General features: G+C 37.6%; 5 protein-coding genes across 6 annotated transcripts; 3 read left to right on the forward strand and 2 right to left on the reverse strand.

Annotated features, from left to right (window-relative positions):
* The first annotated feature begins 5,854 nt into the window (after positions 1-5,854).
* LOC148843397 (translation initiation factor IF3-4, chloroplastic-like) lies at positions 5,855-15,176 on the forward strand. Of its 2 annotated transcripts, none has more exons than XR_016103524.1 (9): positions 5,855-6,249; positions 6,353-6,392; positions 6,488-6,547; positions 9,178-9,230; positions 10,034-10,089; positions 10,192-10,225; positions 12,256-12,328; positions 12,414-12,520; positions 14,863-15,176. XR_016103524.1 is itself a non-coding variant. In XM_088958957.1 (9 exons), exons 1-9 carry the CDS (start codon positions 5,966-5,968, stop codon positions 15,148-15,150), a joined length of 981 nt encoding a protein of 326 aa, XP_088815083.1. In that variant the 5' UTR covers positions 5,856-5,965; the 3' UTR covers positions 15,151-15,176. The 2 variants fall into 2 exon arrangements, 1 of the variants encoding a protein (XP_088815083.1); XM_088958957.1 differs by having other exon boundaries at positions 5,856-6,249; positions 12,428-12,520.
* A 2,496-nt stretch (positions 15,177-17,672) lies between these two features.
* LOC148843398 (cellulose synthase A catalytic subunit 7 [UDP-forming]) lies at positions 17,673-23,733 on the forward strand. Its single transcript, XM_088958956.1, has 13 exons — positions 17,673-17,826; positions 17,933-18,128; positions 18,314-18,513; positions 18,608-18,701; positions 18,805-18,922; positions 20,226-20,492; positions 20,706-21,051; positions 21,146-21,409; positions 21,576-21,788; positions 21,899-22,112; positions 22,198-22,394; positions 22,523-22,876; positions 22,960-23,733. The coding sequence occupies exons 1-13, from the start codon at positions 17,752-17,754 to the stop codon at positions 23,539-23,541; spliced, it is 3,120 nt and encodes a 1,039-aa protein (XP_088815082.1). The 5' UTR covers positions 17,673-17,751; the 3' UTR covers positions 23,542-23,733.
* A 555-nt stretch (positions 23,734-24,288) lies between these two features.
* LOC148843399 (alanine--tRNA ligase-like) lies at positions 24,289-67,202 on the reverse strand. Its single transcript, XM_088959975.1, has 23 exons — positions 66,731-67,202; positions 65,575-65,813; positions 65,155-65,295; positions 61,917-62,063; positions 61,632-61,784; positions 42,584-42,713; positions 40,902-40,998; positions 40,602-40,722; positions 38,799-38,858; positions 32,080-32,130; positions 31,886-31,981; positions 31,483-31,584; positions 31,063-31,185; positions 29,426-29,569; positions 29,257-29,328; positions 29,093-29,168; positions 28,873-29,015; positions 28,641-28,749; positions 28,213-28,400; positions 25,574-25,663; positions 25,243-25,425; positions 24,750-24,938; positions 24,289-24,612 (listed from the first exon to the last, which is right to left on the reverse strand). Exons 1-23 carry the CDS (start codon positions 67,119-67,121, stop codon positions 24,541-24,543), a joined length of 3,117 nt encoding a protein of 1,038 aa, XP_088816101.1. The 5' UTR covers positions 67,122-67,202; the 3' UTR covers positions 24,289-24,540.
* A 45,962-nt stretch (positions 67,203-113,164) lies between these two features.
* On the reverse strand, positions 113,165-114,303 carry LOC148843400 (putative calcium-binding protein CML18). Its single transcript, XM_088959794.1, has one exon. It carries the CDS (start codon positions 113,809-113,811, stop codon positions 113,320-113,322), a length of 492 nt encoding a protein of 163 aa, XP_088815920.1. The 5' UTR covers positions 113,812-114,303; the 3' UTR covers positions 113,165-113,319.
* Positions 114,304-122,160: 7,857 nt separating this feature from the next.
* Positions 122,161-127,152, forward strand: LOC148843401 (L10-interacting MYB domain-containing protein-like). Its single transcript, XM_088959573.1, has 5 exons — positions 122,161-122,278; positions 122,356-122,449; positions 122,561-122,622; positions 125,945-126,295; positions 126,385-127,152. Exons 4-5 carry the CDS (start codon positions 125,945-125,947, stop codon positions 126,931-126,933), a joined length of 900 nt encoding a protein of 299 aa, XP_088815699.1. The 5' UTR covers positions 122,161-122,278; positions 122,356-122,449; positions 122,561-122,622; the 3' UTR covers positions 126,934-127,152.
* The last annotated feature ends 1,327 nt before the right edge of the window (positions 127,153-128,479 follow it).

The raw sequence follows: 128,479 nt of genomic DNA on the forward strand, positions 1-128,479 counted from the left end.
TTTTCAACCATGATTTCCATCATCACATTAGAAGCTAAAATGCAAACCAAATTCCCCAACTATGATATGATGAACACATTGTCGTTTCCCTTGGCTCATACGTTATCTATGCACTAAGAGCTTCTTCTTCTTTTTCTTCTTCTTCTTCTTCTAAATTTGTTAATGCACGTATACAGCTATAGAGTGACATTCACCTTAAAGCATAAAATCCTCAATAACTCTGAGAGAGCATGGGTAGAAGTTTCTACCCATTTGCATGCAAATTTTTGTCATGTTCAAGCAATAAGGCCTCCATTAATGACTTCAAGAACATCAAAAATTTTTATTTGTTATCTCTCATCACAAAAAAATTTATTTGTTAATGGCTATATAAGAAGAAGAAGGAAGGAAGGAAGAAGGAAAGCAAGAAATATCATTGTTATTCTAATTCAATCTCAAGGAAGAAGACAATAAACAATGACTTCTTTTTGAAGGGTAGTTTTGAAATTTTTAAAAGTGTTAAGTTGCATATGTCATCACGTGATACAAGTAACTAACATACTACTAATAGCATGGACTAAATTAGCATTTTTTTTAGAGTTCATGTACTATAGTGGCACGATTTGAAGTTTGAGTACTAAAGTGAGATTACCCCCAAAGTATAGAGGACTAACCAACAGTGTAAACAAAAAACTAGTTTGAGTGCAAGCCAACAAACTAAACCCAATTAGACATCAAAGGTGGCATATGGACTCTCAATTCATAAAATATGTGATAATAACAAATTTCTAAGACAACCCAAGAAATCCAAGTTCAAAACCAATAAAAAACAATCAATTCTACACCTCACAAATCAAACTAGATTCAGATACAAAATTTGTTAATACAAACAAGAACTAGATGAAACAAAAACTTGTCTTCTAACTTACCTAGACCTATTCATGGGCTGGGTGGCCTGACGGGCTAGCCCGGCCCGGCCCCCGGACAGGCTTGAACATGGTTATAGGCCCGTGGACTTAAACTCGGGCCAAAAAGCTTGACCCACAATAAATTCGAGCCGGGCTCGGGTTTTGTAAAAATAGCTCGACTTGACCTAAACCTAGACCTAAAAAACCCTAATCGAATAGCCCCATCTTTTTATTATCTCTTTGCCTCTTTGCCTCTTCTTTTTCTAGCCAAACCCTTCTTCTCTAATCTCCACATCCTCTGCACTTCACAGTGAGGCAGCGAACGTTCACCGGCGCAATAACTCCAAAAGCGACGGTGAGTTTTCTCTCTCTCTCTCTCTGATGCGAAGTTGCAAACTGATGAGGGATCTATGTCAAAGTGCGACGGTGAGTTTTCTCTCTCTCTCTCTCTCTCTCTCTCTCTTTCTCTTAGATGCGAAGTTGCGAACTGATGAGGGATCTCTGTCAAAGTGCGACGGTGAGTTCTCTCTCTCTCTCTCTCTCTCTTAGATGCGAAGTTGCGAACTGATGAAGTGATGAGGGATCTCTGTCAAACTGCGACGGTGAGTTCTCTCTCTCTCTCTCTCTGCGAAATTTATTAGGTCAGGCTTCGGGCTTTTTATCAAGCTCGGGCTCGGGCCCAAGTTATAGGCCCATAGATCGGGCCGGGCTCGGGCTTGGGCCTAGCATATTTTCATTAATGGGGACTAAAAGCCCAGCCCGAGCCCGACCCATGAACAGGTCTATTGATCGTTGTGAGCTAAGCATTTCGATTTAAATGGGAGCAAACAAAAACAAACTAAAACCTAAGCTATCCTGGGCAGCAATTCTTGCACAAACAACAAACCAAAAACCTTGTATTGTCCTCATGAATGGCGTTTGAGACTACATGACCATACCCTCGTCAAGGAAATGAATTTGATAAACAATAAAGAACGAGATGCCTCAAGTCTCACCTAATCATTGGTTATGAAATAATGACTTGATTAAATGATGTTGAACCAAGTTGACTTGAGGTTATTTGAAGCTATCTAAGTTCCAAGCAAAATCAAATTTCCTATGTAAGTTACAGCTTGCCTTCAAGTGGCATTACGTACTATAGTATTAGGTCTCTTATACTTATACATTGTTAATGTTTTTTTCATCATTTGAATCGTTGAATACTATGCTTTTCTTGGCTATCTCCACCTATGTTGGAATCGTTTGAGTCACTAGAGAAGTTGCAACCTCACTTAAATAAGGGATGGAGAAGAGGTAGGAGAGAATGTGTGCTCTGATCTATTTTCATCTCCGTTCAACACACTTTAGGTCATCGGAGTAGCAATTGGGTCAAGCAAATAATAGGAGAGCACATTTCTTGTGGTCTCCAGTACTCTTGCACTATCATCTTTGAAATTTTTATTTGTTAATAGTCATAGAAGAAGAAGAAGAAGAAGAAGAAGAAAGAAAAATAAAAAGAAGAAGCAAATGAGTAATTTAGGCTTAGTTTGGAAGGAACACAAATACAAATATGTACAATACAAATACATACAAAATACAAGGTTTGACACTGTAAATGTGTATTTGTGCTCTTTTCAAATGAGCCTTAATAACTTTATTAGTGTTGAACTAAAAAGGCACTTCCAGAAGTTCAAGTACTAAAGTAAGACCACCCCAAAGTACAAGGTACTAATATACAATTTACCCTATTTTAGAGGCTAGCGAGGCTCTAGCAAAGATAATTGCTATTTGCTTTTTGGGAAGTTTGTAAGGATGTAAATGATTTCTATTTTAAAACTAAAAATGATAATACTTATATGGTCATTCATGGAATTGCTAGGTTGATAGCAAAGATATTTGTGCCCTTACATTAGGGGTGGAAAAGCTCCTCTAATAAAGGTAGAGATCATAGAAGCAATTTTGGACTAGAACTCTGTAGCTAAACACGGATGGTAGATTTTTGTCTCCCTATAAAGCATTGTTCAAACTTCTGGCAAGAGACAATGAAAGTATTTTATTGGTGGATTGGATGCAAATTTAATGTTGCTCTTTCTCCATTATTGGCTGAAGCTATTGCACTTTTTAAAGCAGTGAAGATGACTAGAAGACTTGGCATTTCATGTTTGGAAGCAGAAATGGATTGCCTCCAGTTGATTTCTTTTTTTAATGGTACGGTGGATAACTGTCATCAAGATTTAGGCTTTATCAAGGATGATTTTTTGAAGGTGTGAAGGTTTGAAAGTTGGGTTCAAGTAGATTCCACAGGAAGCCAATGTTGCACCTCATAGGTTGTCTTAGTGTGGTTATGTTTCAGCCTGCTGGATGGTTGATAGTTTCCCTTTTTGTGTTTTTTGTTTATTGTGTCTTTTTTAGGTTAATGTTATTTTATATTTTTTCTTTGGTTTTCAATAGGTTTTGTTTGGCTGTATTGTTTATATTACTCTCTTGTTGCTGGCCTTTAGTTGTTTACCCTGTCGATCTATTGTTGTCTCAATTTGTGTTTTGCTTGTAGTCTCTTATCTTTTTTTAAATGAAGCTATTTTTCTATCCAAAAGAAAAAACAAAAATATGAACCCTCTTGGGAGGGTTTCAACTACTTTCACTAAGATGCTTTGAAGAAGAAGCGACCAAAATTAGCTTTATTAGAAAGTCAATTTCTCAACTCAATGTAAGCATTTTTTGGGGTTTTCACCACGCATAGCTTCAGTCCTAGACCTGTTCATGGGCCGGGTGGTTCGACGGGGGGACGGGCTTGAACATGCAAATGAGTCCGTAGGTTTAACCTCGGGCCAAAAAGCCTGGCCCGCAATAAATTCAAGCCGGGCTCGGGATTTGCCAAAATAGCCCAACTCGGCCCTTAAAAAACCCCAAGCTGAACCTCTCTTCTCTTTCACCTCTTTCCCCTTAGCCGAACCTCTCTTCTCTTCACATCCTCCTCAGTCCTCACACTCTCAAGCAGCCACACAACCAGCGAGGCGGCGAACATTCACCGACGCAACAATTCCGACAGTGAGTTCTCTCCTCTCTCTCTCTCTCTCTCTCTCTCTCTTTTCTCCTCTCTTCTTTCTCTCTCTCGTTCCTCTTCTCACTTCTCTTTCAAATCCCAGACACCGGTGAGGCGGCGAATATAGGCACCGACGATGGCAGTGAGTTCTCTCTCTCTCTCTAACACGAACTGACACACTTTTCACTGTTAAAATCGCAACTCACCGCGAACTCAACTCCAGCGAACACAATCACCGGCAGTGAGTAAAAGCCCGGGCTTGGGCTTCGGGCTTTTTATCAAGGCCGGCCTCGGGCCCAAGTTGTAGGTCCGTTGGTTGGGCCAGACTCAGGCTTGGGCCTAACAAATTTCTATTCATGAAGAGTAAACGCCTGACCCGGCCCATGAACAGGTCTAAGCTTCACAATTTTATATGTAAAGCCTATTTGCAACATTAAAAGTTGTGTGAAAGCATTCCCAAATGGGCACTAAGCCACATTGAAAAGAGTATAGATATCTTGGAAGCAAAATTCAAACACATGGCATCTAATCACACATTAAAAATACCATTTAATTCATGAGGAGCTATGTACAAATGGATGTTATGCTCTTTGGGTGTGTACATGGGTTTGCTATCATGAGATCCTATTTTCCATTGAAGAAGCTATAGGAACTAGCTTCACCAAAAAGTCAAGCTCAATGGAAGTATTCTAAGCTTTCCATGTGGGGTCACCTCTTAAAGTTTTTAGGATTTTTTTATGTGGGCCCAACTTTGCAAAGCCAAAAGCCATTGCATGAAAGCCCTATCAATCAGGTACTATTTCTCTTAACATGCTTCTTAAAGTAAAAATTGTTACCGAAAACATGATACCAGGAAAAACTTGTAATCATAAAAGTAATAGCCAATACTCTAGCAACCTAATAGTAGTCCAGATGGTTGTACAGAAGCCTATGGGATCAAATCCATAGAACCAGGCTCTAAAACACAATCCAATTTGGTTCGGTTTGGAAAAGATCTTAAATCAAACCATTTTTTTATGATTTGAGTCAGTTTCTAATAAGGTTTAGGCCATTTTATTGTGGTGGAATTTAGAAAGTTAAGACTATACCAAATTGCCATTTTTTTTTTCAAACATAAAGGTGCTATACACGTCTAAGGCAGCAAAAAAAAGATGCAATATCGAGCATTAATATTAGTATAATTGCACCCAGTACTACTCTTACCTAAGCATACTTAATTTCAGAGTTCTGATGGGATTCAAAGCATTAGTGTTAGTATAATTACATCCAAATAAAAATTGGGATGCAGCATGAGGACTATGTAGGAGATTACCCATTTTAGTACTATTCTTGCCCAAGCATATTTAACTATCAAGTTATAATGGGATATGATGGATTAATGCTGATATGGTGGCACCCAACCACAGCCAATTTCAATTTGTGGAAAAATACCCTGCAATTTACTATAGAATTTTGAATTTTACCAAACATACAATAATTGAAAATGTCAAACACACCTACCCCACACAACAATACCCGCCCATGTATTAACATCAATTTCGAGCCGGCATCCATCCAATTGTACGTTTGGCTGAACCGTCCTTCTCCCCTTCAGTTTCCTTAAGTTCAGTCAAAGGTAGAGACCATGTAACACCCTAGCCATAATTATGACACGTCTATCCTGCTATGTCCCACCCCTGGTTACTATGTAGTCTGTACCAATACAAATGCATGCAAGTGCAAATCAGAAGATTTTAATCACATTTTTGCTGCTCAAAAACACAAAGTAAAAGCTTTTTCAAAGTCCAAAGTCCAAACACAACCTTAATGGCATTGGTGCCAATCATAACTAACTTCCTTGCTCTGAAAGTCCGCATCATCAAACACGTGTGTGGATAAGGTCCAGTCATCTCATCGTCCACCTCGCTGCGCTGAGTCGCTGTGAATATAAAAAGTTAAAAACCCTTCCAACCCCCTCTATTATTCGCCCTGGTTGCATAATCTGAACAGCACCAATAATAACAAGAACCAGATCAACACAACAAGGAGTGTAGGGTGCTTAAACTACGCGTCCTCCATGGCTGGGATTACCAGTAGTCTACCTTTCAAAACACTCGTCTCTGAAAGAACGACTCCTTCTATTCTCTTTCTCTCCTCGCTTGAGTCCAAGTTATGTGGAATCCGCTTATGTAACCTTTACTTGGCCAAAATCGATTGCAGCCGCTCGTCTTCCGTTGCTCCGCAGGTCTCTATAACCGCTCGGTCAAGAGGATACTGGAGTTCCGGCGAGACGACGAGGCCAAGAGGCAACCGGAAGGCCGAGTTCGAAGCCGATTCCGCACTTGATATCTCAAGTATCAGGTATTGTTGCGTGCAAATTAATCTGTATTATATTCAAGTTTCCACTTGAATTCAGTGAGAGACGTCCACTGAGTCTGTTTGTTCTTGTAATGATTTGGATCAGGTCGCCTTCCGTAAGACTTATAGATGAACAGCAGAATATGGTCAGTTTTATAATTTTCACGGTTTGGATTCAACGTTGTTAAGTCTTTGATAAGTTCAATTAATTCTGTTTCTGTTAAAACTAATGTTCTTCCAGGTTGGTGTGGTGTCTAAAGGCGAAGCCCTTCAGATGGCCGAAGATGCTGAACTTGACCTGGTATACCATTTTTCTTTTAAGTAAATGTTTTTTGTTCTTGTAATTTAATTCTACTGACGATGTTTTATTAGACAAATTGCATATAGATTGCTACATTTATTTTTATCAAAATTTCACCTATCTATTTAATTTTCGAAAAATTTCTTTTTCTTTTTCTGCTACTTTCCCTTCCATTTGACATAAACGAACTCTAGGGAAACCTTATTCCAACTATTTGGATGAGAAACAAAACTCTTTCTGTGCCATTTCTCTCTGTCTAGGTCATAGTCTTTGTTAAATGTCCATGGATCGCATCAATATTGTCTTGAAGCACAGGTCACCTTTGTGGTTAAAAACATAAAATGGATTTCAGGGTTTTATACTAAAGAGAGTGCAACAAGTCTTGGGTTGTCTGGACGATCTCCTGCGAAGTCCTCTTGTTGTTATCAATACAATACCCAATGAGAGAAGGATAATGGTGTTAAAGTAATCTTCTGACCAAGATAGAAATGTAGTTATGACAATCAAGCTTTAGGATTTTATTTACAAATACCATGGGATAAAGGGATACCCTTCTGGCAAAAGGATTAGGGCCAGATGTTATGAAGGAACTTCAAGTAGCTACCTAGTAAGAAGGATAGCCTGAGGCTTCAAACACCATGGTCATATACAAAAGTATTGGAAAGGACAGAGAAGGGAACCTTTAAAAAAATTTCTGCTGAAAAGAAGGAAACCTAATAGGGGAAATCACCTGTTTGATGTAGCTTATTTAGTTCAATTCCTTTAATAGGTCTGGTTTACTTCCCATAAATAATTTATTCCCTTCCCATTCTAGTAGTTTTAGTTTGTGAAGAACCAGTATGATTCCATAAGAACCGATTTTTGAGTTGCTTTAGTTGTTTGATTTCAAGTTCTGGTGGTTGTATGACACTCTAAGCAGTTGCAACTTACCTAGAAGCATTTGTTTTAGGTTGATCAACAAGACTGTTAAGTACGTTAAGCATGCTAGAAATGGATTACCTCAAAGTGGTTCCTACTGCTATGTGAAAACTCACAGACTCTCCATTCTCACTGGACTCTTCAGAAGCTGGGATTTTGTATTACCTTTTATCCTAAATCCTGGAGCATCCCAAATGGAAGTGAATGAACACTCACAATCCATGGCTCTTTAAGGGAGATTATTGGAGCTGGAGAAGTTTGCAGGCTAACAATGGTAAGGCTGTTTTGACTCCAAAACTTGATAGCTACTAGGAAATTGATACCGACTTGTGGCTGAGAACCCTAGGTCATTACTGATGGATTCTTTCAAATCAGATTCAATTCTCAGCAGTGATGGATCATTATGATGGAGATGCTTTGCATTATAAAAAAGGAAAAGCTGATTTTTTTTTTTTTTTTTTTTTATCTTTCTCAAGGTCTCAATCTGCTATTGGTAGTGTTCTAAAGCTTCCTTGAGAGTCCAGTATGCAAAATGTAAAGACACTAGGCTTGAGGTCCAAAATATCAACAATCTGGAAGGTGCATTATAGAAAATAAGAATGCTTTTTTTTTTTTTTAAATCTGACACCTTACTTTTAGCATTACTATGTTAGATGCGAGATCCTCTGTGCTTACTGGTAATTAATCAAACAACAGTTTATATTGCATCATTTTATATCTTAATAGTTAATAATACTCTGTTGTACTTTGTGATGGAATTCCTTATGTTCTTCACTAAAATATGGTTCAAAGATGCTAGTGATTTTGCATATTGCTTCCTGGAGTAATTTATTATTGTCTGTGGAAGATGTAAGAAGAATCTGCCTAACCCTACACTTATTCACCAAAATTAAGAGGATAGGGAAGTTTTTTATCTGACTTGAACTAATAAGTGGATGGGAAACTAAAACATAACTCAAAGAATCCAAAATGCTCTGCTGATTCTTTTTCTTCTTACAGTTAAGATGGCATAACTTTATACTAGGAAGCAAAAGGAGAAATTCAAGGGAACCTTAGCTCTGGTAGAGGAGAGGGGAGAAAGCAAGACCTTACACAGCGTTGCTGAGGCAGCATTGAATCCATTAAGACCTCCTGCTTGGTGAGTGAATCCCCTAAATCACTAGCTAAATTAAAAAACCAAGAGAGGATTCCGCATAACCGAGTTTTCTAATGATGCATGATATCTCCATCTGAATGTCATTTGCTACTTGCATATCTTGAACTGCCTTATATAATAAACATTGTAAAAGGAAATAAATAAATGAACAAATTTCAAGATGTTCCAAGAGGCAAAAGCTTAAGATGGCATTATGCCATAACACCTTTAATCATGTTGTCCAATATTCTCCAATCTTAGTTGCAGCTCAACTAACATTTTACCATAGTTGAGAGTACTCCCAAATAAGTACCACCCAAAAGAAACGATCTTGATTGGTGTAGGAACAAGGAATTATTAGGTCTTTGTCCATCCTACTTTTCTTGTCTATAAAGGATACATCACAGAAGAAGTTGGTTGCTATAGTAATTTTTCTAGACCTGCTTTATTTTGTCTAGTACATGATTAACATTGTTAGGAGTATTGAACTTTGGCTACTAAGTTTCACTTTTATTTGGAAGGCACTGTTTATTTCTTTTAGAGGACTCAATTTGGCATTAAATATCCTTCTTTGCAGGTAATATTGTCACCAGATGCAGATCCACCAGTTGTTCGAATAATGGATTACAAGTATGACTTATTTTAATCCCATGTAGTATTTATTTGCTTGTTTAGAAGTTTAAAATTTGTTCCTGTTATCTTTTTCAATATTATTCAAGAACCTTCCTAGCATCTTTTTCGTTTGAGGCTTCTCAATCAACAACCATAATAGTGCCCATTTTTTATCAGTATTATAATGGCACAGTTTACAACCCTCCCCCAATAAAAGAAAAAATTTATGATTTACAATTTAATCTTTAAATAAATTTTATTTTTGCTTTCCCTTTGTGAAATAAGGTACCATATCCGGGGAAGATTGCATGGATATATTATAAGTAGTATTTCTTGGTTTCCATTAATGTGCTTGAAACTTTGAAATCCTGATTAATGTGTCAAATATACAACTCCATTTAGGCTTTTTTTAGTAAATGCAGTGGCATCTTGGCAATGCTTTCATAGTCTGGGCTGTCTTATCAGGAGGGTTCTTTAATGTTCATATCTGTCTCTATGGAACTTTCTTAACCACTTCTATATACTTGGCTGTCATGTTGTCATTTTGACATTTTCTTTTTTGGAAGTTTACTAATCTGTTATCCTTTGTAATGTTGGGATGGAGGGGGGGGGAGTGTTGCAGAATGTAATGTTGTGGGTGGCCTGATGGTGGTTGATGCAGGGTTTGTCTGATCCCTTGCTGTTCCTGTTATAATAAATTTTATTTCAAATAAAATTACCTTATCTTTTCTTTAAAAAAAATGTTTTCCTTTGTATTGACATTTTTCAGTCTATATCCAGAAAAAAAAGTGTATTTATATTTTATTTTCCTACTCTTGCAGAAAATACAGATATGAACAACAAAAGAAGAAAAGAGGACAGCAGAAAAAAAGTGCAGGTGAATGTCTTCTCTCTCTAGTGTTTTGCTGTGTGTAACTTGGTTTAGGTGTAACATGTATTCCATAAAGAAAGTGATATTAACATATTCCCACATGTGCAGAAAATCGCATGGATTTGAAGGAACTCAAAATGGGGTATGATTTTCTTAATTATTAATACTATCTATTTAATTTTTCATGCCTCTCCTCAACAGCATCCTTGTTTCTCTTTATCTTCTTGTGCCTTTATTTAGAGATTGAACTATATTCTGGTAGGAGTGCAACTTGGTTGGGCTTGGGTTGAGCATTTGTTAAAATTTGAATGGGCCTGTCCTAAGGGTTCAAGCCCAATATTCTTCAAATCTGGTACCTGACTTGCACTCTGGTTTCTGGTCTTAAAATTTTGATGTGGTTCTATACTTCTATGTCATGCTTTGAAATTTAGATATTGCCATGCTGGACAAACATGAATATGTGGATACTAAGGATGTCAACTGGCTGGGGTCAGTATGAAGTTGGCCAAACCTGAAACCAAATTGAGTTGACTACATCCCAATCTGAACTTGCACTACCCTGTGAATGGAGCACTAAGCAGGCCACGCAGGGTTAGGGCATGAAGTGGGATCAGGTGGGATGGGATAAGAGATTGAAAATGTTAATAGAAAAAAAAAGAATATGTAAAGAAACAATGAGGAAAATAGACAGAACCAGTTGTAATCTATATGGCATGGTGATATAGAAATAGAACAAATCATGACCTAACCTGTTTTAGTTGCCATTCTACAACCCGAATCCAATCCAAGCCCGATTGAAGGGCATAACAAACTTGTCCTTATAGATGTAGGGAGGGCAGGTATCCTAATTAACCTGCTTCCCTTGACATCCCTATTGGATACTTGCAACTTTGCCATGTACCTATGCAACTGAGATACTTGACGGGTTGGGATCTGCTACAAACAATACATGTACAATGGTCTATGTAACCCGATAATAAATGAACATATCAGTGATCTGTATAGTTACCAGATGGACAAATTCTTGGCATGTTTACTCTTGATTGGGTTTCATAGCCCATTGTACACCCTGTTTATAGCATATCTGGAGTAACACTTGACATCTCTGCCATGCACCTGGTTAACACAGATCTTGAAATAGTCTGGAGTTTATTGATGGAAAAGAACCCTAGATTGTTTAATCACAAGAATTAGAAGCAAAAGATATTACTGATTTGGTAACTATTAGAGTAGTTTATTGGATTTTCACATCCTGTAAAGTGTTATCTGGGTACTTTTCTTTTGCTTTTCAGCTTATTATGATATGTTTCTTTATTCTTTTTCACATTTACATGTAAACATGCTTTTATCTTTTATCTTTTTTTCCTTTGAAGAGAAATGTTTTAGTGTCTCAAATAGTTTTTTGCATTCCATTATAACCTCCATGCTGTACAAAAGCTTTGTTTTGTTAGGGTGTGATGTCAGTTAGGTCAGATTGGGTTCAAGTTGAGAGAAGGTCAATCAGAATCTGACGCAATTTGAGTTCAAGATTTCTCTTCTGGAACTTTGAAAACTGGGTGTGTTAGTAGGACAAATCTGGTTTGTTTGGTTATGACTAGGTTGGGAAAACCTGACCAGATACTTAGATTAGCCAGCCTCATTCGAGAAAAGCAAATTGGCAGGTTCATCATCCATACACACCTATAATTCAAGAGTCCAACTATATACCAGAATGACATTGTATCTAAAAAACTTATAACCAATCAAGCATATAATAAAAGTGGTAACCAATCAGCACATATTCATCAAAATCCGCCATGTGGGGGGTTTGATTGGCCAAAGTTCTTCTAGTATCATACCTTTCTGGCATCATAGATAAAGCCATAATTCAAATGCTTCATTTATAAATTTTCAGTCTTTTGTCATAACTTGATGGTTTAGTTCATTAAAAATTGGGAACTTATGCTGATAGTATAGAATATAAATAGGATTTTGTGGTTGGCAACGAAGGCATAAATATAATTAAGAAGATCTATCTTTCATGACATATCAGAAAAATAAGTATCTTACAAGATGAAGGGATACATCGGAGAATAAAGTATATATAATTTTTTCCAGAAGTCCTACCATGCTATTTATAATTTATACTGTAACATTTTGGGTAGGAAATTTATTTGCTTTTCTTTTTGATAGGTACAACATTGATTCACATGATTATTCTGTACGATTGAAATCGGCTCAGAAATTTCTCAGAGATGGGGACAAGGTTTACTAGAACTTTCTCATATTGTACAACTATTAATGCATATATGGTCTAGTTTGTCTCGTCACTACAAATCTGTGATTAGTAGGTCAATTCCTGCAGGTTAAGGTCATAGTGAATTTGAAAGGCTGTGAGAATGCGTTCAGGAACATTGCCATTGAGCTTATCAGGCGTTTCCAGAATGACATTGGGGAGGTATTGATCACATGCTTGTGTTTTTCATGAACTGAGAGACAGACATTACAGTAGTATAATGGTCTGTTGATAATTATATCCAATTATTCTACACGTTGGGGATTATTTTTAAGTCTGCACTATTATACATTGTCATCATTAGTATCTTCTCCTGAGTTTCTGGAATCAACTATTTGGATCCTGTTGTCATCATTAGACTCTTCCACCAAAGCTTGATGTAACAGTATAATCTTAGGCTGACAAGCATAATAACATAAGTTCGAGTCTGAGAGCAGCCACTTCGTGCAAAATATGCCAAAAGTTAGGTCTTTACCCAGTCCACCCCTCCCAAGACCTTGAATAGCTGGGAAAAACATTGGGTAACGGCCTTGGATTCTTCCATCAAAAGCATGTGTTTTCAGATGTTCTCCCATTACTCCTTTTGATAATAATTCATGCTAGTCACCCATATGCTTCTCCTTTTAAAGTCCTCAATTTGTCTCTTCATTGATTTGATTGTCCATTGACTGGATCATCCCATCTTTATATATGTATATATATATATATATATAGGATAGGGGTTCTCTCTCCGTGCAGGAAATGGAATCTACTCGTGTGAGTAGATTGCCACGTGAGAGCAACCCATTTCCTATTATATCTAATTATCTAATTACCTATTATATCTAATTATATAAATATTGTTAGATAATTAGATATATATATATATATAATTATCTAATTATATAAATATATAATAGTTATTATAAATATTGTTAATAACTAGATATCAAACCATTCAAACGGTTTTGACCATTTTTTATTATTTTTATTTTTTTTGTTAGAACAGGCCGACTGTTCAGTTCAAACAGTCGGACCGTTTGATCCGGTAACCGAACCCTTGACCGGTTCGATTTTAAAAACCATGATGTTATGTCATTCGAACGTATGACTCATACAACCCAAAAATGGAACCGTTCAGGCCACTGGTTTTCGGGTCGACGGTTTGACCGTCTGGTTTCAACGGATGGCCCGTTTTGACAACAAAAATTAAAAAAAAAGGCCAAAAACCACTGAATAGGTCAACGGGCTAATGGCTCAACCACTTGGGTCAATGGGTCGTTGACCGATTCAACGGTTTTTGGCCAGGGACCGGGATTGGGGTAGAACGGAACTGGTTGCCTGGACGGTTCCCAATTAAAAAAATAAAAAAAACGGACAACCTGTTCTGACAACAAAAATTACAAGCAAAAAATTGAGTGTGAGGTCCATTAAGCAGTACCATACGTGTTATGTCATTCGAGCGTGTGACTCATACGACCTGAAAACGGAACTGTTCTGGCCACCCGTTTTTGGGTCGACGGTTTGACTGTTTGGTTCAAACGGATGGCCCGTTCTGACAACAAAATTAAAAAAAAACAACCAAAAACCATTGAACGGGTCAATAGTTCGACCACCTGGGTCAATGGGTCATTGACCGATTCAATGATTTTTGGCCAGGGACTGAGATTAGGACAAAATGGAACTGTTTGCCTGGATGGTTCCCAATTAAAAAAATAAAAAACGGCCAAAAACCATTGAACGGGTCAACGGATTGATGGTTCGACCGCTCGGGTCAATGGGCCATTGACCAATTCAACAGTTTTTGGCCAGGGACCGGGTCGACAGTTCCATTCCAGCCCCTGCGAAGCAGGGCCCTCTGCTAGTATTTTTTTTATCACAATAGCTATTCCCAGTTTTCCTTGTGTGCTGATTCCTATTCTTGTTTCCTAATCTTTACATTCTAATCTTGATATGCATCTGAGCCACTTTCTGCATCAGCTTATGTTCAACTTTATTTCTCGATCTGGACTCTGTTCTTTTCATTTCTGGTCTTAAATTATCAGGGAGGACTGCTATCTCAACTGCTGCTATAGCAACCCTTCCTTAGAAGGGTGGCAAGCAAGACCAGGTTCTGGAATGAAAACCTCCATGACCCAAGAGGCTAATCTTAGATCATCTTATTAGTAATACTCTGGATTCCACCACCTATATATAACACCAACATCATGAGGCACCAATTTCTTCCAATCCCTTTGTCCATTTGCCAAATTGCTCTGAGTGCCATTGCAATAGGAAAGGAAATCACTCATATCTTTGAGAATAACGAAGGTAATCTCAGCTTTCAGGAAGACCATCTTATGCATACCTGCTCTGTGCTCATGGTGACTAGATGTCACCTGAATCTTGGATTTGTACATAACAATATAAAACAATATATAGACATTCCAATTTGGACGTAAAACAGAAAATTACTCATCTAGGATCTTACAGCTTATATCTATCTCTTGTTTAAGTTTACAGTCTAATAGACATGGCATTTGCAGCTTGCAACAGAGGAAAGCAAAAACTTCAGTGAGAGAAACATATTCATTGTTTTGGTTCCAAATAAAGCACTTATACAGAAAATTCAGGAACAGCCAAAGAAAAGAGAAAAACCAGCAGCAACTGAAGTTTCGGCTGGTGTTCAAGCATGGTCAATATTTCATAGGAATAGTTTCTGGAGGGAGCTGGTAAATTTCATTTTATTCTTCAAGGGGGGTAGAGATCCATATGTATTATCATATTATTGTAATACATCTTCCTTGGAACCACATTGTATTATTTTACCATAATATCAGAAGAAGCCTTTCTATATAAACAGTAGCTACCATATTCCCCTACTTACCAAATGAAATTCGGAATTCTTTTCCTTGTACTTTTTGATGGGTAACTTGACTTGGAAAGCGATCTCAATGGTCTTATGGCCACTACTCATTAATGTATATTATTGATAATCCCCATCATCCTATTATTTCTTGTTGTCTGGTCATAAGTGAAAATCATATATCAAAAAAGTCCAAGTTGTTGTAATCAGTAGGTCAAGTTTGTTTTGGGCACGGCTGAAAGGATAAAGACAGTGTCTGGTCGGTGCTCTCTGATATTCTGCTACATGGACAATATTTTTGCTCTCTAGGTGGTATCAGACCATAGACCAACCATTCACAAAATCTCTAAATTGATGAATGATGGGCTTTTCTATGACAATAATAGCCAGGTGGATGGAATTTCCAGTACATGATTGAAGCTTCTTAAGAACAAAAGTGGGCAATAAATCCATTTTCTTGATTTCTGAATTCTGATTCAGTGGTTCCTTTATATTATATGGATGGACATGCTTCAAATAATGTAGTAAGGTCAAACGCTAAGTGTTTTTTGATCAATAACACAATTCATTAATTATCGCACAGAGAGGAAGACAAACTTTCTTATCTTCCAACTCATGAGCTCCAAGAGAGGAAACAAGAGATAAAGAAAGAGAGAACAGAAAAAGAAGAAAATTCAGAAAGAGAGAACAGAAAAAGAAGAAAATTCAGATGGCTGGAAGTAAATATCAGTTGGGTCAAACACCAAAGATTCTTCTAGGCTGTGTTTGGCTTAAAGAGAAAACAGAAAGTTGAGGGGAAGTTATTGAAGACTTGTATGATAATTTCTTAGAGTTCAACCATGGAGCATTCACTAATATTAGCTGCAGTTTAAATCTAGAACTCAACCAATCATGTCCAAGCAACTTTTACCTTTAATAAGATATATTTACCATTACATTTGACCAATCAGAAATTGGATTTGATCCTCACAGAATTATGCTCATACTGTCCTCACACCCCTTTTTCAGCCATGTATTGAGAATATCTCCTATGAATAAAAAGAAAGTATGAAAATGTTCCCAATACACGGATGAATCCAGCCTCGATCAATCACGTCTTTTGCTATATGGTATAGCCGATGCACCACAAATCTTGCCCATTTCCTAATGGCTTTCCCTCAACTTTCTATTACTCTTATTTCTGATAAACCAAGCAGAGCTTCGGACTAGTGAGAACAAGGTTGGAAACTTGGAATAAGGCAGTTTGTGTCCACTCCAGGTGAGGTGGAGAGGTGATGGGGAAGCCCCAACTTACCAACCTAACGTTTTCCACAACTTCGTTAATAAGTCCTTCCATCCAAAGCGTCTCTTTCTCATATGACACCTTATCCTCCCCTCTCCATTCCATACCCACCAAGCCATCAAACCAATCAATATTCTACATTTTTACTAAAACACAGCAATACGCCATTGGTTGCTCATTAAGAGGAGAATTCCTCCCGATATCACACATCGCAATCAGTTTAGTTCACAGGTAAACCGGATCACAATTACATCATCTGATCTCCTACCCTGAGGTCGATACTATACTACCGACACCACGTTTTCCAAATTTTGATGAGTCTTATGTACCGTAACCACAACCTAAACCGTCAGAAAAGGAAAGAAAGCCATCCGTGCAACTAACTTCTAGAGTCAAGGATCTTCTAGAGGGGAACTAGGGTAACGGGTTCAAATCAATTGGTTGAAAACAATCCAATTGGATTTACTTTGGGCGTAAGATTTGCTTTAGGTGAGACCCAAAGAAGCCTAGATTCCAGCTTTCAACCCCAGTTCTATATGCCAGTTGTAGGGATCGGATTTTACCACATAGGGACCCTCGTTCAAGATTAAGAAGCCATTTATTGTTTTTTTTGGTACAAATAAGAAGCCGTTTTTCTTTAGTGTGAATTATTGCTTTGTCTGAATATTAATCGTGGTTGTACTTGTGAGTTCTTTAATGGCTGAAACTAAGGCTGTGTTTGGATATCCTTCAATGATTTGTGCCTTTAAAGCCCCAAAGCACAAAACCCATTACTCAATTTTAGTTGTTGTGGTGCGGGGCTTATAAGTGTTTTGCGTTATTTGTAAAAACAGTTAATTCTTACTATCTGTAAACACTTTTTGCAAAGCAAAACTTTATCACAATGGAAGCCCACTTATTCAGAAAAGTTCTCACAGAGCAATAAGTCACTCAATTCATCCATTATCAAACGTCCCCTATTTATCCACTAAAAGAAAGAGCAATGAGTGCCCTAAAAGGCTCTAGACAGTTAAAAGATCAATTATTTGGTTAAAGGACTAGGTGGCTATTGTAAGAAAAATAAGGGGTAATTTCGTCAAAATGGTCGTTGGAGAAAGCTCAGGAGAGAATGCATGGTGGTTGAATGGACGTAGCTTGACTTCACGGCAATGGCGACTCTGCAACCAACAGCGCCAGCCGTAGAAACTTTGAGTGAGATAGAGAGCTTACCTCCACCAATAAAAAGACCAACCAGAGAAGTCTACTTGCATTCTCCGAGACCCTGGACTTATCCATCGGAGAACGACGATGGAGGCGAGTGCTGGACTGGTTGCCGGATCTCACAACCGGAATGAACTCGTTGTCATCCATGGACATGAAGAGGTAAAAGAAAACAAATACAATCAGAGTTCAGATGTAGAAAACAAAGAAAATTCCATACAAATATGTATTTGCAATACTAACCTTTTCGGTTTCTGTCTCATTGCAGCCAAAGCAATTGAAGTCATTAAACGGTCAGGTCTGTGAGATATGTGGGGACGAGGTGGGAATCACGGCCGAAGGCGACCTGTTTGTGGCTTGTAACGAGTGTGGTTTTCCGGTGTGCCGGCCTTGTTATGAGTATGAGAGGAGAGAAGGGAGCCAACAGTGTCCCCAGTGCAAAACCAGATACAAGCGTCTCAAAGGTAATGTAATTAATCAACAATTTCTTCTTTCTCAGTTTCTCTGTCTCTCGACTACTTAGTTTGCAGAAAGCATCTTCATCAAGTTTATTTAACTGGATTTTCAGAAGAAATTAAACCAGCATACACAGAGTTCATTAATTAATTAGTCCTTAATTTGTATGTCTGTTATCTTTTGATAAATGAAGGGAGCCCGAGGGTTGAAGGAGATGAGGATGAAGAAGACGTGGATGATCTGGAGCACGAGTTCAATATCGAAGATGAGCAAAACAAGCAGAAACATCTCACAGAAGCAATGCTTTACGGGAAGATGAGCTACGGGAGGGGACCCGACGTCGACGAGAGCACTCAGTACCCACCCGTTATCGCCGGTGTGAGATCCCGGCCGGTGAGTAATCCGGAAACCTGGAAACTTGAAAAGCTGACAAATGTTCCTTGAAATTCTGGAATGAAGTCTAATAATACAATTTTCATGAAAACAGGTGAGTGGGGAGTTCCCGGTTGGGCACGCCTATGGAGAGATGCTGTCATCTGCCCCCCATAAACGTATACATCCTTACCCAGCTTCTGAGCCTGGTAAGAAATCATTCTAGGATTGATTTCCATGAAACCTCATATATGTGAAAAGCCAGTTTCAGAGAATTGATTGTTCTTTTTGTTTGATAATTTTGATACACAGGAAGCACGAGATGGGATGATAAGGGAGGTTGGAAAGAGAGAATGGATGACTGGAAACTGAAGCAGCAAGGAAATTTGGGTCCTGACCCGGACGATGTGGTCGACCCGGACATGCCTTTGTATGTGTTATTTTGTCCAAACCTGCAGCACTTAGGAGTCCTATGGACCGGAAAAGGATCTGGGTCGATTCTATTTGGTTGGACCAATGGGTCTAGCTACAGAATCACAAAGGCTGGATTAGTTGATCCCAATCCGCGTCTATTTGCTTTGCACTCGGAAATGGAATCTAAATCTCTCGGAATCAGAATTGGAATGATCTATTCTCTTCCACCTGTTTGGTTTGGTTCATACAGGATAACGGGAATTGAAATCAATATTAGCATTAACTAGAATGGAGTTCTCATTCCCAAGATAGGGGGAGGAAACACCTCTCACCCGTGTATTGAGAATATCTCCCATGATAAGTATGGAAAATGTTTCTAATGCATAGTGAGATACTGAGATGTACATGTGGGGTGCCCTCATAGAGTGTCAATGTGATCTCCTATCCTACATGGTGTTTGGAAGTATGGGCATTTTTTGGGATTGATTTACAAAAAAAAAAAACACCTATGCTTCCAAGACCCGTTTTTACAAGAAAACGCTTCTATCACGTAGTTAGTGAGCAATACTATGCTGTTTGGTAAGGTGATTTTCATCACCGTTTTTCATGTATGTACTGACAGGTAAGCACCATATGGGATACACAGTCAACCATCGGGGGAAACGGTTTACCGATGCATGAAACACCAAATTTAGTGTTTCATGCATCGGTAGGGTCGCGATTTTCTAGACATGCCCAATTTTTTAATAATCAGCTGAACCAAACAATGAAATACATGGGCATTTGTTGAAACGCCTATGTGGATCCGACATGGCACCATTTTTTTGAAAAACGGCCACGGTTCCAAACATCTCCTAATTAGAATGAGAATCAAATTCTGATTCTGCCCAACCAAACAGTTGGATTAGGAATGACTCATTCCAACCAATCAGATTGAATGACCCAATCAGTTCAACCCAATTCTTGTGCAGAACCAGTTCCATGCTAACCTGACCCAACTCTAGGTTTCCACTTTCTGGACCCAACTCTAGGTTTCCACTTTCTGGTCTCAATGTCACCAAGAAGGCAATAAAGATGAAATTGAGACTGTTACACTGATTCAGTGTTACAATGATATAGGAAAAAAGGTATAAAGAATGCCATGATTGCTAAGGATCCCAAGAAGATGGGCCCACCAATGATTTTTCCCTCAAATTTCACTGGAAAAGACTGGGTGATGGGCCCACATTACAGTGACCCACTCAAGTTACCTCACAAATCTACCCTAGTTGTAGTGTAACTTGTAAGATGTGACAATGTTATTGTGCTACACGTTGCAGGATGGATGAAGCTAGGCAACCACTTTCAAGAAAAGTACCCATTGCATCAAGCAAGGTCAACCCATATCGTATGGTGATCGTGACCCGGCTGGTTGTCCTTGCATTCTTCCTTCGCTATCGAATTCTAAACCCAGTTCATGATGCCATTGGGCTATGGCTCACCTCTGTCATATGTGAGATCTGGTTTGCCTTCTCTTGGATCCTTGATCAATTCCCCAAATGGTTCCCCATTGATCGTGAGACCTACCTCGATCGTCTTTCTCTAAGGTACAGTAGTCTTACACGGAAGCAGAGCACACTTCACATGAGTGATTTCAGACTTGGACCAGACCAGATGGTCAGCCATTTGAACCAGGAATGACAGTTCTCATAGTTCTTGGTTGATTGCCTGGTTCTTCAATCGGACTTCTTTAGTTGTAATTCTGTCATAGAAACAGCTAAGATTGAACTTCTGTTCCTGGGTTGTGTTTCATAATGCAGGTATGAGAGAGAAGGTGAACCATCCATGTTATCTCCGGTGGATATATTTGTGAGTACAGTGGACCCATTGAAGGAACCTCCCCTGGTTACAGCTAACACAGTTCTTTCAATCTTGGCCATGGACTACCCAGTTGACAAGATCTCTTGCTATGTCTCTGATGATGGAGCCTCCATGCTTACATTTGAATCACTCTCTGAAACTGCTGAGTTTGCTCGGAAATGGGTACCCTTCTGCAAGAAATTCGCCATTGAGCCCAGAGCTCCAGAGATGTACTTCTCTCAAAAGGTGGACTACCTCAAGGACAAAGTCCAGCCTACATTCGTCAAGGAGCGTCGAGCCATGAAGGTTGACAACTCTCACTTTCTTACAATCTGCCTGCATTTTGCTCAAACCCATCATTTTTTGTGCTGAAATTGCACTATTTCTTCTTGTTTGACAGAGAGAATATGAAGAATTTAAGGTCAGGATAAATGCTCTGGTTGCTAAGGCCATGAAGGTTCCTCCAGAAGGGTGGATCATGCAGGACGGAACGCCATGGCCAGGAAACAATATCAAAGATCATCCTGGTATGATTCAAGTCTTCCTTGGTCACAGTGGAGGTCTTGATTCTGAAGGCAATGAGCTACCTCGCCTTGTTTATGTCTCTCGTGAGAAGAGGCCTGGCTTTCAGCATCACAAGAAAGCTGGAGCCATGAATGCCCTGGTAAGGATCCAACACAGTTATCCCTGATTATGTTCAAATTCCATAAGAAATAAAATTCTGCGTTGAGTAACTTGAAGTGGGTATCAATGATTTAAGCTGTTGGATTTTGGATTTTTCTACTTTGCACCATTACATACAGTGAGAACTCTCATTGGATTTTTTGCAGGTTCGAGTTTCTGCAGTGCTTACCAATGCTCCTTTCATGCTGAACTTGGACTGTGACCACTACGTGAACAACAGCAAGGCCGTCAGGGAGGCAATGTGTTTCTTGATGGATCCCCAGGTTGGAAGGAAGGTTTGTTATGTACAGTTTCCTCAGAGGTTCGATGGCATTGACAAGCATGATCGATATGCCAACAGAAACACTGTCTTCTTTGATGTAAGTCCCATTCCAAATCCAACCTTTGGGCTACACTCTTAGTACTGCATTTTGTAGTCCACCTGAAGCCAAGAAGTAAATCAGTAAGATCATGTTCCTGGTTTCTGCAGATTAACATGAAAGGTCTAGATGGACTTCAGGGTCCAGTTTATGTGGGTACCGGATGTGTCTTCAGAAGACAAGCTTTGTATGGATATGAGCCTCCAAAGGGACCAAAGCGTCCCAAGATGGTAAGCTGTGACTGCTGCCCATGTTTCGGACGTCGGAAGAAGCTCCCCAAGTATTCCAAGCATGGCGGTACGAGTGGAGAAGGGTCTGCACAAGGTAATCTTGAGGACATTTGCCCTCTTAATGAAACCCCTGTATCCTAGTTTCTGTTCAATTGAATGACTTGTTTTCTTTTCATCAGTATTGGAGGAAGACACGGCACTGTTGATATCTCAAATGAATTTCGAGAAAAGATTTGGACAGTCGGCAGCATTTGTGACTTCAACTCTGATGGAGGAAGGTGGTGTCCCTCCCTCTTCAAGTCCAGCAGCGCTTCTGAAGGAAGCCATTCATGTTATTAGCTGTGGCTATGAGGACAAGACAGAATGGGGTACTGAGGTAATGCCCATGAGTCCATGGCCAGAAGTTTTGGCATTTTGCTTGGAATTTTCTAGGCAGAAAGAGGACAGGATAGGATTGGTTGTTTGATTTATTATAAATCTTCTTGGTTGGTTTTGAATGTGCAGCTGGGCTGGATTTATGGGTCTATCACAGAGGACATTCTTACAGGCTTCAAGATGCATTGCCGGGGTTGGAGGTCAATATACTGCATGCCCAAGAGACCTGCATTCAAGGGCTCTGCACCCATCAACTTGTCTGACCGTCTCAACCAAGTTCTCCGGTGGGCTCTTGGCTCTGTTGAGATCTTCTTCAGTCGCCACAGTCCTCTCTGGTATGGCTACAAGGGTGGAAACTTGAAGTTTCTTGAGCGCTTTGCGTACATCAACACCACTGTCTACCCATTCACCTCCTTACCTCTGCTCGCTTACTGTACCCTCCCGGCCATTTGCTTGCTCACCGGAAAATTCATCATGCCTACGGTAACAACTTCACTGTTCACATCATCATACATTCATTTGTGGTAGTGCAACAAAATTCTTAATCCGTTTTCTGTGTGATCCAGATAAGTACATTTGCGAGTCTATTCTTCATTGCACTCTTCATTTCAATCTTTGCAACGGGCATTCTGGAGCTGAGATGGAGTGGAGTAAGCATTGAGGAATGGTGGAGGAACGAGCAGTTCTGGGTCATTGGTGGTGTCTCAGCCCACCTCTTCGCCGTGGTACAAGGTCTTCTCAAGATCTTGGCTGGAATTGACACCAACTTCACTGTCACTTCCAAGGCTTCAGACGATGAAGAGTTTGGAGAGCTCTACACCTTCAAATGGACCACCCTGTTGATCCCTCCTACAACTCTCCTAATCATCAACCTGGTTGGGGTAGTTGCAGGTATATCAGACGCCATAAACAATGGGTACCAGTCATGGGGGCCACTCTTTGGAAAGCTCTTCTTCGCCTTCTGGGTGATTGTCCATCTCTACCCATTCCTCAAAGGTCTCATGGGGCGCCAGAACCGGACTCCTACTATTGTTGTCATCTGGTCAGTGCTTTTAGCTTCCATATTCTCTTTGCTCTGGGTCCGAATTGACCCATTTGTGGTAAAAGCCAAGGGACCTGACACTAAGCAATGCGGGATCAATTGTTGAGATCTTTGTTTTCTTTTCTGAATCTTTAGGTCTATGTACATTCTGATGTGGACAAAAAAAAAATAGATGAACTACCAGAGGGAATTTAGAACTCCAAAGAGAGATTTTGTTCATTCTATTTGATTGTACTCAGTTTTGTATTTGATTGAACTTACAAGTTATATACCTGACATAAAGGTGCCATTGCAAATCTATTGAAACTAAGATGTCCATCAGAAGTCATCCAGTTAAGCCATTTTCAGCAGTTACTACAAAACATAGCTCAGATTTTGATTTCTCCCCCCCCGGCTTATGCCATGTAAGACTTCCCCATCCACGTTTAAAACAGTCTTGGTAGGACTTCCTACCAATAACTTGATCTTCTACAATCAATAAACTAGTTTATTAAGGCTCCACTACAGAAATACTGTTTCCCAATCCAAAGGCCATATTTGTTCGATTTTAAATTGCATGCCCCAAATCCACAACCTGCGTATCAACATATCAACAATACCGAACATGAAAATACAGTGACTTGCTATTTTTTCCAAGCTCTCAAGTGCTTAACAAATCTATTCCTGTTTACAATTAATTTCCCTGACAGAATATTCACAGTTCATTATCAAAACCAATCAGTAAATTAAGTTCGTTGCCATTTTTTCCAAGCTCCAAGTGCTGAACAAATCTGCTCCTATTTATATTTAATTTCCCTGACAGAATATTCACAGTTCTTCATTATCAAAACCAATCAGTAAATTATGTTCAAAATTCTAGCAAAATAAAATCTTTGTAAATATAAGCTATCATCTGTTCACATGAATATTTACTTTCACAATCTATTCAAGGAAAAAATAATAATCATTCAAGATAAAACAATTCATATTTTCTTTTTCACTTTTTTTCTTCATTATGGTCCCTTTTCCCCTATTGCTTCAAATTTCTGATTCACTATCAATCAGCATCAAGTATAATGAAAGGAACTTCTAGTTTTGCTGGCAAGAGCAGAATGACTAGTGTTTGTTATTTCAATTTCATTGATGCAAAGGCTGTTGCAATTTCTATGGCCTGCTGAACTTGTGATGCATCTGTCCCCTGAAACAAAGTAATCAATACAGTTGGATTGGCAGAAATAACGAGGACAGGAGCTATAGAAGAAATCCCTTTTACCATAAGTGAAAAAAATGATGTTTCCCAAGAAATTGGACCCTAAACCATATGAAAGAACTTACCTGTCCTTGAGCATAGAAACGTTTGCCAACACTTCCTTTACCACCTCGTCCTTTGAGAGGTTCCATTGCAGCTGTAAACCACTCTAACAAATCTAAATCCTTGCTCTTACTACCATTCTCAGAAACCCCAGCACACACCACAGCTTTGTTCGTGGTCTCATCTGTACTGAATATCATAACTGACATACCCTGTGCATCCAAAGATAGTTAATTGGAGTCAATAAACCTAAGACATGCTTGTGAATCGAATAACCACGTTTCCATTTAGTTGTTTTATTTCTAGCAAGCATCTGGAGGAAGGGGGGTTCCCACATGCCACTGGTGCATGTGCATGCATGCATCCACACATTTGTTGGTGGTAAAGGTTGATGAGAATAGGGTAAAGACTTTGTATTCTCCACCTTTTCAGAACGAACCTAGCTTTTTTCACTGACAATCTTTGAAAATAATTCTACAAAAAATAATGGAAAAGTCATAAGCCGCAAACAAGAACCTTCTGGTCCATAGTTTTGATAACTGCTTCACGAATTGCAGCTGCATCCAGACCAACATTGACACGACAGATGCAGAAGGCTTTTCCATTGGTAGCAGCAATATCTGCCATTTCAGCAGCTGTCTTTGTAGCTTTTTGAATATTTTCTTGTGCAATCTTCTTTGTTGCCTTTCTAACTTGATCCTGAAATAAAAAATAAAAAAAAGGAAAAAAAAAACAGTTTCCTTTAACCCAAGATTTAAAGTTAGCAATTAAAGATGTTCTGAGTTCTGACACTAGAGAAATTCTCTCTGAAAGAGAAACTAGTGCAGTATTTTAAGGGAAAATTTACTTGAAGTTGAGAAATTTTGGCTCCAAGATCTGCTTTCATGGTTGCTGGAATAGCTGCCGATTGTACGTGACTTTTCAAAGAAGCAACTTTCTGGCAACATGAAAACATTCAAATCAGACTGCATTTTCAAAGAATACATAATGTTGTCCACGGAGAAGAAAATTTGAAACTTAGCCTAGTTAAAGACTGGTATCAATAAAAAATTGCATCTAAATAGATCCTTTAGTTCTGATAGAAGCAAATTTTTGTCATTCTTATAGGAGCAAAATTAAGGTAACTGTAGCAAAATCCAATGTCCAATTTATTTGTAATCAAGAACTTCTTAATGATAGTCCATGACATTTTTGAATATTCAGAAAAAAAAACAAGTATTTTCTAGTGACTAGTGGCCTTTTTAACAAGTTCATGTGGATGGAATGACTTTTCTTTGTCAACTACAGGAGTTTTAGTCTCCATTGAGGCCTATCACTTAAAAAAGGCTTCATATGGATCCACTTCACGTATACACAAAAGGGGCAATGGTGTAAGTAAAACATTGATGAAACAAAAATAGCCCATTAATATATTGGAAAATGGAAATTGTGAGTTTTGTGCCCATGTTACTAATGGCATCATGAAACTCCCAGTCTCCCACCATTCAAAATGCTTCACCATCCTAATCCTACTATATTACATGCTCTGACAGTGCCAACAGCACAAACTGCGCACAGACTAGCTACATACAGTATATCCTACCAATTTCTTCATATATTCTGTGGACAGAAAAAATGGTATATTATAACAAATTTCACCATTAAAATTTGCAAACATTAAAAAATCCATTGAATGCGACAGGAAAAAGAAATTTTGCAAGTTACCTTAGGAAGTATTAGCTAGGAAAATGATATATTGGATGAGACTTAAATACATACTCTTCCTTTTATTGATAAATATATCAAGAATATAAAATCATGCCACAATGCTACAATTTTGGCACCTAAGCTAGTTTGAAAATTCCAACTCTATTTAGATTCTTTATTCAAATTACAAGTGAAATATTCAAATCCAATTAAGAATTTTTTAAAGACAATTAGTAGTAGTTAAAGATCCCTTTCTTTTCTTTTTAATGTGGGATATGTACAATGAATTGCATACTCAGGGTTTTATTTTTGTGCTGAGTCAAGTGAAATATGAGAATTTCCTTTCTCTTCACTTTTCTCTTTATCTTCTCTATGAGCTCTTCTTTGTAAAAGTTTTTCACTTACTCCACCTTGAGTTGGACACAGTGGACGAATAAAATTATATGGCAGGTTTTTGTTGATCCATACATCCAAACATAAGAAGTGATCTAGTTCTATCAACTGCCATGACTTTACACAGGAAACATACAGCAAAGTCATCTTCAATGGGTCAAAAGAAGCTTGGCTTCTCAAAGTTCCATGTAGAAAAATATTGGCCTTAATCATGGGTACAAGCATTGAAATATGCTGGAAATGTTGATTGACATATTTCAGTTTCAAGCCCTATTGACAAACTTCAAAATAAATAGACAAGAGTGGATTAGTAAAGGTCATCATATAAATATACGTTTATATATATATATATATATATATATATATATATATATATATATATATATATATTATTATTTTTTATACAACTAATCTTCCATTACTTCAGTTAATTTAGTATAAATTCACATAATTGGTGATTTGTTGTCAAAATATATATTTAGTTGGATTATCCAATGGAATATACTTTTGTCTATTTACATTATATTCCTAGTTTTTATATTATACTTGATGATAACACTATAATTTAAAAGTGTGCATTTATGCTTCTGTTGTCATTTGTTTTTTTTTTTTCAATTTCAATTGAAAAAAACAACATATTAATGAAAGACGGGGAGAATACAATAAGCATGGCCCCCAAAATTAGGTCTGTCCCACTCCTATACAGTAAGAAACTGCATACTTAGAGCCCTAGATTACCAGCTTACACCCCAAACAAACTTTTAACAGAAAATATGATATTACTAAATATATTTTAACAGAAAATGTTTCTAAGAAACAATTCTCATAACTGTACATTTTATCATCTATTAAAAATTTAAAATATCACAGAATATTTGCAAGGATTTACATTGTTTTCAATATTTCTATAACTTCTAAGTGTATTTCTATGCAACAGTTCTGATATTTCAACCATTTTTCCTATTCTTATATGAATAGTAGTTCCATTGACACTAAAATTTTAAAATTTGGCCTTAATTTTTTCAACTAGTAGCATACTTACAAGTTCCTTATATCTGTATCCATCTTCCACTGAATCATCGTGGACCACACAGATCCCATAAAATTTTCATAGGAACAACTCAAAATGTATTAATGTTGGTTAATCTCGACTGATTGCACGATAATTCGATATCAACTTCAAAAAAAAAAAAGGAAATAATAGAATTCATCAATTGGATTCTTGCAAATTGTGAAACATGACATGCTGCCCACACAAGATAAAAAGGAAGAATGCACATTGAAATACAGCATACAGTTATAACTGTATAGTTATATATTTCCATGATAAAAAGGAATTTCAGTGGCTAAAATGTTCCGCAATGCATAGTTATATCATTCTAGGGTGAAAAGGAATTCGGTGGCTACCTTCTCCATCTGGCTTACATCTAATTTAGCTGCATCACTGATCTCCTGCTCTAGTGAACGTGCCGATTCTATTGCCTTAAAAGCACAATCAGTTGTAACAGCAGTTATTCTTCGGACACCCTTAGCAATTCCCTCCTCAGATAAAAGAGCAAAAGCTTTAGCCTCTCGTGTATTTGATATATGGGTCCCTGGATATGTCCACATAATCAGGTTCCAAAATAACATTAAAAGGAATTCACTACACAGTACGAAGGTTCCACAACTACAAACTTGTATGCATGTGTACAGGGAAAAAACAACAGAATGACAAGTTTAGTCCTGTAGGACACTAGCACCAAGTGAAGACTTTGACATGCATCAAAAATTGCCATGAAGAGCAATAAAAAGTTACACATGAAAGGAAGATTATATTATGAAATGGCATTAACCTCCACAAAGTTCTGTTGAGATTGATGACCATTCTTTATTATCTGGATTAGCAAGAAGATCCTCCACTTTTCTACCAATTGCCACAACCCTGACTGGGTCAGGATATACCTACATCAGCACATAGCAGAAATAAATAGATAAACCAATCAATAATTAGATCTGATATGCTAATGTTAACTTGTTTCTTGCCAAATTCAACAGGACAATGATGAGAGGAAAAAAGGAACTTACTTCCCCAAATACAGCTCGTAAACCAGCTATACGTTTAGCATCAGCAAGGTTTACCTCCTTGGCAAACACATTTAATTCATCTCTTATTTGTTTGTTCACAATTGACTCAACCTTTCTCAAATCATCAGGATGAACAGGCTTGCCTGTTAAAAATATTGAGGGTGCTTCAGAAATAAGTCTATGCACTAGAATGGATCCATATGATGGAATAAACTATTACCATGGGAAAAATCAAATCGCAATTTTTCAGGAAGAACAATAGATCCCTTCTGGTCAACATGATCACCAAGCACTTCCTGCATTCGTAGCATAGAAAATGTAGAGAATCAAATACAAACAGATAAACAAAGTTCAGAGGCACGTATTGAAGTGATTGTGGCATACCCTGAGGGCAAAGTTCAGCATGTGGGTACAGGTATGATTAGGGGCAATAAGAGTCCGCCGGTCATAGTCTACCTGGTCATGTCATCAAGCACTGCAGATGGTGACAACTACAACAACCAAAGAAAAGAAAACTTAAAATAGGATAGCTAGGATGAATAGAATGTTTCACCTTACAGACTACTTTATCACCCACAGTGAACCTGCCAGTTCCTCCAGCAATAGAACCAATGTGGATGATAAAACCTCCAAAAATTTGAACATTAAGAACTTGAAATGATCCAAAGGACCCTTCAAGTGATCCGGTGTCGAATATCTGAAAACAAATCAACACATATCAAAGGCAGATTGTTGAGGCATATTGCACAAGTCAATATGTCAGCAGGGTAAACGGACAAAGATGCAGGGGTAAAAGGAATATAGTAAAGATGGCCATAACTAACTAGTGAACAATAACATGTCCTTCAGAAGGAAATTCCTGAATCTTCTCATATTAAAATTATTGGTAACTGACATTAGGTCCTCAGAATTCACAAAAATTATAAAGAGTTAAAGAAAACATCCAAAATCATTCAGAAGGGAAGGAGCAAAGTAAGAGTAAACACTATCTTCTACAATCAAGTAATTTTCATGTAGTGACAGTGTTGTCTGCACACTATCTTCTTTAAAAATAGGAATTCACAGAAGAATAACCAAAAGAACACTCAAAAAACAGAAATCGAACTCAAAATCTTTTTCATTTGTATCATTCTTTACCTTTGGCGTACATATAAAAAAGGGCAGCCCAGTGCACAAGGCCCCGCCAATGTGGGGTCTGGGGCGAGACAGAAGTACGCAGTCTTACCCCCTGCACATACAGAGAGGTTGTTTCCTTTGAACCCTGGTCACCCAGGTCACAATGGAGTAACCCAACAGTTGCACCAAGGCCCACCCTAACCTTTGGCATACATATCTATACCAATTATTTTACATGTGTCAGGTTGTTCATCTTTGTTCCTATTTTAATGTCCCCTGGATGCCCTTGCCAACTTATGTCTCATCAGTGTTTTAGAAGGCGTGGGAGGCGTACACCTGGAGGCGCTCCCAAAACGCCCTGAGGCGTATGCCAGAGGTGCTGACACCTCTGAGGCGTACGCCTCCGGTGCAAGAGGTGTACGCCTCTTGCGCTTTTTTCATGAGGCGTGCTAGAGGTGTATGCCTCATGCACATCTTATATAAAAAGACAAAAAAAAAAAAGAGAAAAAAAGAAAGGAAAAGAAAGGGAAGGGAAAGAAAAAGAAAGAGAAGAAAAAAAGAGAAAAGGAAAGGGAAGAAAAGATAAGGGGAAAGAAAGTGGTTTGCCTTTGCCACTTTGTCCCCTGCCCCCCAGACCTGCCTGCCCCCTTTTCGATGCAGCCCAATTTGTTATGCACGTCTTTATTCTTCTTAATATAAAAGATTTTTATTAAAAATAAAGAAAAAATGAGATCCCCCTTCCTCTTCATCCTCATCCTAACCCCCCTCCTCTTAAGGAGGCTTACGCCTCTTGCGTTCTGAACCATGCCTCACGCCTCTAGGTAGTGGAACGCCTCGCGTCATGCCTCCGTGTTTTAAAACATTGGTCTCATTGAAGGATTTCCAATTTGGTTCTAATGATGTGAATGTGTACATAGTAAATGTCTATGGTTATATATATATATATATACTCGTATGTATGTATACACACACATCTCTCTTCTGCAATATACATCCTTATTTACAATATATCAGGGTAGATTAAACTAACACATTATTTTTCAAAACAGGGTTACATGGTAGGGCGTACAGTACCTGTCCACCTTGTTCAGCATAGAAACTTGTGGTTTCTAGAACAACACCAACTTCATCACCTGCAATGGCACTCTCCACAAATTCTGCTCCAGTATAAATGGCTTTTATCACACTTTCATGATCCTGAATTTCAAAAAAGAAAAACTTAAGTTGTGCTCAAGGGATGAATTATCCATGTCAAAGCAAACGTTTCATTAAACACAAGAAACCTTAGCCATGGAAGACATCAAGACAACATTAAATTGTCCAACCAAGACAATTAAAATGACTCGAACCAAAATGATGAAAGTTAACATTGATTATATGTACAGATAGGTTGACTCAATTTCCCTATAGTACTTAATATCAATTTCCTCTCATATCAGATCAAATGAAACCAATTCCTGTAGGTAAAATCCACAACCATGTATTTTCACTAACCTGGAACCATATAAACTTGCTGCTGTCATCAGTTGGAGATATTCCTTTCTTGTGCAACTGAGAGGTGGCATCAGCATCCATTACAATTGCACCACCAGCTTGCTGCAAGTAATTGATGTAACAACAAACAGCATAAAAAAAAACCCAAAAAAAAGAGATTTAACCAAACCAAATAAGTTGACTATGAATTCATTCCCTGGTTTTTTAGGAAAATATACCAGTCTAGTCCAATGTTTTTAAGGTAAAATGAACATAGAGAAGAGACTAATGAGGTAATGATACCCTGCTTATGTAATAGCATAACATACCATGCCATCTGAAAGCATCTAAAGATCAGTCTAGTCCAAAGTTTTTAAGGTAAAATAAATATAGAGAAGAGACTAATGAGGTAATGATTCCATACCTTATTCTGTGCACTCCTAGATCTTTTTCTTGCTTCTTCCATGGCAGTATTAAAACCCTCCACATCTACTGTAAGACCTCTTTCCTCTGCCATCAGCTGATGAAAAGAAGAGTAAGTAGATATGAAAGTGAGACTCACACCCATACAAGCCCAAGGAAAAGGTATAACAAGAGAAATGGTTGTACTCTACACACCTGAGTCAGATCCAGTGGAAATCCATAGGTGTCCCATAAGACAAATGCATCCTGAAATTAATAGATTAGCATAGTCAGGTACAGAAGAAACTCAGAATTAATGATACTGTTTTTTTTTTAGAGAAGGCAAATGACAACTATATTTCTGTGGTAAAAGAGGAGGAAATTCCCCATACAGTGAGTGACTGTACATCTCTATATGGGTTAATTGAACAAGTTTGATAAACTTAAACATCTCCTAATCTGTATCTTTCAGTTCTATGAAAATTACTCATTACAATAAATAATAGTATGATGATCTTATCAGCTTTAAGGAAAACAACATAATTAAAATGAAAGGGGTGAAATATCTCCATGTGGCCAGAAAAGTGGACAAAGCTCTCACTTTTGAGCATCTTATTTCAAGGGATAGGGACCAAGAGTATCCATATTCTCTTTGTAGAGTTAGAAAACAGTAGAAGGAAACTCTAAAACAGTTGTGTTGGCTAACAAAAACAATGCAGGCTCTTGGATATATAGGCGCATCAATAAGGAAGATAATATAATCGGCAGAGGAGTTAAAAACAAGGCAAGGTGCATTTGAGGGTATGCGCCTCACCTAGGTCCTAGGCACAACACTTTCAAAAGGTCGCCTGGTGCACCTTGTGCTTCAGCCCAGGCATGCACCTTTTGAAAATTTGTGCATTCTTTCTGTTTTTTTATTCGTTGATTTTTTTTTTTGATAAATGAATGATGTTTTTATTAAAGGGGGTTAGAAATGGTACAATCACCATTGGGATGTACAAAGTTTTTTTTTTTTTTTGATTTCCTGCTCAGCATCTTTGCTGTGCAGGCTCCCTGTACTTCCTTCTCTTCTTTAATGAAATACTTTACCTTCCCTCAAGGATGATTCCAAACCCAAACTCTTATCAGATTGCAGTTTATAAAGTAGCCCAATACAAAGAAACCCGAGAAGCCCCTTGTTTAGCTATATATAGTCAATTAATATTTGTGTTTAGTTTTTTTAATAATTGCTATTTTTATTTAGCCAATTTTCTAATTTAGTTAATATTTATATTTTTCAGCTGATTGGTGGAAAGCATTTGGTGCTTCAGCTCCAAATCTACAAAAAATTGCTATCAAAATTCCTAGTTTAACATGCAGTACATCTGGTTGTTGCAAGCGGAACTGGAGTGTGTTTGAGCATGTCTTTAATAAATTTACTTGTGTAATAATTTATCTTATATTTATATTTTACATTTAAATTTCAAATTTTTTAGTAATTCAATGCTATTTTATGAATTCACAGATTCATACCAAAAGAGGAATCGCTTGGATCAAAAGCGATTAAATGATTTGGGGTTTATTAAGTTCAACCAGATGCTGAAAGAGAGTTTTTGATTCACACAGTTACACCGATCCCATCTCTCTAAAAGATATTGATGAGAGTAATGAGTGGTTATTGGGAGAGATGGATGGGGTTGATGATGATTTGGTGTTTGATAGTAATTCACTGACATGGGGAGATGTTGCTCGTGCTTATGGAGTAGAAGAGCCACTAAGATATCCAAGATCTAGAAGTTCAAGCTCAACTTCACAGTTACGAGCCAAGTGGCCCAAGGCAACCAAACGGAGTCAATGGACATATGAGATATGATTTTGAGGTTTTTGTATAGGCAGTAAACTTGCTTTTTGTATAGGTTGTGCTTTGTGAATGATGTGATGATTGATGAAAGAACCTTTTTTTTTACATTAGAAAATTGATATTGCATATTTAAATACTTAATATATAGCTTGTTTTTTGAAATATTTTTCAAATCTGATTCCTTACTTGCTTATTACAATAAATGATTAATTTTTATATTGATTTTGTTATGTGTGAGGGTGACGGTGTGAGCCATGGAGAGGATACCGATACCAAGAGGTAAGTGTCTTTTAAATTCGTTAATGTTGTATAGGTTGTCCTCATAATCATATTCTTTAATTCTTTTATATTTATATTTTATATTTTTATATTGAACCATTGAATGTGTTATACTGTTCTGTTATTATTTTTTTTGTTGTCTAGTCTCCTTTAATTATTTATGATGATTTCTTAATTCTGTACTTATTGCATTTTTTTTATGAAAAAGGCAAAGTATAGTATATTGAAATAAAACCTGATCAAGGTCCTTTGTACAACGAGAAACTGTACAAGACTACCCAAAATGGACCCCCAAAAGAGTCCACCCTCAAAAAGGAAGAAGAAAAAATATCATTTCTAAATACATTATGAACAGCCAACCAGTGTTTTAAAAGCACAAGGCGCAAAAAAAGCGCAAGGGCCAATTTGTGCTTGAGGTGCAAGGCGCAAGGTGAGGCGCACGCCTTTTTAAGAAAGGCGCAAAATTACAAAAAAAGGATAAAAATAAAAAAGTCAGAAAATTCCTAAGAAATGCCAAAAATTTAAAAAAAAAATGCAAAAAAATTAAAAAATATTAAACATAATGTTAATAAAAATATAAACTTAAATTTTAAAATAAATTATTTAAAAAACCTATTATCTAAAATTAAAATACACAAACATAACATGTAAAGTGTAATCAAATGAAAATTTAAAAATAAAAGCAAACATATAAAGCATTTTCAAGCATGTAAAACCCACAATCTCTTTTTTTCCTTGATTGCATTGCTTCGAGTAGTTAATGTGATGTAAAACATATTGCATTCTTGATTCTATGAGTCGCCTTTGTAGCATGCCCCTCGAGGCAATCTCGAACAAGTCTATGTTAGGGTCTGAAATTCTTATTTCTCACATAAAAAATAATGATTTTACAACTTTCATTGCCTTTTAAGAAGATATTTTATTGCAATGAATGAATGAACAACATAAGCAAATAGGGGGTCCGGGGGCATGCTATGTTGTTCATTCATTCATTGCAATAAAATTTCTTAAAAGGCAATGAAAGTTGTAAAATCATTATCTTTTATGTGAGAAATAAGAACTTCACACCCTAACACAGACTTGTTCGGGCTTGCATCGAGGGGCGTGGTCGGGGGTCCGGGGGCAAAGCCCCTGGCCCAACTGTTAGACTAAAAAAAAAGAAAAAAGCGCAAAATTTTCAAAAGGCACACGCCTAGGCACACCAGGCGTGCGCCTTTTGAAAGAGGTGCACCTAGGACCTGGGCGAGGCGCATATCCCAAAATGTGCCTCGCCTGTGCACCTAGGCACGCTTGAGGCGCACCTTTTAAATCACTGCAGCCAACCAACTCTAACAAAGAAAGATGTACTTTGGTTTAGGCCATAACTGTCAAGTAGGAAAAGAGAAATGTTGCCACAGTGAAATTAACATATGACCCAGACCACTCTTGGAAGAGAGGGTAAAGAATGATGCCCTGGATAGGATCTCTCCTCAGAAGACACTAAGGAAAGGCTCAGGTTAATGAATTCTTGGCTCAACGGTCTGGAAAACGAGATCGGCTTCAATCAGTGTAAGAACCGTTTGGACACTGTTCGAACAGCCTTTACAGCCTTGCATTGGGAACATCTCCGTACTTCTATGCTTTATTTCATGGGGGAGATATTCCCAATGCAAGGCTATGATAGTTGTTTGAACGGGCTTTGCACTGACTGAATCCCATTTCCTGGAAAACAGGTTGGGGTATTGAGGCATCAAAGGAAAGGAAGATTTATTCCAGGTTTATGGGTTTACTCAAATCTCAACAAGAGACTGTTGTTGCTCTTATGGAGGAGAACAATGTGGCAGTGTTAGATTTTGAAGGGACTGAGATGAATAAGGATTAAAGAAAAAGAAAGAGCTGAAAATCTCAAGGACGCACACTGCAGACCTTGTGAGTGTATTCATGGAGGTACTCAAAATAGCAAGGATGTAAGGGAAAAAGACTTTTTTTTTTTCAGATGTTCTTGTGGGGAAGGTGGGAGAAGATCTGGGTAGAAAGGAGCAAGGTTTAGCTGAACGCAGTGACTGTTCAGCAGGCTGTGGAACCAATGATTAGGTTCCATGCCAGTAATAAAATACATGGGACCTGCACCTTTCACAATGGGGCCCATGAATTTATTACTGGCGTGGAACTTCATCATTGGTTCCACAGCCCGCTGAACAGCCATCGCGTTCAGCTAATCAGAATTCGGTATGTAGAGAAACTGATGTGGGCCCCCCACTGTCCGTAGGGCAGAATGTACCTAGTGTATTTGTTATTATAGTTCTGTTATTCTAGTTGTTATTTACTTTTCAGTTTTATATTGTTAAGTGTTATGATGTAAACACCAAGGGCAGATGTGTCCTTTCCTGTAACTAGCATAACATATAAATATTAAGTTGAAGTGGCGGCGGCAGATGAGTTAGAATCTGTCCCTCCTTTCAGCAACTTGTGTTCTCTTGCTTCTCTTCTATTCTCTCCTTTTCTCTCATCTTCTCTTCTGTTTTACAAACCTAAAACCTTTTAGGATTCAAGACTGATTACAGTCTTGATCTTCTACACGGTAGAAAGAGGCAGGAATCAGAAAAGGAAGTTTAGGTGAGGCAGGACGAGCCTATTTCCAAAGTCCTAGTAATTCCAAAAAACAGGACACTAAGGGCCTGTTTGGCAACACTCCCACCTGTTCCTATTCTTTTGGAAATTCATGTACTAGAACAAGAATTTTATTTCTTGCTCTTCAAGAATAGTAGAGGTGTTTGGCAAATTGTTCTTTGAGAACGGATTTTTGTTCTATATAAACAGAAACAGCGTTTGGATAATGAAACTATTTCTTAACATCAGTTCTGCAAATCCATCCGCATTAAACCTAAAATTAACAAAAAAAAAATGTGTCACGTGGCAGGAAGACATGACATCTAGAAGAACATTCTGCATTGGTGGAGGAGAGGGATGAGCGTCAAGGATTGTCCTGCGATGGCGACAACAAATTCTGGGTGGTAATGACCTCCATTCCTGCTAGCAGATTGAAGTCATCCCCATGCATAGCAACTCTTCAAGGTGGAGGAAACCAAGATCGGATCTTTATGATGGGTTCCGACATTGATGGGTTGAATGACAACAATGGCTGCTGATGACCTGCTGTTGCTGACCTGTTGGTAGCCAATAATCGATACTCAATGACTGCTGAACATAGGAAACCAATGATGGCCGACAACAGAGACTCGACGGCTGCTGCTGACCTGCTGCTCGTTCTCAGGCAGCCTCTCCAACTTAGGTTCGGCAACCCCTTTTGCTGCCTCACCGGAGATGTGCCTATCGATTGCCGTCCAGTTCTTGACACAGGAGTTCAGCTCTCTTCTGGGTTGTGCAGCGGCAGTGAGGTTGAACGAATGAGGACTGCTATATAGGGCTTGAGTTTATATTTTGCGTGAAATGACAATAGCATTCCTTATCTCACGTGAGAACGTTCCACACGTGTTCGTTATTAGACATGGATGTTGTGGGAACCGCGCGTTCCCAGAGAACGTGTTCTTTGAGAACATCAATTTGTCTTGTTTCTTTCATTTTCTTTCCAAACATGTTTCTGTTCCACGAGAATGCCAGGAACAGCAGAAACGCTCTCACAGAACGTTGCCAAACAGGGCCTAATATTGAACAGTTGAGTCATATCACTAAGGTTTTTTTCTAGACTGAAAAATGGTCTCATTAGTGCAGCTTCAAGTGGTAAATTTAAAAGGGTGCATAGGAGGAACGGAATGAAAGACTTTTTTGAAGAAAGTACAAATTGGAGAGACGCCCTCAACCCAAATTCCAGACTGTTGTAATGCAACACAGTCTCTACCTCTGAAGCTCATCCTGAAGAAGCTGTGTCAAAAGAGGAGGTGTGGTTGTGGGAGGAGGATGATTCAAAGGATGAAACTGAAAGGAGAGTGGGAAGGAGAAGAGATGGTTCTTGATAGAGTTAGAACAATCGAAAAAAATAAACAAAAAAAGTGGATGTGGATAAGACTGTTGAGACTGGAGCCCAAGTTTGCAAGCAGCTGACCTTATTGGTTCTAGGTGGAGAAGATGCTACAAGACAGTTATTTCAGGAATTAGAGTTGAGGTACCAATGAATGAGAAAAAGACTACTTCAGAGTTTTGTTTGGGGTTGTAGCTGGTTGGGGTGTTGGAGTTTATTGTAATTGCTGAGGGGTGTGTTTTATGAAAGAAAGCTTTTGTAGATGCATTCCATCATATTGGGTGCAGGATTTGTTTTAGGTGAGTGTTTCTGTGGGTTTATTTTATGTGTGAGGAAGGCATGGTTTTGCTTGGTTAGGTTCAGGCTGATTCTGTAGGAGTTGTAGTGTGTGTGTGTGCGTGTGTGTGTGTGTTTTCTCAGGTGACTACTGGTCACCTTCCCTTGTACACTTATTTATTTCAATAAAACCTTTTATTTTATTACCAAAAAAACCACTCTTCGCACCCCAAGGAAAAAAGACAAAGCATTTCAAAGAACTGTGATGTGTTATCAGTGGGTACTATGTACAAATTAAAAAAAAAAATGCATTGAATCAGATACATCCATTTGAAAGAAGTCCAAGGAGTATCAATTCACTCTTAGACCAAACTTATAAGAAATACTTGGTATATAACATGTAAATAAACATGTTATATACAATGAGAAGCTGTACTGAGGGAAACAGAATGTATATAGCATGGGATTCATTTTTATATATACATTGACTGAATAAAAATTAAAAAATAAGTACTGAGCAAGCCGCATGTCCATAACATAGGAGCAACACAAGAATAAGCCATGCAATAGAAATTTGCTTACCTGTCCACTCAATATCTTCCCGTGAACATCCTGAGAAGCCTTCTTAAATTGCTCGATTCCCTGGAGACAGATGGTCAGTCAAATGTCATCATCATCATTATCTAAGCCTTATCCTAACTATATGGGGTCAGTTACATGAATCCTGTTTAGCTATTCTGTTCTGTTTAGTGCCATATTCTCATCCTCAAATGCCAATAGTCATATGAGATACCGAGGATGAAACCTGGAACAACTAGGATTTGCACTTTGAACTAAGGTTCAATTTGGTGTGTTAGGGTCTACAAGGCGTAACCCCAAGTCCCTACCTAATCAGTGATACACTATCTAACAGTCCAAATACAATTCAGTTAAGCCCATTATAAGATATAGGTTTGATTTCCTGGAAAGAATCAACCGATCCCTCCAAAGGTTGGGAGTTTCTGTTGAGAAGCTTTCCTTGAAATAGTTAACACAAGTGATTTGCTTCAAAGAAAAAGGCCCGATAGATGTTTGTCTCCTCACTGGTGTGTTCTTTGTAAAGCTGATGGTGAGTTTGGATACCACTTACTAATTCCATGTCATTTTGCAAAATCTATTTGGGAAGGTGGACTTCCCCAATGAATGTACAAAGCTTGTTTACTTCCTCTCCCTTCGACTGGATAACAAAAAGGGCAATGATCATGTCGAGATGTGTCAGGGCTGCTGTTTTCTAGACTATATGGGAAGAGAGAAATTCAAGGAGTTTCTCGTAAAAGGAGAGAAGCCTGGAAGTTGTGCTAGAAGTGACTCATATAAGGGTAATACATTGGCTTAAAACACTGGATATGTTTACAGAATTCTCAATGGACGATTTGCTAAGAAAATGGAAAGAAATTGCAAGTTCAGCCTCAGTGAACAAGGCCTCAAGTCACTACTGGAACCCTCCACCTCTCAAATTTATCAAATTGAATTTTGATGGAAGTAGGATGGGAAATCCAGGGCCCTCAGGTATTGAAGGAGTTCTAAGGAATGAAAAAAGGGAATGTGACAGCATTGTTCTATGGCCCAATTGAAGTAGGAGATTCTTTGAGGGCTGAGGTATTAGCAGCTTTGGAAGGGTCACAAAGGGCTAAAGACATGAATGTCAATAACTTGACTATAGAAGGAGACTCTGAGACTGTAGTGAGCTGGTCAAAAGAATACAACTCTAGGCACTGGAACTACAGCAATGAAAAGAGGAAATTTAAATGGCTAACTAAAGACCTTGAAGTTCGATGCACATGGGTGAAGAGAAGTGCAAATTCATTTGCAGATGGATTAGCTAGGTAAGGGGTGAATAGGAATATTGTTTTCTGGGCTCAGTTGTAATTCATTTGATTAGGTAACATGTTGGGATTAGCCCACGCATGGTTGGGATTAGCCCAACATAAGGTTGTAAGTTGCATGCTCAACCTGACATATAGCGTGGACGGGATTTGTTGGGTTAGGTTGGCCCCACCTCCACCTGTTTTGCACCCCCACATAGTTTTTTTTTTTGTTTTTTTTTTTTTTTGAAAAAGGTAAGGTAATGTTATTAAGAATATAGAGAAAGATACAAATAGGCCCCCGGAAAAGAAATATTTACAAATATGCCCACATGGTTTGACTCTAATCAGGCCACATCCTAAAGACAATGCATAACAAGAAAATAGAGAAATCAAAAGAAATAGATAGATTAGTGAGAAATCTCCACATAGTTCCAGAGTATGGTCACAAATTCAAATAAGAAAAAAGACAAATTTGTTAGTTACAAATAAAAAAAAATATGTAACTTCATAATTCATACTAATGTATCACAATTGTTACCTTAAGTAATGTCTTTCCAAAGCTTATCTCCTCTGCTGCAATAATGTCTCTGATATTGACTTCATGTTGCTTCAATTCTGGGAAGACATCCCCCATCACTTTCACCACAACATTGACAAGCCTAGATAGTAGTATGATACAATTATTAGAATCAGTTATAATAAAGATAATTGGCAATAACATTTTGGTTTATACATTCCTTGTCCACGAAAATCTCAATAGGACAAGATGGTACTCTTAAATACTAGAGGAATATAAGAAAAAAAAAAGAAATATAAAAAAACAACTTATCATTCCTACCCACTGAAAAACCCTTCTTGAGCTTTTAGAACTTCATTTCCATAGCGAACAGCTCTCCTAAGAATACGCCTAAGAACATATTCCCGACCTTCATTGCCTATACATGAAAACAGGATCATGTCATAAGCACAAGTTGAGTTTTTCCTAATACCATAGTTGGTGGAAATGGGAAAATCATTATAAGAATTAAAAATAGACAGTAAGGTACTGAAAGGACAAAACCCCTAATGAACAGCACCAAGAACAAGAATGGCAAGCTAGACAACAATTTCAAAAAATAAAAAAGAAATAGAAATTTAAACATAGTGAAGCCCAAAGGAAACCTGACCATGTAGAAAAACAAGCTCCTTTGCTTTCACAGCTATCAAATACAGTTGTCAATGAAAAGTAATTCTAAGCCATTTTCTGGTAGTGGGACAAGAAACTCCCATGGTTGTCAAGACAGTGCCTAGTCAGAATGCTTTATGATAGAAAGGTGCCCATCTTGAGAACTAGGCATCTGCCTAGGTGAAAAAATCACAAGAAAGCATCTAACTATAACATTATTACTATGGCTGCATTTTATATTATTATTAGTATGTTTTGTTTTAAGGTTTTAATATTGAAATATAAAACATCCATGGGTTTTGAGAAGAGAAAAAATAAGGATAAGTTGATAAAAAATCCTTATTGCCCTCTCTGATGCAGTACTGTGTACTTGGTTAGATCAATTTGAACCTCTTTGGAAGCCCCCCCCCCCAAAAAAAAAAAAAAAAAAAAACTAATAGATATGAAGATAAGGAAGAAACGGCCTGAAAAAGTCTTCTGGCCTCATTCTCTTCTTGAAGGAATTTCATGGGAGAATTGACAAAACTACAAGTGGAGACTCTTAAAGATGCAATTCTTTTATTGAATTTCAAGTATCTTAAGAAGGACTAAAAAATTTTTCAGAAATTTACTGTTATTCCAAAATTACTATTTTTAGTAAACTTGCAATTTACTACTTCAGTAATTTATGGTGTCTTTACATTAATGTTAGTAGGATTAGGAAAGTGTCATTAGAAATGTTTAGGAGTTGGATTCATTATTTTAGTGTCCCTATGGTTTGTCTTAGTTCTAAAGCAATTAGGGGTTGATTTGGGTCAATTTTAAAACAACTGGAGTCTGTAAAGGGCCATCCAAATTCATAAATTGAGTCTATAAATAGTGTCATTGTAGTGCAGGACACACTGTTGAATATGACTCCAACACTAGCTATCCATCATGTTCTTCCACTCTGTTGAAGAGTGATTAACTGTGTCATTGTTTTCTTCAATTCAAACAAGTGATTAACTGTGTCTATCATCTTATCATGCTTGCAGTTACACTCTGACTACCCAATCCAACCCCTCATCCAACATTCAGAAAACAACTCATTATGCTTTAAGAAATAGAAGGATTTGATGACTTGTCTCTCTTACACATAAATCTATGGGCAGAGCTAAGCTCAAGTAAAAGAAATTCCCATTACACATGTACAACAACATTTACTTCTCTTCTTTCCTTTGCCAAGTGGAATAAAGATCTTATTATGGATGTTTGAAAAATGCTCGTGGAATTTGGATTCCTTTTACCTTTTTTGTTACATGTAAGGGATTCATGAAAAACAAATCTCAAAGAGCAAAAAGCAGATGTAATTGAAGTTAAATCACTTAGAATCCTACCTGGGCAAGAACCATCAGCAATTGCAAATGAAAGAGTTCTTATATGATCAGCTACAACTCTGTAAGCCATATCAACTTTGTCCACGTCATCCAGGCCAACTTTCCCTGAGTACAGCCGAGCCCCTGTTGCCTACAAATAGACAAAACAAAGATAGGGAGGATGAATCTCATTAAACTTAGCATTGTTACAGAAGTGTCAACCAGTAGTCAACTAGTCCATTGACTAGGTAGTTTAGCCAACTAATGAACCCCCATTGCCTAGGGCAATTAAGAATCAACTAGGTATGTTAGTAATTAGTCACTAATGACTAGTTGACCTAGTCAACCACAAATTTATTTTAAAGCTTTATTATTTCTATTTATCACAAACATGCTTTTATTTTGCTATATTCATACTACTTGCTTTAAGAATTTGTGATGGCATATGGTTGAGCGATGGCAGGGTCTAGACAGAAATGATCAACCCTAAATACGTGTTACAGTACCTACACCACCACCACCAATCACCCTCCCTAACTTGTTGAAGAAACCTTGGTGATCCAAGGTATGGAGTTGAAATACCAACAATATTGGTTAAAGACCTTGAAACTTTTCCATCAACTCTCCTTTAATGATTTTTGGAGGAACTGATCAGCAGTAGCAAGCTGCTCCTCTATTAAGAATAAGACATTTATAAGGTGGTCTCCCCCATCTAAAGGCTTACTGAAGTTGAATTTTGATGGGGGCAGCTTGGGCAATCCATGGCCCTCTGGAATGGGGGGAGGGGGTCTGAGAGGGGTTCTGAGAAATGAGCTTGGAGAGGTAGTTCTTATTTATTCGGGTCCTCTTGGATTTGGAGATTCTGTTAGGAAACAACAACTTGCCGCTTTTGAAGGGGACTCCAAGGTAGTGGTGGGCTGGTTGAAGAACCCCAAGGATGTTGTGTGCTGTTAAAAGAATGAATCAAGAAATTCAACTCGCTGGTTGAAGGGATGGGGGTTCTTTTTCAAGCCTCCCGTACTCAGGATCAGGGGGATGTGATCAGAAACTACCCTTGTCAGTGCTTCCTGATTTGTGAATGGAAAGATTTCATCCCATTCAGGCGAAATCAGAAATCTGTCCAGTCTGACTAAAGATGGGTTTTCCTGATTGTTGGTCCAGGTATACTTTGCTCCTACTAGTGGCAAGTTTATCAGTTTCCACCTTTGGATGAAGTCCCTAAAATTTCTCATACCTCTGTTCAGTCTGTAACAACCCTTTTGTCTACAGGGCTGAGAATTGCATTAAAATCTCCCCCTAGCACCCAAGGACCTTCCCATATTCCTCTGACATAATCTAATTCATCCCAAAGAGCATCCTTTAAGTTATAGTCAACCTGCCCATACACCCCTGTCACTATAAATTGCACATTCTTAGCCTCCCAGACCCAGAGAAACTTAGCAGAAATTGAAGAGGTCCACACAAATTTGTCTATCAGCTTGAAAGTGCTGTTGTTCCAGATCAGAGCTACTCCTCCCACAATGTTCACAGCAGGGGATTTTGAGCCAATCACAAGGACTGAAACCAAACACTTCTCACTACTCTGAAAGACAGCTTTGAAGCTTTGTCTCCTGTAACAGCAAAAAATCCGGTTTCTTTTCTTTCAAAAAACCCCCAACTACCATTCTTCTTCTCCCTGAGCCGAGCCCTCGGACATCCCAAGAAATTAATTTTAAGCTTTCCATTAAAAAGTTTTTGAGGAGTTAAAACTTTTCCTCGTGCTTCCTGCACTGTCATTTAGACCCCAAGCAAGTCTCAGCAATTCCTTAGACTGCTTTCTATTTTTCTTCCCCTTCTCAAGAATCGGTTTTCAATGGCCACGAAGAGGGCTTTTGTTTCCTCTTCCAGGCCCTTAAAAGCAACCCCCAAAAACTCCCCAAAAATGAGAAATTTAGACAAAACCCAATTAGAGATTTCACTATCTTCTGCATACCTTAAGTTCGCCTGAAGAGATCACATCTGCTGGCCCTCCTTGGACGGAAGAATAACAGCTAGTGGTTCTAGTGCCGTCTGCAACTAGGCTTCTGCAAGAGGGGGGAAACCAGATGACTCTAAATTGGTTTCTGCCATTTCAGTCATCACCGGCAACTCCAAATGTTTGCCTGTCTATGGGAGAGAGAACTGGTGTAGGTGTCAACTGGTTAATCTCTTTCACAGAAACCTGATTCGGTGCTCCCTCTCCGATTGAAGCAGGCACCGCTTCGACTGCCAATGGACCCCCTATTTCTCAACTTGGAAATAGTGAAGACTCCCCATCCCCGCTCCTGTCCCTCTACAATAGTATTGGTTGCACTTTGTCCCCTGAGTGCATCTTCGAGACCCTCTCATAAGCCCAATGCCCTTCTTCACCCCATGTGTCTAGGAAACTCAAGCTTTCCCCTCCTACTAAGTCTTCAAATTCAATCAAAGATTCAGAAGTGACCTCCACCAGTGCCTTGCCTTTCCCTCTACCTTCCACCCAGTCTAACTTCAGCCCAACACCACTTTACCTCACTAGGATTTTAAACCGTATTAGGCCTGGTTTGTTTTGAGTTAGGAAGTGGGTCTTACTACTATTACTGCGGTCCTCTAAGACCATTAGAGATCCGGCCCGGTTCGGCTTCAGCCGTAAGGCAACCGCCTCGGCTAACTTATCTAAAAGCACCACATCGACCAGATTGGGGATCGAAGGATTTGAATTTTGAAAAAAAGGCTGACCTCTGCCCCTCCTTTGACAAATCCCTTCTCTGGCCGTTAGATCTCTCAGTCAATCTACGGTTGTGAAGTCATCTTCTACCTTTCCTTTGTTCAACTATAGTCCAGCCCCCCTCCTCAGAGGTTCCGACGATTGTGGTCTCCACTCCACCATCTGCTCACTCCCCTATACTGCAACTGCAATAGTACCAAATGATCTACCCTCTCTTGCTAGAGTATCCGATTGTGTTCTACCTTTGCCTGTAGGTGGTTTCCCTGCTAACACCTGTTGCACAAAAGTCAGACCTATTAGCACCGCATCCTTAAAATCTGACAGTGTCTTCATTTTCTCTGTCTTGATTTCAGGCCAAAGTGTGACCACAAACATTTCTCCCTCCACCACTATATTAACCGCTTGATGTGGCACCCCGTTCCAATGCACCTTGATTCATACACATTCAAAGGATTCTCTATAGATTTTATCGTCATTTTTTTTATCAATAACAACATTTCATTACTTAATCACATAAGAATTACAGAGAGGAAGATAAACTTTCTTATCTTCCACGAATCCCCCGCACAAGTCCCCTTTCCTTTTAACGAGTTCTCTATTGCATAAATGCAGCGAAAAACCGTAAATTCTGATCCAAAGGTAACCTTGGACGTCCTCCGCTTTCTGCTACACTCCTGTTTCTTCTAACCAAGGCTCCAGATGAAGTAGCATGCCTTTACAACATCTCACCCATGTTCAAGATTCTTCTAGCTTCCTCCTTGGAGGATAGGAAGAAAAGCCATCTATCCCATCCAGCCTTCTCGCCTCAACACCCTTCGAGCAATTCCAAACCTTGTCTACCCACACCTGAACCTCCTCTACCTCCAAACCCTTCCAGTTGAACATACCCACCAGGCATGATTGTAGAAAAAACAACCTCTCCTTCACCTTTCCCCCCCTTCCACTTCCAGGAAGAAGGATTTATTGTTCGCCTTCATTCTAACTTGCCCCCCTTCCGACCAACGGCAAAAGAATGAGGTCCTTCTTCCCCTTTGCCTTTCTTCTGTCTTCTGGAAGCCTCGCTGCCTTTGATGGTTGGTCCGTAGACGTCACCTATCATCCACTCTCCTTCCCTTTAGCTGACGTTGAACATCAACCATTGTGCCGTTGGCCGATAGTCTCTGGCCGTCAGTCATCATCCGTCTTAGTAGAAGGGGGTCTTCGCCTCTTAGATGAGAAAAAAGAACTGTGCTGGATAAATGTTTGATAAGAGATGGGAGAAGGGACAAAATGGGTAACTTTTCTGTTAGGTCTTTCTTTAAAAGACTGAACACTGTAGCAGAACCAGAACTCTCACAATGGGACTTAGTCTCCATGAAGTATATTGTGTCTTACACAAGGAAGACAAAATAAGCATATAATTACTTTTACAGAGTTCTAAACCTCTGCTGGTGTCAATTGAAGAACAAAAGCAGGAGGGCCAGAGGACTTTTGGAGAACAATTCTGGTAGAGAGAAACCTCAGAATTTTTCAGAGAACAAAAGCAGCTCTTTGGATTAGCTGATCAGAAGAGTGTTGGGTATTATATATTCTTGGCTATCAGTACTGAAAGCTTCAAGGATATTCCTCATCAAATAACCCTCAGCACCAAATCTGAAATATAATCCTTAAGGACAAAAAATAACCCTCAGCACCATACTCAACTAAGCCAACACTCTCCATTCCCTTTCTCACTAAACTCAAAATCTCTCAGCTGTCCCCAAAACAACTAAGTTCTGTTTACACTGTCTATATAATGCACCAGCCACACATATAGCTAGCCGATGTACCCAATTACAATGCTTCTCCTCCCCCTCCCAAAGTTATGTTTTTCATCCATGGCTCCGTGATAAACTGATGTTACCAGGCGACTCTACTGTTGTCCCTTAACCAATTCACCACCACCTTAGAATAATTCACTGATCTTGTCATTCTTAGGCCCTGGAGAACAGCCATCAATTCTGCTAAAGTGGAGTCTCTATGTCCATTCTGTTCCAAGTATAAAGCTAGGGTTGAGCTACTACTATCTCTGAAGATCCCTCCTAGACCCTGAGGGATACAGACCCTGATTGCCCATGCTACTGCCATTTAAGTTCAGCTTGATCTGATTTGATTCAGGTGATCTCCATTGAGTAGAAATGCAAGATCTAGAGTTTAAGAATCCCCCCATCTGTGTTGCCATTGTCTAGAGAAGTCTCCAAAGATGTATTTTTAAATAGTTGCAATGTTTAAATCATATGAGTCACCTTGATCATGCTGCTTCAAGGGTTACACTTCTACACCACATCTTCCCCTTAAAAATTCGTTCATCCCTCTAGGCCTCTCATCTTAAATGTTCATAATATGGCTGTCCCTTTGTAGTTTCACATAATCTTCCCTCTTCTCCTTGGTAAAGCAAAGAATGAAAATTTGAAAAGGCTCTCCAAATCAGGCAGATTTCATCCTTCCCCAAAAAGAGAAAAGAACTATTCCCATATGCTATATCCACCATGATGAGGTGGGAAATTAACATGTGGTAAGTAGCTTCTCCACTTTTTTTTTTGATCAATAACACTTTCATTAATTCATCAATAGAAGATTTACAAAAGGAAGACAAACACGCTTATCTTCCAAAAGCAACAAAGAACCTCAAGAAAAGGAAAAAAGAAAGAGAAAATAAAGAAAACACACTAAAGTTACAGCTTGGCCCAAAATGTGATTCCCTTTCTGCCCCTTGTTTAGCTAAACCGTCAGCTAGGGAATTAACCGATCTTTTTAACCCAATGTATCTTAACTTCCATCTCCCGCACCAGCCACTTGAATTTCCTCCTCTCATTATTGTACTTCCATAAGCCATTGTGATCTTTAAGCAGCCACCCTATCACCACCTCTGAATCCCCTTCAATTAAGAGTTTCCTGATGTTCAACTCCTTAGCTTTTTGGACTCCTTCCATAACTGCAAAGATCTCAGCTCTAAGGGAGTCACCCACTCCAATTGGGCCTGAGAAGATGGCATAAATGACCCCATTTCCATCCCTAAAAACACCCCCAATCCCCGATTGTCCCAGATTTCCCCTGCTACACCCATCAAAGTCAGTTTCACGAATCCACTAGGTGGAGGGGTCCAAGCCACACTCATTGCTGACTTAGTTTGTGTGCAACTTGCAATTTCACCCCACTTCCTCAACATGTCATCCAGTGTAATCTGTGAAAAGCTCCAAAGATTTCTCCACTTCCAAGACATAACATAAGAACAAACATGTAGAAAGAGGCACCAATTCGGTCTTCTCCCTTGAGTTTCACATATATTGATGCTCCAATGATAGGGATTTCAACAAGAGGCCCTAATATTGGTGGGATAGTCCACTAGGGGTGCAACTTGGATCAGGTTAGCCCAATTGGATTGGGTTTGAAGTTTGGGTTAGGGTTAGATTTGAAAGGGTTCAAGCTTTGAGCAACCCAACCCAACCCAACCCAAACCCAATGTGTCTTCTTATTTGTATATGATCATCATTGTCGTCATCATCTAAGCCTTGACCCAACTATATGAGGTTGGTTGCATGAGTCCTGTTTGGCCATTCCATTCTTGTTTGTTTATTTTCATACATAATTGTCCAAAACCCACCATCACTTTTGCTGAATTATCTTGAACTCACCACAATTTTTCAAAACGTCCAAAACTCACCATGTTAGTGAGATTTTATTTTCTAAAACTCACCATCCATTATAACACCGTTAAAGTTGAATAACCCAAGTTGTCCATGTCAGCCTAAATGCATATTTCATGACTAAATTGCCCCTGAATGGTGAGTTGGCCTGTTAAATAATTTTTTTGACCAAAATGCCCTTAAGTGCCCAATCCTATTTCATATTATAGATTCATTACTGAGTCTTTCTTGCTCTCAACCCAGAGTGTTCTTGCTCTCAACCCAGAGTTCAACATAAAAGGAAGGGTCTTCTTGCTCTCAACGTCCAAGGTAGGGTCTTCTTCCTCTCAATGTCCAAGGAAGGGTTCCTCACTGAGAGTCTTTCTTGCTCCAAACAAGAAGTCTTAAGAGGTTTGCTCTACCACGACCAATTTCTAGCATCTCATCCCCAAACTACTTCCAAGTTCAAAAGGATTTTGATGAATAACACCTGTTTTACACCAAAACCAAAGTATCCCCTCTTTTTAGACGTTAATATTGTATTCACCAATCAATAACAAACCCATCAAATCTGCCCAGCTCTGCGGTTTGGGTTGTTTTATCGCAATCTGGTTGTCAAACTCAACCAGTTTGACCTTTAAGAGACTCTTTTGAAGATGGTTTCATCCAATACCATACGGAAAATTTTTAATCACATTCATATTCATCGGTTGAATTTCTAATACTGGATTAGTCTTGATATATACAATACTAATATGAGAGAAGCAGCAACCGGTGAGAAGTTGTGGACTATTTGATCGTTCGACCATTTGACCATTCTCAGTCGGTGGTTTTCTCAAACAGTTAGGGTTTTTGGTTCAGACAGTTCGACCATTCTTCTTCTCAGACGAAGGTATGAGAGAAGCAGTGCCCGGTGAGAAGTGGCGAACTGTTCTTCTCAAACGCATCCTGTTCTTCAAGTTCTCAAACGAAGGGGAGGCAGCAGCCGATGGTGGAAGAAAGTAATGGCTAATGCTTGGGTTTTGGGTTGAAGAATGACGGGCAATTTTGGTATATTGCAAAATGGACCGAATATAATGAAGGCTAAAATGGTAAATTAACAATGCCTATTAGTCAAGTTACCGTTATCTCACTGACATGGTGAGTTTTGGACGTTTTGAAAAAGTTGTGGTGAGTTTAAGAGAATTCAGAAAAAGTGATGGTGGGTTTTGGACAATTACCCTAAAATAAATAGATTTGTTTGTTTGTACATCCATGTATGTGTGTATGCATGCATGTAAGAATAATTTAAGTTCAAATGCATAAATTTTCTATTGTGATAAGTACAGTACTCCTAAAGCACCACAACTTCTCCTTGTACTAAAGGTGGCAATTGGGTGGGTGGGGTTCGGGTTGAGTTTCAACCATTGTTTTAAAAGGCGTGGGAGGCATATGCCTAAAGGCACACCTCCATGTGAGGTGCCCCCAAACACCCTAAGGTGTATGCCCAAGACATTGATACCTCTGAGGTGTATGCCTCAAGTGCAAGAGGTGTACGCCTCATGCGCCTTTTTCATGAGGCGTGCTAGAAGCACCCACGCCATGCACCTCATGAACACCTCCATGCGAGGTGCCCCCGAAACACCCTAAGGTGTATGCCCAAGACATTGATACCTCTGAGGTGTATGCCTCAAGTGCAAGAGGTGTACGCCTCATGCACCTTTTTCATGAGGCGTGCTAGAAGCACACACGCCATGCACCTCATGAACACCTCATACAAAGAGAGAGAGAGAGAGAGCGAGAGAGAGAGAGAGAGGGAGAGGAGAAAAAAAGAAAAAAAAAAGAATATAGAAAAGAAAGGGAAGGGAAAGAAAAAGAAAGAAAAGAAAAGAGAAGGGAAGGGAAGGAAAGATAAGAGGAATTCATTCTTCTTAATATAAAAGATTTTTATTGAAAACAAAGAAAAATGAGATCCTCCTTCCTCTTCTTCCTCCTCCCCTCCTTGTTCCTCCTCACCCCCTCCTCTTAAGGAGGCTTACACCTCCTTAGATTTTGAACTATGCCTCATGCCTCTAGGTAGTGGAACGCCTCGCGTCATGCCTCTGTGTTTTAAAACATTGGTTTCAACTTTCAACTCATCCATCTAATATGCCAACTTGTTAATGACCCATTTAAATAAAATTAAATGGGTAGGATTCAACCCAAAGACACCTTAACGGCATGACCCTACCATTTAACATTTTAACAATTTTAAATTTATAAAAATATGGCTTAATAAAAAGCAAAGAAAATTACAAAGGAGCCCAAAACAGCCATCCCAATTGCAGATCTCCTCACCCACTGTATTCTGAGATTCATGTTCCTAGTAATCCACTAAAACTTCTTCATTTCATTTCTGTAGCACCAAGTTGTAGAGTCTAGGTCCTTCAGCCAACCCACCACCACTTTCGAATCCCTTTCTATCACCACATTTGCTAACTGTAACTCATTGGCAATTTGCACCCCTTGTATTGCTGCCAGCAACTCTGCTTTGATAGAGTCACTCAAGCCCACAAGGTTGGAGAACAAAGCTACAAGTTTACCTTCTGAATCTTCAATACCCCTCCTATACCCGAGGAGTCTAGATTTCCTTGATTGCTTCTATCAAAATTAAGTTTAACAAAGCCTTTCATTGGAGGTCACCATTGCATCTCCACGCATTCCTTTCTTGAAGAGCTTTTGGCAATTACTGCTCAATTCTTCAAACATCTTCTAAGGAAAATTGGGAGAACAACTCCAACGTCCTTATCCAATGGACCACCCTGACCATTGCACAATCCCTAACACCTTCTTTGCTTCTCTTTTTCTGAGAAAATTCTAGCATTCCTTTCTTCCCATATAGTCCACAACACGGCTGCTCTAACACATCTCCACATTACTCTTCCCCTTTTTTGGACACGAAAACAAAAAAGGGTTGAATAGCATATTGACCTCAAATGGTAAAGTCCACCTGCACCCAAACAAAGAGAAGAACCAAATCCAAATCTTTGCAGCAAGGGACAAGAGATCAGTAGGTGATAGCAACTCTCATTATTAGATTTACACAGTATGCACCAATTAGGAGGGAGACAGGAATTAGGCTTTCTCTTTTGTAAATTGTAACATATCCATAGTATTACTCTTCCCATGCACTCCTTCCCAACAAAAAGGTCTTACTTTGTGTGGAATGGGTCTACACCAGAATTCTTTAAAGGGAAAGGAAGGAGGGTCTGATGAGATGAACAAAGTCTTAAACAAAAAGGGCACAAGAGAACAAACCCTTAGGATGAGGGGCCCAAATACACTTATCAGGTTTTTCAGGATCTAAGCTGACGTTTTGAAGGAGGTCTAAACAAGCTGAGACTTCATTCTCTCCGAGACCTCTGCGGAAGCCAAAGTCCCATTTGGGACCCATAGGGAGTGAGAGAGGAACAATAAAATTTGACACACATTCATTTTTATACAGGGATACCAAATATAAGGTAGGAAAGAGATCCTTCAATGAACAAGAACCAACCCAAGTATCCTCCCAAAATTTAACAGAATCCCAGAGCAAACATCATACCTGACAAACCGAAGTAGAAGAGGCATAGTGCGATAGATGGCTTTCCATGGAGAGGCCAATGTAGCCCTATTAGATACTCTTGCATCCCAACCCCCCATGTATGCTTGCTATTACTTTATGCCACAATCTATCTCTTTCCTCCGACCATCTCCATATCCATTTCCCTAATAGAGCTGAGTTCTTTTTATCTATATTTCCAATGCCCAAGCCACCTTCTTGTAGACTTCTATACACAACCTCCCATTTAATCAAATGATCTTTCTTTCCATCACTCGGCTCTCATAGGAAATCTCTCATTATCTTCTCAATTCTTTTAGCCTCCTTTTGGAGAATCCTGAAGGCATAGAAAATAAATTGGTAGATTGGTAAGAGTGGGTTTTATCAAAGTAATTCTTCCTCCCAAAGACATAACTTCTCTTCCAATCTACCAACTTCTTTGCACACCTCTCAACAATTGGATTCCAAAACATGCTTTCTCTAGGGTTTGCTCCTAAAGGGAGGCCAAGGTAGGTCAAGGGCCAGCTAGCTGTAAACAGTCTAGGTGTAGGCAACAAAGTTTAGTTCCCCTTCCTCCAAGTTGATTCCTGCTACACAACTCTTTTCAAGATCAATTTTCAAATTAGAAGCTAACTCAAATTTCCTCACCACTTCCTTCAAGTTCCTCACCACACCATGCCCACCCCCTTCGCAAAAAATTATGATATCATCTGTGTTAAAGTGAGCTGAATAAGGGTAGTTTAGTCATCTTATCTTTGTTAAGTCGTATGCTTATGTGGCAGTTTTATTAGAGACACTCTGCCCCACACTTAAGTAAAGGTAGTTTAGTCTTTGTAGAAATTAATTAGAGACTAATTACTATTAAGGGGTCGACTGATAGGGTTTACCCATCAGATTCGACAGTCCCTTCTTTTCCTTCTTCTTCTCTTCTTCTTCCTCTGCTTCTTCTTCCTCTTGCTGGTTCGGGTTACTGTAGCAGAAGTCGAAACATGGTATCAGAGCCATGTTTCTGACCTACTTCAGTTCGTGAAACATCTCAGCAGTGTTCGTGACCTCTCTTTCTTCGTTTCTGGGCTGTCAATGGAGAAAACCGGTTCGTCCTAGGTCTGAAACATCTCAGCTCGTCTCTCTCTGCTGCGCATAACCTTTTTCATTAAGAAAAACAACCTCAGCAGTGAATGGTTGGTTGAGACTCTCAAAAGAATGTTGGTTATTTCTTCTCCTTGTGCTGCTGGTATTTCTAGGTAGAAAATCTTCAAGAACCTGCTAGTACTGATCTGAACCTAGAGAACTAGGTTTATTGTTGCCCTAGTTCTTGGAGAAAATCCCAAGAACGGGTTGTGTGTACAGTAGCCGAATGGTGTAGGGGCTGCTGTAAGTTGCAGAGTGGTGTAAAGTGAATGCAGTGACCTAGCCGGGTTCCTTGTGGTCGTGTAGTGCCCTCTTAAAGGTGTTAAACAGGTCTGTACCGGGTGTAACAGATATGACTATGTGGTGGTGCTTGTGATGCACAATTTTTATTGAGTGGTTGTAAGAAGGATTGCATGTGATTAGTAAGTGTTGAATTGATGTTTATGTGGTTCGTGGTGGTGTGAAATCAGTAGTAGTGTGAATAAGAACAAGGCTTGTGTACCTATTATTGTGTTTGGGGGCTGCTATAGGTGCTGGAACATCAAACTCCTAATAACAGCACTCGGTTTGTAGCTGAGAATTCAGGTTAGAGGCAACAGTGAAAGAGTACTATGGCAGCAATGGGAGATAGATATAATGATCAGAAACCTAGTGTGGTGGTTCCCTCCGACTACTTAGGTGTACAGATGACTTCAATTAAACTGAATGGAGAGAACTATGTTTCATGGGCCAAATCAGTGGAAGTTTTCCTCAAGGCAAAGAGGAAAGTGAAGCATGTAAAAGAAGATAAACCACCGGCTGACTCTCCAGGGTTTGATGATTGGGAACAAGAGGATGCTCAAATCATGATCTGACCATGGAATAGTATGGAACCCAAAATTTATGCCAACTTCATGTTCCTAGATACGGCTAAGGATATAATGGGAACATGCTAAGAAGCTATATTCTGGACAAGATAATACTACCAAGGGTATATCAACTTTATCAAGAATACTTTGATTTGCAACAAAGAAACAAAACCCTAGAAGAGTATTATGCTTGCAGGAAGAATATAAGGAATGAACTCAATGTTTATCATCCCCTCAGTCCAGATGTTAAAGTTCAACAACAACAGAGGGAACTAGATGTTACAAGATTCTTAGTGGGGTTGAAATCGGAGTATGAACCAGTTAGAGCCCAAATATTAGGGAGCTCTACCCTTCCTACTCTTGAGGAAGTATTTGCACGGCTTCGTAGGATTTCTTTGGGACAGACAGAGAATCCCACACAGTCTGATAGATCAGCACTTGTGACAGCTAGAAGAAGTGGACATGGTACAAGAGGGGGAGGACATGCCTCCCGAGGAGGCCGTGGCAGTTCCATGTTTGGCCGGGGTGGTGGTCGTGACTCAGGGGGAGGTCGTGGCAATGGAATGAGTAACTCTGCAAGGAAGTGTACTCATTGTGGTAGGGAAGGACACACGGTGAATTTCTGTTATGATCTACATGGCCCTCCCTCTAAATGGGCTAATCATGTTGTAGCTGGTGAGGTTGATATCAGTGACAGTAAACAGGCAGACCTAACTCCTTCCACATCTACATTTGCTTCTGGGAGAGATAGTGAGTGTACCGCGTGATGAGTATGAACGGTTCCTTCAAACCACTTCACAGCATACCACTGCTACTCTTGCCCACTCAGGTATTGCTTGCATGTCATCTAAAACCTCTCCCTGGATTATTAACTCTAGAGCCTCTGATCACATGACCGGGACTCCAGGTGTGTTCTCTTCTCATTCTGAAATTTCCACATCACAAACTGTTACACTTGCCAGTGGATCCTCATCTCCCATCTGTGGTGTTGGTAATGTTGACATGGCTTCTCTTCCTTTATCATCTGTTCTATATGTACCTAAGTTTCCATTCAATCTTATGTCTGTTAGTAAATTAACCAAGACTCTTAACTGTCATGTTACCTTCCTTCCTTCCTCTTGTGTTTTTCAGGATCTCAAGACGGGGAAGTAGATTGGTGGGGGGCATGAAGCTGGTGGATTGTTTTATCTTGATGGTGGTGGATCCTCAATTGCTCTTTAGACTTCACTTACTCCTCTACAATGGCATTACCGAATGGGACATCCTTCTCTCAAGGCACTCAAGATATTAGTTCCGTCTTTGAGTCATTTGTCAGTTTTACAATGTGAGTCATGTCAGTTTAGGAAACCTCGTCGTGTTTCCTTCAGTCCTAGAGTTGAAAGTCGTATGTTGAGTCCTTTTTCTTTGGTTCATTCCGATGTTTAGGGCCCGATCAAAATAGAGTCTTATAATGGGTACAAGTATTTTGTCTCTTTTATTGATGATTGTTCAATGATGACATGGATTTACTTAATAAAAGAAAGAAGTGAATTATTTTCCATTTATCAAAATTTCATGTTGAAATACGTACACAATTTGGTGTTCCAATCAAAGTCCTTCGTTCAGATAATGGTCGTGAATACTTTCTTACTTCATTTCAACAGTATTTAGAACAGCATGGCATTATTCATCAAACCTCATGTGCATCCACTCCTCAACAAAATAGGGTGGCTAAACGAAAAAATCGTCAACTCCTTGAAACTACTCGATCTATTCTTCATCATATGACTGTTCCTAAACGGTTTTGGAGTGATGTTGTACTCACTGCATGTTTCCTCATTAATCGGATGCCCTCTTTCATTCTTCATGGTCGGTCCCCCTTCTCTATCTTGTTTCCTACTTTATCTCCATTTCCATTAACTCCTCGTGTCTTTGGTTGTATGTGCTTTGTCCACAATCTGAGTCCTGGAATAGACAAGCTAGATGCACGCTCCATTAAATGTGTCTTTCTAGGCTACTCTCGGACTCAAAAAGGGTACAAGCGTTATAATCCCATTACTCGAAAGTGCTATGTCTGTCCTAATGTCACCTTTTTTGAGTCTGTCCCCTTCTCAGAACCTGAAGCACCTTCGTCTCCACCCTTACTTCCTCTTCCTCTTCCTGTCAGTGATCCAGTTTCGGATGTTCCTGTTGGGGTAGACTCATCACCTCATCCAATGCAGATCACTACTAAACGACCACCGATCCGGCAAGTGTATACACGTCGAACGACACCAACCCCTCCTCTAGCTTCTACCTTATCTGCGAATCCTGTCATGGCTCCTGTTGTTGAACCATCAAAAATTGACCTACACATTGCCCTACGGAAAGGTAAACGTAGTTCTACTCTCCATCCCATTTCTAATTTTGTTTCATTATCTCGCCTTTCCGCCTCACATCGTCAGTTTGTTTTACTTTTGTCATTTATTTCCATACCTAACAATGTCCAAGAAGCTCTTAGTTCACCTGGGTGGTGGCAGGCAATGGAGGAGGAACTCTCTGCTCTTCAACATACTCAAACGTGGAATCTCACTACTCTCCCACTTGGTAAGCATGTTGTGGGCTGTAATTGACTGTATACTGTTAAATACTTGCCAGATGGTAGTGTGGAGCGTCTGAAGGCCAGACTCGTTGCTAAAGGTTACTCACAGTTGTATGGAGTGGACTACATGAAGACATTCTCTCTGGTGGCTAAGATTGGCTCTGTTCGTGTGCTAATCTCCCTGGCAGTTATGTATGATTGGCCTCTGTTTCAGCTTGACATAAAAAATGCTTTCCTTCATGGTGACCTTGTGGAGGAGGTATATATGGAGCAACCACCTGGGTTTGTTGCTCAGGGGGAGGATGGTAAGGTGTGCAGACTGAAGAAGGCAATTTATGGGTTGAAACAATCGTCGCGTGCTTGGTTCGGGAAGTTTAGTGAAGTGGTGAAGAGTTTTGGAATGAAGCAATGCCAAGTTAATCACTCAGTATTCAGCTATGACTCAGAGGCTGGAAAGATTTTATTAGTCGTCTATGTGGATGATATTGCTATTACTGGCAGTGACAAATTGGGGATTGACAAACTAAAGGTATTTCTGCAAAATCATTTTCAAACAAAAGACCTTGGGACATTGAAGTATTTCTTGGGCATAGAAGTTGTCGGGTCAAAACAAGGTGTAAATCTGTGCCAAAGAAAATATGTTCTTGATCTTCTGGAAGAAACAGGCCTGTTAGGTGCAAAACCGGCTGAGAACCCTATGGAACCAAATGTTAAGTTGAGCAGTGATACAGGGGAAGTATTTGAAGATCCTAGAAGGTATAGACGACTAATTGGGAAACTGAACTATCTGACTATCACGAGACCCGACATCTCCTTTGCAGTCAGTGTGGTGAGCCAATTCATGCAGAACCCCCGTATATCTCACTGGGATGCAGTTCTTAGAATTGTAAGATATCTAAAAGGAGATCCAGGTCGTGGACTATTGTATAAACCAAGAGGAAAACTTGAAGTAGTTGGGTACACAGATGCAGACTGGGCAGGCTCAGTGAATGACAGAAGATCTACTACAGGCTATTGCACATTTCTTGGAAGAAATCTTGTGACGTGGAAGAGTAAAAAGCAAACGGTTGTTGCTAGAAGCATTGTTGAAGCCGAGTATAGGGCCATGGCACACACTACCTGTGAATAAGTGTGGTTGAGGAATCTCCTACAAAAAATTGGGTTCCACATGGATAAACCTATGAAATTGTACTATGACAATCAAGTTGCACTCCATATCTCATCCAACCCTGTTTTTCATGAGAGAACGAAGCACATAGAGGTTGATTGTCATTTTGTGAGGGAGAAAGTTCTTACTGGAGAGATAAGCACAGAACATGTGGGCTCGAATGATCAGTGGGAAGATTTGTTTACAAAAGCTCTAAGCTCAAGGAAAGTGAACTATCTATGCAACAAGCTGGGATTATATGACATATATTCTCCAGCTTGAGGGGGAGTGCTAAAGTGAGCCGAATAAGAGTAGTTTAGTCATCTTATCTTTGTTAAGTTGTATGCTTATGTGGCAGTTTTATTAGAGACACTCTGCCTCACACTTAAGTAAGGGCAGTTTAGTCTTTGTAGAATTTAATTAGAGACTAATTACTATTAAGGGGTCGACTGATAGGGTTTACCCATCAGATTCGACAATCCCTTCTTTTCCTTCTTCTTCTCTTCTTCTTCATCTTCTTCTTCTTCCTCTTGTGGTTCGGGTTACTGTAGCAGAAGTCAAAACAATCTGCAAATTGCAAATGTGTCACTAAAACCATATCCCTTCCGATCTTCCACCCTTTTATTACATTCTCCTTATCCGCCTTCGAGATCATTCTACTAAACACATCAGATGCTATGGTGAACAAAAAAGGTGAAAGAGGATCACCTTGCCTTAAACCCCAACAAGCTGGAAAGAAGTCTCTCACAATGCCATTAATCAAAAGAGAATAGTGACATGAATTAATGCAACCAAAAATCCAATAACACCATCTCTCCCCAAACCCACAATTCTTCATTACCTCAATAAGGAAAGTCCAATCTACCAAATCATAGGCTTTTTCCATATCCAATTTGAATACAAAACCTTTCTTCCTTGATCTTTTCATATCCTCCACATATTCATTAGCGATAAGAAGTTTATTAATTATCTGTCTCCCTTGGATAAAGGCCCCTTCATTTTGACTGATTATGGTAGGAAGTATTACTTTTAATCTCAAAGAGAGAACCTTAGCCAAGATCTTGTAGATGCTTGTTACTAGGCTTATGGGTCTAAAGTCCTTTGAATGACTAGCATCAGTCCTCTTTGGAATAAGAGCAAGAAAGGTTGTGTTCACCCCTCAGCTCACAATAAACCTCTCTGCAAATTCATTGAAAAACTCACAAAGATCATCTTTTACAATGTCCCAATGGTCTTGATAGAAAGCCATAATAAATCTATCTGGCCTCGGGGCTTTCGATCCATTCATTGAGAAAATTGCCTTCCTTATTTCCTCTTCTACAAAGTCTCTCTCTAGCCATTGTGCTACTTCAGTCCCCACTTGGGGCCACTCAAAATCTTCCAATCATAATCTATGATCCAAGGGCCTCCTAAAAATTGATTTGAAGTGGCCCACAAAGGTCCTGGCAATTTCATCTTGATTTGTTATCTCTTGCCCTTCTACCTCCAATCTGGTCACAAAATTTTTCCTCCCCCCATTTACCAAAGTATGCAAAAATTTTGTGTTATCATCACCTTTCAACCACTTACACCTTGACTTTTGTCTCCAACTGATCTCTTCCCTTACAAAAATCTTCTTCCAAATCTTTCTTAATCCTAAACCTCAATCCTCTTTCCTCTTCTATCAAGGTTCCTTCAGCTTCCTTCTCATCTAACTCCTCTATCTTGGACATCAAAATGACCTTTTGTTCCTCTATTCTCCCGAAATTATCCTTGTTCCATTCCTTAATTTTCTCTGTCAAATTTTTTAGTTTCTTATGAAATCTCACTCCTTTCCACTTCACCCCCCTTAAATCCTCCCTCCACCAACCCTCCACTTCCCGCACAAAATTTGGGTGTGTGAGCCACATGTTTTCAAATCTGAAAGGGGTGGGGCCTCTTGGAAAGGTTTCTGAAAACCATCTTATTCAGTTATTCTTAATAATAAAAATGATTGTCTTTCATTTTGGTGTTTCGGGTTAAAGTCACGTTTTTTTATTGGAAGTTAAAGTCACATTATGAGCATTAATTTTTACACAGGGACTTAAATTGAGTTAAGCTCAAGCATTAGAAGAGGTGTGCTTTCAACCCGTGGCTGGGCTGGCCAACCTTGCCAACAGATCAATGAACTAGTTGGTTTGCACCACTCAATTCCATCACTATCTTAGTGACCATCCAGTTGGACTGGTCCAATGCTGAACACATGCTAAACTGGCTGGTTCGTATTCAACTGGTTGACTAGACTGACTAACCTTGCCAATGGTTCAGCAAATCAGACAGCTCAGACCATTCAACTCCCACACCATCTTAGTGACCCATCAGGTGGACTAAACTGATACTGATCACATGCTGGACCAGCTGGTTAGGCCAGTTAACCTTGTCAACTGCCCTATAAAACAGCCAGTTGAAGCACTGAACCATTTTACTAAATCAGTGGTTCACAAATTAGATATTTGATTATATTTTTTTCCATTTCCATCATTAACAAAAATAACTTTTTTCACACTAAATTTTGTTTAATATGATGAATATACAGTATTAGAGACATGCCCATTTTTTAATAGATTTCCTAAAATTTTCTGTAACTTTTGCATTTTACCCTTTTTTGTATTTTTTTATTTAATGATGACATCACAGGTTGGCTTGTTCAACATGAATAGATGAATAGTTGTCCCACCACCTGAATGAAGGTGGTTTTTTTTCCAGGTTGAATGGGTACCAACAACCCAACCCATTTAACTCTACACACTGGATCATTCAAATCATCTCCAACCAGCTAAGTATATGAGCAAGTTTGGATAGGTTATAAATGGCACGGATTGGGCAGGTTCAGCGAGTTGACTTGAAAATTGCCAGCGCTACTTATTCATATAAGAATGCTAAAGTCAGTTAACCTTAGTTCACTAATCTCAAGTCCAATAAATAAGAACATTTTAGTAAAAAAAATTAAAGAAATCAGGTCAAACTGAAGTCATCAGGTTGGATTAGGTTTAGGAGGGTTAGGGGTTCTACAAATAAGATTGGATTAAGGTTGACATCAACCCAACATGCACGCCGCCCTACAGTTCAATCCACACCTCCTTTGCAGGAAAAGTGAGTACTGCACAAGGAGAGGATAAGGCTTTAAAGGAAACGGAACAAGAACATACTACTTTTTATTCTTAATGAAAGCCTCTTTTTCTTTATTCTTCAGAAAAAAGAAGAAGAACAAGATAAGGAGCCTGAATATCCATGAGACCATATTTTGCAGTCAGAATCAAAGGGAACCAAATAAACTCTTTCCAAAGAATTCAGCAGATAAAAAACTGTAGGTATAAGTATCAAAACCTTTTCTAAGGCCTAAATCCCATCAAAATACAACATGAATTGTATCTGATTCAGTGCATAGCAGAGACAACTATATTGTTGTAAAGAACATATCCTAAAACATTTTGTACCTTTTGGATTGCATCAAATATGGGCAAGAAAACATCAGTATCATAATTACTGAGTTTGTTTTGAAGAACTGAGGTCAATCGTTCAAAACCCATGCCAGTGTCAACATGTTTTGCTGGCAGAGGTTTCAAGGAACCATCACTTTCCCTGTTGAACTGCAGAAGAAAAATCAGGCCATAGATCAGTCAAAATCTGATGCAAAAATAAATAAATACCATGATAGATAGAAACCATAAGGATCACCAATAAACATAACAAATCATAATACAAAATTGGGAAATGCATGCCTGAATGAACACAAGATTCCAGATCTCAATGCATGTAGGATCATCATTGTTGACCAGTGATGCAGCATCTCGGTTACCAATTCTATCATAATGGATTTCAGTGCAAGGCCCGCAAGGACCAGTATCGCCCATCTCCCAGAAGTTGTCCTAAAAGACAAAAAATATAGGGCAATTAGATAAAGGATGCTCTTCCCTTTTTCATCAGAAACCATATAAACTAAAAGGGATGTTCTTCCATTAACTCAATACTTATGCCAATGAAAGGATAACAGAAATTAGAACAAATATGGTTAAAAATAGAAACGAACAAAGGCCAAATGCCAATTTAATAACCCACATCTACGCAAGAAAATATGATATGCAGTACAATATTTGTGGGCACTATCCCTATAGAGTTAAGTTGCAAGTGAAGAAAATAATCATATACAATATAATGAAATTTTAACCTTGAACTTGCATAACCAAAATAAATTTAAATCACAGTAATCCAAGTCACACAGATGCTTTTGCTGTATTACCGAAGAGGTGATAGATGTGAAGATAATCGAGATTTTTTCCTTTCTTAATAGATGATATTATAAGCAGTGTTTTAAAAGGCGTGGGAGACATGCCTCCAGGTGAGGCACTCCCAAAACGCCCTGAGGCGTATGCCAGAGGCACTGACACTTCTGAGGCGTACACCTCAGGTGCAAGAGGTATACACCTCATGTGCCTCATACACACCTCATATAAAAAGACTGAAAAAGAAAGAAAAAAGAAAAAAAAGGAAAGAAAAGGAAAAGAAAATTAAGGGAAGGGAAAGAAAAGGAAAGGAAAAAAAGAGAAGGAAAAAAAATAGAGAAAAGGAAAGTGAAGGGAAGAAAAGATAAGGGGAAAGAAAGTGGTCTGCCCCTGGCCCCTTCGACAAGACCCTCCCCCCCCCTTCAACTAGTGTCGTGCATCTTTATTCTTCTTAATATAAAAGAATTTTATTAAAAATAAAGAAAAAATGAGATCCCCCCTTCCTCTTCTTCCTCCTCCCCTTCCTCTTCCTTCTTCCTCTTGACCCCCCTCCTCTTAAGGAGGCTTACGCCTCCTTGTGTTCGGGAGGCTTACGCCTCTTACATTCTGAACTACACCCCACACCTCTAGGTAGTGGAACGCCTCGCATCACGCCTCCACATTTTAAAACATTGATTATAAGAAACTGGAAGGCAGTGGCTGATTCCTCCTCAACTCTTCCTCTTACCTCCCAACCCCCTTACGTCCCAACTCAATATCTTCATAAACAGCACCGATAGAAGGCTGATTCCTCCTCAACTAAAGCTCCACTCCTCATCAAATGGTCACCAAGGAAATGTGAAGCTGAACTCCGATGGTTGCAGCCATCGAAACCCATGTTTGGCTGGTATTGGAGGGGTTTTCAGAAATGGAGAAGGAAAAAACCATGGCTTTATATTACTTATCAAAAAAAAAAAATCATGGCTCAATATTTGGGTTCCCTAAAGCCCTAAAGGTGTATCCTTTCCCTACTATTTCCCTTATATATTAATACATTTTTCACTTAATTCATTAAAAAAATCGAATTGGAGAAAGATTCCTTTTTTTATTGTTCAGGCTCAACTGCAGTATGTGACCCAAACAGGGGTTTCTCAAGTCACCAGCAACCTTACTTTTTGGAACCCCATCAGCCCAATGTTGGGAGGCCTTTCACAATAATGTGTTTCTTCAAGCTCTCATGTTTTGGATAAAAAAAAAATACTAACATCTCATTTAGTGTCTAGATTTTTCCCCCTTTATCAGAAGCCTCTACTTTGGACATGAATTCATCCATGATCAGAAACAATAAGGAAGAATCAATACCATATGATACTTCCTTCTTCATTGTGGGTATTAATATAAGGTTTTATTCCACATCGACAAGCCTTTCGCAGTGAGAATGAATGAGACCATGGGATAGTGAATCACTTAAATGCATGTCCTATGAATGGTTCACCAAAGGATGATAAGTTTGTGAAAAACGAAAAGAAAGAAAAGTCATGTCTTTTGCATGGAAAAAGTTGCCTCAAGTTGCTAGGTTACCCACAGATGTGGCAAGGACACAGCTGGGCAAGATGTTGTTTCAGAAATAAGAACTAAAACTATAAATAAAGTATACAACATGATATGGTACTCTTCTACGAGTGTCCAGGTATCTTGGCAAAGTTGGAATTTCCAAGGAAAAGTGGAGAAGATAAGTACTTGGCCATCAAGCTTGTGAGTTTAGGGATTTAAATTTCACCATTTTTCTAATGATTGGCAAAACACTATTTGGTATCTCTTTATGCTGAATAGGTGTAAATCGTGTACATGAGCCTAAAACAATCTAAGTTAATCCTTTTGAAAAATGCTGTTGGCACTTCAACTCATCTTTTTTTTTTCATCAGTTATGCTCTAGCATGCCTGGATTGGCCAACAAGTTTCAAGAATATTTGGGATATGACTAGAGGCAGGTCAAGTACAACCATGAGAGTAAGCTACCAAGCTGTGCTATCATGTTTTCTCTTGCTCCAGCTGCATATCATAGTTATCAAAGCACCACCTAAGCAATAAGACACTCTTGGTGCAGCATCTATACTGAATGTCATGACTATATATATTTAAAAAATATCATCTAGGTGACCAGGCACAGAACTTGGTGACAAGATGCTTAATAGGTGACAAAAATCATAAATTGCATGCTTTATTGTAATATTATTACTAAAACTACATCACATGCACACAGAATCGCCTAACGTCTTGACAACCATTCTGCAAATATCAAATCAGAGACACCTCACAAGGAAAGCGCCTTATAGGGCGGAAGGTGTAGGCTTCTTTTCAGTCCCTGTTTATCTTGTATCCTCTTTTCCTCTTCTTATTTAATAAAAATTTTAATAGCACCTATGACCTACCCCCAACCTTTTTTTTTTTTTGATCAATTACCCCCAACCTTTTTTTTTTTTGATCAATTACCCCCAACCTTTTTTTTTTTGATCAATTACTCCCAACCTAAATTCAGACTCCTTTTTCATGTTAACAGGAAAAAATAAAAGCACATGTTGGTCATCAGTATAATCTGCAGGGTAATATGGTTGTTGTCTACATGCCTTGTTCAAAAGTTGCATGATCTCACCATATATGCAAACAAAATGGAGAAAAGTTTCTAAAATGTTCCAGATGCATGGGGAAATGTTACCAGAACTGGGATAAGGGAAAGAAAGAATCGAGAATGGCATACCTTAGAACCAAAAGGCAATACACGTTCAGGTGGCAAAAATTTCAGCCATATTTCCTTAGCTTCATCATCAGCGGCAAGGCCAGATTTTTCATCACCACCAAAATAGGTAGCATAGATCCGATCAGCAGGTAACTTATACACCTATAAATAAATGATGACAAAATCAAGAAGTAAAAGTAATTATCAGACCAAGAAAAATCAAGTAAAAATAAATCGTTCCATTATCATAAAGAAAAAACAGGCTTTGGAAAAAAAAAAGTCCATGCTCAATCCATTTGTACAAGCAGGTGAGGGTTTTAATCTTCAGCAAATTATGAAGAATGTCATTTCCAACTTGTTTATGTAGTTAGAAGTGCTAATTGAAGTCAAAAGTAAACTGAAGCAAGAAGAGATAAAAACATCCAATTAACCTCCTCTAACCTGTGTAAGAAGCTCCCATGCCCATCCAATGGCCTCCCTTTTGAAGTAGTCTCCAAATGACCAGTTACCAAGCATCTCAAAAAAGGTATGGTGGTAAGTGTCTTTCCCTACATCATCAAGATCATTGTGTTTTCCCCCAGCTCGAATGCACTTTTGGGTGTTACAAGCACGAGTGAGTTTACTCAACGATGTATTTGGATCAACAGTTCCTAAAAAGATTGGTTTGAACTGGTTCATGCCTGCAAAAATAAAATAAAATATTCCAGTCTGGATTATCATGCTCCTTAGAAGGATCTGAAGCCAATGAAAAACAAGAAGCACATTCAAACTTAAATAAGTTATTGTTTTTGGTCAGAGGAAGAAATTTTCTTTGATATGAAAAGGAAATTCAAATGCAATTATCAATTCCTCAGAAGATAATTGAAAGACAATAAATGGCTTATATGTGCATCAGAAGACCAAGTGCAGTCTTTGAAAATATTTACAGATCGAAATCATTTCTAGTAATTTAGCTTTATTTTGTTTTCCATTTTTTCTCCTCAAGGGACCACTTTTATCTTCCTCTTGTGGAAATAAAACTGAAGACTGAAGTACTAGGCAGGAAACAAGGGGCAGGATTCCAATCACCTTCATAACATTCCTTCTGCAAGAGGATGCTGAAACTACAAAAAAATAAAAAAAACACGGTGCAGTACCAAAGCAGTTGGACTTATTTGTATGCATAAATAGAAAAATATATGGAACTATCTGCTAGAATTTCAAGCAACTGGGTTTAAAGCATTTCTATGGCAATCTCATTATTTAATACCAAAGTTTACTACTTCATATGTCTGACCTCGAATCTGTCTAAACCAAAGGAAGTCACAATATGGGAAAGTTACATCAACTATCAAATTTCAAGTTACATTCCTCTCTAGAGCCCAAACTTCTGTACATTGTTTAGTGTTGTTTTTGTACAGTACGCAAAAGAAAATGCAATTTTACCCGTAAAAATCAAAACTTTGAAACTATATATTATCGATTAAACAGAAAAAAAAAAGAGAAAAAATACAGTATCGATTATAAAATCGATGCATCCAATTCATCCAATTCAATCAACAAACAGAATCATAACAGAGACTGAGAAATGAAGTTAGGGGAAAACAATTTAACAAACCAGCATTAGCGAATAGCAAAGTGGGGTCGTTGAGAGGGACAACAGGGCTGGACTTCCAGTTAACATGGCCTTTCCCTTCGAAGAAGCTGAGAAAGGTGTCCCTGACTCGGCTCGCAGGCCACTCCACCGTTTGAGATTCCACTCCCGGCATGGCAGAGGCGGCAGCGATGGTGCTCGACGACAACGACGAAGGGAACACGGATGCAGTAGAGAAGAAGCTTAAGTGGGTCCCCGAACAAGCCCTAACCCTGGCGAGAAGTTTGCTGCAAGCTCTATTCGAAGAAAGGAGAGATGAGAGGGAGGAGGAGACTAGAGATGCTGATGCCACGGCCGCCGCCGCCACAATCACACCAGCACTGCAACTATTGCTGCTGCATCTCCAATGCCCCATCCATATGCACACCCTTCATCGCTTTAGCCGTTTTCTTCCTACGCCAAAACAAATGCGTAGATCAATTCCTCGCCGATTATTCGCCCAGTTTTTTATTCGCTTTATTCGAATTTTTGCTTTTATTCTCTTTTATTCCGTATTGCGGTATTGGCTGCATTTGCTAGACATCTTGGCAATTTTAACCAATAATAACGTTCCACGTCATCATTCAAGCGTAATTATTGGCTATACAGCCACAGATGTAGCTGATTCGCATTCAAATATAATAATTAATAAAGATCCCGAATGGAGAAAATCGGGAATATCAATTCGAGCCGATTTTTTCTTGCCAATTTTCAACAAATCGCCTTGTTTTTTTTTTCTGATTTTATGTTGCCTGTTTTATTGGGCAAATTTCTAAAATTACGTTTAGCTAATTGATCAATTCTACTGTTACTGTTTACATATTACTTATATCGACTTAGAATGCCCTTAAGTATTGCCCAAAACCTCATTGTTCTATTTTATGTTGTATAATCGTCAAAGGAAATATTAAAATGACTATTTTATCTATTATTCTCTTTTAAATTTTTTAAATGAAACTTAGTGTCGTTTCAATCCTCTATTAACTTGCGGAATTGTCACTGCAATTGCCGCCGATAACATCAACCTTTCCGAGGTTCATCCTTGTACAATTCCAAAAAGAATATCAGAACTAAATATTCCGTCTTGATGAATCAGGGGTCGTCTTGTATAAATCCTATTCCGCTAATTTTCTCTGTTCAGTGTGAAAACATCTGTTGTGCCTACAGGTGGTAATTTTCTCCACCCGACGGGTACCCGAGCTCCCCAACCTGACGGGGTCGGGGATGGAGCTGCCCCTGAATCCCTGATCGGGGAATCCCTATCCCCGATTAATATATATATATATATAATATTATACATACTATGTATTTATATATATAATATTATTCGTTTTTAAAGTATTAATAATTAAAACTTTAAAAACAATAAAAGTGTAAAACACTAAACTAAAACCCTGGACACACTCGACCAAGAGAAGAGAGAAGTTGAAAACTCTCAACTCTATCTCTGGAACAGCTAAACCGGTGAACCCTAGCTTCGTGTGTGCCTTCATCTTCCCTCATCTTCGACTCTTCGTTATTGATTCGTCGATTCATCGATCACCATCGCCATCAGAAGACTCAAAACCCTAGCTTTTCATGTCTTCTCGAGTGATAGAGAAGAGATACTCAAAGAGGAGTTTCAGTCATCGGTCCTTCTAACCTTCATCTATCATCGTTGACCGCCATCGCCCATCGGACTCTCTCTCGTCGCCAACTTTAACTCTCTCAATTGTCCCCTCTCTCTTTTTCTCACTCAGTCTCAATTTCTCTGTCTCAACCTCTCAGTCCGTGGAAATTTGGGTTTCCAACGGGGAATTCATCCCCATCGAGGTTGGGGATGGAGGGAGGATTTCTTTTCCTGCCAGAGACGAAGGGTGATTTGGGGGTCGGGGTAGGGAATGGGGAATGTAATCCCCACCCGTTGCCATTCCTACTTGTGCCCCCAATAAAATACGGACACATCCACCATTAATGTAATGAGGGACTGTCAAGATCAGCCACACCCACGTCTAGTTCCATGTTATCACACTGAAAATGGAGTTGTTGCTCTCCCAGGTAAGACATGGATGTGAAACTGAAAATCTAACATATCGCGTAACATGGAAAACAGGTAAATACATTCTGGGTTGCCACCTGAGATAATAAGACAACATTGACATGCTCGCGGGATTCTTTACAGTTTACATGTGATATAGTAACTCATCAGGTGGTAGATCAAAATCAAAATGGGGTGGGTGTGCACATTTTTGCCACTCTAGTATGCCAAGATTCAACCTAACAAACTAATGCTACAAGTCGAAAAAAGAGACTTCTAGCTCTTTTATTTCCTATATATAAGAATTGAAAAATAGAATACAATTAGTCCAAATCCAGTGCAGGTTAGCTGGCTAAGGCGTAGGGTCCAAGGGGATGAACTATCCACATGGCCAACCTGAATTGTTCCATGAGACAAAAGTTGGTTTGGATTAGGCACATTAGTTCTCTCCACAAGCAATAATACTTGGGTTAAAGTTAAAACAAAATGCACAAAAGGGCACTTTAAGGTTTCTCCTGTAATAATATAGCAGAAAGGATGAGAGTATAAAGAATAGATTCTTAAGAGACCAATATCGTCTCTGGCCTCTCCACGGACAACAAAGAAAAGAGAAAAGGTTGCAGCGGTGACAGCAGAGAAGAACCGGACCTGTGCCAACCGGCTCGCATGGCCATTGCTGAGATACTTATTGGCATCTCGAGTTGGCTATGGAGAAGAACCATTGCTTTCAAAGGTTGCAGCGGCGGCCGCGACTTCATTGATAGTCGATTGTGTGCAAAGGAGATGAGGAGAGAGAGAGAAAGAGTGTGTGTGTGTGTGTGTGTGTTGTGAGAGAGAGAGAGAGGACCAATGCTTCCAAAGGGTATTTTCAGAATTTTTGTAAAAACTATTGGTCATATGATGTTATATATATGTGACGGAAAGTTAACAATAGGAGAGGTTTTAAACAATTGTCAGAATACCTAAGGGTACTCTAAGACAATATGTAAAAAGTGAGGGTAGAGTTAGTCGATTAACTAAACCATAAGGGTAGTTTAATAAATTTTCCCTTTTTATTTAGTATAAGGAAAGAAAGAAAAGCTAATTTTGTATATTCTTTTGCAATGCAATTTCATTTGCACTTGTACAAATACATAAAAAGTATATAAGAGTGCAAATTCTAGTTTACTTTTGTTCTTCACTAGCCCCACACAACACAAATAGGTCCTTTGCCATTGCACCATTTAGCTTTTAGAGTCGTTAATAGCTTACTCCAAAAACTTATAATGCCAGAGTTGTCCCTAAATGTTCAAAATGTTGAACAAATCTTATCCTCTCTCTTCATTGTCCCAAACGAACTAGAGCATCAAATCATTTTCTTTTTCTTTTCTTTTCAAATCACAACACATAAATTTCTGAAGGGGGGAGGGAGGAAGGGAGAGAGAGAAGAAAACCCAAAACTCAAAAACAACTTTTATCTTCAAAGCCCAAGTGTAAGTAGTGAAAAGAGCATACAGGGGCCATCCCTACAATGCACACAAAAGCCCCTTTATCTACCATTTGTTGACAAAAAGCCGACTCTTGTAGTTTGAGGTTAATAATCGATAAATAGAAGAACAGTTGACAAATTTTGTTAGAAGTTGAAGATTAAGAAAAGCTTAAACAAGGGGGAATGTTGGTACAAAAGATAAAAAATATATATATGTATATCTATTCGTGTAGCTTTTAATTGGGAGGAGTGTTGAAGAAACTGTTGGTGGCACTCATGTGATTGCATTTAAGGACCATAATTTTTTTTCATATACATGGAGAGGGACTCAAAGCTTCAAGTCCTAAAAAGAAATATGTATATCTATTATTATTTTTGTTATTGTTATTATTTGATTGTTTGACTATTTTTTATTTTTTTGATAATAAGGAGGAGAGAGAGTGTGAGTGAATGAGAGAGAAAATATAGAAGAAAAAGAAAGAAAAAATGTCATATTTTGAAAACTTAATGAACCATTAATGATATTTTTTGTCTTTTACATTTTATCTGTTAGATTTGACCTTGAAAAGGTCAACAAGGTACATATAAGTTGTTTTTAAATGTTCAAGATATATATATATATATATATATATATATATATATATATATAGTAGTTTCTAAAATGTACAAGGTAATAAAGTAATTAACCCTATGTTTTATATGCAAGAAATAAAACATAAATAAAACCAAATTTCTTTACTTTTTGGCAATGAATAAACAAAAATAGAATTAAAAAAAAATAAAGTTTCTTTCCCTTTCATTTTAAAACAAAAATGAATCAAAGTTCTTTTTTCTGCAGATAGAACTTGCACTCAACTCATTTACACTTCCATACTTTTGCACTAGTGCAAATGAAGCACTAGCCATTTGATCAAAGGAAACTCCTTGATTTTAATAGTTCAGTCTCCTAACTAATAAGGCTAGACCCATGGAGATCACACTACTAAGCAACATTAAGCTTGTTCCAATTTTGTTAATATCCATTCAAATCACGTAGGAATGTCAAATTAGGGTTTCGGCACTCCAACCTAAGATGAGCTTGGGTTTCACCCTTGATGTTTGGGATTTAGGATTTCCTTTTATATTTGTCTTGGATTTTCTTCTTTAACTATGGAGGAAGTGGCATCTTGAAACCCGTTAACCAAATTTCAACTTAAATTAATAGCTCTTGGATTTTCAAATTGTGTTATAAAAAAACTCAATTCAAGTAGAACTTTAGAAGTGCATTGGAGGGTTGGGTTACTTGGGGTAAAGACAAACTTGCATCAAACCTGACTCATCTGGGAAGAAGGATTTGGGATATTGCTTGATGCATTAAGATGCTAGTGGAGAGAAATGTCAACACATCCCCCAAACCTATAAACCGCCCAACCTTAGTGAAGGTGGGGTTCAATTCTAAGTCTTTACTACAACCAAGAAGAGACTTTACCAACCATACAGCTAGTTGGTACACCTTGTTGAGATTTGTATCCATTGTTTTATGACTTATGCAAAGTATATGTATCAGTTTTCATAGCCACTAATATGACAAATACTGAATTTGAGATCCTTTTAATATGTTTAAACATAAATATTCGTGTTATCATATCTATATTTGAATTACCAATAAGAGAGAGAGAGAGAGAGAGAGAGAGAGATGCATATGCAAAGTATGGTTTAAAACTCTAGATACACAATTTTGCATATCTAGAGCATTGATACTTTGAACCGACTTTATGTACTAAATTCCTATTTGATGAAAAAATTGCTCTTTATGTTTCATATGCATTTATAGGTGGTTTAAATTTTGCATTCGAAAACCTTATATGAAATTTGCGCCACCTTCCCTTAAACTCATTTTTTGCTTATAAAATGAGAAAACAACAGTGGGGGATGATCATTTCTAGCCCAACCTAAAATTTCTTAGGCTTAGGCCTAGGTTGTCTGTGTGTGTGTGTTATTATATAGTACATTATAAAATATTTTACACATTTTATACTTAAAATCATAGACTTATAACCCAAACCAAGCCCCAACCATATAGCCCATTAGTATAGATGCTAAACCCAGCCCATGACCATCCTTACTCATAGTCCAAGTTTGGATTGGGCCATGCAATTGTATTTGCTTTTATAACCCTATGAAAACTTAGACCAGCCTAATCCATGGTCATTCATAGAAACCATCATTTGGGATAATACAAAGAGTGTTCATTTTAGCTAGCCTCAGAAGCATAGTAAAGCATGCTAAGGTCCTTGGTGCCACCACAACCATACACAATTGAATTGTTAGGTGAAGTCCACAAACAAGTTCATTTTCAAAACCAAACACAACATGATGGTCAATCTTCACCAATTCAACATATATTACTGAATGTCTTATTTTTTGGAAAAGTACTTGTATCTCTCCAAGGGTTTCTATTAAATGATGAAGCTCCCCCTTAGGTTTACCTAATAATTTATATCATCTTTGACCGCAAACCATCATATGGGTTTGTTAATTGAAGAGACAAAATAATTGTTTTACCAAAATGCTTTTACTAATAAATCTTGATCGTTCCTTTGAAATATATATTCTAAAATTGATAAACACCAAAGATCATTTAACCATCCCAAAATTTTATTTTATTTTATTTTTTCTTCAACTTATTTTCAACTTTTTAATTCCACATAAAATAATCTGTAAAAAAAGTCATCCTTTATTCTATTGCGAAGTCTACTTTTAACAATTTTCATAGCTAAGAAGAAAAGCTCACTAAGTGGTTGTTGTTTAAACAGAAGAGTTAGAATAAGTTGAAACAATCTATTATTAATAAAAGAATAAACTTTTGAGCTTCCGGTTTCCACCAATCCTCATCATAAATCACCAATGGTGTAGCAATTGATATTTTAAATGTTTTTTTCTTGACTAGAAAAATATAGAAGATAAAACTTCTTGATCAAATTACATATATCATCAGATTTGAAAAACTTATAGCCATCTTTAGGATCCAAAGTTGTACCTAGCTATATTTCTTACACATTAAATTTATCATTTTACTCTTGCAATTAAGGGTAAATTACAGAATACTACTCTATACTCTGAGACCAGTGGCAAAGACCCTCTGAACTTTCATTTGTGACAAAGACCCCCTTCTGTTAGTGTTCTGCAAAAAAAAAAAAAAAGATTCCCATTTTTGACTGGAATGTGCTTGTTAAACAATTCTCAATTGTGAAAATACACTTGTTATTTTTTGGATCATTTTGCCCTTTCAGTGTATATATTTAACGTTCCACATCTCTCTTTCTTTCAAAGCCTTCTTCGTCACTTTTGAACCCTCAACACCCAATGATCTCACATTCTTTCAAAGTTTTCTTCCTCAATGATCAATAGGAGGTCAATAGGTATGTCTCTTTTATATTTTTGCCATCGAATGGAAGTTTCCCTTTTCCCTAACATGCATTTGTTTTCCAACAAGTGGAATTACAGACATGTATTTTCCCTAACATTTTTGTGAAAAAAAAAACACTTTTTACTTCCTCTTCTCCTTCAAATAATAAACAGAGAGCCACATTTTTTTTCTCTTATTTCTTAAAGGGTATTCTCCTTTTCCCTCTAAGCATAATAATGTTGCTACATGTACATGGCTTGTATTATTATTAAAGTGATTTTCTAAATTCATAGAAAAAATAATTAAATGGTAGCTCGACTTGGTAGATTCATATCTGAATATAATTATCCAAGAAAACCCTAATTTAGTATATTTGGGTTATTGTTTGAATTCATGTAATTTCTCACACAATTATTCAAGAAAAAATTTAACTTGGTAGATTTGAGTTATTTGCTGCTTTCACACAATTTCTTGCACAATTATTCAAAAAAAAAATTAACACGTAATTCTTAGGACTGTTGTTCAAGAAAATCCTAACTTGGTAGATTTGGGTGTTTTTATGAATTCACACAATTTCTTGCATAGTTATCTCAAAAAACCTTAAATTGGTAAAGTTATTGCATAGCAACTTTGCATTTGATTTTTTAATGTATACCCTTGTTATTTTTGGTAACAATGAATTTACAATCTACGTGTGAATATACTTCATCTTGCAATCTTAGTATGCGGTAAAATATTTTTTGTATGGGAAGAAATGTGCAATTAAACTTTTTGAGAAACCGGATAATCTACATAATAGTTTATTTTGTACCTGGCCCAGTAATTTTGTAAGTATCACACAATATCCTCATTTGTTATATAATTGGTCAAGATAATTTATCCTTATTAATTATCTTGAATTTCATATCTTCATGTATGTAGGGAAATCAATGTAATTTTTTTCCAATCAATTATTCAAATGAAAGTACTTCATCATAGAAGCAGGAATAAATACAAGAAAATGATGATAGAGAACTCAAGAAGCCAGTAGTTGATTTGGAGAAGCATGCTAAATCATTAAAACGTTTATCAAAGTCCTGAAGTATTATCAGCAAATATTTGTTGAAGGAATATTTCAAACTATGCACATGTTGAAAATTATATTTGTAATTGGGTTTCTTAAATTATATGCATTTAACAAGTAACATATAGGTGGGTGTTGTAGACTTCTTATTTTGAACTTTACTTAAAGATTTTATTGCATATAATAAAGTCCACATATTATGTACTAGAACTTGGAATGATTCAAATTGATAAAATTGCAATAGGACTCATGAAAACTCTCATGGTGAAATAGGATTTATCTATTTTCATGCATATTCTTCTTTATAGTAGAAAGGAGTTGAGTGCCAACCTATTGTGGGGTGAGAATGGTTATTCAACTCTTCAAAAGTGGGCTAAGCATATTAAATGCTTTTACAAGTTTGGCTATTAGATTGAAATGGCATTTATTATCCCATACAAGAAATCTTCAAGCATTTTTTTGGCACATATCCTTGTTTTTTTTAGATAGAAATTTGAATAAAAAAGTGGACCAGGAAAATGTAGGAATTTGGCAATTGGTATCATTTCAGAAAAGTGATTAATATTTTTCATATCCTACAATACCAACTTTGCCTGGTAATTGATATCTTCCACATCCGCTCAAGTGCTAAATGCAAGAATTCGTTTCTTCTTACAGTTTTAACAATAGATTAATTGTGCTTCAAATGCTTAGACCTTAATGTATTTATTTTTCTAGCAAAAGCCTTGTAGTCTCCAATTGGAACAATTGATAATGAATATATGCTACGCTCAAAGATGATACTACAAGTTTTTGAAATAGGAAGATTCAAATCCTATTAACAATCTATGTTATTATTGTGGACATTATACATAATCTCTTAATGAAATACAAATTCCCATAAGTACTTAAACAAACTAACAAAATAGAAGGTATTATAGGCCTTGCAAACCAACAAAAAATGAGGTAATATAAACTTTGAACAATTCATTAAAAAGGGCAAAATAAGGCCTTGCAAAACCCAAAAAACCATAAGGCCATCAAGTAAGTTTGGGATCAACCCCAAAAATCCAAATGTTTACTTCAATGACTCCTTTGCAAAGAAAACCGAAGTTCCATAAGACGTCTCTTACACCAATTTACAAAAGGACCAATTGTTAGTTTAGATGAGTGAAATATGTGATTTCATGTTTAAGAGCAAGAATATAATTGAGAACTAGGTGAGATATATAAGCATGTACAATTCCCAGTGATATATAAGCATGGACCAAGTCTTCATTTATATAACCTCTCATGTCTAAGGAAGATATAAATGTAGAACTAAGTGTCCATTAAAATTGATCAGCAGTCACAAAACTTTTCACCAACCAAGCATAGATATTTAGCTGGACTCAGAGAGCCTAATTCATTAGTTGATAGGTAGTCGGAGTTGTTAGACTTATAGAATAAAAGAAGATTATACTACATACAACTTTCTCATTCTCTAGTTGGATATATATTATATCTCTCATTAAAGCCTCTTCCATCTTGAAGGTTTGACTTTTATAAATTCATGGCTAATTCATACGATTAAGTTATAGGATTTTATTTGATTTTGTGCTTTAAAAATATATAATAAAATCATATTTGTGTTCTAATGTAATACAAAGAATTTAAGTTTGGGATTTTGTAATGAAACCAATGTATTATCAGGTTATAGGACTAACAAACCAATGGGTTCTTGTATACCTTTACATTTATGTGATCTAACTTTGGAGATTACAATTTGGAATTTGTATAACATGGTTCAATTTACTACCACACTTTAATTACATAAAGATACAACATAAAAAGGTGCTTCTATTGCACATTTATTTAAAAAAAAAATTAAGATTAAAACTTCCTATTCAATTCAATTATAGAACCAAATGGTTGATCTGTTACAAAAATGAAAGCATGCTAATAATCAAGGTTTTTAAAACTGACCCAGACAATGAACCGGTCAAGGGTCCAGTTCCGGGGTCGAATGGTTGGTTTGTTCTGACAAAAAATAAAAAAAAAATTAAAAAGGGTCAAAACCGTTGAACGGTTCAAACATTTCAACCACCTGGGTCAGTGGTTTGTTGACCAAATCAACATTTTTTTGCATAAATCCAGTTTTGGGGAAAAACGGAACCGGTCACCTGACCGATTCTCAGTTTTTTTGGTTTGGTTTTGAAAACCATGCTAATAATTGAAGTTTTATTGGGTTGGTTACTTAAAAAATCATTAAAACCTATCTAATTACCTGGTTTGCTTCCACTTTATCTAACTAACTTATTTGCTTCCTTAACACTAATCTATCTAATGTAGAAACTTGGTTAACAACATCTATACTATAAAAAGCATCCCGAACTGACCCACCTTGTAACAGCTCGGGATACACTTCGCCGAACTGACCCACCTTGTAACAGCTCGGGATACACTTCGCCGAACTGACCCACCTTGTAACAGCTCGGGATACACTTCGCCGAACTGACCCACCTTGTAACAGCTTGAGATAGACATCGCCGAACTGACCCACCTTGTAACAGCCCGGGATACACTTCGCCGAACTGACCCACCTTGTAACAGTTCGGGATACCTCCGAGCTCAAGACCGCCTCGCTTAGCACTTCGCATCATCTTCTGGGCACCAAAGCCAAACAAATCGTACCATGCCTGACACCAGGGAAGTCCGTGCCCGAGGGCGCCACGCCTGACTGACTTGGGATCTGACGTTTGGCAGCAACACTCTAAACAGCCATCTGTCACCGCCACTGACGCCGCCATCTCTAGTTAGACGGTTAGGCAGTGACGGTTCTGTCTCAACAGAAGGGACGACGGCCGAGTTGACAAGCGCAAGGGTAATCATACCCGGTCTGACAAGGGCCTCGGAACGAGTACACGAAGTGACTATAAGAGCCCCCTGCCCCCCGACAACGGAGGTATGCGAACTTTGCGCTATCTGGTATTACCTTGCTTTTGAAAGATTCTAACTTGAGCTTCGGAGCCTCCACACCGGGTTCCCCCCGGAGCTTTCCCATCTCCTCCGTTTCAGGTTCCCTGCTACCCCGTTCGGAAGCAAGGCAGCGGACAGCTAAGACCGGCCGGATCGCGCTCCATCAATTGGCGCCGTCTGTGGGAAACGCTTCAAAAAGCCTCCCTCCAAACTTCGATACCCCCTTTTTTCTTCAAAAAAACCCAACACTCATGGCCTCCTCCAGCAACACTGGACGTGGCACGGAGACAAACGCCACCGGGGAGCAATTTCAGGTCCCCATAGTGTGCGTTGGATAGTTCACCATCCCCCTTTCGGCGGATGGGATCCCCATCTTGAACACGCCACAAGCAGTGGCACCCGTAAACCCTCCTACCACAAACGTCCCCTTTCCTCTCCCCATTGAGACAACCTTCACTAAACCAACTGCCGTCCCCCTGGCAGCTAGCCAAGACCGATTAGAGGACCTGATGCAGTGCATGCGGGCAATGCAAGCCCAAATGCAACAGTTCCAGCAACACCAGCTTCACCAGCACCAAGTGCTGCACAACATCTCCCAGTATCACTATCAACAGCAGTTCCCCCAACTGCCACTGAACCAACCACTACTTCCACCTCGCCGCCTCGCTCCGAGGCCGGTCAAGGACTTCCCGCCGGATGGGCGCCCCCGCCAGGCGAAGGCCTCCCGGCCCCAGAACCACCCCAACAGCCAGGCCTCGTCCCCAGGCCGAAGAGAGAAAAATGTCATCCCCGCCTCGCAACCCGCAGGCGGGTCGGGAACCTCGCCCGCGAGGTCGGCACCCCGGCGCTCCCAGCCCGAGCTCCCGCTCACCGAAAACTGATTCAACGCCCTGGCGGCAGACCACCAGCACTCCGGGCCCATCGAGCTCGGTAACACGGAGGCCAGCAGCGCCAGCACAAGGCCCGCTCAACGGCGAAGGCGCTGGCGAAGTCGCCAAACTACCACCGCGCCTTGTCGGAATTCAGAGGCAAAGACACGAGCTCGTACAAGGTAGGGGCTGCCCCGGCTCTCTCCGTTCCTTCCCCCCTCGCATCGGAACTCCTGGCGGTCCCCTTACCCAGAGACTTCAAGCTCCCACCTCTGGACAAGTACGACGGGTCCTTCGACCCCAACGACCACGTTGACACCTTTCAGTCGCAAATGCACCTCGCCAGGGCTAGCGAATCGTGCATGTGCGTGGCCTTTACCACTACCCTCAGGGGGGTAGCCCGCACTTGGTACAGAAACCTGGCCCCCGAGTCGATAAAGTGCTGGGCCTAGTTCGTGCAAGTCTTCACCACACACTTCGTCACCAGCCGACGGTGCCCCAGAACAGAGGAAAGCATCTTCGGAGTGGTCCAAAGAGAAGGAGAATCTATTCGGGGCTACATCAAGCGGTTCAACGAAGCATGCTTGCCAATACCGCAGTTGGACCCCGCAGTGCAGCTCGCGGCGGCCAAAAGAGGGGTGACGCGCAAAGAGTTCAAATGGCACATGGTGGCCAACCAGCCCGCGACCGTGGCCGATTTCCTCAAATTCGCGGATAAGTTCATGAGGACAGAGGAAGAAATCAACCAACGAACCGAAGGCGGGAACGAGAAAAGAAAGAGAGAAGGCGAGCTCTCCAACCCGGTGAATAGAAAAAACCCGACCCGGGAGCCAAAGCCGAGCCAGTCCTTCCGGGGCCCCCTAGCAGTTCGGACGGACTACACGCCGTTAAACACGAGGCGGACAGAGATCTTAATGACGATCAAAGACGCTCCGTACGTTAAGTGGCCACCTCGCCTAAAAGGAAATCCGAATGAGAGAAACAAGAATTTGTACTGTAGCTTCCATAGAGACCATGGTCATAGCAACAGACAGTGTAATAACCTCCGGGACGAGATAGAGGGACTCATCCGTCACGGATACTTGAGAAACTTTGTACAACACAGCAATAACAATAAAGCATGTCGGCAAAGGGAGCACGAAAAGGATGCCCCCGAGTCTAGCAACAGACCTGCCGAACCGTTGCAGAAGCAGCCTCCGGAAGAGAGGCCAGTTCGGGGAACCATCCATGTAATAGTGGGAGGTTCGGTGGTAGCGGGATGTACCTCGGCAGCAGCCCGGACTTCAGTTCGCGAAGCGGCCCTCGAAGAACGGAACCCCCCAAAAAGACCAAAGACCAAAGACCGAAGAACCAATCTTTTTCACGGAGGATGACACGCGAGGAGTCCACTACCCCCATGATGACGCGCTTGTCATTAAGCTAAGGATCAGCGACTTCGAGGTCAGGCGCGTACTCGTAGATTCGGGCAGTTCAGCGGACATCCTCTTCAAATCAGCATTTGACCAGCTGTAGTTAAAGAGGAGCGAGCTGAAGCCCGCGAACACTCCCCTGGTAGGTTTTAGCAGAGAGGAAGTCAGGCCCCTCGGAAAAGTAACTGTCCCTGTGGAAGTCGGCACATGGCCTTGTGCGGTCAGACTCAACCATGATTTCCTGGTGGTCGCGACCCCCTCCCCATACAATGCCATAATAGGGCGGCCGATCACGCATATCCTACGGGCGGCGGTCTCCACCTACTATTTGGCCATGAAGTTCCCTACGGACTTCAGTATAGGGGTAGCACGGGGCGACCAGCTCGAGTCCCGCAAGTGCTACGTTGCCGCCCTAAAGGGAAAAACCAAGGCGGCTGACGACCTCGAACTGGAGCGGCCGGCGGAGCAAGGTGAGGAGTGAGCTTCGCCCATGGAGGAAACAGTCGCAATCCCGACTTCAGCTACGGACCCAGCTCGCACACTAAGCATCGGAGCTTCCATCGAAGACCCCCTATGAGCCGAACTGGTGAGTTTTTTACTTCAAAATTTAGATATTTTTGCCTGGTCCGCAGCTGACATGCCCGGCATTAGCCCTGGACTGATAACTCACAAACTTAATACTGACCCTGTAGTCAGACCCGTTAGACAGAAGAAATGCAACTTAGCCCCAGAACGCTGGAAAGCGGTCGACGAGGAGGTTGAGAAGCTCCTCGCAGCAAACTTCATAAGGGAAGTCCACTACCCGAGCTGGGTGGCCAACCCGGTGTTGGTAAAAAAGGCAATTGGCAAGTGAAGCATGTGCGTCGACTATACCGACCTGAACCGAGCTTGCCCGAAAGATTGCTTCCCCCTCCCCAGAATTGACCGCCTAGTGGACGCGACCTCGGGAAACGAGTTGCGGACGCCTACTCGGGCTACAACCAAGTTAGGATGAACCCATCCGATGAGGAAAAACCAGTTTCATAACCGAGTTCGGCCTGTATTGCTACAAAGTCATGCCTTTCGGACTAAAAAATGCCAGGGCAACTTTCCAAAGACTTGTAAATAAGCTATTTCGGCCCCTGATTGGTACGAAGATAGAGTGCTATGTAGACGACATGGTCGTCAAGACTCAGTTTTCACAAGAGTTAATACAATACTTAGATTCTGTTTTCCAAATCTTGCGTCAGTTTAGCATGAAGTTGAATCCCAACAAGTGTGTCTTCGGCGTCACCTCGGGCAAGTTCCTAGGCTACATTGTCAATCAACGCGGTATTGAGGCGAACCCGAACAAAATAAAAGCCATTCTAGATATGAAACCACCTCGGAAAGTAAAAGAGGTTCAGAGGCTAAACGGCTGCATAGCCGCTCTAAGCCGCTTCTTGTCTAAGTCAGCAGACCGCTGCCTACCCTTCTTCAAGGCAGTCAAAGGCAAAGGGTTCGAGTGGACCCAGTACTGCCAGTTCGCGTTCGACGAACTAAAAGGTTACCTCGCTAGTGTGCCAACCTTAGCCCGGCCCGAGGTGGGCGAGGTCTTACAACTGTACCTCTCGGCCAGCGATGAGGCGGTCAGTTCGGTACTAATAAAGGAAACAGACCGGGTCCAACGACCCATATATTATGTTAGTAAAATTTTGCAGGGAGCAGAGGCAAGGTACCTGGAGATAGAAAAACTAGCATACGCCCTAGTAATAGCAACTCGGAAACTCCGCCCGTACTTCCAGGCTCACACCGTCATCGTCCTAACTAACAAACCTCTTAGACAAGTTTTACTCAAACCCGAAGTCTCCGGATGACTAACAAAATGGGCCATCGAACTCGGCGAGTACGACCTCCAGTACAAACCGAGAACCGCTATCAAGGCCCAAGCTTTGGCAGATTTTATCGCCAAGTGCACTTTCAGCCACGAAGCCCCACAGGTCGAGCCCGAGGTCCCCATTTGCGGCGAACCCGGAGCTCCTGAGCCCATAGAGTTCGAACCCCATGAAGTAGCACCCAGTGTAGCATCTCTCCTAATCAGGCGAAGAGCGAATTGGGATGAGGAGCCCTGGATCCTTCACGTGGATGGTTCCTCGAACCGGCAGGGCAGCGGAGCTGGAATATTCTTGTGCGGCCCGAGCGGCACAAAAGTAGAGTACGCACTACGCTTTGAGTTCGCGGCATCCAACAACGAGGCAGAGTACGAAGCATTGATCGCCGGGCTGGACCTGCGCGAAAGGTTAAGGCAAAACACTTGGTCATCTGCAGCGATTCTCAGCTCGTGGTAAACCAAGTTACCGGCGAATACGAAGCACACGATCTCTCCATGATCGCATATTTGCCCAAAGTAAAAGAAGCCCTGCTCAACTTCCTGTCACACATCATCATGCAAATCCCGAGGTCCGAAATCACTGAGGCCGACGCCCTGTCCCGGTTAGCCAGCACGAGTCACAACAATATGAAAACTGTGTACATAGAGGACTTACGTAGGCCTAGTATTCTCGGGGGGACAGAGGAGGTCGCTCCCATCTTAGAAGCAGAGCCGAGCTGGATCGATCCACTCGCGAGCTTCCTGATAGACGGAACCCTCCCTGTAGAACGCAATGCAGCCAAGAGGGTGCAGCGCCAGGCGGCCAAATATGTCATAATAGACGAACGGTTATACCGACGGTCGTACACGCTCCCCTATTTGCGGTGCCTGCGACCTACTGAAGCCGAGTTTGTACTCCGCGACACTCATGAAGGCCTATGCGGCGGACACTTGGGGGGCAGAGCACTCGCCCAAAAGGCACTTCGACAAGGATACTACTTGCCAACGATGAAGGCAGAAGTTGTCGAGCTCGTCAGAAAATGCGACAAGTGTCAAAAGCACGCTAACATCCACCACCAACCTGCCTCCGACCTCAAATACCTCGCCAGCCCGTGGCCCTTTGCACAATGGGGCATCGACCTCCTAGGGCCATTCCCACCAGCAACAGGCGGAAGAAAATTATTAGTTGTTGCGGTGGATTATTTTACGAAGTGGATAGAAGCCGAACCTCTGGCAACTGTTACGGCCCGAAACATACAGAACTTCTTTTGGAAGAACATAGTATGTCGGTTCGGATTACCTCGGGTTCTAATCTCTGACAACGGCAAATAGTTCGAGGATATCAAGTTCCAAGAGTGGTGCTAGGACATGGGGATTCGGCAAAATTTCACGTCAGTTGTGCACCCACAGGCAAACGGCCAGATGGAAGTAATGAACAGAGCCATCCTGCGCGGACTGAAAGCACGTCTGGATCGTGCTAAGGGATTGTGGGCCGAAGAGCTACCAAGTGTCTTATGGGCTCACCGAACGACCGAAAAAGCAGCCACGGGAGAAACCCCCTTCAACCTCACCTACGGCACTGAAGCGGTGATCCCGGTGGAAATCGAAATACCAACGTTGCGATTAGAAACATACGACGATCGGACGAACGGAGACGAGTTACACACCAACCTCGACCTACTGGACGAGGTAAGTGACCTCGCGCACATCCGAACAGCGGCATACCAGCAGCAGGTAGCTCACTACTACAATAGCAGAGTAAAGCAACGAAGCTTCCGAGTCGGTGACCTGGTCCTCCGTAAGATTATGGTGCCCGAACCCGGCGTCGGCAAGCTTAGGCCTAATCGGGAAGGGCCCTATAAAGTAAAAACAACGCTCGGGGGCGCATACGAACTTGAAACCTTGGAAGGCAAACGAGTACCCCGAACGTGGAACATCGTGAACTTGAAGCGATACTACCTATAAACCACCCAGCGAAGTGGACGAAATCAGGCCATGTGCCACAAGGTAAGCCGAGGAACTTTAGCACATTATCAGTTCGGCAAAAATCAGTTCGTGGCATAAAAGGCCACGGAAATTTAAAAACCCGACAAAGAAACAGCTCGGGGAAGATGAGCAAGGGGAAAAAGACACTCCATTGCAAGAAACAGTACACTAGCAAAAAAAAAAAAAACTTACATGCCCGGAGCCACTTCTTCGCCATCGGAAGGCACTTCAACAACACCCGAAGGCCCTGCCTCTCCTTCAGAGTCCGGCTCGCCATCGGCAGCATTAGCCATCCCCTGAGTTATACGCAAAGTGGTTATGGCACTTACATCGAGGTCGGGGTATGTATTCCGGATCATCCACCGGCTCAACTTGAACCCCCTCCTATAAGAGTCCACCATCAGATCGTCAAAACGCGGGGAGGCAATGTAGTCTTCAACTGCCTTCTTCTTGGCGTCTTCAATGCCTTGGGAAAAAATCTGTGTTCTCTCCCTAATGTCCTCCTGAAGATACTCGACTTGATGCTGCAAATCCAACTTCAAGTCCGCCATATGCTTGACAACTACCCCCATGGCCTCGACGTCACGCTGAGACCTCGCCTGTCTGGCCATCGCGACGCGAGCAGCCTTTTCAGCAGCATAAGCAGCCGCCTCAGCAGCCCGGGTATTTGCCTCTGCAGCATGGAAGGCTTCTTCAGCAGCATGAGCGGCAGCCTCAGCAGCTCGCGCCTGTCGCGAGCTCCTCTCCACTTGGGCCGCCAAGGCATGAATCGAAGAACTCACCTACCAAAAGAAACAAGTGAGCAAAATGACAGCAGAAGCAACAGAATAAAAAAGGAAGACATAATCTAACTTACCACCATGGCATGTGTTACGGCGCGGCAAGCGACCTGATTCAAGGGAAGATCGGTCCACGCCGCGACCTCCTCGGGGAAAGTAGCGTCCCTACTCTTCTGAAGAGCGTAGTTCGGCGTCAACACGCTCCTAAACTCCCCTTGAGCTCCCGAGCCTAAGGGCCCAGCCCGCGTATGAGCAGACCCGGAGTGAGCAGAAGCACTTGAGTACGCAGGAGCGCCCGTATGAGTGGTTTCAGCGAAAGGCGCCCCGGCAATCTCGTGCACCGGTGGAGTCACTTCGGGCTCCCTGGGCAGATCCTCTGGCGTATGGTCTAGGGCTTGGGGCTCCTCATCCAGGGGCAGCTCATTACGAGTTCGCTTGGCGACCCGCTTCCTCCTCTTCATACCTTGGAACAAACGCCCCCCACGAGTTCTCTCTGCATCCATCACACCTACAAAAATGAGTTCGACATCAAAAAAAAAAAAAAAAACGCATAGCCAGAAACCTACCCAAACTCAGACCGGCTGCAAAAAGCTTAGCCTCCATTAAGTAGTGGTGGCACTTTAAGCCTTGTCGTGCCCACTGCCGGAGACCCTTCACCGTCTCTTTATCAAGAGTTACGCCCAAATCGGGAGCGGCCTCACCCCACCCGGTCTGAAAGGGCCATCCTTGTGCACTTCGCACGCCAAAGTAGTCCCGCTTCCAAGCCGGGACCTTATTAGGAAGATCGTGCAGAAGCTTGAAACCTTGGCGAGGAGTAAGGTAGTACGCCCGTCTCCCCCCAGGAAGAGAACCCGCCTGTCTCTTGAGCATCAAGATAGAGGAGAATATCTCTAAGTCTAAGGGAAAGTTCTGCTCGCAAAAAAGGGAAATTGTCCCCACTAGGTTCCGGATAGAGTTCGGATGAAGCTAGCCAATGGTCACACCGAAGTGGTTTATGACTTCGACGAGAAGGGGATGGAAAGGAAGTCGCAACCCTGCAGCAAGCTGCTCTCGAAAAATCACGATCTCGTCGGGACCGTGTTCCCAAGGAAAGCTACCCGAAGGAATAAAATATGTGTACCCCCCGGGAAGATTATAAGACAGAAGTATGTATTGAAGCCCCTCAGGCGTCATGGTTGAAGGGCCAAACCGGTTTAGCATCCGACCTCGGCGGGAGGTAGACGCCAAACTGCCCGAAGCGACTCGACCTACTGGTTCGTAGTCCTCAAACTCCACCTCAGGATCACTGAGGTAGTCTGGGGACACGACTCAGTTGGTGGAACCTACATTGGCCCTACTCGAAGAATCGTCTGAGCTATCAAAGCTAGACATTGGGGAAAAGACGAATTCAAGAAAGTACTCACCGGAAAGTTTGAAGAAAAACTAAAGAACCGTGAACTGTATAAACAGCCTTGACGCGAGCTGGAAAAGACTTGGACGCGAGCTGAAAGGTTGGACGCGAGCTCAGTATACAAACCGCAGAAGTGACAACAACCGGGGTCCCCCACTATTTATAGCTACAGTAACCAAGAATCGACCGTGCAGACCGAAGACGATCCGACGGCCCACGTTCTTACCAGCCGCACAACCCTTAAGGTCGAGACGTGATTGGCGCACGTCTTTCCGAAAAAAGCGAAACGTCAGCGCGTCTTTTTGAAACCGACGTCGCTTCGACACGCGTCATTTCGAAACTGACGCGCCGCACATCTCCCTGACAGTCGACCGCGCATGTACAGCAATGGCGTGCCTTTTTGAAATGACCCGCTGTCACGTCCCAGCGGCGCGAGTTGGTTTGAAATTTAAAACACGCGGTCACAACCACCAGCGTTCTTGACTAAGCACGTTCCCAGCCTCATCGGAAACCAAAAGAACCCTAGCAAAAGCGTCTCGTACAGTGAAGGTTTGAAGGACGGGACAAATCCACCAGCTACCTCGCGAAAACTCCCCGCACCATGGCAAGACCCTCGGCGCAAGGAGTGGGGGGCAATTGATGAAGGAAGATTTGGCCCGACCTCTTCATTATGTGACACGTGGCAGAAACGACAGCTCGGTAGAAGGGGCCAAGCCTAGGCGGGAACAAGGGGACACATCGCCGAACTGACCCACCTTGTAACGGCTCAGGATACACTTCGCCGAACTGACCCACCTTGTAACAGCTCGGGATACACTTCGCCGAACTGATCCACCTTGTAACAGCTCGGGATAGACATCGCCGAACTGACCCACCTTATAATAGCTCGGGATACACTTCGCCAAACTGACCCACCTTGTAACACCTTGGGATACACTTCGCCGAACTGACCCACCTTGTTACAGCTCAGGATAGACATCGCCGAACTGACCCACCTTGTAACAGCTCGGGATACACTTCGCCGAACTGACCCACCTTGTAACAGCTCGGGATACACTTCGCCGAACTAACCCACCTTGTAACAGCTCGGGATACGCTTCGCGCTCCATCAAAATCCATACTTAATATATTAATAATTCTAATAACAAAAAAGCTTATACTTTTAAAATATACATAGCAAAAACAGTGTTTCCAACTAGGTGGTGGTAAAAAATTAAATCATTTTGGGTCAAATGGGTTAATCCATGCTGCCACAATTAAATAATAAAATTAAAAAATAGATAAAGTGAAAAAATAAAAATTAATAAAAACGGAACATTTTTAACATACATATTAAACAATAATAAGGATGATAAATAAGAAATATTTTTATTAATGATGGAAATGGAATGTAAAACTTAAAACCAATTGGAAATAAAAATATTTTCCTATTCTCTCTTATTAAATCCTATATTTAAGATATATTTTTCATATCATTAAATTCTTATAATTATTTCCACAATATTAATTTTAATAGTATAAAAATAAATATTTTGAAAAGTAATTTGAAAACAAAACCATTTTCTTGCCTCCTGGTGGTGGGTAAGCAATTTGATCATTTGGGGTTAAATGGATTAATAAATAATGCCATAATTAAATAATAAAGTTTTAAAATAAATAACCATGAAATGTAAGAAGTATTTTTATTAATGATGAAAATGGAATGTTAAATTCAAAATCTACCTAGAAATGAAATGATGCCATAGTCAAATAATAAAATTTTTAATAATAGAAAATACAAAGTATCACAAAAATAAGAAAAAAAATAGAGAAATTTTTGTGCAAATATCTAACGTTATATATTTATAAAAAAAATAAAATATTGGGTACATCTATAATATAGTGCATTCATTATATTGAAAAAAAATAAGTTTTATACATAAGAAATAATTTTATCATTGATGGAAATGTAATATAAAATTTAATGTCAACATAAAAATCAAAAAATTTTTATTTTTAGATGGTGGGTTTGTGGTTTGAGTGAAATGATACTATAAACAAACAAAAATTAAGTGTGATAAATAAAAAATGTTTTATATAATGTAAATGAAATATATAATTTAAAGGAAAAATTATAGTCAAAGTCAATTGTACATTTAAAAGTAGGTTGCAAGTTGGTTCAGAAACTAACAAAACTCTGACAACCGGCTCTACATTTCAAATTATAAAAATCCCTGCCATGTCATCAGAGGCTTATGTGGTTGTTGCCAACATGGGACTCTTAATCCATGTTGGACACAACAAAGAAACCTATACTAAAAATATGTTTTCAGTTTCTCTCTCACCCACGCAGTCATCTCTCGATCTCTCACTCCCTCTGTCTCTCCCACTCTCTCAACTTCGGTTTGTAGCTAAATCAAAACCTATCTCTCTCTATTGTTCTCCCTCAATCTTTCTCATTCTTCCCCCTCACACTCTCTCTCGGTCAATATCACCTTCTCCCTCAATCTCTATCATTCTTCAGTTGGTGTAAATTTCATAGCCAATAGCTTTTTGTGAATTTTTATCAAATTGGTGTAATAATTTTTTAACCATAACAAGTTGGTCTCATGTTCTTTTATACGATCTAATTAATACCATATAAGTGTGTAAAAAAATTAAAAAAAAATGAGAGAGGGTGCAGGAAAGAAACTGAGGGAGAACGACAAAAATTAAGGGAGAATGAGAGATTGATCGAGAAAAAAAATGAGAGAGATTAAGGGAGAATGATAGGTAGAGAGAGAATGAGAGAATTTGATATAAAGAATGTAAATATAGAAACAAAAAAAAAACATTTTTATTTATTTTCAAATCACATAGTCATTGAGCAGATAAAGATGACTATGAGTGAGAGAGTATGAGGGAGACTGAGAGAGAGAGAGAGAGAGAGAGAGAGAGAGAGAGAGAACTAAAAACCCTTTTCTTTATTTTCCAATCACCCAACATTAAAGGGCAATTTCAATATAAGTTTTTTGTTGTGTCCAACTTGGATTAAGAATAGACCTATTCATGGGCCGAGCTTTGCCTCTACATTAACAAAATATGCTCAGGGTCAAGCCCAAGCCTGGCCCGACCATCGGGCCTAGGTCTTGAGCCCAAGCCTAACCTTCATATAAAGCTTGAAGCTTGGGCCCGAGCCCGAGCCCAATCAGAAATTTGGAAAAAATATTTTTTTTTCATTTTTAATTTAATTAAAAATTAATTTATTTATATTTAAAGACCTCAAAACCTAAAAAAATAATGAAATATCTCATTATTACTAGAAAAATGATAAGAAAAATAAAGAAAAAATTTATTATATATTTTTTTATTATATAACATATATTTTTATTATATGATACATTATCAAGTCGGGCTCAGGCTCAGGCTAGTTTTTTTTAGAAAGCCCAAGCCTGGCTCGAAAAAAAAGTCGAGCACAATATTTTAGGCCCAAGCCTACGGGCTTGAAATCTTGTCCAAGCCCAACTTAAATCGAGCTACCCGGCCCATGAACAGGTCTAATTAAGATTCCCATATTGGCAATAGCCACATAAGCTTCTGATGACATGGCGAGGGATTTTATAATTTGAAATGTAGAGCCGGTTGTCAGAGTTTTGTTGGTTTGTGGACCAACTTGTAGCTTAATTTTAAATGTACAACTAACTCTGACTATAATTTTCCCTAATAAAACTAATCCAAATGCAAAGTTATTTTCTTATCTAGATGGTGGGTCAGTGATCCAACTTTTCAACGAAACCCATGATGTCATAATTGAATAATAAATATTTAATTTTACTTTTAATCATATTGTTACTTTTGTTAATTTTCAAATACTATCTTAACTATGATATATCTAAAAGTCAAGTGATTAATATGAAGAAAATTTTCTCACATGCAACGCATGTGCTTAATTACTAGTGCAACAAAGTGAACTTAAACATAGTGTTGCAAAAGTGTTAAGTAGAAAATGACTAACTAGTTCAAGTCAAGTTAGTTAAGATGGTTAGTTTCAGTCACTTGCATAGTTGCATATTGCTAAGATGGTGTAACCGGTATATTGTCCTGTAAATATGAAAATTTAATAAGTATAAGATACTAATTAATAAGAGATCTTATAGATAAGATAAAAAAAGGGAACTTAGAATATATAGATTCCTTGGGATGAACTTGTGATGATTGAGGTGGTGATATTAATTAATGGCCTACCTCTATTCCTACCCCTATCATGCATAACTACGCTTGACTGATTTTCCCATACAAATACAACATCTTTACTAGTATGTAAGAAAATCAAAATAATTATCATTGTTAGTTTCTCCAACTTCACATTTTAACCATTTATCAAGATAATTATCTAAAAAGGGAACTTAGATACTTAAGAATGAATTTTTTTTTATGTAAGTAGGTGGCACCACTCCTACCCCACCCCTACTTAAATGAGATGGTGTTGTCCTACCTTTACTCAATTTTTGGGTAATAAGCAATTAAGCATCATAATAAAGAAGCAAGCATGGAACTGAAATACCTAGGAATGAAATTCCAATGGTTGAGTTGGTAGTACTATTACTCTACCCCTTCCAACTGAAAATGATCATCCAATAGTACTACATTTGATTCCCTCAATCTTGACCTTTGCATCCCCTTCTATCGTCCGCTTCTTTCCCACAAACTATACACTTCATCCTTTTATACCTTCTACATACATGGATCCCGTTATTGGCTTTATTGGGGCCCTTCCTTGCTTTCTTTGGTCTTTCAAGTTGCTTTTAAAATGGTAGTGTTGAAATTGAGATACTATCAATTGTTAACTTTGGGTTTCATGGGCACGGGAGTGATAATGTGGCATATGCTTTTAAGCACATCTCGTTTGTTTTGTATATAATGACTCTACATAGTTATAAATTCTGCCATTCTGCATTTGAATACATAAAATGTCATGGCAACATGACAATCTTGTTAATGTCCATTCCTTACAAACTATAGGTTTTTGCATGTAAGTTCATTATAAATCTTTTATTAAAAAAGTCAACATCAAAGTTGGACTGAATAGCATGTATAGGAAAACAATTTCTAGCAATTGTTTGTAGATGTTCCAACTTCTTGATATTTGGAGAAACTGGACCCCTATCCTTGCTAATCTTATCATACCTTGTTCGAATCAACTTCATCATTTGTCTCTAGATTTCAATATCCACTTGTTGAAAAATTCAAAGAAATTGTTATAGATAGTCATCACTTTAAGTAGGTTGCTCAAGAATTGTATTTATATTAAATGAAGAAGTTGGTCGAATAGGTTATGAATCAATATTTCTCTTGAGCATGTTTTAATATAAAAAACTATAAATCAATTAGTTACTAAACTTTTATGATTGAAATATTGGATTTATACTATGAGAAGTAATATTGAAATAAAACTATAACTTTATAATTACAACAACACTAATTAATTTAGATTTTACAAAGTAATCTAATAACATTTTAATCTTACATATTAATAAATTCAATTCCAAAGGAAAATGTAAAAATAAAACTAAAAAATATCCTAATTCTATGACAAAAGTAACAAAATTTTAAAATAAATAAAAAAATTCCTAAAAACAAAGATTAGTCCACTTGCTAAAACCTCATTGGATTGTTGCTAGTTGTTAATTTGCTATGATTTGTCATTTGGAATTCACATTCAAAATCTTATAAGTTGCTATAAAGTAAATGAGAAAAATGGTTTGTTGGTTTGCCATTTGTTTCATTTTAACTTTTGCTTGGGTCTTTGAAAGAAGTTGAAAAATAACTTTTAAACTATAAATGAAGTCATATGGGTAGATATCAAAACATTGGATGGTTACTTTTTTATTTTGCATGTGATTGAATATGTTATATATATATATTACTTTAGAAGCAACCAAACTATATTTACATGCAATCACCAAATTGTATTTTGAATGGGGACCACCATAAAGACAATTAGTCTATTATATTCATAATATAAGTGGAGAATTTTGGGGCATATGGGGACTATGGCTCCATTGAATTCCATCTCTCCACCTCTAGTTGAAATCGCACCATATTTCTAGCAATCTTTATCGTGGTGTAAATGTGTTGTTAACAAAAAAAAACTTAATCATTTATTACAAAATTTTATACAAATGTTTGAATATATCATGGTGCAGGTTGATGTATGATATGTAACCATTAATGAGAAATTGCAAGATAGTGTAGACAAATCCATTGTGTAGTATGGACTAGTCCATGTTATAGTTTTAAAGAATGCCAATAAAGGTGTGGTGTGGACCGAGATGAGCTGTCTATGGCTTCATCCACAATACAAAACATCTCGTAAAGTGGACCTGAGGTTATTATGAGGAAAGTAAGATAATCTGAAATTTATTTTTCTATATGAGATGCATTTTTTTAAATTAAAAAAAAGTAAAAAAGAGGAAAGATTGTTGGGATGTGGAAGAGGGGATTTTGAGGAAATGATAAATTAAAGTAAAATTGAGATGATTATCCGAAGAAAATTAGAACCCAGTGTTTCTTTATGAGATGTTGTGGTTCTCTCAAAATTAGAAAACAATTCAAGAAATTAAACTTTATAAAATAAGAAATAATTATGATTTAATAAGAGACATATGTGGGTGAAAATTATTTGAGAAAAATGAAAATAACAAAAAAAGAAAAACTTTAGATGGAGAAATGGAGCAAGGGAAGGACCTTTAGTGTGTACTATATTGCTTTAATATATAGATATAGATTTGACAAATATAGCTTATTCGCTCTTATTGTCTTGTTGAGTAAATACAAGCATAGTCTAATGAGATAGTTATCCTAGTTTTCAAGGCGCCAAGGTGAGGCTAGGCAACGGGGGGGCGTCTAGTCGCCTAGTTGCTTAAGCGATGGACTTTTTTTTTAATTAAAAACATGTATCCATAATCATATTTCTTTAATAAATATCCATAATTTTCATAAGAAAAGTATAAACTTTGTGTTAAAGTATAGAAAATCAACATATTCCAGCATATTCATGAGAAGAAAAAGAAGAAAGAAAAGAAGAAAGAAAAGAAAATTCAAAAATATAAGGACTGGACCCCTACTTCAGTTATAGGAAAAGAAGAAAAGAAAAAGTGAAAGAAAAGGTGGAAGAAGAAGAAGAAGAAGAAAAAGAAGAAAAATAGTATATGAAAACACAAAATTAGAAAAGAAAAAGAAGAAAAATGTGTTGATCGGGTAACATTTTATGCTCTTTATTACTTATTGGTTTAGGTTTTGAAGTTTTTGAGGGTTCAATAAAACACTTAGCAATGTTTGTGTTGATTAAACTCTAACAAATAAGAAAATAACGAAAAGAAATTAGTATATAAACACATAAAATGAATATTTTAGTTTAAAAATGTCTATTTTATAACTATAACCTCAAAAAAGTTAAGAATATAAAAGTTTGTTATAACACGCTATGGAAAACTGCTTGGCAATTAAACAAGACGAGATTCCAAGGGCGCCTTGTCACCTAGGTGCCCGCCTTGACAACTGTGTTAGACATTCATAATTATTTTTTGATTTTTTTGAACAATCAAGTTGTCGGAAAGCCAAATAAGATCCTCTTACCTTTGGATTAAGCATCTTGTTTAGTTTTGTAAAACTTAGGCTCCATGTGCTTTTCGATAAATGGAGGGAAAATTGGTCAACAATCATATGCTTATTTATCGGTAATATAGAGGATTTCACTGATAAGCACATTTTCCATGGGTATTACATCTCCTACTTGGGTAAATGAACTTTCTTGAGTGAAGATTAAATGTTATAATTTTTTTTTCGTAAAAAATGCTAATACAAAATGAACTTACCCGAGTAAAGTTCATTAGATCCATTTGTTTTTTAGTGGGTTATTTACTTGAGTAAATGCACTTACTTATGTTTTTTGTTTAAAGGTGTGTTCCAAGTAAGTTAAACAATTAACCAAGAGTAATAGTCTCAACATAGCAAACACCTTGTGGTTCAATGGGTGAGTTACTTGTTTTTTTTTTCTACAAGTCTCTTTTGTCGATAACATTTTACCTAGATAATACTTTCTCAGGTAAATGCATTTACTCATGTTCTTTTGTTAAAAGTTTTATTTAAGTAAGTGAGATAATTTTCCTTACCCATGTTCTTTTTCACAAATTATTGTTTAAAGTAAGTTAGTTTTTTTTTCTCTCTTACCATTTTTATACACATGTATAATGTGTATACACTTACCATGGGAAAGTGGTTTATCACTTGGAAAAAGGAATACACTTACTTTAAGAAGTTACCTAAAAATTTACTTAAGGGAATATACATTTTTCATGGACCATATATTTTTGTACAAAAGAATGAGGGAAAGTTGAGTTTATCAACTTTCCCCGTGTTCCGAAAAGAATGAAGCCTTTATGAGTAAAAGGCAATTTTGGTATTCTTATTCTATATGTTAGTAAAAAGTGTTAGAAAGATATTCTTCTTATAAGAAAATAAGAAATTTTATCCTTTTTACAAGGTTAAAGCATTACTTTGATCAACATTTTGACTATGGTTTTGTATAAGGGTGGGGCGAGGATTTATTTATTTTTTTGGATGACAATAACATGAATAAAGGGAGGAAAATAAACTTATATGGGGGGGGACCATATATAATATAAGTGGGGATTTTAGGGCATAGGGGGATCAAGTATTTTTTTAAATCCCCTTCTAGTTTTGAGGTCATTTTAATAAGTTCATAATAGGTTTTATTGGCTCTTCGATGATTATTCTAGAAAGAGATTTGCATCATTCTTTAATAAGGTTTTTTTTTTTCATCTTATTGATTGCACTATATTTTATAATGGTGATTATGTAAAGAGGTTCATATCTATTGATGTTGTTATCTTTATTTGATTCTGGGGAGATTTCCATAATTATTTTAGAAACTAAGATGTATAATAGGAGAACAAAAAGCTATGCAACTAAGAGATGAAAGCGTAGTCCAATTCCACTAAGAGTTAGAAAGGATGGCTGCCTTGCTAGGAATCTCTTTAGAACCCTCCAATCTTTCGTTGCTAGGTTTTAGAAGGTCTTTCATTGCTATAGTTGATGACTCCTGTGCCCTTGAGCAATTCTAAGTTGAGATAAAGCCTCCTTTTACTCAGTTAGGTGAACCGACCTGATTCTTTACCTTTGGTGAAATATCTAAAGCTTGTGAGTTGTTTTGGCTTTCTCTTGGTGCAAAGTGCTCTTATGGTTAGCTACTTATTCTAGAGGTGAACTCATTGCTCTTAAATCGTTCTACCCTAAAAAAAAGATTTTGTGATCTCTGCTATTGGCTATACTCATCTTTCTCTTTCATTTCTAGAGTGAAGAAGGTTTTCTTCTCATTTGGTTAAAGGAAATCATCTACATTAAAGGATTTATTTTTCATTATTTTCAGATGGTCATTGAATTTTAGACTGGGAGAAGATCCTTCAGTTCTCTCTATTTGGATTAGCTTCCTCAAACTTCCTATCTTCCTTTATGGTGAAGCCCTCATCCGTTCCAATGTTGCCAATTGGGAATGAAGAGTCTTGAAGGTGCCCTTAGCAATGTTATATTGTACGTTTGAAATAGAAGTTAGCTCAGGTTTGCATGGAACTTGATATCACCAAGCCATGTCAAGATAAAATTTGGATTGGTTTAGGCAAGGAAGGGTGCTTCGTTTATAAGGTGTATTATGAGAAAATTCCCATTTTTTTTGCAATGGGTGCCACAAAGTAGGTCACAAGAAAGTATTTGTAAGAAATTTATGAAATAAACTAGGAAACTGACCCGTGTTGTAGAGGATGGTGGTGCTACAACAAAGGTTAACCATCTTGGTGATTCATTTTCTAATAGGTTAGATAAGATTGAGAATAACTTTGAAACCCTTTTAAGGGGTCATTTTTTTTAAAATGAGAAGAACGTTTAAGTTGTTGGTGCTACAAAGAAGGATCGTAAGTAGATCAGAACTGAGTGGAGATCGGAGTGAATTGAGTTGCTTTGGACATCAAGTTCCAGATAAACTAATTGAAGTTTCTACTACCCAGCTGCAAATTATCATCACTTGTGGGAATGAGTAGCTACTCAAGATATCTAATCAACAATTGAGGAGGCCCTTAACAAAATTTTTAGCTTTCCCTTTACAACAACCAAAAGTGATCTTCATTCTCATCACTTTGTTGATGAATGTAACAAGTTTATGAATGAGTTATTGTATGACACTATGTCATCTCTAAAAGAATTCCAAAAGGGTTTAGAGAACTATATTGCAAAAGATATTGAGAGAGCCTCCACCACTAGAGTGGAAGAAAATGATTTCAAAGATGTGGTGGTCCCTGAGTCTTTGGTTTGTGAGAAAGATTTGTTGGAAATCACAAAGGAGATTAGTTCAGACGCAAGGTGGCTAATGCATGAACCAAAGATTAAACCAGATTCTGTAGGTGTTTTGTGGCATTTACAAATTAAGGGAAAATTGCATATTATTACCATGTACTTTGGGCAAAGTCTCACTTTGGTCCTTGAACTTCAAAATGTGCCAATCTAGCACCTAAACTTCCTAAATGTGCCAACTTAGTACCTACCATTAACTATCCATTATTTATGTGTATCATGCAACATCATGTGTGACTTAAAACTTTTGTAAATGTCAAAATTCCCCTTCAAAAACATTGTTCATCATCTTCTTCCTCCAGAATATGAAATAGAGCACATGTTTCAATTTATTGACTTTAGCTTCAGAAGAATCTCCATATCCTCCAAAGAGAGTCACTTAGCCAATTGGTCGATGCCTTTCTAAATTTTCTATTAACAAAATCCCACACTAATTGTTAAATTGAAAAAAAAGGTGGTTGTACATTGTATTTGTGTGGAAAAAGAATAGAAAGAGGCTAATGACCAAACATTAATATGTGTTGAAAGCCCTAAGCCATGGCTCTTTGAATTCATATTTGCTCCTCATAGAGGGTCCGTATATTAGATTGATGGCTTGAGTATAAATAATAAACTTTACAATCTTTACTACCATTAACTGTTGACCTCTCTTATCTCTAATTTTTAATGCTTATTTTCTTTTTCATGCAACTCTTTTATTTGAAACATTAACAGGGTTTTTTCTTACCCGCCATTAAGAGCAAGCCCACACAAGCATTAGCTATTAGAAAAAGTAACAAAAGAACCACAAAAGGAAAAAAAAAAGTATTAGATGCTTATTAGTAGAAGGAAATACACAAGCAGAGTAAGGGATATAAAGAGATGGTGATGAGTCCTTACTAGTTCGAATTTTGAATTTTGGAAGGAAAGTATTACCAAAAAAATAAATGTTATGGAAGAATCATGCATATTGTTCTAAATCCTTCTCCTAGTTTGTTGTTTATTTCTTTACACTTGTTTATCACACATTGAAACGAAGAGTAGGGAAGTGTAGGAGGCCCACTATTGCATTTCCATATGTTCTTTCAAGTTTTTGTAACAAGGTATTTGTTTCCTTTCTCATGCATGCCATTACTTAAGCATACACTAGACAGTTCACCCAAGTAGAAGTGCAATTCTAAATGATAGTTAGGTCCCATATCTTTTCCTTTACAGAATCAAGAACTGAAGCTTGTGTTAATGATTTCTTGAAGAGTATGATCTTTTTCTTGATATTCCTCTGCTTTTGGAGTTGGGGACAATTGATTGAAGACCTCATGTTTCTATCACTTTTAATGGTTTTCTTTGAATGAAAAAATGAAATCTATAGGGGCTTTAAGTCGTTAACTTCTCTATTTGCAGGAAACTTGTGGGCAATTTCTTTAAATAGACAAGGGAAAGGGTTATGCGCTCTGACTTTACAGTCTTTGTTTTCTATCAAGACACTTTGGGAATTGATCAATGAATCAGATGGTTAAGATCTCTTTTCGGAGAAGCATTCATGGCTCACTAGGAAAACGATCACCATTTGGCATCCAGAACAGAAAGAGTGCTCGAGTTTGGACCTTTACACCTTTGGGTTTTTGGTTGAAAAGCATCGAGAGTCCTAGCAAAATTTGTTGTAAATGAAAGTTGTGATTTCTAGTTGAAAAGAGATGGTTGATAAAGAAAATTAGATGACACCCAAAAGGCAATTATGTCTTTTTACATGCCGCTTAACGACTGGTTAATGATAGGTACTAAGTTGGTGTTTTTTGAAAGTTTAGGTATTAAATTGACACTTTTTAAAGTTTATGGACCAAAGTGAGACCATACCCAAAGTACAAGGTACTAATCAACAATTTTCCTACAAATTAACTCTAGATGCAATAGGAAGGCCACAATACCTGATTAGGATGAGCCGGACAATTCCCTAACCTTCTAAAATGATCAAAGGTTTTTTTTTTTCTTGGAATGTGCCCACCTAACCTAGACTGGTAAAAAACAAGAAATCTTCTCAATGATTAAGGAAATTAATCCAAATTTATAGCTTATCCTTTGTTGCTTTATTTGAATCCATGATTGATGTTGTCAATATTTTGTCTATTAAGAATAGGATTAGCATGATGGAATTTCCAAAACTTGGGTAGTTTGGAAGATTCTGTTTCATATTAGGATTGTTAACTCTTTTTCTAAATGCTTGATGATGGAAATTTCTTTTCCTGGCTCAAAATTTTCTTGCTTTATTTCATCCACATTCACAATCTATGATTATATTAAAGGGCAAAAGACTTAAACCTCCTTTCATATTTATCCCATCCCTGTCTCCCACGGGGGTCCCCACACGTTGTGATTTTTTATAATGTCAACCATTTTGATTTTGTTTTTTATTTTATTTAAAAATTCAAAAATAAAACAGTTAAAGTTTACAATCCTAATAAAAAGATTCAAATATAATCATATGTATTCAACCATATTTAGATGTACATACATACATACATAGATGTATCTATACGTATGTACAGATATATTAGCAGGGGTCTTACGGGACGGGGATCGGGGAAATGGGGAAAATTGCCATCCCTAGTCATAATATTTAATTGCCAAGCCTAATGAGGAAACTAAAAAGTCTAATATACCCTTCAAAACATCTAATATAATCATTCAATCTCAACTAATAAATCTTAAATATCTCTTCAACCTCTTGCTTCTGGACCTTTAAATCTTTAGAAAACCCAACAACTATCAAAGAGTCTTTGATCACTAGACTGTTGAAGGTTCCATGGTTACAATAGTGGTGGAACAATGGAGACCTAAAAGGGTAAAGTCTAGAAGATATTCTACGATGATAGGTTTGGATGGCCACCTCTCCTTTTCTAGATGGTGTTGTAAACTTGGAAGAACATTTGATCAAAATTAATCTGAATAAAAATAAAATGTGCTATTGACAACAACAATGATTTATCTCAAGATCTTTACTATAACAACTAAATATCAAACAAAAAAATATACTATACAATTTTTAATGAAAAATATATAGAAATAACTTTGTTGGTTCATGAACCAACAATATTTTCTGCTTATTGTATGCCTTCAACTATGGCCCCTTATTATCCAATACATCTTGCAAGTACGTCGGGGTCTTTTTCTATTAATCTTTATAGTCTCACCATCAAAATAGTTATGGGATGACTGCAAATTGGTGTCTATTAGACATGAAAGCAAACACCTTGAAAGAGATATTCAAGCTCAAGACATTCATGTTAGTAATAGATGGTGGCTTGGTGAGAAGATGGAGTATCATACTATGTGATCTCGTTTTACATGGTGCTTTTGAACCACAAGGTGTTTGCTATGTTGAGACTATTGCGATTGATGGTGAAACTAATTTGAGAACCTGGATTACAACATCTGCTTGTATGGGAATAGCTTTTGAATTAATTTTTACACAAAATTAAGTGTGTGATTCATGATTTTTCAATTATAGATAAAGACATTAGAAGATTTTATGCAAATTGAAGTCATTAATTTCCTCCAGTTATTGATAAGGATTTTTGCCCCTTAATCATCAACAACAATTTGCTTCAATCACACTATTACATGTGAAATATAAAATTGGCATGTGGTGTAGTTGTTCGATGTGTTTTAGTAGTCAGAAATCATGCCAATGACAAGTTACTTTGATAAGTGATTATGCTTTAGAGTCCAATATGTTTTTGATCATATTCTCCTTGTGCAGTCCTTGAAAACTCCTTTGGGAGAGGAACTATATTTTCTTCCTTCCTCATCCAACCTTTTATAGCCCAAGTTTCAAAGTATCAACATAGGCCGATACACTGGTAGGGTGCGTCAGCCTATATCGGTGCTTTTTTATGTTTTATTTATTTTTTCAAAACTAGTTCAGAGGGGTCAGTTTAAGTTTCGGCTATCGTATGAACCATGGTTTAACCCGATACAACCCCTGTAAAGGCATATCAGGAAGCCACCGGCACAATATGTATCGGCCGATACTTATCGATACTTTGAACCTTGTTATAGACTTTAGTAGAAGCAAAAAGACAAAATATCCATTGCATTTTTTATAGCATCCAGAGAAAATCTCACATTTTGGGGCTTCTTTGGTCATTGCACCGATGCCATAGGTAAAAAGAAGAATGCCCTTTTATGAGGACACAAATGGGTAAAATTGAATTCAAAAAAAAAAGTTAACAAAATATAACGATGTGTATAAACAGGTCTTCATGAATTTCTAATGGAAGGGGGGGTCTTTTTCTGATGACATCATCCACAATCTAAGTTCTAGTCCAATTTGAAAATAAAAAAGGAGGTCTTAAAGTATGTTTGGTATCAATGACATTTATTTTATAAATGTTTTGTATGATTTTGTCTTGAAAAATGAGAAAAATCTACTTTAAACATTTTTGACACAATACCATTAGACACCACTAGATGCCATTGGGCGTCATATAAGCCAAACAGTAAAAAAAATGGCCTTGAAAATGAAAAATGTTATAATTTGGCTGTTTTTTTGTATGTGTTTGGTTCCCTTTACATTTTTCCATTCAACATTTGTACTTTATTTGTTCGTTAAATTGAGAAAGGTAATAATTACAACTGTTTATGACAACTAGGTGCCACTAGGCACCACATCAGCATAACAGTGAAAAAACACCTAATTGTTTGAGGAAGCTTTAAAAAATAACTTCCCAAAATGGTAGGCATGCATAGAAACTGAAGTCACCTTTTGCTATTCTCGATGCATGAGAGGCAAACTGTTGAAATGGTGCCTATGTGGCAGCATTTATTGAATGAATTCCCACAGAACCAAACACCCTCTTTATAAGTGGATCTCACCAGTTGAGAGACACGTTTATATGATAAATGACTCAACTAACAACCTTTTTTGGCATTTTTCTATTAAACGAATCTATGGTGCTGAGTTGGCACCGTTGCTCCAAAAAGCTACATCCATACCAAAAACCATTTTAGTATTTATGAGCAACCTCATGGGAGGTTTAAGTCTTTTGCCATGTATTAAAAGTGGTGATTTGTGGACTAACCTTTTGAATCTTTTGCAGCTACGACTTATAACCACCTGGCTCATTGGGGTGTTTTTAATGTTAATCTATTACTTTGAAAGGATTATTAACAGATATGGTGCCTCCAATTACAATCCCCTGGCAATGCAAGAATTTAGTAATTTTATTAATGTGGTAGGATAAATTGATTTTGGTGATAATGGCTCAAATTTTACCTGGTTGAATGACCCTTAATGGTCTAGAATGGACTAGTTACTAGCTATCGTGGATTGGTTGGAGTGTTTCCCTAGTTATGTGGTCGATCATCTAAGTATGTGTTTGGCATCGATGTTGCATATACAACACCATTTGTGTGGGTTGGAAGCACTATTTTCTGAGAAAATAATGTCTTTTTTTTTGTTTGGATACGTTTCTGCCAAATAGGACGCTTCCTAGGGCAACACCACCACCTTTTTTTTGGTACTAGTGTTCCGTATCTGTTTTCATCATTGATACCCGTTACCCAGTGCTTCTATTATGTTTATATTATCTTACATCCAATGGTGGAAAAAAACACCTATTTCATCCTATGGTCTCAATTTTTGAATAGACTATAAAAAAAAAGAAATTAAGGAAACCATGAGGAAAATGACAAAAAAATCTGAAAATTACATGAAAACAAACAAAAAAAAAATCATACATTAATTATGATTTTCCCTTTCTTCAAAATGTGGTATTTCCACGAAAGCTATATTATCATCATCATCACCAATAATCTGAGGAATGCAATCCAATAAGTATTCAAGTATTCATGCATGGTTCAAAATGCCTTCATCTAAAAGTAAGCTTTTAAAAAACTGCACTGCATAGTCTTGAATTTAGCTAGTATCATTAGTTTCATTATCGTTGATATGCATTTCTTATGAGAGAATGATTATTCTTGGCAACCTTCGTAGAGGTATGAAAGAAACAAGAATTTTTATCTCCCTTTTTAAGCCACCTCTCTCTTAGATTATTTCTGGCAAAGAAAAATATCTTCTTGTAACAAAGTTTGATTAAGAGTTTCAATGGCGTTTAGAAGCAATTGCTGATTAGTAAAAGAATCATCCTCTATCACTACATTTTCAGCCTCAAATAGTGCTTGTTTAGCTTGATAAGCATTAAGGAACACTTCTATGAATTTCTCCTTGTTTCATGTTTTAAGCATTTATTTAAGTAGCTTGAGTTTGGTTGAAAAAACTATTGGGCCTTGAGAGGGGGGGGGGTTACAAACCATGAGAAGTTGCCAAAATCAGGGGCTTCGTACACATACATGCACATAAGACTTGTACACAAGAGATGGACACCACTTACAACCCAAAAGCCTAAGTTATTAGGTTATGGGTCACTATTGTATATAAGCCCCTTGCACTTCTTGTGTCTTTCCAATGTGGGATTCTCTTTCATTCCTCATTCCATACACCTGCTCACATGTGCATCCCAACAACAACACTTATTAGAGAATTGCCCTCAAAATAGGTTTTCCAAACCTCAACAATGTCCATGAAATTTGGGTGGATGGTCCATACATCCATTGGAACTTGAAAGGCTTAGGGACTTCCAAATAGTTTTTAACAATTTGTAAGAGAGGAGCATGATCTGGAGTTGATTTAGGGGATATTTGGCATTGATGTTGTTGCTCTAGAAAACGGTGACACATCAGCACCACGTTGGAAAAATTGATGCTCCAAAAAATAGTAACATATTTGGAATCATTTTTCCATAAATAATGGTGCGCCAAACCACGCATTGAAAATCGAGAAGGCATAGTCTGGGGAAACACCGAATTCGACATTTTCTCATTTTCATTCAATTTTTTGATTTTCATATTTTATTCTATATTTCTCCATGTCTAGAATTTTTCTATGATATGGAATGAGTTCTGACCAATCAAAACCCACCAATGAATTTTGATAATTAACACCTGATTCACTATCAAGTCTATGATTCCGGCCAATTGATTGGTGAGATGTTTTACGAATATCATATCTTTTCCATATCATAGTCGAACCCTTTTCTTTACACATTGCTGGGATGTTGATTAAGCATGTCCTCCAGACTGCAAAAAATGCCCATACATATTTTATATTCAGTGGCTATTCCAAAATTGTTTGCTCAATTTTTTTAGGGTTCTTTATAGTTCAGCCCCAAGCATCATTGGCTAAGTTGGGATTTGCTTTGTAAACCCCATGAAGAAGGTGGTTTGGAGATTCGATCCCTCTATTATATTGCTAAATCTTTTAGAATTAAAGCTTGTTTTTAGTTAATTGAAAATGCAAGTTTATGGGCTAAACTTTTCCATTCAAGATATCTTAGATCTAACCCAATGGTAACATGCATTTTTCTCTATCTAATAGCAGGTGGCTGATTGGTAATGACAAATTGTCTTTTTGGGTTTACAATTGGCAAGGTATAGGCCCTCTTTGTAATGAAACTCACGTTGATAATTTAATTGACTTTAAGTTGAATGAGGTTTTGAATAGTAAAGGTTGTTGAAACATTCCAACACATCTTAATTAATGTCGAAGAAGATATAAAGTTGTTGGCTTCCTCCTCTAATATGAAGATTACAGGTAGCAATGATCGGCTGATTTGGACATGTAAACTCTAGTGAAAACTTTACATTATTTTTAGCTTAGGCTGTGTTTGGTTGCGACACAATTTTATTTACATTAATGCAAATATGTGGGAGTGCAAATGAAAAGAATGCAAACCTTGTTTTGGGTTTCACTTTATTATATTTCAGGTTTTCTTTTACTTCATTTATACTGAAACAAAAGAAATAAGGTAAAATTTGAAACAAAAATAAATCAGAATTTGGACCCAAACCATTTGCACTATCACAGTTTTGCATCAGTGCAAATAAATTTGCATTGCAACCAAATACAACCTTAGGACTTAATAAGATCACTTACTAACGGCGCCAATTGGAGTAAGAATGTTTGGAGGGTGGGTCTTCCTATCAAGATTTCAATTTTTATGTGGAGATTTATGTTCTATCTCCTTCCGGTGGATGATCACATTATAAACAATAAGGTTGCGTTTGTTTGCGATGCAAACACTAAACCGGGGTATTTATGCATTGCGGTTCGCGTTTCGAGTTTGTTTGAAACGTAAAAAAGTAATGATTATCAAAGTAAAATTGCATTTTCTAACACTTCTATACTCTAAAAAGAGAGCATTACTGTACCTATTTTTTGGATACAAATTTGTATTCATTTGATAATTAACTTTTTGACCAAAGTTGAGGCATTGGAGCATAAGATATTTGGAGCAATTAATGATGAGCCCACACCTTTGCACCAATTTCAAACAAACAGGATTAATGCAAAAATGGTTTAAAATGTGAACCGTGTTTGCATTCATGAACCAAAAAATGGGTAAATATGTAGTGTACATATTTGCATTTGCATTGCAAACAAACACAGCCTAAGGGAATTTCTTTGGCATCAAAATGTTTATTGTAGATGCCCCACCAGAAGATGTTTGATCTTCTTTTTTTTTTTTTTTTTTTTATAAGGCTCAGTTTGGAAGGAGTACAAAAGGCATAGTTTTGAAAGAGTACAAATACAAATATGTACAGTACAAAATAATACAAAATGCAAGGTTTTGCACTCTACATATTTGTATTTGTACTCCTAGGAATTTCTTGGCCTCTATTTTTGAAATTCATATTATAGGTCTTAGAACATTCATGATCGTGTCATACAATGGTGGAGGTTGTGTATTTCAAACTGTCAAAGAAATCAGATTTTGAGGATTGTTCCATCTATCATTTTGTGGGAAATTTGGCTTGAATTTATGAGGGGAAAGCTATTGCTTCAAGTCAAGTAATTCTTTGAAATAAATATTGGCTCTATGAGCTTAACAATCTAATGTCCTCCCCTCATGTCAATTACAATACTGACAGATGGGCCTTGAGCCTCCATGTTCCTATCAAAATGGTTACCTTCAAAGAATCAAATGAGATTGGCAATCCACCACAATTTTTTAAGGGTAAGAGACTTAAAACCTCCCTTTGAGTTTTGTCCTAAATACTAAGACTTCCCCTCCTTTTTCAAAATGGACTAAGACCTCCATTGTTAGATGATGTCACCAAACAAAAACCTTCCCTCCTTTATGAATCCATCAAAATCCTGTGGGATGTGATCACACATTTGGTCAAATATTTTCAAAAAGCCAACATTACCACTTTAGTTTCCCTGTGTGTAATCACTGCGTTGAATGAAGACTTCCCCTGACAGAAGCTTTTCCATTAAAATTTGTAATATGGTTCAGCTGTAACCAAACAAAACAAATCTCAATCTTTAATACAAAATCCCATTAGAATGGACAAAATAACAATAAATGGAGATTGGTTCTGAAATAGCCAAACAAAACAGAAATCAATCTGTAACACAAAATCTCCCATTAATGAATGAGAAAAATAACAGCACATGGAGATCATCAGTCTTCTAGCAAGATTTCAGTTGTAAAGATCCATGAAACACCACACTCAAACTGATGGAAAGCTAGCTAACAACGAGACAGAAAGCCCAAAGAAAGAGGAAATAACATCTCAAAAAGAGACACCATATAAGAAGTTTTAAGTATCAAGATTTAAGGATCAAATTTAAATTAAAGAGAGACAGAAAATAAACAAAAAAAATTGCTCATCAGTCTTCTAGCAAGATTTCAGTTGTAAAGATCCATGAAACATCACACTCAAACTGATGGAAAGCTAGCTAACAACGAGACAGAAAGCCCAAAGAAAGAAATAACATCTCAAAAAGAGGCACCATATAAGAAGTTTTAAGTCTATCAAGATTTAAGGATCAAATTTAAGCTAAAGAGAGACAGAAAATAAACAAAAAAAAATGCCAAAAAATAATAACAAAAAGTAGAATGCCTATGAAAATACTCAGTAGGAATTTTAAGTAAGAACAACAATGATCAATTGAGATAAATCGAAGGGTGAAATTTGAAAACAGGAGGAGATAGATGATATGCTGGTTAGATTTATGTGTTTTCATGGTAAACCAGCAGCCAAGAAGCTGAAACGAGAAAACACTTAAGACTTGCTCTGTAGAGAATCTTGAAACGAAACGTCCCTGCAAAGTGCAAAGCATCCTCTGTAAAAGATCCTTAGCCACCGAGGAAATTGAGTTGAACATCTTTGAGTTGGAATGTGGACATTGTCATGAAGCACCGCCTTGAATATCTTTGCTGCAGACTCACAGTACAACAACATGATTCCAGTTAACATTATGCATGTAATAGCCCCTGCAACTCTACACATCGATTTTCTTATTGTAATCCCTTCCCGAATGCACCTCCAGCACTGTGTGGTATGAAGTCTCAATGATCCCCCTCATCGATCCCAAAATACACTATTCAGCTTATATCCTGATGAATAGGAACACCATTCCTATCACAAAGAGCAATGCCATCCCTTAACAATTGCATAATGACTAGTTAACAACTACTTCAGCTTTGAGAATGTTTCTTGTAGGTGTTTGTTGTGTTGCCGATGGGCTCTCTCTTTATTGTGATATTTGATTAGAAGGGGTATATTAGACCTTTTAACTCTTGTTGGACATAATGGCTGATGCATTTAACACGGAAGGTCTTAGTCCATCATGAAAAGAGGGGGGAGGTCTTAGCATTTAGGAGAAAAGTCAAGGGAGGTTTAAGTCTTTTTACCTTTTTTTTTAAACTAAATACTAATGGAACCTGTAGAGAAAATCCAAGGCTTGGAGGTGGCCGGGGAATCTTGGGGTGATCATTCTTGGCTTAGCGATCTGGTCCAGCCTGCAAATGTCCAGGCCTGGGCCCGAATATTTGTGTATAGCCCGCCCAGGCTCGAGCCCACATCAAGTCAATAAAATTCAAGGTCGGGCTTGGGCCTAATACTTCAAGCACATATGTATTTATGTATGTATGTATAAATGTTTTTTTTTTTGTATTAAATATAAAAATTTTAAGTTTTATTTTAACATATAAATAAATATTTATGAATTAAAACATGTTAACACTCTAGTCAATTCAAGTACAAGAATTGTCCTCCTAAGGCCTTTTATAGATAAAGGCAAAGCCTTCACTCACATTCCTAAGCAACATGAGACTTGGGAAATGGTTGTACTAACTATTTAGTGTTGTTCCAAGTCCCACATTGATAAAAAATAGGAATGAGGGCCTTGCCTTCATCTATAAAAGGATAGGCAACCCAAGACTAGTCAAGCCCAATTTAGCTTTGGCTTGTGTTATTTTTTTTTTGTATCTATTACATTTACATGTTATTTAATTTAAAATTTTAAAAAAATTAAATTTATTATTTGATGTCATGGGCTCAAAGTCATTACTCGCTAGGCTTGGAAAGCTCCTAAGCCTGGCTCGAGCCTATGTAGGACCAGGCTTGGGCATGCAATCTAGGCCCAACGTGTGGATTGGGCCGAGCCTGGTCTTATCTTAAAGCTCTTACCATTGGTGCTATGCTCGGCCCGACCCATGACCACCCCTATGTGACAATGTTGCTTTAGTTAATCTTCTCAATTCGGGCAAGTCTCATCCTTGGAATGTTCTGTATTTGGTTTATGAAATTGGGCAACTAGTTTCGCAACTTAATGTGATGTTTCATTACATCTACAGAGAAGAAAATAGACTAGTTAATTTTCTTGCCAATTGGAGAACTGGCTTAGCCTTCGATTTCTTTGTCTTGGACATCAATGATTTGCCTTTAAAAACTTGGTCAAAGGTCAATGATTGTAATGGTTTTCTTATTCCAAGCAATGTATAAGTGTGTTTTTTTTTTTCCTTGGGTAGGCTTAAGAATGTTAGAGAAAGCTTTTGTATCTCTGGTTTGGGGTAAGGCGAGGTCCATATATATATTCATGTCATAGTGGTTTTTTAATAAAATTATAAGGTGGCTACCCCTACACTTGGAGTAAAGCTTGGGGCTAGAAGAAAATTAGAGAGATTATAGTTATATTGTTCACATTGATAGTAGAAAATTTTTGGATTTCAATCACATGGTTTCACCCTTACTTTGAGGGGATTTGTACATTAAAAACTTTGTTGTGCAGTGGTACTGTTGTGTTCTGTATTTGTTTCATTAGACATAGTTCATTATCATTACTTTGCATTTTTTAGTTAATAATAAAAGTGAAATAACTTTCCAAAAAAATTAATGTGTTAGAATTAATTTATTCTATTGTGAATGATCTTAAGAATGTTAAAACACTTAGTAGTATTTCTTATATTATTACCTTCATAGATAGTACTTATAAAAAAGTGTGGGTATGCTATCAAATATAAAGATGTTTTGGAAAAAAACTATAACAATTTTATTCTAAAGTTAGGAAGATATGAAAACCCTTTAAATGTATTTGTATTGATCATAAAAGTAAATACATTGATCTATTTGAAGAATATTTCAAGAAAAATTACATTAGACATGTAGCGGCAGATCTAGGACCTTTGATCAGTGGGGGTAGGGTATCTAGTAGGGAGGATAGGTACCCAATGAAGACAAGGAAAATTGTCATCTCTAGGTAGGGGTGAGCAAGAAAAAAAATCAAATCGAATAAAAAATTCGGTTAATCGAACCGATCAGTTTGGTATTTTTAAAAAACTAAAAGTACCGGTTCGGTTTTGATTAACCAATATAAAAACCGATGGTTAACCGAATTGACTAATATACATGTATTTCTATATATTTTATTTATCTTTATGTATACTATATATATTTTTATATATATTGTATATTTTCTATATATTATAAATTAATAAATATGCATTATATATAAATATATATTTATAATTTATTATATATTTATATATTTTTTATAATATATCTTGTAAATATAAGAAAACCAAACAACCAACAAACCAAATCGGTTAACCGATCGACTTTGGTTCGATTTTGATTACAGATCTTCCAGAAACTGGTAATACTGGTTCGGTTTCAAAAATGGGCCCATAGGTACCCAATGAGGACAAGGAAAATTATCATCTCTAGGTTAGAGGAAATGAAGTAGAGATGAGATTGAGTTGTTGAGGGATGTTAATTGACAAAAAAGCAAAGGACATAAAAACATATAAGTTAAAATCTTAGATCCCAAACCTCATAACTTGGTCAATATGAAATAGAGATATGTCATTCTTGTATACGTTTTCTTTATAAGGGAAAGTTCTTGATCAGTACCTTGTACTTTGGCTCGAGTGACAATTTTGTCCTCGAACTTTAAAATGCAACAATTCAGTACTTGAACTTTCAAAATGTGACAATCCAGTACTTGTCATTAACCAATCCGTTAGTCAGTCATTAAGTGACATTTGAAAAGTCAAAAATGCCCTAAGAATGCCATCTAATTCTCTTTATCAACCATAACAACATTGACAATAAAATAAACAGTCTCAAATTCTAGATTCTTCTAAATAGTCACCAACTTTTTTGAATTGAAGAGGCTAGGATTTGAGATTGTTTAGTTTTTTGTCAACGTTTGGATGGTTGATAAAGAGAATTAGATGGCATTCAAAGGGCATTTTTGACTTTTCAAATGTCACTTAACGGCTGATTAATGGATTGGTTAACGATATGCACTAGATTGTCACATTTTGAAAGTTCGGGTACTTAATTGTCGCATTTTAAAGTTTGGGGACCAAATTATCACTTGAGCCAAAGTACAGGGTACTAATCGGGAATTTTCCTTTTTTTTACCTATTCACCTTTTAAAAAATGACCCCCATTAGGAAGACAAACTTTATTTGACTCCGTATTATTTTATTTGACTAGGGCCAATTGTAAAAAAATAAAATAAATTTCTTCATAATTTTTATAATTATATCAAACCTTTTTTCAAATCTCAGTCGGGGCAATTGCCCACATTGAGTTTTACATAGATCCGCCACTGAGTATTCCATTTCTAATACATCACGATACATCAACATATGCTTCCTATACTATATTTGGGATTTAGTTTTTACCTGAATAGTTTTTTTAAAATATTTATGTAAAAAAAGAAGTATTTATATCTTTAACTAATTACTATATTTTTTTTCAAAATATTTTCTTGCAAATTTGAAAGCTAAATCATAGTTTTTTCTTTCTCAAATGAGTTTTTATGCAAAAATTCTATTTTGATTTTTTCATCAACTATTTTTTTACTAGATTTTGACTTTCATAGCATGAAAAAGCACAAAAAAGTAGTTAGAGAAACACTCCTAAATGTGGCATTATATCGTTATACATTTTTATAAATGATGCTTTTAGAATTATGTAGACATATAGTATGAATTATAAGAATGATGCTTAAAAATATTTAAAGAATTTTATACAAGTTAAAATAAAGTAGGGAAACTTTTAAATATATTAGTATAAATAATAAAAGTAAATACATTAGTCATTTGAATGAGTATTATATGAGTCATGACATTAGAATTAAACAATTAATTTTTAAGACACAACACAATAATGTAGATAAACGAATACACACTATTGTGGAAAGAATTAGGACTGGGCTTGGTTTTAATAGGTTAAGGGAGAAGTTAATTGATGAAAAATTTGACTATTTTTTCGTATTCATTTGATTTATAATGTTTATCCCAATAGAAAAGTGGTTCTCATTAACCAAAATTTTTGTGTTAAATTTTTAGCTAAGTTTTGGACCTTACACTAAAATTCATTTCCTAAGTATTACTCATCTCATATGTGGATAATTAACATTTTCACTGTGGAAAAGTTGATAAAAATAATGAGACAAAATTTCCCATTCTAATAATGAGTTTTTTTATGAATAAAAAAGTTATTGTATATGGGAACAAAAAAAAACATGAGCAACTTATTTGGGTAAGTGCACTTAAATGGTATTTGACGTGTATTACATTTCCGAGTAAGTGATACCCTTTTCATAGATTGATAAATTACTTTTTCACTTAAGTGGAAAATTAGAAACACACTAGTAAAATAAAATTATCCCTTATAAAAATAGAATATATGGGTAAATATGGTGAATTAACCAATTTATATTAACAAACTTTATAGTTAAATTAAATGAATATAGATAAATATATTTACTCGAAAAAGTGTTACCTAGGAAACACTTATTCGTGTAAATAATTTATCAAAAAATGAACGATGCATTTTTTTATCATAGTCAATTGTGTAAATGTATATTTTCATATGTAAGATTAATGAAAACTTTTTAGGAAGACATATTGTATAATATATTTTTGTTAATTAACTTATTTTTATTTGCTTTTTTGAATGGAAATATATACTTCACAAAGCATATACTTGCCTAGGTTTTTATAGAACTCATAAAAGTTGGATAAATCTTCACTTTACCCCACCTTATAAATTTTAATGAGTTTATTTACAAAACTCTCACTTAATAATATAATACCTCCCTTGGATATATTCTAATAGTTTTTTTTTTCAAATATCATTATTTTCTAATATACAAATAATAATCCAAATACCATATATTATTTATGATCAATAGTGTTATTTATTTTCACATGCTTTTACACTAAAATACTTTATGATATAGACAAAAATTATTGTTCTCTACTTGATACAATATCTCTTTTTTATTTTGATAATTTTTTCCTATGAGTATTCACAATTCTACAAACAATACAAATTTATGAGGTGGTAGAATTAAAATATTTGATTAAAAAATAAATCCAAATACCATATATAATTTATTATTCATAATAGTATTTATTTATATACGTGTATAACACATGTTCTTACATTAGTATACTTTAAAGGGTATAAAAAACAAATTCCCCACATATGATACAATACACTTTTTGTATTTTGATAAACTCCTACATTTATCATTTTTTATAATTACAAATAATAAAAATTATGAGATATGGGAATTGAATGATTCACCTAAAAGTTAAATATAGATATCATATATTATTTATAATTAATAGTAATACTTATTTGTAGATGTGCTCTTACACCAATATACCTTGAAGGGTATATTAAAAAATTATGGCAAAATCTTTATGTACCCATATCTTACAAGTTTTTATTCTATTATATAATTATTAACAATGATAGTGGATGTATAGAATCATAAGTGGGGGTTTTGAAAGTTATAATTTGTTTTGGCTATATGATCAAATAAAAATTTGTGAACTGGGTCGTTAGTGAAACTTTCCAAAATTATGTTTTATACCTATAGTACAATCTTCCTCTTGTATTGTGATAGATTCTATCACTGGTTTTGGATTACAACTATATATACAATAAAAATTTATGATGTGAGAAATTTGATAGTATTTAAATTATATAGCTAATATGAATTCTTATACTATTTTTTTTAAAGTGTATAAATAAAAAAGAGTTCCAATAAACATTTAAGAATGTTTGGATATTGGGCATATGTACAAATTATAAAAGAGGACAAATTTAAATTTGATGTAAAAGTAGTGCATTTTCTAGTAATATGTAATTGAAATGTTTTGTCATAAATTATGAGATTATAAAGATAAGAAAATTATTAGAAGTAGTCATGTGGTCTTTTTAAAAATCAAAGTATTGAAGATGTTAACAGAGTTGAGAATCCTTGACACTTCATAAACATTATAAAGACATAAATAGCATATTATTTTTATTAAGAAAAAGTATTTAAGTAGATGCTTTTACTTTCCAATAGTATCATTCTTTCTTAGACATGTTTTTTTTTCTTTTTTTTTTGTGCAACATAAGGGAAAGGGATTGACAAAACAATTTCATTTTAGATCTTTGCCTTACCAAGATTTTCTTCTAGATATATCTAAGATAATCTTTGAAATCAACATCTAAACTTTAAAAATGAATTTGCACTACTCCTTACAATCCATTCTCTAAAACAATTGATTGACTCTTGATTAATTCTAGGTAGTGTGTTCATATGATAGTACACTAGAAACAAACAATGCAAAGAAACTAAAAAAAAATTGTGTAAAACAGTGAAAAGAGTAAAAAAAAAGGATGAAAAGAAGACAAACTAGTAATATCCAACATTTTCAATTCCATGAGTTGTCAAATGCTGCAGAGGTAATGGCCTGAGCAAATTCTTGGAAATTAATTCGACCATCTCCATCGGTGTCCGCTTCCTTGATCATTCCTGTCAGCTCCTCTACTGTTAGAGCATGACCAAGCTTGGCCATGGAGTGTGCCAATTCTGCTGCTGTAATGTATCCATTGCCATCACGGTCGAATATTTGGAATAACTTTTGGAGTTGCTCCTCAGTATATGGAGATTTTGTACAGAGCAGGTCGGGTGATACTAGGGCCACAAACTCAGAGAATTCGATAAGGCCATTGCTGTTCATATCAGCCTTCTGGATTAAACTGTCAAGTTGGTCTTGACTTGGTTTCAGGCCTAGCGATCTCAATAGCGACCCAAGCTCAAGTTCGGTTAAACTACCATCATTGTTCCGATCAAATGATTGGAATATCTCCCTCAATTCAGCAAGTTGTTCATCATCAAATTTCATTGGCTTGACACCACTCATTTCAGCACTCTATCTTTCTCTTGATTAATCCTTTATTCTACCTCAAAATCTCGGCCTAACATTGAACCTTGAAAAAGAAATTGCTACTAATTCTCTTCAATCATCTACAATCTCTCAATCTCCTATACGTCTCTAATTCTTGATCCTAATATTCAAACCTTCATTCTATACATCTACCAAAGCTTAATCTGCTCTTTTGGTTCCTCCTACAAGATCATGATCAATCTTCATTCTTCAAATTGATCTGCAATTTACATAACATAATTCTTCAGTTTGGTCGTTGTATCTGTAATCGATCTCTTTGTTTTGTTCGGCTCCGCTTCAAAGATCAAAACCTTCCCTTGGATTATGGATTTGGAACTAATCCCTCCGTGTCATCTGTTGATGAATTTTTCAATTGAATAGGAAGAAGAACAAGAGGCTATGTATCGTTGTCGTTGTAATAACAAAAAGAACATAGAATTTAATAAAAAAAATTATATCTTTCCACCATTAATGGAGATGGTCAGCGTTTAGATCGGGTATCAACAATAATTTCTTCTACTTGGTTTTACGATCTAAACCCCCGGTAAACTTAACTCTAACACTCACTCCGTCTCTCCACATGCCCCGAAACTGGTGGTAGATCCGTGAAAACTTATTCTTTCCTAACTTCAAACATGTGTATACCCTCTCTTAGAAAAACTAAAAGTAGTTAACTTCACATTAAAAAAAGGTACTATCTACCTATAAAACAGCACACATTTCAAAAGATATGGGTCTGAATTAATATTTTTAATTTAATTTCCTAATTTAAATAAAAAAAATCATTATAAAGACCTAGAATGATGTGGAGGGTCTTAATCTTTTAGGATATAGGTTATCACTTAGATGTTGAATTTGATTTAATTAAATAAATAAAGAACCCAAATTAAAAATATTGAATAAATGGTGAATCTCAAACATAACGGTAAATTAAGCATAGTTGCCTCATATAATTAGGGCCCATTTGGGATGATTTCGGGAAGTTTCAAATGAAGCTTCTCGTGTCTTTCATGTTTTATTCTTGTGTAGAAAGATGCATGTTTGTCAAATGTGCTTCAGGCTGCTCAAAGCTTTATATAAAAGCTCAATACATCTTTTAACTGTTAAAGCTACCAAAATATCTTTCCAAAAAGACACACCAAATAGGCCTTTAATATATAATCATTTTTTATTGATTTTATTGATGTAAGTCTAATTTCTCCTTAAATAGTGTATAATAATGTAAGAGAAGAAAACAAAAAATAAGAAAGTAAATGTGATGTTATTGTATGATAAAGAAGTCAACAACCTCCTTAAAATCACAAACTGTATCACTAACTGTATTTGGACCAACAACACTATCAACGTTAATTTTAACCGACTGGTGGTGAGGTATGGTCCAACGATTGAGGATTTTGGGTGGGATTATTGGTTGCCAAATTCTCAAAGATGCTGTTGATCATCTAGCATGGAGGAGCATTGTGTCAGCATGAGCTTTAGATTGCAAAATGACTGAGGTTGGACCAAACTTTTTGTGACAAAAATCTTTAATTTGTGTTTCTGGAGTACTAAATGAACCACATCATCATGGTGCTCAAAAGCAAAATATATAAGTTGAATGAGGTCTTTCATCATCAATTGACCACCAATTAACTATATCCAGTCTCTCAAGTTTATACCTTGGTGCTGGTTCATATGGATATTCAAGATGCTTCAAACTAGAAAGGTTGGACATACACAAGGGCAGCATATAGGAAGAGGTGATCGATTGTTTCAATAGCATCCCCACAAAGATTACAATATGGATTATCAACCATTCAATAGCTCTTCAAATGAACATTTTAATGTGGAGAGGGATAACTGGGTGCTCCCACCATGCTTAAGTCAACATCTTCAAGCCTGATGATGTTGTATATTTTCTCAATGGGGTAAGGTACCATACCAGCTTGTCATTGGAAGGACATCCTGGGCTGTGGATGAAAATAAGGGTGTTAATGGACCGGTTTTGAATTGGACCCATCCAAACCAAAATCAATGTGGATGGACCAACAAGGCATATTGAACTAGACCAATTTAGGCTTAATGGTCCAAAGTGTTTATTGGATTGGATTGAACCTGGTCCGTCCATAATGAATTTATATTGGATTGGGTTGGATTGAGCCGATATTTAGCCCATTGATAAATATGGGTGTCAATGGATCAGATACAACCAATCTAAATTAAAACATATTTGAACAGACTGGACGATCTAGATATTGAATTGCACTGGTCCAAAATATCATTAGATTGGATTGGACATGGTCCATTTGTAATGGAATCACATTGGACTGGATTGGGTTGGACCAAATCCAGTCAAATTGACTCCCCTAGACTGGAAGCTGAATGCTTAGAATCTTAGTGATCGTTTGGACATTGAACATCTGATGAAGAGCTTCAAGTCTTCATGTCATGGAATCATGATTGATAATAAAGTGGGCAACCCTATATTGTGCTGGGTTATCAATCTACCTATACTATAATTCTTTGTGATTCAGTACCCAATGATCAGAGAGAGCATGAACAAACCATCCGTTTCCTATAAACCATGTACAACCTTGGAAAAGAGGAAATTAGCTTAAGTGCTTACACCGTTGTTCATACAGTTTTTTGCAGCCTTGGATTGGGAATATCTCACTACAAAAAGTAACATATAACTACAAGTAGGGAGGTATTCCCAATGCATGGTGTAAAAGGATATATGAATGATGTGAACATAGTCTTGTGAGCACTAAAGCCGATCTCCCAGAGAAGAGTTCCTTACATTTCAGGATACATTTCCATGTGTATGAGAGGTTACCTTTCACATTAGGCTCCTAGAAGTACCCAATGTTAAGGTATATATTTTGCTTGCAAGAGTACTTTACACCAGAGAAATTGGGGCTGGGTGCAGAAGCATCAAACCAGCTTCATCATGAGTGCAATGTTCCTCCATTCTATGTCAACGAGACCAAAACCCCCACTATCGTTTGGATCTAGAAAATTAAGGCCATGTTTGGGAGTACTTAAGTTAAAAATAAGTGCTTAAAAATAAATGTTTATTCAAATAAGCATTTATTTGCATTTGGCATCCAACTTTTTATTGGGAATTTGGTATTCTTTTTCTCCAGTAAGCACTTAAATAAGCATTTATGACTATTTGTCCTTCATTTTCTTTCAAATTTTCAAAATATACCCTTTCAAAGAACTTTTATAAAAGTACTTTTATAAAAATACTTTTATAAAAGCACTTGTACTTTTATGAAAGAATTTTTACAAAAACACTTTTATAAAAGTACTTTTATGAAAGTACTTTTATGAAAGCATTTTTATAAAAAGTACTTTTGTAAAAGTGCTTTAATAAATACTTTTATAAAATTCAACTAGGGATAATTTTATAAGTGGTATTTTTATAAAAGTGCATTTACAAAAACTTTCATAAAAGTACTTTTTAAAAGTGCTTTTATAAAGGTGCTTTCATAAAAGTACTTTTATAAAATTCAACTAGGGATAATTTTATAAGTGGTATTTTAAAATTCAACTAGGAATAATTTTGAAAGAAAAAACTTAAATAAGTGTTTATTATATTAACACTTAAAAAAAGCTGAAAATTTGGGCTTAAAAAATAAGTCCTTATTTTTAAAATAAGCACTTATATCAGGCTTATTTCCCAAATACCAATAATTGCTTAATGGCCCAAATAAACACTTAATTTAAATAAGCACTTATTTTTAAGCACTCCCAAACATGGCCTAAGTACTCGAAGCTTTCACATGGGCTCCCTTTCCTTTTTCCTTCTTACATCAAAAGTCACGTCAGATGGCATTGATTTCATTACATGTGCTTTTGGATAGAAAACCGGTTTGCAATGGACACATGGGAACAGCATCAAGGGTAGTTTTGATCAAAACTGTCCTTCCTCCTTGGGATAACATGTTAACCTTTCATTATTGTAACTTCATTTTCATTTAGGCTCAGTTTGGAAGGAATACAAATACAAAAATGTACAATGCAAATACATTCAAAATAATACAAAATATTAGGTTTTGCACTCTATGTATTTGTATTTGTACTCTAAGCCTTGTATTTTGTATTATTTTGTATGTATTTGCACCGTATCATTTATATTTTTACTCATTCTAAACTGAACCTTTTATATACTGTGAAGAGGAGGAACTAGGAGATGGAGAATGTTTAAATGGTATGTCAGCTTTTAATTCATATGAGAGCACTAATTGTCATTAAATGCCACATATGACAAAATACATCTCAACAAGAAATGTTTAGATGGTATTTCCTCTAAAAGTGGTTCTTGCATAACCCAATATAAGTATAAATATTTGTATTAAAATCATTCCAAACATGATTTTAGTCAAAATACATATGTAATGCTTATTGATGTATTTAGTACATTCTTTCCAAGATAGGGCATGAATGTGCCAAAATGATATTTAAGATGGAAAGGTATTTAATTTGTATCAGAAAACGTGTAAGGATTTTGGCCCACTTGTTAATCCAGTGTGGTAACATGTTTTCATATTTTGGAATACTTATTCATATTAATAAAAACATTAGATAATAGGCCTTTATCTCCATGTGAAACTCATTATTTATGTTCAAATTTCTTATATAGGGCCCACTAATTTTTTGAAAACATTTTCCATATATCTTCATTTTTAAAAGAAATGTGGTGACATATCATATATATTTTGAAATATCTATCCATGCTAATATAGAAAAATGTTAGATAATAAACCTTCAATTTCATATAAAACCCACAAATTATGTCCAAAATTTTTTACGTAGGGCTCAACAACCATTTTATAAAAGAAAATTTCATATATGTCCAAATTTTATAAAATAATGTCAAGTGAGACCCATAAAGTAGTTTTAGATTTAAAATAACATAAAATATAAAATAGAGGTAATGTGCATTATTTTGGCTGATTTTTTAACTGAATAAAAATTTCTAAACTAGTAACTTGTTAAATTTAATTTAAGTAACCTAATATTAGAGGTGTAAAACGGGCCTTGCCGGGCCAACATGGCATGACCCGTGAGTGGCCTGCACTTTGTGTGGGCCATGCCATGCCGCCCTCCCCTGGGATAACTTGGGGGTCGGCCCGACATGGCCCACGGCCCAGGGTAAATGTAAGAGTAATTTCTGATCATAAATACGGTATTTTGACTGAAATTGAGGATGAAAATAATAAAGCTTGGCTATGCTTTTGGGCTTATGGAGAACCTAATCACAATAGCAGATGGGATTTTTACAATTTCGTGGAAACGGTGTTTTCCAATTTGGACAAGCCCATTCTGTGTATAGATGACTAGAATTGCATGACCTCCCAAGTGGACAAAAAAGGGGCTTGACCCTCTCTCAAAGAAGCCTAATGGAAGCTCAAACGATGTATGATAGTGTAACCTAGCTGAATTGGGCTTTACACCCGGGCTAATGTCTGTGGAAATGGTCTTGTCGAGGAAAGGCTTGATAGAGCCTATGCATCAGTTAATTGGCAAAGCGAGAATGAAAATACTAAATACTAGTCTACCACTTGCCAAGGGTCAGATCTCATAATCTAAATGAAGTCATAATAGCTCTTTTTCCCAAAGTTACTCATCGCCAGGAGATCACAAAGTTTAGACCTTACGTAATGGATGAAAGTGTGTAAAGTTTTACATCGATGTAGATTTTAGATCGAATATCAATATAAAACTTTAGAGCTGATGATGTTTTACATCAATAATCGACATAAAACTTCACTCTATCCAAATGCACGTAAAACTGAACCAGAGTGGAATTTTATGTCAATAATAATTATATCCTCTTTCTAAATGCCTATAAAACCAAATTGGTATAAATTTTACATCGGTTCTTGATTTACATTGCATCCAAATGCAGCCAAAGAGTTAGAGGGAAAAATATCTTAATTTAATTGATAAAGAAGTGCTTTTGGAATCATTTATTAGTGCTCTCCGAGTTTATGTCATGTTTTCATTTACCTCGAAGAATTTGCGAAAATATCATGAAAATCTGAAAACACTTTTGGTGGGGCCACTCTCATAATAATAAGGGGATTAATTGGGTCAAGTGTGTGATGGTGGTGATGGGGGTTGTAGGCAAAAAAACAGGGGGGGCATGGGACTTAGAGACCCTAGAGGTTTTAACCTTGCATTGTTAGCAAACAAGCTTGAAGATTGGTTAAGGATCCCTATGCTTTATGGGCTTAGGTTCTTAAAGCTAGATACGTCCACAGTACAAACTTCTTTGAAACAAAATCAGGAAAGAATGATTCTTGGGGTGGTCCAGTATTCTAAAAAGGAAGGGACGTATTTGTAAAAAGTTGCTTTTGGAGTGTTGGTTGAGGGGAGAATATCAAGATTTGGGAAGATGCATGGAGCTTTATGTGCTGTTGCAACTTTTAATGATAGACCAAGATCCATCTTGTTTTCTGAATTTTTTGCTTCTTTACTAGGGGTTCGTCTGGCTAAAAAACTTCATCTCAGCAACTTTTGTGTTTTCTTGGACAGCTTAATCCTTAGGTTGTGTTTGATTGCAATGTAAATAAATTTGTATTGATGCAAAATTATAGTAGTGCAAATGATTTGGAAGCAAATTCTGATTTATTTTTGTTTTAAACTTTACCTTATTTTGTTTGATAAAAGTATAAATGAAGTAAAATAAGACATGAAACAGAATGGAATAAAATTCTAAATCAATGTTTTAAACACCCAAGAGGCCAAACCATTTTTGGCTCTAGGTCACGGTCATTGGTTTGATCGTCCGGGTCGAATGGGTCAGGCCGTCCCACTTGTATTTAAAGTATACAAATATATATTTATTTATATAAATATTTTTTAGAAATGTTATTTGTATTTTTATATTTAATTTATGTTTTTTTAATTAGTTTTTAATTTTTTATTTATAAAAATATTAAAAATTGCAATTTGAGGCTAAAATGGTATTTTTTTTTCATGAAAAAAGTGGGGCAAGGCACCTATGGATGCATAGATCTCAAAAGGTTACCCAAAATAAAAAAAATCACCTCAATTGGACACTAGAGTGCAAAGTTATGGCCTTTGAAAGTTTGAATGCATTGAGTGTGCAATCTACAACCTGGCCTGGTCACCGAGTTGAATGGGTCAACAGTCAAACTGGTCGGGTCAAATGGTTTTTGACCATTTGGCCCAGAATCCTGGCCGAGCAACGGTTTATTCGACCGGGTCAATGACAGGTTGAAAACACTTTTCAAAACAAAAATAAACCAGAATTTGCATTCTTTTCATTTGCACTCCTATGTGTTTATACTAATGCAAATAAGATTGCACTATAACCAAACACAACCTTTATGAATATTATGAAGGGTGGATGCAATTGTGTTAGTTTTGAAGTCTAAGCAATTCTAGGGGACATCTAGGCTAAGCTTGGAGGATCATTATCAATTCATTGGGAAATCAGATTAGCTGAACTCTTTAGCTGTTCAGCAGGTTGTGGAACCAATGATGAGGTTCCACGCTAATAGTAAATTCATGGGCCCCACTATAAAAGATGCAAGGCCCATGTATTTAATACTGTCATGGAACCTCGGGGGGAATGAGTAGATGTAGACCCTTCCCTCTATATGTATTTGACTATAGTGGTGTTTGGATCTATGAGTGTTTATTCAATAAACGCTATCACATAGGCATCACTTTAGCATTTAGCCCATCATGTTGATCCCTATTTATAGAGGCTTGCAAAAGCAGGCTTCGGTTTATGTGTGCGCCTACCATTAGGGGAAGCTTCATTTTAGCGCTTCCCCAAATGGGTAAGCATTTATTCACTATTTTGCTGATATAATGCCTAATGGTGCCTAATTGTTAATAAACGGTTTTATTCTTACTTTTCTCGGTTTGCAAGATAAATCAAATATAAACATTTAGTAAATAAACAAAAGCTATACCAAACACATACTATATCTATGAAACCGCTGTACTCCTCTATCTTCTTTTTGTTCTCCAGCTGCAGCTGCAGTAATAAGTTTTCTTTTACCAAATAAAAGGGGTCTGTTTTTCCAGCTAGAGAGTAGAATCCTATGAAGTAAGTAGTGATTTGCATATGGGCTGGCCCAGAGCCCAGACACTGCCCAAGGTTGAGGCCCACTAATTATCGGCAGGGCTGGGGGGCCAGCTTATCCAACTGTCCGGTCAGACCAGACTTTTAACGGGCATTGGTCATTAGGCTGGCTCTGTGGTCGCTCTGTACTGTAGCCCGACATGCAAGGGTCGTTTGGAAGGGCTTGAAGTAAGCAGCTTTCCTTAAGCGGGCTTAAAATTATTTTAGCTGTCCGATCAGCTGTACGTGAGAGAACGAACGCTAACCCTAACCCTAAAAACCTCCGGCTCCGGACCTTCCCCCGGCGAGCAGTTCCGGCGCTCTCCGGTTGCATCTTCACGCGGCGATAGCAAGGTATTTGCCTTCTTCTTCTTCGTCTTCTTCTTTTTCTTCTTCTCAAGTATTCCAACAGAAGTGTTTCATTAGGGAAGCCATTGTGGACGACTTCCGGCCAGAGAGCTTGCCATCGCCACCAGGCCCTCCATCCTTGTATTTTGCCTTGTCTCTTAATTGATCTTCCAATCAGTAGATTTCCCCTCCCCTCTCAGTAGATCTGTTCCCCTCTTTCTCTCTTTCTATCGGTCTTTTCCCCTTTTCTGGTGTGAGCACATGTGTCCTTTTTTTATTCCATTGCAGGCTGTGCGCCTGTGTCTTCCAAATTGGGTTTCGCATGCTTTTTCCCTGCAACTCATTTCCAGGTACTATGTTTCAAGGTTTTCGATATTTGATCCTTCATTCATTTATTCTTCGCTAAACGTTGTGCCCTACTCATGAAATGATAATGTTTGATTATTTTCTTAATCAAATGGAAAGATTTGTAGATGCCTGTTTAAGATTCTTTGCCAAGCCAGTGAGGAAGTATTAATTGTCAAAAATAAAAAAGAAAAAGAAATGAATTGGGAAGAATGACCAAGAAATAAAAAAAGACGTTTTCAAATTGTGTTCATTTGAATATGCCTGTCTAAGATACACATTTTGTATTACGTTCTCGACCAACATGCCAAAGCAAACATACCACCACTCTTCTGCAGCCAATGTCCCGGTGGCTCTCACTCTGGCAGCAGGTAGCCCTTTTCCTCTAGTGGTCTTGCTCTGCTCCAGAAAACCATTCTACTAGGCAGCCTTTTCTGTGATTTGAATCTATGACATGGGGTAGTCTTTGATACCAATTGTTTGGTGCTTGACCAATATGCCATAGGCCTTATGACCATTGGAACACATCAAATCAAGTCATTTAAATGTGTTTGGATCTACTGGCCACACTCATCCAGCCGCACATTGAGAATATCAGTGAGCACAAAACAACCGATGTTCCATATATGCGACTGGGTGAGCGTGGCCAGCAATTTGTTGTGTTCAGTAGATCCGGATTCCATTTAACCTTTAGGGCTGTAATATTTTACTATGCATTTAAGTTACACAATCTGCCAAAAACTAAACTTGCAGTTCAAGTGAGGCATCTGCCTCAATGCAAAAAATAAAGATCGCTAGGCTATGATCTACAGATGTGTAAGGACATCCTTAATTGTTAGAATGTTCTTCTTGTTATTGCCATTTGCCATGATGTATAAACCTTGTACTTGTTGATAGCAATCAAATATATAATCTTGAATCTTTTTCAAATATTCCATCATTTACTTGCATATATTAGAGTTTTTTAATTACCAGACGACACCTTATTGAATTATGACCTGTTGGATTTTCTCTTTGATAATCTTTTACGCTGTCATTTGATTTTGGTGGTTTTCTATCTTTGATTATCTAAAAGAAACCTGTGGCTTTTTAGACTTGTTACTATTGAAAGGTTATTTATGTTTCAATGTTTAATCTATTTGCCCATTTAGGATTAGATTAGATGTTAAGGAGCTGAGGTTCCAGGGCATTTGGAGTAAGTTGGGCATCTCTTACAAGTCCTATTCAAGAACATATGGTGACGACACTCATTTACTAAAACTGTACCAGGAATAAGGGCTCTGCTGAATAAGAAACTAGCTATTCTAAAATTAAACATGTATAGGTGATTGAAACTATGCACCTCCTGTGCATTCCTTGATAATGTGATTGACCAAAAAGGTCCAATTGGAATTCAAAAAGGCTTAAAAAATAAAATAGAATCATGTTAGCAGACCTGGATATTTATCTTGTGGTTGGTTTTAATATACAACTCAAATATGACTGCTTTATATGTTGCAGAAATGCAATTGTGTTTTATCTTTCATGTTTTGTACCAACAGAAAAAGGAAAAGATCTGTAAAGTATGGTTTGAGACCCTCATGTTATTGTGAAAATTATCCATATAAAGAAAAGTAAGACCTATTATTGCAAGACCAAAGTCCTTGGAAGTTCAGACCTCTAGTGAGATTGGCTCAAGCCCTAGGTGGGTCTTTGAATAACTCGTTCAATTGGGTGCCTAGGAGTGCTAATGGGTTAGCAGAACCTCTTGTGAGAGCTAGGGTGGGGAGAGATGTTTAGAAAGGGGCTGCCCAGGGAAAGGCTGTAACCTGTAAGGGCTGAATGTTTTCTTTCAGTTTTTTCTTTTCCTTTGATGTACAGGGCCCCTATGGGGTCAGCTGCTTTGTTCCCTTTTGCCCTTCTGCACTTTTTTGTGTAGTTTGGCAGTATTAATGAAATTAATTGTTGATCATAATAAGTACTATTATTCTTGGGTAACCGCATATTTTATTAATTGCTTGTAGCAAGGCAATACCAAAAGTAAGGTGATACAAAAGTACAAACAAGCTCTGGATTTAGCATTTATGCATCAACATAGATCTTTCCACTTTTGAATGTAATTGGACCTCAGACTGATTTATCCTTAATAAGAACACTAGGACAGCTTAACTCAAATTAGAATACGTGATATTCAAGGAATGTAGAATGTTTTTGCATGACTTGTACTTCCGCATTACCTCATGACCTGGTTTGCTGAAACAAAATCTGACTGATTGATCCTTATTAAGAATAGGCTGAGCTCAAACCAGAATATGTGATATTCAGAGAATGTTTTCTCATGACTTGTTCTTCTGCATTAGCTCATGACTGGGTTTTCTGAACTCAAATCTGATTGTGTGATCTTTATTAAGAATAGGATGAACTCAAATTAGAAAATATGATATTTAGGAAGCTTAAATTAGAATATTTGAAGATTTTGCTCTATGAAATGTTTTCACATGATTTGTACATCTGCATTTTCTCATAACCTAAACTGACATACTATTGTAATCTGAAAAAGATAAACCATTTAAAGCCTTTCTTTCGTTCTAACTTTAAGTGATTTAAATTAGATTTATAACTACCTTGATTTACTTTGATTTATTGCAACCATCAAGCATGTGGTCAATCTATTGTATTGGGTTTTATAGTTTTTTAAGATGATTTTCTTTTATCATTTTATTTATAATTCATTTTATGATGTCTTAGATTCGGTTAAAATTTTTGTAAATGATATTTGGATTTGTTAGGTTGGCTTTATTTTTGTTCTAATTCATATTTGTCTGATGTCTTGGATGCACACACACTTCACTTACGTCATATTGATGCTCATTTTTTGCTATTTTTTATGTCTGAATTTGTGTGCGGAGGGAGGGTGGACAGTACCAGCAATTTGTTGATGAATGTGAATTATTGTTTTTCAGGTATTTTTTTTTCTATTTTGTCATTACTTCATCTTTCAACAGGTGTAACATGTCTTTCATCATCTAGATTTTTGTTTGTTTAAAATTTTCTAATTAATGCTATTGAAAATAATTCATATATATATAGCATTCATAAAAAAAATAATTCATATAACTATGTCAGCAATATTAATTAACTCTTTGACTTATGCTTAATCATGCTGTATGGATTTGCAGATAAATATTAACTGTTTGTTTTGCTTGCACATGTGGATATCTGTTAGATGGAGTGTTTTTCCCCTTCTTTTGCATGTTATCTAATCGAAGCATATCCGTATCTTATGGTAGCATGTAAAGTCTCAGCAGTTTTATAATTGACCTAATTGTTGTGTTATTTCTATTTTAGATGTCGACTAGTATGGCCAACCTTATCCCATTTGATGATGCACCAATTAGTCCAGCTAATTGGACCAACCAACAAGAAAATGTATTCATAGATTTATTAGTACGACAAGTCCAGAATGGTGGGATGGTTGCAGGGTGCCTAAAAACCCAAGCTTGGAAAGAGGTTCGGGTTGGTTTTTATAGGGCACTTGGACTGAAGTTCAACACAAAGTCATTCAGTAACAAGATACAAGATCTTAAGAGTAGGTATAAAGAGTTCAAGAAGTTGAGGTTTGGTCAGACTGGGTTTGGTTGGGATGAGGAGAAAAAGATTGTTGTAGCTTCTCCGGACACTTGGAAAAGCTATTTAATGGTATTATCCAAACTCGTTTTGTATTGTGTCTTTTTATTTTAGTTTTTCTGGATATAATTGATTAGTGTCTATCTATTCTCACTTGCTAGGTTAACCCCAAGGCAAAGAGGTTTCGTACTAAAGGATGTCCAGAGTATGATCGTCTTGATATTATATTTGGGGGCACTATTGCTATTGGCCAGTTTGGCACATCCTTAGCACGTGGCGTACAATCTCCCCCTCGAGATGAGGTGCAGGTCTCTAATAATGATCAACCTGTTGAGGAATCCCTTAATCCTATGGCCCATGACATTGGTGATGTTAATGACAGTGATGATGAGTGGTCTTCTACTGCAACCACCCGCCGAGATGTTCGTAGGAAGATAACCATTGACTTTGTTGATATAATCAATAAACTAAATGAAGCAGCAAATGCAAGAATAGATAAGTTAGTGGATGCGATTAATGGCTTTAATGATAAACCAGACAAGTACTCGATATCTACTTTCTTGGATGAGATAAACACCATGGAAGGTCTTACTCATATTGACTATTGCAAACTATTCGAGGTTTTCGAGAAAGCATCTGCTAGGGAGTGGTACATGAAGATGCCTCCAGATGTTAGACGGAATTGGATTAGTGATATCCTTAAGAAGTAGCCTTTTTTTCTGTATGAGAGTTTTGTACAATTTCTTAGTTTATGTATTGGACCATTGTGGTACCATTTGTTTGTTTCTTAATTTGGGACCATCTTAATGGTAATTGTTTTATGTTTTGTGATCCACTTAAACTTGGATATGATTAGGGATTGTAATTATATATATTTGGATGATGTGTTATATATATTAGGATATGATAAGGGATTGTGATTATATATATTTTTTTTGTGTGTTTTATGATCCATCTTAACATGTTGTGTTAATGATTCCAAAGTACACATGTTATATATGTCAGAGAACAATGGTTGATAGTCCAACCAGGGATATATTGTTGAAAGTGACTATGACCTTCATGTTAGAAGAACAAGAATAAGAGAATGCCATTAATGCAATACTTGCGGCAACGACAAAGGAAAATTACAATATTTATCATTATATTAATATGCAATGCTATTGTAGTATACCAGACTATGATGACATTTTGGTCGGATCAGAATATTTATGCAATGCCATCTTGAAAAATGATAATAGGTGCATGGAAATGTTTGAGATGCCTCCGCATTTGTTTGTTAAGTTAAAAGGTGCATTGAAACAAATGGGGTTAATCAAAGATGGACAATATATTTCTGTTTATGAACAAGTTGGGATATTATTGAATGTTATTGGTCACAACTAGTTTAAATAAGATGTAGCCAACCATTCCCAACATTCAGGGAAACAGTATATCCACATTTAGTATTGTTTTGAAAGGGAAAGAGATTTTATGTGTGCTTTTTTGTTGTAATAACCTAAAGTACATGGTTGAAGTAATATCATATTTGTGCTTTTTATATTATTAAAATATTAAATTAAAAAAGCACATGTGTTCTTTTTTGTCTCATGATCATTATCTTCATCTAAGCCTTGTTTCAACTATTTGTGGTTAACTAGATGAATCCTGTTTTGCCATTCCATTTTGTTCAGTGCCATATCTATTATTAAATTTTGAGATCTTAAATAATTTTTCACTACTTCACCTCATATCCTTTTTGATCTGCCCCTATCTCCCCCTTCAACTTGTAGTAGATTAGTTTTTCTTACAGGTGCTGTAGATGGTCTTGCATTTGACCAAATCATCCTAGTCTACTTTCCCTCATTTTATTGGACCTATTCCTAAGTTCCTTCAGATGAATTCACTTTTAATCCTATTCTTTCTTGCTTTCCCACTTATTCACCTTGATGTTTGTATTTTTACCACACTCATTTTTTGGATATGTTGTTTCTTGACGGCCCACCACTTTACTCCACATATGATCTAACAATGCTTACCTTAGAAACGTTTTATAAAAATTTTCTTTCACCATAAGTGGTATCCATCTATCACATAAGACTTTGGATGAACTTTTCCATTTTGCCTGTCATGCTCTAATTCTATTGATCCAAGGTAATGGAAGAGTACAGTTGAGTTATCTTTTGGTCTCCAATCCTATGTTACTCTAATTTTATTCCTATTATTATTAAATTTTCCATTGCACATATATCCTATTTTAATCTCACTAGTTTTAAG

This window comes from Nelumbo lutea, chromosome 8 (genome assembly GCF_056320005.1).
Source record: "Nelumbo lutea isolate HS-2025 chromosome 8, American lotus-T2T, whole genome shotgun sequence".
Lineage (NCBI taxonomy): Eukaryota > Viridiplantae > Streptophyta > Magnoliopsida > Proteales > Nelumbonaceae > Nelumbo > Nelumbo lutea.

Excerpts from the sequence above, each read along its gene's own strand:
- LOC148843401 (XM_088959573.1), top strand. The coding sequence starts at position 125,945 with ATGTCGACTAGTATGGCCAACCTTATCCCATTTGATGATGCACCAATT. Across the intron at positions 126,296-126,384 it reads CTTGGAAAAGCTATTTAATG|GTTAACCCCAAGGCAAAGAG; the intron begins GTATTATCCAAA and ends CTCACTTGCTAG.
- LOC148843398 (XM_088958956.1), top strand. The coding sequence starts at position 17,752 with ATGGAGGCGAGTGCTGGACTGGTTGCCGGATCTCACAACCGGAATGAA. Across the intron at positions 18,702-18,804 it reads TTACCCAGCTTCTGAGCCTG|GAAGCACGAGATGGGATGAT; the intron begins GTAAGAAATCAT and ends TTTGATACACAG. Across the intron at positions 21,789-21,898 it reads GAAACACTGTCTTCTTTGAT|ATTAACATGAAAGGTCTAGA; the intron begins GTAAGTCCCATT and ends TGGTTTCTGCAG.
- LOC148843399 (XM_088959975.1), bottom strand. The coding sequence starts at position 67,121 with ATGGGGCATTGGAGATGCAGCAGCAATAGTTGCAGTGCTGGTGTGATT. Across the intron at positions 31,186-31,482 it reads GCAAGTTTATATGGTTCCAG|GATCATGAAAGTGTGATAAA; the intron begins GTTAGTGAAAAT and ends TTTGAAATTCAG. Across the intron at positions 29,329-29,425 it reads GTGATAAAGTAGTCTGTAAG|GTAGACTATGACCGGCGGAC; the intron begins GTGAAACATTCT and ends TGACATGACCAG.
- LOC148843400 (XM_088959794.1), bottom strand. The coding sequence starts at position 113,811 with ATGAGTGGTGTCAAGCCAATGAAATTTGATGATGAACAACTTGCTGAA.
- LOC148843397 (XM_088958957.1), top strand. The coding sequence starts at position 5,966 with ATGGCTGGGATTACCAGTAGTCTACCTTTCAAAACACTCGTCTCTGAA. Across the intron at positions 6,393-6,487 it reads TAGATGAACAGCAGAATATG|GTTGGTGTGGTGTCTAAAGG; the intron begins GTCAGTTTTATA and ends ATGTTCTTCCAG. Across the intron at positions 10,226-12,255 it reads TTGAAGGAACTCAAAATGGG|GTACAACATTGATTCACATG; the intron begins GTATGATTTTCT and ends TCTTTTTGATAG.